Source organism: Oncorhynchus gorbuscha, linkage group LG16 (genome assembly GCF_021184085.1).
Source record: "Oncorhynchus gorbuscha isolate QuinsamMale2020 ecotype Even-year linkage group LG16, OgorEven_v1.0, whole genome shotgun sequence".
NCBI classification, from domain to species: domain Eukaryota; kingdom Metazoa; phylum Chordata; class Actinopteri; order Salmoniformes; family Salmonidae; genus Oncorhynchus; species Oncorhynchus gorbuscha.
Window position 1 is genome coordinate 15,486,989 of NC_060188.1, and position 121,896 is coordinate 15,608,884.

Consider the following 121,896-nt stretch of genomic DNA (forward strand, 5'->3'; position numbering starts at 1 on the left):
ACAGAGACCTACAGACATGGCATTTACAGAGAGATTAAGCTCTAGAGCAAACAGCTGATGTGGTTTTTAAACCAAGGGAAAGGAACTGATTGGGTAGGAAACAGGAGGAGGTGTGTCTTCTGATTGACGATTGGATTGGTGACTGATTGGAGAGTGATGATTTTCACCTGTGAGGGGAGAAGGAGAGAAAAGAACACAGGATACACACACACACACACACACACAGGATACTCACACACACAGGATACACACACAGGATACTGGTATCCGTAACAGTACGATTCAATCTTAGTCCTGTATTGACGCTTTGCTTGTTTGATGGTTCGTCGGAGGGCATAGGGGGATTTCTTATATTAGCCCAACGCTCTTATCCGCTAGGCTACATGCCGCAGATAGAGACAGTTTGTGAGGTAGCTCTACTTGATTGACAGTTGGGGTTAGTTGGTAATAAGCAGTCTTGAAAGTATGAACTAGTGAAATTATTTTGTAAGCCAACTAGGTACTACTACTAGCTTAGCTAAATAGGATGACTCCTTCAATGAGGAGCACAATGGCTGGCTGATACTACCGGAGCAGAGATTTGATGATGACTTCAAGGAAAAAGAATCATAAAATAAGTCATGTGAATACATTATGGTTAATAAGTGATAAGCAGTAATGGATATTTACTAGCATCATGGGGCTCTTATTAATTGTTTTATTTGGTTTTGTTACAGAATTCAATCCACTGTCAGGGTCATGGAAAAGGCAGGTGATGATTTCATAATGCATTTAACATTTTCAAAAATGATAAGAACCGTGATTTTTATTTTATAATCAAAGCAAAACTGAACTAACCTCAGAAAGCACTAATCGCTCAGCACTACTATATTGTAGATTAAAGACACTTTCAACAAACATCAACGTAATTAACAACTGTGTAAAATAAAGGTTGTCTAAATGCAGGTGTCCTTGTCAGGATTGTGATAGAGATCTTGTGAATCAATACTAGCCCATTCAGCACATGGAGGCAGGGCCCGGGTCCCAGGGACAGGGGGCTGTTCACTAGATGGATGCATAGAGGACTGTAAGGAAAGTCAAACTGCGCTGCGAGACAGATGAGCTAAATGACCTCCCTGTTCTTTATCACACCCTTACAGTAAACATGAAGACACACACGATCAATGCCACACTTTGACACACATGTAGTGCACAGCACATCTCACATTCATGCTACATGAACATGTTCACACATGCTGAAACAAAGTGTTTTATCTCTGTCCCTAAACATAAATACAGTTGATATACATACACTCTAGTTGACACAGTCTAGTATACACACACTCTAGTTGACACAGTCTAGTATACACACACTCTTGTTGATACACACTCTAGTAGACACACACTCTAGTAGACACACACTCTAGTAGACACACACTCGAGTAGACACACACTCTAGTAGACACACACTCAAGTTGATACACACTCAAGTTGATACACACTCTAGTTGACACACACTCTAGTTGATACACATTCTAGTATACACAATCTAGTAGACACACACTCTAGTTGACACACACTCTAGTTGACACACACTCTACTTGATACACATTATAGTAGACACAATCCAGTAGACACACACTCTAGTTGATACACATTCTCGTAGACACAATCTAGTAGACACACATACAAACACATTCTAGTTGAAATACACTCTAGTTGATACACACTAGTTGAAACACTCTAGTTGAAACACATTCTAGTTGATACACTCTAGTTGACACACACTCTAGGAGACACACACTCTAGTTTATATACACTCTAGTAGACACACACTAGTTGATATACACTCTAGTTGATACACATTCTAGTAGACACACATACAAACACATTCTAGTTGATACACACTAGTTGATACACTGTAGTTGACACACATTCTAGTTGACACATTCTAGTTGATACACACACTAGTTGATAAACACTAGTTGATACACACACTAGTTGATAAACACTAGTTGATACACACTCTAGTTGATATACACTAGTTGAAACACATTCTAGTTGACACATTCTAGTTGATACACACTCTAGTTGATACACACTGTAGTTGATACACATTCACATTCTAGTTGATACTCACTCTAGATGAAACACACTCTCGTTAAAACACACTCTTGTTGAAACACACTCTACTTGATACACACTCTACTTGATACACACTCTACTTGATACACACTCTACTTGATACACACTCTAGTTGATACACACTCTAGTTGATACACTCTCGAGTTGATACACTCTCGAGTTCAATGTTTCTCTAGATGAAACACACTCTAATTGATACACATTCTAGTTGATACACACTCTAGTTGAAACACTCTAGTTTATACACTCTAGTTGATACACTCTAGTTGAAACACTCTAGTTGAAACACTCTAGATGATATACACTCTAGTTGACACACTCTACTTGAAACACATACACACTGTAGTAGACACACACTCTAGTTGATATACACTCTAGTTGATACACACTCTAGTTGATATACAATCTAGTTGATATACACTAGTTGAAACACTCTAGTTGATACAAACTCTAGTTGATACACACTCTAGTTGATACACATTCTAGTTGATACACACTCCAGTTGATACACACTCTAGTTGATACACACTCTAGTTGATACACTCTAGTTGATACACTCTAGTTGATACACACACTAGTTGATACACACACTAGTTGATACACTCTAGTTGATACACTCTAGTTGATACACACTCCAGTTGAACCACATTCTTGTTGACACTACATACACTAGTTGAAACACACACTCCAGTTGAAACACATTGATACTAGTTGATACACACACTAGTTGAAACACACTCTAGATGAAACACACACACACTCACACTAGTTGATACACACTAGTTGAAACACACTAGATGAAACACACTCTAGTTGATACACACTCGTTGATACACACTCTAGTTGATACACACACACAATCTAGTTGATACACACTCTAGTTGATACACTCTAGTTGATACACACTCCAGTTGAACCACAGTTGATACACATTCTACTTGTTGATACTACATACACTAGTTGAAACACACTACACTAGTTGACACACCAGTTGAAACACTATTCTAGTTGATACACACTACACACTCTAGTTGAAACACACTCTAGTTGATGAGTTGATACACACTCCAGTTGATACACACTAGTTGATACACACTCTAGTTGAAACACACTCACTCTAGTTGATACACATTCTAGTTGATAGTGATATACACACACTCTAGTTGATACACACACACTAGTTGATACACTCTAGTCTAGTTGATACACTCTAGTTGATACACACTCCAGTTGAACCACATTCTTGTTGATACTACATACACACAATCTAGTTGATAACACTAGTTGATACACTCACAGTTGAAACACATTCTAGTTGATACACACACTCTAGTTGAAACACACTCTAGATGAAACACACTCCAGTTGATACACACTAGTTGATACACACTCTAGTTGATACACACTCGTTGATACACACTCTAGTTGATACACACTCGTTGATACACACTCTAGTTGATACACTCTAGTTGATACACACTCCAGTTGAACCACATTCTTGTTGCTACATACACTAGTTGAAACACACTCCAGTTGAAACACATTCTAGTTGATACACACACTAGTTGAAACACACTCTAGATGAAACACACTCCAGTTGATACACACTAGTTGATACACACTCTAGTTGAAACACACTCCAGTTGATACACATTCTAGTTGATACACACTCTAGTTGAAACACATTCTAGTTGATACACACTCTAGTTGAAACACATTCTAGTTGATACAAACTCTAGTTGACAAAGCGATAAATTGTCCGTCTCAAAGTGACAGGGACAGAGACAGGGACAGAGATGGATGGGGACAGGGAGGGGTATAGAGACAGAAACAGGGACAGAGACAGTACGAGGACATTGACACTGACAGGGACAGGATAGGTGACAGAGACCAAAGCTGCTGCCTGGCTGCCGCGTCTCGCTCAAGTCCCTCTGCGGCTGTTTCGGCATCATCACTCTACGGGGCTTAAGCTGCCATCAGCGACAGACATTTTACATTCCACCAGCGTATCCTAATGAGAGGAGTGGAGCTGACTGTCTGACACACATTCCACCAGCGTATCCTAATGAGAGGAGTGGAGCTGACTGTCTGACACACATTCCACCAGCGTATCCTAATGAGAGGAGTGGAGCTGACTGTCTGACACACATTCCACCAGCGTATCCTAATGAGAGGAGTGGAGCTGACTGTCTGACAGACATTCCACCAGCGTATCCTAATGAGAGGCGTGGAGCTGACTGTCTGACACACATTCCACCAGCGTATCCTAATGAGAGGAGTGGAGCTGACTGTCTGACACACATTCCACCAGCGTATCCTAATGAGAGGAGTGGAGGTGACTGTCTGACAGACATTCCACCAGCGTATCCTAATGAGAGGAGTGGAGCTGAATGGCTGACACACATTCCACCAGCGTATCCTAATGAGAGGAGTGGAGCTGAATGGCTGACACACATTCCACCAGCGTATCCTAATGAGAGGAGTGGAGCTGACTGTCTGACACACATTCCACCAGCGTATCCTAATGAGAGGAGTGGAGCTGACTGTCTGACACACATTCCACCAGCGTATCCTAATGAGAGGAGTGGAGCTGACTGTCTGACACACATTCCACCAGCGTATCCTAATGAGAGGAGGGAGCTGACTGTCTGACACACATTCCACCAGCGTATCCTAATGAGCTGACTGTCTGACACACATTCCACCAGCGTACCCTAATGAGAGGAGTGGAGCTGACTGTCTGACAGACATTCCACCAGCGTATCCTAATGAGAGGAGTGGAGCTGAATGGCTGACACACATTCCACCAGCGTATCCTAATGAGAGGAGTGGAGCTGAATGTCTGACACACATTCCACCAGCGTATCCTAATGAGAGGAGCTGGAGCTGAATGGCTGACTGTCTGACACATTCCACCAGCGTATCCTAATGAGAGGAGTGGAGCTGAATGGCTGACACACATTCCACCAGCGTATCCTAATGAGAGGAGTGGAGCTGAATGGCTGACACACATTCCACCAGCGTATCCTAATGAGAGGAGTGGAGCTGAATGGCTGACACACATTCCACCAGCGTATCCTAATGAGAGGAGTGGAGCTGACTGTCTGACACACATTCCACCAGCGTATCCTAATGAGAGGAGTGGAGCTGACTGTCTGACACACATTCCACCAGCGTATCCTAATGAGAGGAGTGGAGCTGACTGTCTGACACACATTCCACCAGCGTATCCTAATGAGAGGCGTGGAGCTGACTGTCTGACACACATTCCACCAGCGTATCCTAATGAGAGGCGTGGAGCTGACTGTCTGACACATTCATTCCACCAGCGTACCACCAGCGTAATGAGAGGAGTGGAGCTGACTGTCTGACAGACATTCCACCAGCGTATCCTAATGAGAGGAGTGGAGCTGACTGTCTGACACACATTCCACCAGCGTATCCTAATGAGAGGAGTGGAGCTGACTGTCTGACACACATTCCACCAGCGTATCCTAATGAGAGGAGTGGAGCTGACTGTCTGACAGACATTCCACCAGCGTATCCTAATGAGAGGAGTGGAGCTGACTGTCTGACAGACATTCCACCAGCGTATCCTAATGAGAGGAGTGGAGCTGACTGTCTGACACACATTCCACCAGCGTATCCTAATGAGAGGAGTGGAGCTGACTGTCTGACACACATTCCACCAGCGTATCCTAATGAGAGGAGTGGAGCGTGGAGCTGACTGTCTGACACACATTCCACCAGCGTATCCTAATGAGAGGAGTGGAGCTGACTGTCTGACACACATTCCACCAGCGTATCCTAATGAGAGGAGTGGAGCTGACTGTCTGACACACATTCCACCAGCGTATCCTAATGAGAGGAGTGGAGCTGACTGTCTGACACACATTCCACCAGCGTATCCTAATGAGAGGAGTGGAGCTGACTGTCTGACACACATTCCACCAGCGTATCTGTCATGTTTGTCATTCATTGTCATGTCTTGTCCCTGTGCTCCCCATGCTATTCGTTTCCCTCTGCTGGTCTTGTTTGGTTCTATCCTTCTCTCTCCCCCTCCCTCTCTCACTCTCTCGCTCTCTCTTCTCTCTGTCGTTCCGTTCCTGCTCCCAGCTGTTCCTATTCCCCTAATCATCATTTAGTCTTTCCACACCTGTTCCCGATCCTTTCCCCTGATTAGACTCCCTATTTATTCCTTTGTGATCCGTTCCTGTTCCATCGGTTCCTTGTTTTGTATTCCATGCTGTAATTGCGTTTCGCCCTGTCCTGTCGTGTTTTTGCCGTGATTGTGTATCACCCTGTCCTGTCGTGTTTTGTGCCTTCTTCAGACGCTGCGTGTGAGCAGGTGTCTCAGTTGACTACGGCCTGCGCCTACCCGAAGCGACCTGCAGTCTGTGGCCGCTTCTCCAGTTGTTTTCCCCTCTACTATCTAGAGGAATTCAGTTATTCGGTTTTGAGCATTAATAAACTCTGTTTCTGTTAAGTCGCGTTTGGGTCCTCCTTCACCTGCATAACAGAAGGAACCGATCAAAGAATGGACCCAGCGACTTCTGACGCTCGTTACACTGCCGTCGAGATCCAAGGAGCCATGCTCGGCAGACACGAGCAGGAATTGTCCGCTGCTCGCCAGGCCGTGGAAAACCTGGCTGCTCAGGTTTCCGACCTCTCTGGACAGTTCCAGAGTCTACGTCTCGTGCCACCTGTTACTTCCTGGCCTGCCGAGCCTCCAGAACCTAGGGTTAATAACCCACCTTGCTGCCTCTAGTGAGTGGAACGAGCCGGCGCTGCTCGCTCGTTTTCTGGAGGGACTCCACGCAGTGGTTAAGGATGAGATTCTCTCCCGGGAGGTTCCTTCAGATGTGGACTCCTTGATTGCTCTCGCCATCCGCATAGAACGACGGGTAGATCTTCGTCACCGGGCTCGTGGAAGAGAGCTCGCATCAACGGTGTTTCCCTGCTCCGCATCGCAACCATCTCCCTCTGGCTTTGAGACTGAGCCCATGCAGCTGGGAGGGATTCGCATCTCGAATAAGGAGAGGGAACAGAGGATCACCAACCGCCTGTGCCTCTATTGCGGAGTTGCTGGACATTTTGTTATTTCATGTCCAGTAAGAGGCCAGAGCCCATCAGTAAGCGGAGGGCTACTGGTGAGCGCTACTACTCAGGTCCCTTCATCTAGATCTTGTACTACTATGTCGGTCCATCTACGCTGGACCGGTTCGGGTGCTACATGCAGTGCTTTGATTGACTCTGGGGCTGAGGGTTGTTTCATGGACGAAGCATGGGCTCGGAAACATAACATTCCTTTCAGACCGTTAGACAGGCCTACGCCCATGTTTGCCTTAGATGGTAGTCATCTTCCCAGTATCAAATTTGAGACACTACCTTTAACTCTCACAGTATCTGGTAACCACAGTGAGACTATATCTTTTTGATTTTCCGTTCACCGTTTACACCTGTTGTTTTGGGTCACCCCTGGCTTGTATGTCATAATCCTTCTATTAATTGGTCTAGTAATTCTATCCTATCCTGGAACGTTTCTTGTCATGTGAAGTGTTTAATGTCTGCCATCCCTCCCATTTCTTCTGTCCCTACTTCTCAGGAGGAACCTGGCGATTTGACAGGAGTGCCGGAGGAATATCATGATCTGCGCACGGTCTTCAGTCGGTCGAGCCAACTCCCTTCCTCCTCACCGGTCGTATGATTGTAGTATTGATCTCCTTCCGGGGACCACTCCTCCTCGAGGTAGACTATACTCTCTGTCGGCTCCCGAACGTAAGGCACTCGAGGATTATTTGTCTGTGTCTCTTGACGCCGGTACCATAGTGCCTTCTTCCTCTCCGGCCGGGCGGGGTTCTTTTTGTTAAGAAGGGACGGTACTCTGCGCCCCTGCGTGGATATCGAGGCTGAATGACATAACGGTTAAGAATCGTTATCCGCTTCCCTTATGTCATCAGCCTTCGAGATTCTGCAGGGAGCCAGGTGCTTTACTAAGTTGGACCTTCGTAACGCTTACCATCTCGTGCGCATCAGAGAGGGGGACGAGTGGAAAACGGCGTTTAATACTCCGTTAGGGCATTTTGAGTACCGGGTTCTGCCGTTCGGTCTCGCCAATGCGCCAGCTGTTTTTCAGGCATTAGTTAATGATGTTCTGAGAGACATGCTGAACATTTTTGTTTTTGTCTATCTTGACGATATCCTGATTTTTTCTCCGTCACTCGAGATTCATGTTCAGCACGTTCGACGTGTTCTACAGCGCCTTTTAGAGAATTGTCTCTACGTAAAGGCTGAGAAGTGCTCTTTTCATGTCTCCTCCGTTACTTTTCTCGGTTCCGTTATTTCCGCTGAAGGCATTCAGATGGATTCCGCTAAGGTCCAAGCTGTCAGTGATTGGCCCGTTCCAAGGTCACGTGTCGAGTTGCAGCGCTTCTTAGGTTTCGCTAATTTCTATCGGCGTTTCATTCGTAATTTCGGTCAAGTTGCTGCCCCTCTCACAGCTCTTACTTCTGTCAAGACGTGTTTTAAGTGGTCCGGTTCCGCCCAGGGAGCTTTTGATCTTCTAAAAGAACGTTTTACGTCCGCTCCTATCCTCGTTACTCCTGACGTCACCAGACAATTCATTGTCGAGGTTGACGCTTCAGAGGTAGGCGTGGGAGCCATTCTATCCCAGCGCTCCCAGTCTGACGATAAGGTTCATCCTTGCGCTTATTTTCTCATCGCCTGTCGCCATCTGAGCGCAACTATGATGTGGGTAACCGTGAACTGCTCGCCATCCGCTTAGCCCTAGGCGAATGGCGACAGTGGTTGGAGGGGGCGACCGTTCCTTTTGTCGTTTGGACAGACCATAAGAACCTTGAGTACATCCGTTCTGCCAAACGACTTAATGCCCGTCAAGCTCGTTGGGCGTTGTTTTTCGCTCGTTTCGAGTTTGTGATTTCTTACCGTCCGGGTAGCAAGAACACCAAGCCTGATGCCTTATCCCGTCTGTTTAGTTCTTCTGTGGCTTCTACTGATCCCGAGGGGATTCTTCCTTATGGGCGTGTTGTCGGGTTAACAGTCTGGGAATTGAAAGACAGGTTAAGCAAGCACTCACGCACACTGCGTCGCGCTTGTCCTAGTAACCTCCTTTTCGTCCCTGTTTCCACTCGTCTGGCTGTTCTTCAGTGGGCTCACTCTGCCAAGTTAGCGGGTCATCCCGGTGTTCGAGGCACTCTTGCGTCTATTCGCCAGCGCTTTTGGTGGCCGACTCAGGAGCGTGACACGCGCCGTTTCGTGGCTGCCTGTTCGGACTGCGCGCAGACTAAGTCGGTAACTCTCCTCCTGCCGGTCGTCTCAGACCGCTCCCCATTCCTTCTCGACCATGGTCTCACATTGCCTTAGACTTCATTACCGGTCTGCCTTTGTCTGCGGGGAAGACTGTGATTCTGACGGTTGTCGATAGGTTCTCTAAGGCGGCACATTTCATTCCCCTCGCTAAACTTCCTTCCGCTAAGGAGACGGCACAAATCATTATTGAGAATGTATTCAGAATTCATGGCCTCCGTTAGACGCCGTTTCAGACAGAGGTCCGCAATTCACGTCACAGTTTTGGAGGGAGTTCTGTCGTTTGATTGGTGCGTCCGTCAGTCTCTCTTCCGGGTTTCATCCCCAGTCTAACGGTCAAGCAGAGAGGCCAATCAGACGATTGGTCGCATACTACGCAGCCTTTCTTTCAGGAACCCTGCGTCTTGGGCAGAACAGCTCCCCTGGGCAGAATACGCTCACAATTCGCTTCCTTCGTCTGCTACCGGGTTATCTCCGTTTCAGAGTAGTCTGGGTTACCAGCCTCCTCTGTTCTCATCCCAGCTTGCCGAGTCCAGCGTTCCCTCCGCTCAAGCGTTTGTCCAACGTTGTGAGCGCACCTGGAGGAGGGTGAGGTCTGCACTTTGCCGTTACAGGGCACAGACGGTGAGAGCCGCCAATAAACGCAGGATTAAGAGTCCAAGGTATTGTTGCGGCCAGAGAGTGTGGCTTTCCACTCGCAACCTTCCTCTTACGACAGCTTCTCGTAAGTTGACTCCGCGGTTCATTGGTCCGTTCCGTGTCTCCCAGGTCGTCAATCCTGTCGCTGTGCGACTGCTTCTTCCGCGACATCTTCGTCGCGTCCATCCTGTCTTCCATGTCTCCTGTGTTAAGCCTTTTCTTCGCACCCCGTTCGTCTTCCCTCCCCCCTCCCGTCCTTGTCGAGAGCGCACCTATTTACAAGGTACATAAAATTATGGACATGCGTTCTCGGGGACGGGGTCACCAATACCTAGTGGATTGGGAGGGTTACGGTCCTGAGGAGAGGAGTTGGGTTCCGTCTCGGGACGTGCTGGACCGTTCGCTCATCGATGATTTCCTCCGTTGCCGCCAGGATTCCTCCTCGAGTGCGCCAGGAGGCGCTCGGTGAGTGGGGGGGTACTGTCATGTTTGTCATTCATTGTCATGTCTTGTCCCTGTGCTCCCCATGCTATTCGTTTCCCTCTGCTGGTCTTGTTTGGTTCTATCCTTCTCTCTCCCCCTCCCTCTCTCACTCTCTCGCTCTCTCTTCTCTCTGTCGTTCCGTTCCTGCTCCCAGCTGTTCCTATTCCCTAATCATCATTTAGTCTTTCCACACCTGTTCCCGATCCTTTCCCCTGATTAGACTCCCTATTTATTCCTTTGTGATCCGTTCCTGTTCCATCGGTTCCTTGTTTTGTATTCCATGCTGTAATTGCGTTTCGCCCTGTCCTGTCGTGTTTTTTGCCGTGATTGTGTATCACCCTGTCCTGTCGTGTTTTGTGCCTTCTTCAGACGCTGCGTGTGAGCAGGTGTCTCAGTTGACTACGGCCTGCGCCTACCCGAAGCGACCTGCAGTCTGTGGCCGCTTCTCCAGTTGTTTTCCCCTCTACTATCTAGAGGAATTCAGTTATTCGGTTTTGAGCATTAATAAACTCTGTTTCTGTTAAGTCGCGTTTGGGTCCTCCTTCACCTGCATAACAGTATCCTAATGAGAGGAGTGGAGCTGACTGTCTGACAGACATTCCACCAGCGTATCCTAATGAGAGGAGTGGAGCTGACTGTCTGACAGACATTCCACCAGCGTATCCTAATGAGAGGAGTGGAGCTGACTGTCTGACACACATTCCACCAGCGTATCCTAATGAGAGGAGTGGAGCTGACTGTCTGACAGACATTCCACCAGCGTATCTAATGAGAGGAGTGGAGCTGACTGTCTGACACACATTCCACCAGCGTATCCTAATGAGAGGAGTGGAGCTGACTGTCTGACACACATTCCACCAGCGTATCCTAATGAGAGGAGTGGAGCTGACTGTCTGACACACATTCCACCAGCGTATCCTAATGAGAGGAGTGGAGCTGACTGTCTGACACATTCCACCAGCGTTCCAATGAGAGGAGTGGAGCTGACTGTCTGACAGACATTCCACCAGCGTATCCTAATGAGAGGAGTGGAGCTGACTGTCTGACACACATTCCACCAGCGTATCCTAATGAGAGGAGTGGAGCTGACTGTCTGACAGACATTCCACCAGCGTATCCTAATGAGAGGAGTGGAGCTGACTGTCTGACACACATTCCACCAGCGTATCCTAATGAGAGGAGTGGAGCTGACTGTCTGTACACATTCCACCAGCGTATCCTAATGAGAGGGAGCTGACTGTCTGGATCCTAATGAGAGGAGTGGAGCTGACTGTCTGACACACATTCCACCAGCGTATCCTAATGAGAGGAGTGGAGCTGACTGTCTGACACACATTCCACCAGCGTATCCTAATGAGAGGAGTGGAGGACTGTCTGACACACATTCCACCAGCTGACTGTCTGACACACATTCCACCAGTCTGACACTGTCTGACACACATTCCACCAGCGTATCCTAATGAGAGGAGTGGAGCTGACTGTCTGACACACATTCCACCAGCGTATCCTAATGAGAGGAGTGGAGCTGACTGTCTGACACACATTCCACCAGCGTATCCTAATGAGAGGAGTGGAGCTGACTGTCTGACACACATTCCACCAGCGTATCCTAATGAGAGGAGTGGAGCTGACTGTCTGACACACATTCCACCAGCGTATCCTAATGAGAGGAGTGGAGCTGACTGTCTGACACACATTCCACCAGCGTATCCTAATGAGAGGAGTGGAGCTGACTGTCTGACACACATTCCACCAGCGTATCCTAATGAGAGGAGTGGAGCTGACTGTCTGACACACATTCCACCAGCGTATCCTAATGAGAGGAGTGGAGCTGACTGTCTGACACACATTCCACCAGCGTATCCTAATGAGAGGAGTGGAGCTGACTGTCTGACACACATTCCACCAGCGTATCCTAATGAGAGGAGTGGAGCTGACTGTCTGACACACATTCCACCAGCGTATCCTAATGAGAGGAGTGGAGCTGACTGTCTGAATGAGAGAGGAGTGGAGCTGACATTCCACCAGCGTATCCTAATGAGCTGACTGTCTGACACATTCCACCAGAGGAGTGGAGCTGACTGTCTGACACACATTCCACCAGCGTATCCTAATGAGAGGAGTGGAGCTGACTGTCTGACACACATTCCACCAGCGTATCCTAATGAGAGGAGTGGAGCTGACTGTCTGACACATTCCACCAGCGTATCCTAATGAGAGGAGTGGAGCTGACTGTCTGACACACATTCCACCAGCGTATCCTAATGAGAGGAGTGGAGCTGACTGTCTGACACACATTCCACCAGCGTATCCTAATGAGAGGAGTGGAGCTGACTGTCTGACACACATTCCACCAGCGTATCCTAATGAGAGGAGTGGAGCTGACTGTCTGACACACATTCCACCAGCGTATCCTAATGAGAGGAGTGGAGCTGACTGTCTGACACACATTCCACCAGCGTATCCTAATGAGAGGAGTGGAGCTGACTGTCTGACTGACTGTCTGACATTCCACCAGCGTATCCTAATGAGAGGAGTGGAGCTGACTGTCTGACAGACATTCCACCAGCGTATCCTAATGAGAGGAGTGGAGCTGACTGTCTGACACACATTCCACCAGCGTATCCTAATGAGAGGAGTGGAGCTGACTGTCTGACACACATTCCACCAGCGTATCCTAATGAGAGGAGTGGAGCTGACTGTCTGACACATTCCACCAGCGTATCCTAATGAGAGGAGTGGAGCTGACTGTCTGACACACATTCCACCAGCGTATCCTATCCTAATGAGAGGAGTGGAGCTGACTGTCTGACACACATTCCACCAGCGTATCCTAATGAGAGGCGTGGAGCTGACTGTCTGACACACATTCCACCAGCGTATCCTAATGAGAGGAGTGGAGCTGACTGTCTGACACACATTCCACCAGCGTATCCTAATGAGAGGAGTGGAGCTGACTGTCTGACACACATTCCACCAGCGTATCCTAATGAGAGGAGTGGAGCTGACTGTCTGACACACATTCCACCAGCGTATCCTAATGAGAGGAGTGGAGCTGACTGTCTGACAGACATTCCACCAGCGTATCCTAATGAGAGGAGTGGAGCTGACTGTCTGACACACATTCCACCAGCGTATCCTAATGAGAGGAGTGGAGCTGACTGTCTGACACACATTCCACCAGCGTATCCTAATGAGAGGAGTGGAGCTGACTGTCTGACACACATTCCACCAGCGTATCCTAATGAGAGGAGTGGAGCTGACTGTCTGACACACATTCCACCAGCGTATCCTAATGAGAGGAGTGGAGCTGACTGTCTGACACACATTCCACCAGCGTATCCTAATGAGAGGAGTGGAGCTGACTGTCTGACACACATTCCACCAGCGTATCCTAATGAGAGGAGTGGAGCTGACTGTCTGACACACATTCCACCAGCGTATCCTAATGAGAGGAGACTGGAGCTGACTGTCTGACAGACATTCCACCAGCGTATCCTAATGAGAGGAGTGGAGCTGACTGTCTGACACCACCAGCGTTCCACCTGACGTATTCCACCAGCGTATCCTAATGAGAGGAGTGGAGCTGACTGTCTGACACACATTCCACCAGCGTATCCTAATGAGAGGAGTGGAGCTGACTGTCTGACACACATTCCACCAGCGTATCCTAATGAGAGGCGTGGAGCTGACTGTCTGACACACATTCCACCAGCGTATCCTAATGAGAGGAGGGAGCTGACTGTCTGACAGACATTCCACCAGCGTATCGAGAGGAGTGGAGCTGACTGTCTGACAGACATTCCACCAGCGTATCTAATGAGAGGAGTGGAGCTGACTGTCTGACACACATTCCACCAGCGTATCCTAATGAGAGGAGTGGAGCTGACTGTCTGACACACATTCCACCAGCGTATCCTAATGAGAGGAGTGGAGCTGACTGTCTGACACACATTCCACCAGCGTATCCTAATGAGAGGAGTGGAGCTGACTGTCTGACACACATTCCACCAGCGTATCCTAATGAGAGGAGTGGAGCTGACTGTCTGACACACATTCCACCAGCGTATCCTAATGAGAGGAGTGGAGCTGACTGTCTGACACATTCCACCAGCGTATCCTAATGAGAGGAGTGGAGCTGACTGTCTGACACACATTCCACCAGCGTATCCTAATGAGAGGAGTGGAGCTGACTGTCTGACACACATTCCACCAGCGTATCCTAATGAGAGGAGTGGAGCTGACTGTCTGACACACATTCCACCAGCGTATCCTAATGAGAGGAGTGGAGCTGACTGTCTGACACACATTCCACCAGCGTATCCTAATGAGAGGAGTGGAGCTGACTGTCTGACACACATTCCACCAGCGTATCCTAATGAGAGGAGTGGAGCTGACTGTCTGACACACATTCCACCAGCGTATCCTAATGAGAGGAGTGGAGCTGACTGTCTGACAGACATTCCACCAGCGTATCCTAATGAGAGGAGTGGAGCTGACTGTCTGACACACATTCCACCAGCGTATCCTAATGAGAGGAGTGGAGCGACTGTCTGACACACATTCCACCAGCGTAATGAGAGGAGTGGAGCTGACTGTCTGACACACATTCCACCAGCGTAGTTGAAACACTCTAGTTGATATACACTCTAGTTGATATACACTCTAGTTGATATACACTCTAGTTGATATACACTCCAGCTGATACTCACTCTAGTTGAAAGACACTCTAGTTTAAACACACTCTGGTTGATACACACTCTTGTTGATACACACTCTAGTTGATACACACTCTAGTTGATACACACTCTAGTTGATACACTCTCCAGTTCAATGTTTCTCTAGTTGAAACACACTCTAGTAGATACACTCTAGTTGAAACACACTAGTTGAAACACACTCTAGTTGATACACACTAGTTGAAACACACTCTAGTTGATATACACTCTAGTTGATATACACTCTAGTAGACACACACTAGTTGATATACACTCTAGTTGATACACATTCTAGTAGACACACATACAAACACATTCTAGTTGATACACATTAGTTGATACACTGTAGTTGACACACACTCTAGTTGATATACACTCTAGTAGACACACACTAGTTGATACACACTAGTTGATACACTGTAGTTGACACACACTCTAGTTGATATACACTCTAGTTGATACACACTCTAGTTGATACACACTCCAGTTGATACACACTAGATGAAACACATTCTAGTTGAAACACATTCTAGTTGATACACATTACTTGACACACTCTAGATGAAACACACTCTAGTTGATACACATTCTAGTTGATACACATTCACATTCTAGTTGAAACACACTAGATGAAACACATTCTAGTTGATACACACACTCTAGTTGATACTCACTCTAGATGAAACACACTCTCGTTAAAACACACTCTACTTGATACACACTCTACTTGATACACACTCTACTTGATACACACTCTACTTGATACACACTCTACTTGATACACACTAGTTGAAAAACACTCTAGTTTATACACTCTAGTTGATACACTCTAGATGATATACACTCTAGTTGACACACTCTAGTTGAAACACTCTAGTTGAAACACTCTAGATGATATACACTCTAGTTGAAACACTCTAGTTGAAACACTCTAGATGATATACACTCTAGTTGACACACTCTAGTTGACACACTCTACTTGAAACACATACACACTGTAGTAGACACACACTCTAGTTGATATACACTAGTTGAAACACTCTAGTTGATATACACTCTAGTTGATACACTCTAGTTGACACACTCTAGTTGAAACACTCTAGTTGAAACACATACACACTGTAGTAGACACACACTCTAGTTGATATACACTAGTTGAAACACTCTAGTTGATATACACTCTAGTTGATACACACTCCAGCTGATACTCACTCTAGTTGAAAGACACTCTAGTTTAAACACACTCTGGTTGATACACACTAGTTGATACACTGTAGTTGACACACACTCTAGTTGATATACACTCTAGTTGATACACACTCTAGTTGATACACACTCCAGTTGATACACACTAGATGAAACACATTCTAGTTGAAACACATTCTAGTTGATACACATTACTTGACACACTCTAGATGAAACACACTCTAGTTGATACACATTCTAGTTGATACACATTCACATTCTAGTTGAAACACACTAGATGAAACACATTCTAGTTGATACACACACTCTAGTTGATACTCACTCTAGATTAAACACACTCTCGTTAAAACACACTCTACTTGATACACACTCTACTTGATACACACTCTACTTGATACACACTCTACTTGATACACACTCTACTTGATACACACTCTAGTTGAAACACACTAGTTGAAAAACACTCTAGTTTATACACTCTAGTTGAAACACTCTAGATGATATACACTCTAGTTGACACACTCTAGTTGACACACTCTACTTGAAACACATACACACTGTAGTAGACACACACTCTAGTTGATATACACTCTAGTAGACACACAATCTAGTTGATATACACTCCAGTTGATACACTCTAGTTTAAACACACTCTTGTTGATACACACTCTAGTTGATACACACTCTAGTTGATACACTCTCCAGTTCAATGTTTCTCTAGTTGATACACTCTAGTTGAAACACACTCTAGTTGATACACACTAGTTGATATACACTCTAGTAGACACACACTAATTGATACACACTAATTGATACACACTAATTGATACACACTAATTGATACACACTCTCGTTGAAACACATTCTAGATGAAACACACTAGTTGAAACACACTGTAGTTGATACACTAATTGATATACACACTAGTTGACACACTCTACTTGATACACTTTACTTGAAACACATAAACACTGTAGTAGACACACACTCTAGTTGATATACACTCTAGTAGACACACAATCTAGTTGAAACACTCTTGTTGATACATTCTAGTTGATACTAACTCTAGTTTATACACACTAGTTGAAACACTAGTTGATACACACTCTAGTTGATACACACTCTAGTTGATACACTCTAGTTGATACATTCTAGTTGAAACACATTCTAGTAGATACACTCTAGTTGATACACACTCTAGCTGAAACACACTCTAGCCGAAACACACTCCAGCCGATACTCACTCTAGTTGAAAGACACTCTAGTTTAAACACACTCTGGTTGAAACAAATTCTAGTTGAAACACTCTAGTTGAAACAAATTCTAGTTGATACTCGCTAGTTGATACACACTAATTGATACACACTCCAGTTGAAACACATTCTAGTTGAAACAAATTCTAGTTGATACTCGCTAGTTGATACACACTAATTGATACACACTCCAGTTGAAACACATTCTAGTTGAAACAAATTCTAGTTGATACTCGCTAATTGATACACACTAATTGATACACACTCCAGTTGAAACACATTCTAGTTGAAACACACTCTAGATGAAACACACTCTCGCTGATACACACACTAGTTGATACACACTCTAGTTGAAACACTCTAGATGATATACACTCTAGTTGATACACACTCTAGTTGATACACTCTGCTTGAAACACATACACACTGTAGTAGACACACACTCTAGTTGATATACACTCTAGTAGACACACAATCTAGTTGATACACAATCTAGTTGATATACACTAGTTGAAACACTAGTTGAAACACATTCTAGTTGATACTCTCTAGTTGATACACACTCTAGTTGATACACACTCTAGTTGATACACACTCTAGTTGATACACACTCTAGTAGACACACAATCTAGTTGATACACAATCTAGTTGATATACACTAGTTGAAACACTAGTTGAAACACATTCTAGTTGATACTCTCTAGTTGATACACACTCTAGTTGATACACACTCTAGTTGATACACACTCTAGTTGATACACACTCTAGTTGATACACACTCTAGTTGAAACACATTCTAGTTGATACAAACTCTAGTTGATACACACTCTAGTTGATACACATTCTAGTTGATACACACTCCAGTTGATACACACTCTAGTTGATACACACTCTAGTTGATACACTCTAGTTGATACACTCTAGTTGATACACTCTAGTTGATACACACTAGTTGATACACTCTAGTTGATACACTCTAGTTGATACACTCTAGTTGATACACACTCCAGTTGAACCACATTCTTGTTGCTACATACACTAGTTGAAACACACTCCAGTTGAAACACATTCTAGTTGATACACACACTAGTTGAAACACACTCTAGATGAAACACACTCCAGTTGATACACACTAGTTGATACACACTCTAGTTGAAACACACTCCAGTTGATACACATTCTAGTTGATACACACTCTAGTTGAAACACATTCTAGTTGATACACACTCTAGTTGAAACACATTCTAGTTGATACAAACTCTAGTTGACAAAGCGATAAATTGTCCGTCTCAAAGTGACAGGGACAGAGACAGGGACAGAGATGGATGGGGACAGGGAGGGGGATAGAGACAGAAACAGGGACAGAGACAGTATGAGGACATTGACACTGACAGGGACAGGATAGGTGACAGAGACCAAAGCTGCTGCCTGGCTGCCGCGTCTCGCTCAAGTCCCTCTGCGGCTGTTTCGGCATCATCACTCTACGGGGCTTAAGCTGCCATCAGCGACAGACATTTTACATTCCACCAGCGTATCCTAATGAGAGGAGTGGAGCTGACTGTCTGACACACATTCCACCAGCGTATCCTAATGAGAGGAGTGGAGCTGACTGTCTGACACACATTCCACCAGCGTATCCTAATGAGAGGAGTGGAGCTGACTGTCTGACAGACATTCCACCAGCGTATCCTAATGAGAGGAGTGGAGCTGACTGTCTGAGCAGACATTCCACCAGCGTATCCTAATGAGAGGAGTGGAGCTGACACACATTCCACCAGCGTATCTAATGAGAGGAGGGAGCAGACTGTCTGACAGACATTCCACCAGCGTATCCTAATGAGAGGAGTGGAGCTGACTGTCTGACACACATTCCACCAGCGTATCCTAATGAGAGGAGTGGAGCTGACTGTCTGACAGACATTCCACCAGCGTATCCTAATGAGAGGAGTGGAGCAGACTGTCTGACAGACATTCCACCAGCGTATCCTAATGAGAGGAGTGGAGCAGACTGTCTGACAGACATTCCACCAGCGTATCCTAATGAGAGGAGTGGAGCTGACTGTCTGACACACATTCCACCAGCGTATCCTAATGAGAGGAGTGGAGCAGACTTCCACCAGCGTATCTGACAGACATTCCACCAGCGTATCCTAATGAGAGGAGTGGAGCTGGTCTGAGCTGACTGTCTGACACACATTCCACCAGCGTATCCTAATGAGAGGAGTGGAGCAGACTGTCTGACAGACATTCCACCAGCGTATCCTAATGAGAGGAGTGGAGCTGACTGTCTGACACACATTCCACCAGCGTATCCTAATGAGAGGAGTGGAGCTGACTGTCTGACAGACATTCCACCAGCGTATCCTAATGAGAGGAGTGGAGCTGACTGTCTGACAGACATTCCACCAGCGTACCCTAATGAGAGGAGTGGAGCTGACTGTCTGACAGACATTCCACCAGCGTATCCTAATGAGAGGCGTGGAGCTGACTGTCTGACACACATTCCACCAGCGTATCCTAATGAGAGGAGTGGAGCTGACTGTCTGACACATTCATTCCACCAGCGTATCCTAATGAGAGGAGTGGAGCTGACTGTCTGACACACATTCCACCAGCGTATCCTAATGAGAGGAGTGGAGCTGACTGTCTGACACACATTCCACCAGCGTATCCTGAGAGGCGTGAGAGGACGCGTGGAGCTGACTGTCTGACACACATTCCACCAGCGTACCCTAATGAGAGGCGTGGAGCTGACTGTCTGACACACATTCCACCAGCGTATCCTAATGAGAGGAGTGGAGCTGACTGTCTGACAGACATTCCACCAGCGTATCCTAATGAGAGGAGTGGAGCTGACTGTCTGACACACATTCCACCAGCGTATCCTAATGAGAGGAGTGGAGCTGACTGTCTGACAGACATTCCACCAGCGTATCCTAATGAGAGGAGTGGAGCTGACTGTCTGACAGACATTCCACCAGCGTATCCTAATGAGAGGAGTGGAGCTGACTGTCTGACACACATTCCACCAGCGTATCCTAATGAGGAGTGGAGCTGACTGTCTGACACACATTCCACCAGCGTATCCTAATGAGAGGAGTGGAGCTGACTGTCTGACACACATTCCACCAGCGTATCCTAATGAGAGGAGTGGAGCTGACTAATGAGAGGAGTCTGACACACATTCCACCAGCGTATCCTAATGAGAGGAGTGGAGCTGACTGTCTGACACACATTCCACCAGCGTATCCTAATGAGAGGAGTGGAGCTGACTGTCTGACACACATTCCACCAGCGTATCCTAATGAGAGGAGTGGAGCTGACTGTCTGACACACATTCCACCAGCGTATCCTAATGAGAGGAGTGGAGCTGACTGTCTGACAGACATTCCACCAGCGTATCCTAATGAGAGGAGTGGAGCTGACTGTCTGACAGACATTCCACCAGCGTATCCTAATGAGAGGAGTGGAGCTGACTGTCTGACACACATTCCACCAGCGTATCCTAATGAGAGGAGTGGAGCTGACTGTCTGACAGACATTCCACCAGCGTATCCTAATGAGAGGAGTGGAGCTGACTGTCTGACACACATTCCACCAGCGTATCCTAATGAGAGGAGTGGAGCTGACTGTCTGACAGACATTCCACCAGCGTATCCTAATGAGAGGAGTGGAGCTGACTGTCTGACACACATTCCACCAGCGTATCCTAATGAGAGGAGTGGAGCTGACTGTCTGACAGACATTCCACCAGCGTATCCTAATGAGAGGAGTGGAGCTGACTGTCTGACACACATTCCACCAGCGTATCCTAATGAGAGGAGTGGAGCTGACTGTCTGACACACATTCCACCAGCGTATCCTAATGAGAGGAGTGGAGCTGACTGTCTGACACACATTCCACCAATGAGAGGAGTGGAGCTGACTGTCTGACACACATTCCACCAGCGTAAATGAGAGGAGTGGAGCTGACTGTCTGACACACATTCCACCAGCGTATCCTAATGAGAGGAGTGGAGCTGACTGTCTGACACACATTCCACCAGCGTATCCTAATGAGAGGAGTGGAGCTGACTGTCTGACACACATTCCACCAGCGTATCCTAATGAGAGGAGTGGAGCTGACTGTCTGACACACATTCCACCAGCGTATCCTAATGAGAGGAGTGGAGCTGACTGTCTGACACATTCCACCAGCGTATCCTAATGAGAGGAGTGGAGCTGACTGTCTGACACTGTTGGACCGCATCAATCCAAACCTTGTCTCTTAATCCTCTCCTGCCAGGCGCACGCTGGCCTGCCTCCTTCCTCCTGCCGGCGGTCTGAGCCCTTGGGGAAGGGGGCGGGATGGTCAACGGGTGGGTACACACACTTACTCAATCACATCCACACACTCACATACTTACACAATCACACAAACACACAGAGTTTAAATTCTCACTGTTTTTGTCAGACGAGCTAGCTAGCCCAGGGGAAGTCCATGGACTGTATCCTGTCTGAGAAGCTTTGGACTGCTAGTCTCAGATCACTCATTCATGCCAATTACCCACCCAGCACACACACAGATGTAGCATGCCTGTCATATTACCACCCATCACCCTCTCCATATCTGGGGAATGTGATCACATAGACTCAGTGCTGTCCAGAAGTTGAGTGATGGCCCATTTAAATGTTCAGACCCAGTGTGAAATATCCCTATACCTTCCCCCGTACTGATTACCTACATGGGAAAGGTAGCTTATAAATAATGAGAGAGCAGGTTATTGAGAGAATGCATGATTAGCAACTGCCACTGTCATCCTCAAAGAGACTGTGTAGTACTGTCGTAATTAACACTATTAACCTTGCCATGGGCTTGCCTACAGGTGTGTCAGAGGCAGTGAATGTTCCAGTCCCTGTGCTGCGCTGATGTTGAGCCAAAACGTGTATAGGGACTGTAACTAACATGGTATTTGAGAAACATAAGAAACCAGGCTCAGAACCTATGCTGCAATGTGTCAGGGCTGTGTGTGTGGGGGGGACTGCTGCACTCTGCCCCATCTGCTATGCAGCACACATTGCGGCGGTGCGATTGTGGCGGTGGCGGCTCCCCAGGCCAGTGATGGATGACGAGGCAGGGCTCAAACAGCTCTGGGCACTGATAGAGAGAGAGAGCCTTATCGCCCAGATCAAATTCACACACCTCCATCCCCTCTTACCAGCACTCCTTCCTCCTCCTCCCCTCCTATCATCTAAAATCTATTATCAGTTTTTTGGAGAGGGAGAGGACCGCACTCCAAAGGAGCCAGTCGATTGGTCAAATGTCTAAACCAAAGCCACAGCAGTTTGTGGTCAGCAATGGCTTAAGAGTGAGGGAATAGGGGTTTAAGATAAAACCTTTATTCTAAAGAAAATATTGATGCAATCAGAGAGTAACTAAGACTCATCATGACTAAGCATTACGTTGTCACATGGGATCGCCAAGATAAACCGATTTAAAAACATTTTAAAAACATCAAAAACACACATTAGGGTAAATCCGGGACATGAGAGAATTATGTTGAAATAATATGGGTTTGCCAGCGTCTGCAGATTGGTAAGTGACTGTTTGCACACTGTCCCAAGGACACTCCTGACACTGTAGCGAGAGTAAACAGCAGCCAGCCAGCGAGACAACCCTGTCCATGGTGTTTGCTCACTCACTGTGATCCTCAGTGAGAAACCCTTGTGAATCCTGGGTAAATATGGCAGATTGAGAGCCCGGTCCGGTCTGAGGCTGGGCCGCCATGCTGTCAACATGGAGCTATGCAAACACGCAACAAGACAGAGAGTAAGGCTCCGTGTAACAGGCCTACAGTATGAGTGCATGTCTGCATCCTGACTGGGACCTTTCCTAGTGCTACCCCACCTAAACACTGACCTCCAGGTGACTGATAGCTAACCAGACAGATCATCTTCTACTAGGACACCCCTGAGTGGACACTGTCAGTGTTGTACTGTAGGGGCAGAGAAAGGGTAAGAGGTGTGTATGTCACAGGCAATTTCATGCCATTGAGAGTGTGTTAACCAGACAGGTGTCAAGTCCTCCCCCATAGACAGCAGTGAGATAGGAGACAGATAGGAGACAGCAGATAGGATTAACCTGTTCTAGCCACTTGTGTCCTGAATCCTGAACAGCTGTAATGGTACATAAATATACCATCATGCGGTCTGTCTGTCACTTATACAGAACACGCTTTCTACTATCACCTTTTCCAAACATCAGATATTCCTCTACATGTATATGCAGTATTCCAGGCATGGATTAAACATCCATTTGAAACTCTCTACAGCCCAGCATAGATAAGCTATTCACACATTTTGGTATTCCATCTATAGTCTGTTACGATGCTGCTTTTGAGGAACCAGTGCAGCCCGAATGAATATTGAGTATTGTGACAGTAGGCTGATAAAGTTGATTGATGATGAACAGCTGAAGGGTAAGGCAGATCACACAGACTCCTGAACACCCCTAAAACGTAAACAATATAAACTTAAGTCAATTGTATTTGTGTTCCACTGTGAGTCCTGTAATGGTCATAAATCAACCACTGAAATGTTTTCCAGACAGTGGCTCCTCTAGAATATTCAACCAGTGCTGGCTTCCTACCTATCGATGGAGAGAGAAAAAGGGAGAGCAATTTAAAAACAATTTAAGACAGGTAGCTGGAGAGGAGGGGCAATTTAGTTGGAACCTATTCTCCCTACTATCGATGCCTGCCTATTCCCTTTCTGATGCTAGCCAATAAGACGCTAAGAGCTTTTTCAACACGCAGGGCTTGGCCATCGTCCCTAAAACACTTCTTCCAATGTGACCTGAATCTCTTCCATTAAACTTAAACCCACCGACTGCTAAAGAGGCTCAAATACATGATACATACTGCATGCCGTGAAAAATATATTACTCTACTAATAAATAAATCCACTTTAGCAATTAAACTGTCTGTATTCAAAACTGGACTATCATATAGTATATCTTTTTTTTTTTATTCCTTCCTCACCATCTTAAATAAGCATGCCCCATTCAAGAAATTTAGAACCAGGAACAGATATAGCCCTTGGTTCTCTCCAGACCTGACTGCCCTTAACCAACACAAAAACATCCTGTGGCATTCTGCATTAGCATCGAACAGCCCCTGTGATATGCAACTCTTCAGGGAAGTTAGAAACCAATATACACAGGCAGTTAAAAAAGCCAAGGCTAGCTTTTTCAAGCAGAAATGTGCTACCTGCAACACAAACTCAAAAAAGTTATGGGACACTGTAAAGCCCATGGAGAATAAGAGCACCTCCTCCCAACTGCCCACTGCACTGAGGATAGGAAACTCACCACCGATAAATCCACTATAATTGAGAATTTCAATAAGCATTTTTCTACGGCTGGCCATGCTTTCCACCTGGCTTCCCCTACCTCGGTCAACAGCAATGCACCCCCCCACAGCAACTCGCCCATGCCTTCCCCATTTCTCCTTCTCCCAAATCCAGTCAGCTGATGTTCTGAAAGAGCTGCAAAATCTGGACCCCTACAAATCAACCGGGCTAGACAATCTGGACTAGAGGTCGACCGATTATGATTTTTTTTTCAACGCCGATACCGATGCCGATTATTGGACGCCCAAAAAAAGCCACGACCGATTAATCGGCCAATTTTTAATTTATTTATTTGTAATAATGACAATTACAACAATACTGAATGAACACTTATTTTAACTTAATATAATACATCAATAAAATCAATTTAGCCTCAAATAAACAATTAAACATGTTCAATTTGGTTTAAATAATGCAAAAACAAAGTGTTGGAGAAGAAAGTAAAAGTGCAATATGTGCCATGTAGGAAAGCTAAAGTTTAAGTTCCTTGCTCAGAACATGAGAACATATGAAAGCTGGTGGTTCCTTTTAACACGAGTCTTCAATATTCCCAGGTAAGAAGTTTTAGCAGGCAGTTAATCCACTGTTCCTAGGCCGTCATTGAAAATAAGAATTTGTTCTTAACTGACTTGCCTAGTTAAATAAAGGTGAAACAAAAATGTAAAGATAAAAATAGGCTGGGTCGACACCGGAACAGGTTCTCATACCTGATAATCTATGGCCAGAATAACAAGAGTGTAGCATTTTGAGAATAAGGGAACCTTCCAGCCTCCAGCACCCTCTTGTTTGAATAAGGGGATCTTCTAGCCTCCAGCACCCTCTTGTTTGAATAAGGGGATCTTCTAGCCTTCAAATCAAATTAATTTATAAGCACTTTTTACATCAGCTGATGTCACAAAGTGCTATACAGAAGCCCAGCCTAAAACTCCAAACAGCAAGCAATGCTGATGTATAAACATCTGCAACAGGTCAGCACCTCAGTAGTAAATGTCAGTTGGCTTTGATAGCCGAGCATTCAGAGTTAGAGACAGCAGGTGCGGTAGAGAGAGAGAGTCGAAAACAGCAGGTCCGGGACAAGGTAGCACGTCCAGTGAACAGGTCAGGGTTCCATAGCCCCAGGCAGAACAGTTGAAACTGGAGCAGCAGCACGGCCAGGTGGACTGGGGACAGCAAGAAGTCATCCGGCCAGGTAAACCTGAGGCATGGTCCTAGTGCTCAGAATCAGAGAGAGCATACTTAAATTCACACAGGACACTGAATAAGACAGGAGAAATACTCCAGACTTAACAGACTGACCCTAGCCCCCTGACACATAAACTACTGCGGCATAAATACTGGAGACTGAGACAGGAGGGGTCGGGAGACACGAAGGAACCCGTCCGTCGATACCCCCGGACAGAGCCAACCAGGCAGGATATAACCCCACCCACTTTTCCAAAGCACAGCCCCCACACGACTAGAGGGAAATCTTCAAATCACCAACTTACTACCCTGAGAAAAGGCTGAGTATAGCCCACGAAGATCTCCCCCACGGCACAAACCCGAGGGGGCCCCCAAACCCGGACAGGAAGATCACGTCAGTGACTCAACTCACTCAAGTGACGAACCCCTCCTAGGGATGGGATGGAAGAGCACCAGTAAGCCAGTGACTCAGCCCCCGTAATAGGGTTGGAGGCAGAGAATCCCGGTGGAAAGAGGGGAACCGGCCAGGCAGAGACAGCAAGGGCGGTTCTTTGCAACAGTGCCTTTACGTTCACCATCAATACCTTCAGCACCCTCTTGTTAGAATAAGGGGATCTTCTAGCCTCCAGCACCCTCTTGTTAGAATAAGCGGATATTCTAGCCTCCAGCACCTTCTTGTTAGAATAAGAGGATCTTCTAGCCTCCAGCACCCTCTTGTTAGAATAAGGGGATCTTCTAGCCTCCAGCGCCCTCTTGTTAGAATAAGCGGATATTCTAGCCTCCAGCACCCTTCTTGTTAGAATAAGGGCACCCTCTTGTTAGAATAAGCGGATATTCTTCTAGTCTCAGCACCCTCTTGATAAGCGGATATTCTAGGCTCCAGCACCCTCTTGTTAGAATAAGAGGATCTTCTAGCCTCCAGCACCCTCTTGTTAGAATAAGGGGATATTCTAGCCTCCAGCACCCTCTTGTTAGAATAAGGGGATATTCTAGCCTCCAGCACCCTCTTGTTAGAATAAGAGGATCTTCTAGCCTCCAGCACCCTCTTGTTAGAATAAGGGGATATTCTAGCCTCCGGCACCCTCTTGTTAGAATAAGGGGATCTTCTATCCAAATGCTACTACTGCTTTCTCTTTAATGACTTCCTCTGCTATGTCGGTTTGGGCATCTCTCCTAATACAACACCTAGAATAAGCCTCTCTAGCCTGGCAGTGCCAAGTTGATCACATCCTCTCTTCCCCCAGGGTGTGGAGGAGAGAGAACGAAGGAGAGTTTAGGGAGGACAGAAGGTGTCCACTGATAAGGAGCAGGTGGTACCCTCCTCTGTGTCTCAAGGCTGCAGCAGTTTCAGTCGCAGAGAGCCCTGCCTCATGCTTCCCTGTGCTACCTACCTGGCACCCAGAATCATGCACCTGCCTGCTGCTCTCTATCAATGCTGGTTAAGACAGCAGATACATGATCAATAGGCTCCTCTCCCACATCAATAACATCATGATCAAAGACTACAGCACAAAATGAAGTTCAGTGATGAAGATTGTGTTGTGGGTGAAAACACGGTGGAATCAGTGCACAGCAAAGGCTGGTATGGTCAGCACAGCGAAATAGACATGGTCGATCAGCATGGATCAGGGGATCAGTTTGAGCCAGCCAGTTGAACAATCCCTAATGCAGATCACATAATGAGTAGTAGCAAATACAGACAACTCTTCTGCAGGCCTATTGCATGTGTCTGAGGATGAGTCATTATATTGTTAACTGAGCCAGCATTGGGAATGGTCTACTTTCTAACTAACCACGTGTCACTGGCCCTGTGCTGGGGGAGTACTGATGAGGCCAACCAGGTCAGAGAAAAATCCTAATTTGATCCAATTAAAGCAGTGCAGTCAATTTCAGTAACACCCCATAACCTCTTCCTTCCCCTCTTCATCCAAACATGGTATACATCATAAAGACATTAAATAAGCTGTGAATAAATTAAGCCAAGCAAAGTTTTAATTTCCAATTACAGCTCTACCCTCAAACACACACACCCACATATAGTGCCTTCAGAAAGTATTCGCACCCCTTGACTTTTTCTACATTTTGTTGTGTTACAAAGTGGGATTAAAATGGATATAATTGTATTTTTTTCCAAAGATCTACACAAAATACTCTGTAATGTCAAAGTGGAAGATTCTTACATTTGTAAAAAAATAAATATATGAAAAATAAAAGACAAATATATCTTCATTAGATAAGAATTTGACCCCCTGAGTCAATACATGCTACAATCACCTTTGGCAGCAATTACAGCGTTTCTTTCTGGGTAAGTCTTTAAGAGCTTTCCACACCTGGATTATGTTCTTTTCAAAATGTCAAATTGGTTGTTGATCATTGCTAGACAACCATTGCTAGACAAACATTCACTGTCTTCTTGGTAAGCAACTCCAGTGTAGATTTGGCCTTGTGATTTAGGTTTTTCTCCTGCTGAAAGGTGAATTCATCACCCAGTGTTTGGTGGAAAGCAGACTGAACCAGGTTTTCCCTCTAGGATTTTACAAGCATACCCACATTATGCAGCCACCAATATGCTTGAAAATACGGAGAGAGGTCCTCAGTAACGTGTTGTATTGTATTTGCCCCAAACATAAAGCTTTATATTCAGGACAAAAACATGTTTTGCAGTATTACTTTAGTGCCTTGTTTTGGAATATTTTTATTCTGTACAGGCTTCCTTCTTTTCACTCTGTCAATTAGGTTAGTATAGCAGTGTAACTACAATGTTGTTGATCCTGTCATGCAGGTGAATGAGGACCCAAAAGCGACTTGGCGAAAACAGAGTCTTTAATCCAGTAAAGCAAATCTACAATCATAAGACATAATTCCACTCGTAATGACGAGAACAGACTGGAGACTCGATCAAGAACTGCAGGTTGCCTCGGGAAGGCACTTGAACGTAGCAGACTCAGACACCTGCTCACCACGCAGCATCTGAGGGAAACACGACACGACAGGGCGATACACAGACACAGCACGGTGAACAATAGACAAGGATCCGACAGGGCAGAAACGGAAAACAAGGGGAGAAATAGGGACTCTAATCAGGGAAAAGGATAGGGAACAGGTGTGGGAAGACTAAATGATTGATTAGGGGAATAGGAACAGCTGGGAGCAGGAACGAAACGATAGAGAGAAGAGAGAGAGGAAGAGAGAGAGAAAAAGGGGAACGAACCTAAAAAGACCAGCAGGGGGAAAACGAACAGAGGGAAAAGCAAAATGACAAGACAATCTAAGACAAAACATGACAGTACCCCCCCACTCACCGAGCGCCTCCTGGCGCACTCGAGGAGGAATCCTGGCGGCAACGGAGGAAATCATCAATAAGTGAACGGTCCAGCACGTCCCGAGACGGAACCCAACTCCTCTCCTCAGGACCGTAACCCTCCCAATCCACTAAGTATTGGTGACCCCGTCCCCGAGAACGCATGTCCATGATCCTACGTACCTTGTAAATAGGTGCGCTCTCGACAAGGACGGGGGGGAAAGACGAACGGGGGTGCGAAGAAAGGGCTTGACACAGGAGACATGGAAGACAGGATGGACGCGACGAAGATGTCGCGGAAGAAGCAGTCGCACAGCGACAGGATTGACGACCTTGGAGACACGGAACGGACCAATGAACCGCGGAGTCAACTTACGAGAAGCTGTCGTAAGAGGAAGGTTGCGAGTGGAAAGCCACACTCTCTGGCCGCAACAATACCTTGGACTCTTAATCCTACGTTTATTGGCGGCTCTCACAGTCTGTGCCCTGTAACGGCAAAGTGCAGACCTCACCCTCCTCCAGGTGCGCTCACAACGTTGGACAAACGCTTGAGCGGAGGGAACGCTGGACTCGGCAAGCTGGGATGAGAACAGAGGAGGCTGGTAACCCAGACTACTCTGAAACGGAGATAACCCGGTAGCAGACGAAGGAAGCGAGTTGTGAGCGTATTCTGCCCAGGGGAGCTGTTCTGCCCAAGACGCAGGGTTTCTGAAAGAAAGGCTGCGTAGTATGTGACCAATCGTCTGATTGGCCCTCTCTGCTTGACCGTTAGACTGGGGATGAAACCCGGAAGAGAGACTGACGGACGCACCAATCAAACGACAGAACTCCCTCCAAAACTGTGACGTGAATTGCGGGCCTCTGTCTGAAACGGCGTCTAACGGGAGGCCATGAATTCTGAACACATTCTCGATGATGATTTGTGCCGTCTCCTTAGCGGAAGGAAGTTTAGCGAGGGGAATGAAATGTGCCGCCTTAGAGAACCTATCGACAACCGTAAGAATCACAGTCTTCCCCGCAGACAAAGGCAGACCGGTAATGAAGTCTAGGGCGATGTGAGACCATGGTCGAGAAGGAATGGGGAGCGGTCTGAGACGACCGGCAGGAGGAGAGTTACCCGACTTAGTCTGCGCGCAGTCCGAACAAGCAGCCACGAAACGGCGCGTGTCACGCTCCTGAGTCGGCCACCAAAAGCGCTGGCGAATAGACGCAAGAGTGCCTCGAACACCGGGATGACCAGCTAACTTGGCAGAGTGAGCCCACTGAAGAACAGCCAGACGAGTGGAAACAGGAACGAAAAGGAGGTTACTAGGACAAGCGCGCGCGGCGACGCAGTGTGCGTGAGTGCTTGCTTAACCTGTCTTTCAATTCCCCAGACTGTCAACCCGACAACACGCCCATAAGGAAGAATCCCCTCGGGATCAGTAGAAGCCACAGAAGAACTAAACAGACGGGATAAGGCATCAGGCTTGGTGTTTTTGCTACCCGGACGGTAAGAAATCACAAACTCGAAACGAGCGAAAAACAACGCCCAACGAGCTTGACGGGCATTAAGTCGTTTGGCAGAACGGATGTACTCAAGGTTCTTATGGTCTGTCCAAACGACAAAGGAACGGTCGCCCCCCTCCAACCACTGTCGCCATTCGCCTAGGGCTAAGCGGATGGCGAGCAGTTCGCGGTTACCCACATCATAGTTGCGTTCAGATGGCGACAGGCGATGAGAAAAATAAGCGCAAGGATGAACCTTATCGTCAGACTGGAAGCGCTGGGATAGAATGGCTCCCACGCCTACCTCTGAAGCGTCAACCTCGACAATGAATTGTCTAGTGACGTCAGGAGTAACGAGGATAGGAGCGGATGTAAAACGTTCTTTTAGAAGATCAAAAGCTCCCTGGGCGGAACCGGACCACTTAAAACACGTCTTGACAGAAGTAAGAGCTGTGAGAGGGGCAGCAACTTGACCGAAATTACGAATGAAACGCCGATAGAAATTAGCGAAACCTAGAAAGCGCTGCAACTCGACACGTGACCTTGGAACGGGCCAATCACTGACAGCTTGGACCTTAGCGGAATCCATCTGAATGCCTTCAGCGGAAATAACGGAACCGAGAAAAGTAACGGAGGAGACATGAAAAGAGCATTTCTCAGCCTTCACGTAGAGACAATTCTCTAAAAGGCGCTGTAGAACACGTCGAACATGAATCTCGAGTGACGGTGAAAAAATCAGGATATCGTCAAGATAGACAAAAACAAAGATGTTCAGCATGTCTCTCAGAACATCATTAACTAATGCCTGAATAACAGCTGGCGCATTGGCGAGACCAAACGGCAGAACCCGGTACTCAAAATGCCCTAACGGAGTGTTAAACGCCGTTTTCCACTCGTCCCCCTCTCTGATGCGCACGAGATGGTAAGCGTTACGAAGGTCCAACTTAGTAAAGCACCTGGCTCCCTGCAGAATCTCGAAGGCTGATGACATAAGGGGAAGCGGATAACGATTCTTAACCGTTATGTCATTCAGCCCTCGATAATCCACGCAGGGGCGCAGAGTACCGTCCTTTTTCTTAACAAAAAGAACCCCGCCCCGGCCGGAGAGGAAGAAGGCACTATGGTACCGGCGTCAAGAGACACAGATAAATAATCCTCGAGAGCCTTACGTTCGGGAGCCGACAGAGAGTATAGTCTACCCCGAGGAGGAGTGGTCCCCGGAAGGAGATCAATACTACAATCATACGACCGGTGAGGAGGAAGGGAGTTGGCTCGGGACCGACTGAAGACCGTGCGCAGATCATGATATTCCTCCGGCACTCCTGTCAAATCGCCAGGTTCCTCCTGAGAAGTGGGGACAGAAGAAATGGGAGGGATGGCAGACATTAAACACTTCACATGACAAGAAACGTTCCAGGATAGGATAGAATTACTAGACCAATTAATAGAAGGATTATGACATACTAGCCAGGGATGACCCAAAACAACAGGTGTAAAAGGTGAACGAAAAATCAAAAAATAAATAGTCTCACTGTGGTTACCAGATACTGTGAGAGTTAAAGGTAGTGTCTCAAATCTGATACTGGGAAGATGACTACCATCTAAGGCAAACATGGGCGTAGGCTTGTCTAACTGTCTGAAAGGAATGTCATGTTTCCGAGCCCATGCTTCGTCCATGAAACAACCCTCAGCCCCAGAGTCAATCAAGGCACTGCATGTAGCACCCGAACCGGTCCAGCGTAGATGGACCGACATAGTAGTACAGGATCTAGATGAAGAGACCTGAGTAGTAGCGCTCACCAGTAGCCCTCCGCTTACTGATGAGCTCTGGCCTTTACTGGACATGAATTGACAAAATGTCCATCAAATCCGCAATAGAGGCACAGGCGGTTGGTGATCCTCCGTTCCCTCTCCTTAGTCGAGATGCGAATACCTCCCAGCTGCATGGGCTCAGTCTCTGAGCCAGAGGAGGGAGATGGTTGCGATGCGGAGCAGGGAAACACCGTTGACGCGAGCTCTCTTCCACGAGCTTGGTTGACGAAGATCTACCCGTCGTTCTATGCGGATGGCGAGAGCAATCAAAGAGTCCACACTGGAAGGAACCTCCCGAGAGAGAATCTCATCTTTGACCACTGCGTGGAGTCCCTCCAGAAAACGAGCGAGCAGCGCCGGCTCGTTCCAGTCACTAGAGGCAGCAAGAGTGCGAAACTCTATAGAGTAATCCGTTATGGATCGATCACCTTGGCATAGGGAAGCCAGGGCCCTAGAAGCCTCCCTACCAAAAACTGAACGGTCAAAAACCCGAATCATCTCCTCTTTAAAGTTCTGGTAATTGTTTGAACAATCAGCCCTTGCCTCCCAGATAGCTGTGCCCCACTCTCGAGCCCGGCCAGTAAGGAGTGAAATGACGTAAGCAACCCGAGCTCTCTCTCTAGAGTATGTGTTGGGTTGGAGAGAGAACACAATATCACACTGGGTGAGAAAGGAGCGGCACTCCGTGGGCTGCCCGGAGTAGCAAGGTGGGTTATTAACCCTAGGTTCTGGAGGCTCGGCAGGCCAGGAAGTAACAGGTGGCACGAGACGAAGACTCTGGAACTGTCCAGAGAGGTCGGAAACCTGAGCGGCCAGGTTCTCCACGGCATGGCGAGCAGCAGACAATTCCTGCTCGTGTCTGCCGAGCATGGCTCCTTGGATCTCGACGGCAGTGTTACGAGCGTCTGTAGTCGCTGGGTCCATTCTTTGGTCGGATCCTTCTGTCATGCAGGTGAATGAGGACCCAAAAGCGACTTGGCGAAAACAGAGTCTTTAATCCAGTAAAGCAAATCTACAATCATAAGACATAATTCCACTCGTAATGACGAGAACAGACTGGAGACTCGATCAAGAACTGCAGGTTGCCTCGGGAAAGCACTTGAACGTAGCAGACTCAGACACCTGCTCACCACGCAGCATCTGAGGGAAACACGACACGACAGGGCGATACACAGACACAGCACGGTGAACAATAGACAAGGATCCGACAGGGCAGAAACGGAAAACAAGGGGAGAAATAGGGACTCTAATCAGGGAAAAGGATAGGGAACAGGTGTGGGAAGACTAAATGATTGATTAGGGGAATAGGAACAGCTGGGAGCAGGAACGGAACGATAGAGAGAAGAGAGAGAGGAAGAGAGAGAGAAAAAGGGGAACGAACCTAAAAAGACCAGCAGGGGGAAAACGAACAGAGGGAAAAGCAAAATGACAAGACAATCTAAGACAAAACATGACAGATCCATCCTTAGTGTTCTCCTATCACAGCCGTTAAACTGTTTTAAAGTCACCGTTGGCCTCATGGTGAAATCCCTGAGCGTTTTTCTGAGTTAAGAAGGACGTCTGTATCTTTGTATTGACTGGGAGTATTGAGACACCATCCAAAGTGTAATTAATAACTTCACTACGCTCACAGGTATAATAAATGTCTGCTTTCTTAATGTGAGGCATTGGAAAAGCTCCATGGTCTTTGTGGTTGAATCCGCGTTTGAAAATCATATTAAACACTACTAAACACCATTTTTGCAACTAATGTGACTTGTTAAGCAATATTTCCTCCTGAAGTTATTTAGGCTTGCCATAACAAAGGGGTTGAATACTGACTCAAGACATTTGAGCTTTCATTTATAAAAATTAACCTAATTTTTACATTATGTGGTATTGTGTGTAGACCAGTGACAAAACATCTCAATGTAATCCATGTTAAATTCCGCTTGTAACACAACAATATGTGGAAGAAGTCAAGGGGTGTGAATACTTTCTGAAGGTTTTGTACATGAAAGGCCAGAGGGTGAATTAAATGACTGTGTCGCAGCCCTGTCAAGATTGAAATTCAGCAGGAAGGTTTATTATGACCATAAAAAGAGGGATCTGTTGTCACTGACAAAAGCCTATGGAGGATCTTCATGTGACACAGAGAGTGGAAAAACATGAAGTGATGCCAGGAGACCACACACACCCTCCAATGACACTTTCTACCCAAACTCCGCCACATAATGACAGGAGATAGATGACAGCGATAAAAATGACACAAGTTACAGAAAATTAACATTTAACTAGTGATTCATGCATTCTAAACAGTCATCTGAATATGAAAAAGTAAACGGATAAGGTGTTTAATAGTATTGTGAGGGATAGTTTGACAGTTGTATTTTGTCCAAACCAGGCCGTTCCAATTGGAAATGTTTCAAACCCTCAAAGGGTTTCTAACGGAACATTATTGGTCTTTTGAAACAGGAAGTGAAATGTAAGTACAAGTGAATGTTAAATGAGAACAGAACTTCACAAAATCATTGAAAACCATTATGAAAACCATTGTAAAAAGAACAACAGTTGAACTTATGCAACACAGTGAATTAAAGGTACTACATGTAACAACTCAACAACGAACCATTTCTTGTCAAATTGACTGGAGACAGCAAATCTTATTGTCAAATTGACTGGAGCCAGCAAATCTTATTGTCAAATTGACTGGAGCCAGCAAATCTTATTGTCAAATTGACTGGAGACATCAAATATTATTGTCAAATTGACTGGGGCCAGCAAATCTTATTGTCAAATTGACTGGGACCAGCAAATCTTATTGTCAAATTGACTGGAGACAGCAAATCTTATTGTCAAATTGACTGGAGACAGCAAATCTTATTGTCAAATTAACTGGAGACAGCAAATCTTATTGTCAAATTGACTGCGACCAGCAAATCTTATTGTCAAATTGACTGGAGACAGCAAATCTTATTGTCAAATTGACTGGAGACAGCAAATGTCAGGACCCGGTTACAAACCCGGGTCTCCGGAGTGAGAAACAGTCACTTAACCAACTGAGCCACGAATAGTCAGCAGAACCCAGAAGATGAGGCAGACACAGCAGTACTTGAGACGATGTATTTAATGAAGTAAAAAGTGAAGTTCTTCAGGAAAACATGCAACTCCACAACCTCAAAAGGAATCCTACAAGAACAAAGGTAATCCTCCAAGACAAAAAAGGTAAATCCACAAGGTGGAAGGTAAAGCACAAAAAGCCTCAAAAGATACTCAAAAAACAAACAAACAAGAACAAAAAACAGAATTCCACAAGAGAGTCCACCGGGATCAACAAGAGTTCTTAGAGTACTAGGGCTGGGTGCTAACATACAAACACAGAGCAAAGAACAGAGGAAAACAAAGGGTTTAAATACAATCAGGGGAAACGAGGCACAGGTGCAAATAATAATGGGGATCAAGGGAAAACAAAAGGTCAAAAGGCACAATGGGGGCATCTGGTGACCAAAAACCGGAACAACCCTGGCCAAATCCTGACAGCAAATCTTATTGTCAAATTGACTGGAGACAGCAAATCTTATTGTCAAATTGACTGGAGACAGCAAATCTTATTGTCAAATTGACTGGAGACAGCAAAACGTATTGTCAAATTGACTGGAGACAGCAAATCTTATTGTTAAATTGACTGGAGACGGCAAATCTCGTTGTCAAATTGACTGGAGCCAGCAAATATGATTGTCAAATTGACTGGAGACAGCAAATGTTATTGTCAAATTGACTGGAGACAGCAAATCTTATTGTCAAATTGACTGGAGACAGCAAATATTGTCAAATTGACTGGAGACAGCAAATATTATTGTCAAATGGACTGGAGACAGCAAATCTTATTGTCAAATTGACTGGGGCCAGCAAATCTTATTGTCAAATTGACTGGAGACAGCTAATCTTATTGTCAAATTGACTGGAGCCAGCAAATCTTATTGTCAAATTGACTGGAGACAGCAAATATTGTCAAATTGACTGGAGACATCAAATATTATTGTCAAATTGACTGGGGCCAGCAAATCTTATTGTCAAATTGACTGGGACCAGCAAATCTTATTGTCAAATTGACTGGAGACAGCAAATCTTATTGTCAAATTGACTGGAGACAGCAAATCTTATTGTCAAATTGACTGGAGACAGCAAATCTTATTGTCAAATTGACTGGAGACAGCAAATCTTATTGTCAAATTGACTGGATACAGCAAATATTATTGTCAAATTGACTGGAGACAGCAAATATTATTGTCAAATTGACTGGAGACAGCAAATCTTATTGTCAAATTGACTGGAGACAGCAAATCTTATTGTCAAATTGACTGGAGACAGCAAATCTTATTGTCAAATTGACTGGAGACAGCAAATCTTATTGTCAAATTGACTGGAGACAGCAAATCTTATTGTCAAATTGACTGGAGACAGCAAATCTTATTGTCAAATGGACTGGAGACAGCAAATCTTATTGTCAAATTGACTGGGGCCAGCAAATCTTATTGTCAAATTGACTGGAGACAGCAAATCTTATTGTCAAATTGACTGGGGCCAGCAAATCTTATTGTCAAATTGACTGGAGACAGCAAATCTTATTGTCAAATTGACTGGAGACAGCAAATCTTATTGTCAAATTGACTGGTCTGTGGTTGAATTGACAAGAGATTTGCTTGCCTCAGTCAATTAGCCAACATTTCAGTTATCTTTCAGTTTTTAAACAACTTATTGGCTGACCTTGGTTCAATTATTTGAATTCCATTTAGTGTTTTCTGTGAGCTCAGTAGGAAGTTGTAGTTTCCAACAGGCCAATATTCTACATCGTTTAGTGCAGAAAACGTGGTAATTAACTTCAATGACCATAATCCATTGCATGCCTACTTGTCTGGTCTGTGTGGGACATACACAGAGGGAGAGAAGAGAAGAAACACAAAAACGTGTGATAGAGCAGTTGTGTGAGGTATCTCTACCTGAAAATACATGATCTAAGTGAAGCTGCTACTCTATGTTATTATGCATGTCACTTTAATAACTCTACCCACATGAATATATATACCTAAATTACCTCGACTAAATGGCATCCCCTGTATATAGCCTCGCTATTGTTGTTTTACTGCTGCTCTTTAATTATTTGTTACTTTTATTTCTTATTTTTTTAGGTATTTTTCTTAAAACTGGTTGGTTATGGCCTTGTAAGTAAGCATTTCACTGTAAGGTTGTTACGGATACAGGTATCCTGTGTCTGTGTGTATATGTATCCTGTGTTTTTTTCTCTCCTTCTCCCCTCACAGGTGAAAATCATCACTCCCCAATCAGTCACCAATCCAATCATCAATCAGAAAACACACCTCCTCCTGTTTCCTACCCAATCACAGTTCCTTTCCCTTGGTTTAAAAACCCCATCAGCTGTTTGCTCTAGAGCTCAATCTCTCTGTAAATGACATATCTGTAGGTTGCTGTGTTTCACTCTCTCGTTGTGCATTAACCTCTCTTTTGTTTGAGCACCTCCATAGAACTTGCATCACCTGTGAGTATTGTTTTAGTTATGGTGTTTGTTTGATTGCTGGTGGGAAAAGGGGAAACCAAGACAAGTCGCCCATGGGCATACACTACCCGTAGGTAGACTTTGGTAAATACACTAGTTAGAACTGGGCTTACGACCCACTGTATTTTTGGTTAGTTAACTGTTAAAGTAGGCTAGTCTAGCTTATTTTTTACTTATTGTTTCTTTCCTTGGGTCCAGCTCAGCCCCTTTTCCTGCTCCCCCCCATTACCGTGTGTTTACAAATAAACCTTTGAGTTTGACGGTAGATTTCAGTTGTCGTAGTTATTTTGTTCGCACTTTCACTTTGTCACTATTAGAATTTGCATGAGTTATGTGACGGGTCTCATTGCGACCCCCCCCCCCCCCCTAGACTGTCGGGCCAAAAGGGATTCGTAACAGTCTATACCAGTTGTATTCTGCACATGACAAAATTTGTATTGGTACCAGCAATCATAAAATATATTTAACTAGGCAAGTCAGTTAAGAACAAATTCTTATTTACAATGACCGCTTACCCCGGCCAAACCCGAACAACGCTGTGCCAATTGTGCGCCGCCCTATGGGACTCCCAATCAAGGCCGGTTGTGATACAGCTGAGATGCAGTGCCTTAGATCGCTGCGCCACTCGGGAGCCCTAAAAGTGCCTTATTTACTTTGATGAATCACCAAAAAAAGTGATTATGCCAGACAGCAGCTCTATATAGATGAGATGACTTGGAATGAAAAAGTCATCAAATGGAGCTAATGTAATATACACGATGGAAATATTTTATTAAAGTAATGTGAATAAATGATGGTTAAAAGAGTATATGTAGTAAGGGGCAGTCTACCGTCATGGGACTTTAATTAATTTTTTATTCTGTGTTACAGCATTCAACCCACAATGCATTTGTTTTAAAAATTTGCAAAACCTAACCAACTCCAAAAATAAAAAACACTAATTTGAGAAGAGCCAGCCCATCTTTTGTTGGCCAATAAGGTTGCACCATTAGAATGCACATTTTGTGTGGGGCCAATAAAAACATTCTGGAAAAAATATTGTGAAACTATCATTCCACCATTAAAATGTTGATATATTAAGGAAAGGTTCAGAAACTACAATGTTAATATTACATCTCTTTAATACTAACAAAACTGTCTCAAAGTCACAAAGACGAGGCGAACCCACACTTTAGAAGACAAGGATATCCCAGTTTATTTTGAGGAGCCATTGGTTGTCAGTTAATTTAACTGGCTTACATGCAGATCTTATCTGACAGGCTGCTTAAAACAAAGACGTGCCAGGAAAAACGGCAGTCAACAAATGAACGGAAACAATAACCCTGGGAAAAAGGCACAACTCCAAAGAAGAGTCAGACGCACGCCTTAAATCTGTTCAAAGTGGCACACTGCCACAGAATACACACAGACAAATACTCTCAAACAGTTCAAATTTCCTTAATCTTCCCCCCCCACCCAGTCCAAAACATATTGCATATTTGTATTGAAAAGATGAGGAAAAATAAGAGTAACTGTCCACCACAATCTGGAGGCTTAAAGAAATGTAATGTTGACAATAACCAGAAGGAACCGAAGATTGAAGAGAAGGAACCCAAGATTGAGAGAGACAGTGTTACAGAAAGTCAGCACTCTTTTTCTGTCCTAACACACACAATACCATCAACATGCAGAGGTCTCTCATTCAATAGTCACCAACAATACTGTACTGCCATCAATATGCTACAATGCATGACTATTAGTCTAATGCATTTTAAATTGTGTCAAGCTGTATATGTTGATGGGTTAAGAATACCATTGAAGACTGTTAGATAAATACCATAGTTATCAACCCTTACAAACATCTCGATGATAAACCATTTGCAAAAGTCTACGTAAAACACAAGGTCAAACCCCAAGGCAATTATGTGCAAACTTGTGCAATGTTGCAGGTGCAAACCATGAATGGCAATAAGTATTTCCCTTTTTGACCAGCAGTGTGCTCATGACAGCCAGCTAACGATACACCTTAGCTATTACCTTAGCACTTACATAGTAAAAGAGAACCACTATTCTAAATGTGACCATGTAATATGGAACCCTACACCACAAAACATGATTTACATTCCCCAACAACAATACTGTTTCACAATGACTCCTGTAGTTGGGCTCCAAACTTGATGACAATAATAGGACATATATATTCTATAGAGCAGAGATATAAATAGATATATAGAACCAGAGTATATGACAATGAGACAGAAGCGTATAACGTGGACATTAGCATGAGCAGAGCTCAGGGCGAAGAGGCTGTTCCCACGTCTGGAAGTAAAATCTAATTAGTCGATCAAACTGAGCTACAAGGAAACTGTATTAAAACCTCAAGTAAAGAGCTGTCAACAAATCAGAAAGCTGAGAAATTCTCGTTACGAGCGAGCACGAGACAGATGGTTAAAATCAAATCAAACTTGATTTGCCACATGCGCCGAATACAACAAGTGTAGACTTTACCGTGAAATGCTGAATACAACAAGTGTAGACTTTACCGTGAAATGCTGAATACAACAAGTGTAGACTTTACCGTGAAATGCTTACTTACAAGACCTTAACCAACAGTGCAGTTCATGGTATGAGAAAACCAGTGATTGCAAAAAGAGATATACTGGGACTACTGTAGAGGCATCTGTGTGGTACAGTAGGCACTGTACCAGCTGGCTCCTGGTGATGTAGCCAACATAACCCTTCCTGTGTCCATTGATAACTTTCTGGGGTCAAAGTTCAACAAAGAGCAGTCGGGTGCTGACATGGAGTAGATGAAGGGCTGATGATTTGGTGGTGAACAGTAAAACATGAAGGTGGTGTGTGTACAGAGTTTGAACTCAAGATCGGTCTCCTGATGACCAGAGACGGAGCTCTGTCATCAGGCCCATCAGTCAGGGATCTGTCATGGACAAAGGTTCATTGTTCACAGGGAAGACCAGGAGAACTGAGGCAGAGCCACCAGTGAGGAATGTAGAAATGCCAGCCATAATAAACTGATTATAAGCGATTCATTTAGCTTGCTTTTTTCACCATCCCAAGTTCATTTTAAAGCCACATTAAAGTCTCTCTGCATTGCCATTAGGAACAGGAGCGTTGAGTTAGTTGTCAGGTTATATTTTTCCTCCACTGAGCTCTATCCATAGTTTCAGCATATTCTGTCTTTAGCCGCACTGTTTCTGAAGGTCCAGAGGAACACTGACACCTCCCTGCTCGATCCTTCCTTCAGTTATTTTGAAATGAGGCATTTGGAAACAAGTTGACCAGCTCTTTGTATATGCTTAAAAACAGTGCTGTTGTGTAGTGCAATGCCTTGCTAATACAGTCTGATTGTTCAGCTTGTATTTTTCTACAGAGGGACACTGGAACAGAGTGAACAAGGTCCTCTTCCTTGTGTTCCTACATACGGTAGCAGCTTTCATACAATCACAAGATATTTGGTCCCTTTCCACAAATGGTATAGATTACTCTTAAAATGGGTGATCTGCAGTTGATATAATTAATAAATGTATGTGCCCATTGATTATTGAAGAATATAACTTGTAAATGCCTCATCCGCTTAGTTCAACTCTCACAACTGACCAGTACCTATAATATAAGCTTGTTGTACTCCAATGTTGTAAACAAAGTAAATGTAAATAGACACTATATCGCTTTAAAACATTGTTAACTATCATTTTGATATCATGGATGGCTAGTCCATAAATTTGATAAAATGGTTACATTTCTCCAGTCCCATCCTTTTTACTGACACAGGGGTGGGGAGGACACTTTATAATGGTTACATTTCTCCAGTCCCATCCTATTTACTGACACGGGGGTGGGGAGGACACTTTATAATGGTTACATTTCTCCAGTCCCATCCTTTTTACTGACACGGGGGTGGGGAGGACACTTTATAATAGTTACATTTCTCCAGTCCCATCCTTTTTATTTACTTTCTCCAGTCCCATCCTATTTACTGACACGGGGGTGGGGAGGACACTTTATAATGGTTACATTTCTCCAGTCCCATCCTATTTACTGACACAGGGGTGGGGAGGACACTTTATAATGGTTTCAACTGCTGATTACAGCTGTAATTAAAAGGGTTCCCATGCTACAAGAGCAGCATAAAAAGGCACACTGTTCGACCTGTACCAAGTTCTGGAAGGCCTCAGAGAGAATGTAGAAATACAAGACACCCACACAGAGAAACCGGTCTTTCACAACCAGTCCGTGTCCTCATTTCTTGGTGTCCTCCAGGATGATGTTGGCTGTGACAAACATGAGGCAGAAGGTAGCCCACACCACTACAAACCACACCCAGAAGGTGTGGCGGAACGGGGACTGGTGCTTGTTGACCTCGTCCGTGCCCAGCATAGGCACCAGGTGGCGCCGGCCAAAGTACACCAGCAGGGCGGGGATGACGTACTGGATGCCCGTGCCAGCGTAGGCACCCGTGATGCCCACCAGGGACTCCAGGTTGTGGGTGCAGAAGGCCACGATGATGGGCGGCACCAGGGTGATGAGGGGGAAGACGATGCGGTCAACCACCCAGGGGTAGGTGCCCCCGTCACGGTGGAAGAGGGTCTTCCAGTTGTTGCGCAGCGTGACTGCGATGATGGGGAAGTTGGTGCTGATGGTGAAGACGGGGAAGAGGCCCAGGAAATAGCGCAAAGCGGGGATGTCCAGCACGTCACAGTTGTCAGTGAAGTTGAGGGTGTACATGTCGTGTAGCAGCGAGCTGTCGAAGCAGAAGATGGCTGTGAAGGAGAGCAGGCCGTAGAAGCCAAGGATGAGGACATAGTCACACACCACCAGGGTGCCCACACGCCTCTTATCAGAGATGGGCGTCACCAGGGAGGGCAGGGAGTGCTGGCACATGAAGGAGTAGACACACACGCCAAACAGGTTTGGCACCCCAGAGATCTGGGCCATACGGGGGTGGCCTTCGCCCCGGCCTTTACCAATACGGATCAGAGCCAGGATAATCATCATGGTGAACGCTGAAAGACACACAGAAAAACAGCGGGTACTGGAGTTAAGTGATGTGACAACACCAAAACAAACAAGTAATGTGTGTGTGTATACGACATTTCAAAAGGTAATCCCACAGAGGGACTGTTAGCCTCATGCAGTTTAAATCAAGGCTCCCTTGAGGCTATCTACTAGGAGAGTTGAAAGGGAAGCTGTTACGGTAAAATAAAGCTCAAATTTCCTTTCATTTGACAATTTAGACCAAATCAAACCCATATTTTACTTGGTTGCATGCAAACTAAAACACAAAAATCCTCAAGAGTAAAGTATAATATTTAATGTAAAAAGTTAATTAAATTGGAAGCTAAATATTGGCCAAATCTATAATACACCTACATCATCTCATGACAACAGTAATAGGATTGGCCAAGTAAAGAAATGACATGGAGGCATTTAAGGATACATTTTTATGACATTCGACTTCGGTTCACCCGGTTCACATTATTGTATATTTCTGATGCCAAATTGTGATCCGGTGCATGCCAACTAGGCAAAGCTACACACTGCTTTATCCCTGAATGCTTTTGATGGGTCCAGATATTGCAACATCCCAGAGGTCAGATTAGGGCCAAACCTCTGGAATGATCCCTTTATGTAGCCCTCCCCTACTCCACCCCTACCTTTCATTATAGCACCACTGTTTTTAAAAATACCTTTTAAAGGGCAAGCCTTTTACCATTGCTAATCTGAAAGCGATTAATGTTGACAAGGCAAGATTGTTTAGGCGCTAATGGGCTGTGGGAGAGTTCTGAGCTGGCCAGGACAGACACATAACTCAGCTTCCTCCTCTGTCCTCCATGCTGCTAATGCCTGAGCATGGCCATCCAGGTAGAAACACAAGCCAGCATCCGTCAGCAGACTGCAGAAACAATATGCAGTCCATCTCGTTATGAACTAAACTCCCCCCCATCAAAGGGCAGGAAGCTTTATGCCTCATGAGGATAATACTAAAACCACTTATTAAGATATTGCCTTCCAGCTGCCTGATCCAGAAACTATCCCGCAGGCAAAGACTACAGCCTATAGGAATGCTATGGATAATATACATTATGTGAAAGCTCTCTGACTCTCAGTTCATCCAAACCAAAGTCAGCAGAGGTTGGAGGCTGGGTGGTACAAAAGGCGTCAGCGTCTCCACCTCATACTGTTTGTTCAAAGGCCATCCCCAAATCGATTGGTGCGACTGCCTCTGTGGCTGTTTGGCTGGGCGTTACTAAATCAGAGCTTTAAGCATGGATGCCAGTCTTGTTAAAGGCTCAAGGCCCCTCCCCCCCCCAAATCTCCTCACCTTCCCAAACCCAATCAGGCCATTAAACTGGGAATCAGTCACAGACGCACTCCACGGCCCACTCCTCAGCTTTCATCACACTCACACGGGGTGACGTTCAGAACGCACATTGCTTCACTACTCACCCCACTACACCATACCACTAGGACCCCACTTCAAAACACACCCACACAGCCCTGTGTAGCTATGCAGGTTAGAGTAGAGCCAAAGCGCTCTTGTACTTGCCGGCAATATCTCAACATCCATCTGGGCCCAATTGCCAGGAGAGGCAACCCATCAGTGTCAGGGGGGAGGATGGATTGGCTCTTTAGATAGGGCCTGAGTGAGGGGCCAGCGGATTACCAATTCATCTGCAGCTACTGGGGCGGTGGGAGGGGGTATAGGGAGGAGACGTGGGAGAGGGGTGCCACCGGCAGCCTCATCCTCCTTCAAGGTCTCTCACTAGCATCAGGTGAGGTCGGGACAGGAGTGGAGTCCTCTGATCCAATCCTCCACTGTAAGGGTTTTTTACACTCTTCAGGGCACAGGTGAAATATTCCAGAGCTAGCAAGGGGGAAAGGGGCTGGGAACGTGGAGTTTTAATCTGCCCCTATTAATCAGGTACTGTGTACTTCTGCCGTGGCACTTTAATGTATGTCAGGGGGATGAAATGATTCACTCCAATTACAAGGACAAAATGTTCCGAGGAGGGGATGGGGGAAAACGACCAATGACAGAGGTAGTAGGATAGCTAACAAGTAGTGGGATTATGCCTTTGGAGAGAACATGAGTTGACAAGAGTTGATAAAACAAGAGTTGTTAACTAACAGGCTAAATGCAAACATCTTATTTTGACTAATGTGATTACTTACTCATCTTAAAATAGGACAGGATACTCTTAAAAACAAGTTTTCCCTTGGGCTTTGTGTGGACTTAGTTTGGGGTGGACACTGAGATAAAGATGCCCAGCAGTGGCCAAAGTCCTACCTGTTGAGGATTAAAGCTCAGATAGTCAAGATTTAAAGGATACCTGGCCTACATCCATTGTCAACATTGGCTCAGGACAGGAGAAGCAGCCAGAGCAGAATCCTGTTTTAACACAGTCTATGTAGAGAATGGGACAGTGGGCAGTGGACCAGCACTGGACATCGGCAAATACATCGGCAAATAAGAGCAAATAACACCTTCACAACAAGTATAATCCCCAAAGACATCACGTCAAAACATATGGAAAAACTATGCAGATGAGGTCAACACTCAATGTGAAAACATGAGCCACATTGGGACTCTGGGAATACAGTATGTATTGTAGTGACGTTGTCTTTGTATCTTCATCGAACTGGACATGAGACTGTAGGTGGGGATAGTCATCAGCTGTCCCTCTCACTTCAGGCATGGAACACAATGTGCTGTATGACAGTCTGCCTGCTGTACTCTCCCTCTCTCTCCCCGAGAAGTAATGTACATCCACTGTGTGTGAAACAGCCATCAAAAGGAGCCGTCCCGCTGGTCATGACAGACGACAGACAGCGGGAGACGCTTCTCCTCTATTCCCTGACATTAACGGTAACAGGCTATACAGGAAGGAACATGGGCGGAGGGCGTTTAATTAAGAGTCTTATAGGATGGGACGCCACACACACCTAGTGTACAGATGCTTAACCTTCACCAGAGCAACAGGTCTTTTCTCTGCCAGCAAGGCTGAAATGTTAGGTTGTCGTGGTGCAACAAGCACAGTGATTCATCACACTCCCCTCTTATCCCCTCGGTGAGGCCCATGGAAGCCTGGAGGAAAATGGCACTGGTATTTATGTTACAGTCTTCTTCATCTTGATGTATCTGCCTCTGATGCCGGAGCCCAGCGCACTCCTCTCGGCAAGGTTTGAACTGTAAAACCCCTGTTGACACGGTCAGTGACTGGCTCTTTTATGAGGGAAGGGCCACGCTTTAAAAAGCTGATAGAGAACTTTGCTCTTTTCCCACCATACGGCGGCACAGGCTAAGGTTGGGACAAGAAGGCTCTGCATCGCGCCTCAAATTGATAGTGAATGGCAAAAAGGCATAGCGGCTCCGCGGGTATCAACACAGGCTGATCAGACAGTGTGAAGGGCAGGGAGAGTTTGGGGGAAAGATCTTTTTTTAACCATGACTTTCAGGATGCATCACATGGTATTAGAATGGAATGACATTGGTAGCAATCTTTGACACGGCTCCATTTTGAGCAGGTATACTGGAGCGGCTGAATGGAACCCACCCAAATAACTGGTGCGACCTTCTGGGTTATAGATCGGGAAGCCATAGCCAGGTCACAACTTAAATAATTACTTTGGCAGCTGCTTGACAAACACACATCTGTGATAGAGAACAGGTGAGGTTCAAAGGTAAACAGTGTTCTGTAAAAAAGCATAGTTGACCCTTCTACTGTAGTTCTGTCCCCTAAAGTTGGAGTGACAGAATTTCTCTCCTATGGCAGAGACGTTGGAGTGACAGAGAATTTCTCTATGGCTCTGATCCCAACTATCATGCTTTAGTGCTCATTAAAAGACAAGACTTCATTTGTCTTACTTAAGGCACTGAACTAACTCCTCTTATCTTTGAAAGAGATTGAAAGTCGATCAGATGAAAGAACTGAACACTAGTAGAACAAAGTACATTTTGATAATGTACTCATTCATCATTCCTTTGCAATTGGATCATGCTACACGAGTTAGGTCAACCATGTGTGGGTTTTATAGTACTTGGTGCAGCCTTAGCTATGAATCTCACTGGTTTTATCTGTCTAACGGCAAAGAATAGGAGGAAATCTTTGATCACTAGGAGGGCTTTAGAGGCATGGGGACAGTATGTCTGGAGAGAAAATCCAACGCAGTTAGTCAGATTACAAGATTACCAGCCATTGGTGATAGCATAGAGCCAGTATTAAATAAGTTATTGCATCAAGAAATATATACATTTTACATTCCTTATTGCGGCCATATTGCTCTCCTCTCTCTAAAGGGCAGTGCCATTGACTTCCTGATGGAGTCTAAACTGAAGCAATCGTTTCATCTTCCTGGTAACCCTCAATTAACAATGGAAACTCCTTCTTGCCTCTCCATCGATGGACACTCAGGTGAAAAACAAATGAATTCAGATGGGATGAGCCATTTTCTTTGCAGAGATATCTCTGATGATATGGTGATTACCTGGACTTTTACATTAACACTCTCTGCTCTTCAGGCCTGTCTGCAGGTTACACTCGTCACACGGCATCGGGGAGGGACTGAGTGCATTGTGTAGGTGTCAAACAGTCACATATCACATCCACATAACTGCTATCTGTGATATATAGCACTTCAATGGGGATGGCAATGACCTTGTGGGGAATGTTTCAATTTAAACACCCCCCAGGGGAGGCACTTACAGTTGTATCTCCAGTGGTAGCAAACAAAGCGTTTTCGGTTAAGCCAAGGTTGGCCAGCACTCTCAACCCCCCAAGTAGCTGTAGAATACAGTATCTGTGGAAGAGGGACTCCTCTTCAGCCGCTGCCCTGGGACGGGTTTCCTTGACTTTATTAAGGAGCACAAAGCTTTGAAGCACACCACTGTTCTGATTTTGTGAGTAGTACACTCTCTGTAGCAATGCTTTTGCGCTTGATGTGGTAAGAAGAGTCTATAATAACAGTTGACAGGTCAAGGGCTTTTCATGTACTTTCATCTTTCTGACATTAAAAGACATATGGAATATTATTCTAGCAAAGGCTGTGACAGTAGATAGGAACATTCATCTCTACTGGTATACAAACTGGCCTCTTGCTACTTCCATTGCTTAATAGATTAAAATCCAAGTCCAACTCCAGCAGCACTCCTTTGCAGCAATCATCCCATCATTAATTAAAGGGAAATTCCACCTCTTTTCAACCTCCCATTCATTACCTCTAGCACCAAACCAGTATTTACATAATTTGTGAAAACAGTATTTCTATGATCTGCGGTTAGACTTTTTGGGATAGGGGGCAGCATTTTCGCTTTTGGATGAATAGCGTGCCCAGAGTGAACTGCCTCCTATTCTGTCCCAGATGCTAATATATGCATATTATTATTAGTATTGGATAGAAATCACTCTGAAGTGCCTAAAACTGTTTGAATGATGTCTGTGAGTATAACAAAACTCATATGGCAGGCAACAACCTGAGAAGAAATCCAACCAGGAAGTGCGAAATCTGAGGTTTGTAGTTTTTCAACTCAGCCCACTTTGAAGATACAGGGCGATATTAGTTATGTTTCACTTCCCAAGGCTTCCACTAGATGTCAACAGTATTTAGAACCTGTTTTGAGGATTCTACTCTAAAGGACGGGCTCATAAGGGCTCTTTGAGTGAATGGTCTGTGGCATAGAGCCACAGCCTCGGTCTGGCGCGCTCACGTGAAAGGTAGCTACGTTCATTTGTACAGACAAAGGAATTGTCCAGTTGGAACATTAATGACGTTTTATGTTAAAAAACATCCTAAAGATTGATTCTATACTGTGTGTGGCATGTTTATGAATTTTTCGAACTTTTCGTACCACGTTCGGCGCGACCTGAAATCGCTTTTGGATTTGTTTACCCATCGCCCTAACAAAATAAGTTATTTGGACATAACTGATGGACATTATCGAACAAATCAAACATTTATGGTGGAACTGCGATTCCTGGGAGTGCATTCTGATGAAGATCATCAAAGGTAAGGGAATATTTAAAATGCTATTTCTGAGTAATGTTGACTACCCAATATGGCTGGTATCTTTTTGGCTGCTTTGTTGTATAAAGGCTGTACTCAAATTATTGCATGGTTTGCTTTCGCCATAAAGTTTTTTTTGAAATCTGACACAACGGTTGCATTAAGGAGAGGTTTATCTGAAAGTTCCATGTATAATAGTCGTATCTTTATCAATGTTTATTATGAGTATTTCTGTAAATTGATGTGGCTCTCTGCACAATCACGGCATGTTTTGTAACTACTGAACGTAACGTGCCAATGTAAACTCAGATTTTTAAAAATAAATATGAACTTTATCAAACAAAACATACATGTATTGTGTAACATGAAGTCCTGAGTGTCATCTGATGAAGATCATCAAAGGTTAGTGATGAATTTTATCTCTATTTCAGCTTTTTGTGACTCCTCTTTTGGCTGGAAAAATGGCTGTGTTTTTCTGTGGCTTGGTGGTGACCTAACATAATCGTTTGTGGTGCTTTCGCTGTAAATCATTTTTGAAATCAGACACTGTGGCTGGATTAACGAGAATTGAATCTTTAAAATGGTGTAAAATACTTGTGCTTATGCTTGAGGAATTTTAATTATGATATTTTGTTGTTTTGAATTTGGCGCCCTGCACTTTCACCGGCTGTTGCGGGGGTTCCGCCAGTCCTAGACAGGTTAACCTCTTGAACCTCTGGGGGCAGTATTTCATTTTTGGATGAAAAACGTTCCCGTTTTAAACAAGATATTTTGTCACGAAAAGATTCTCGACTATGCATATAATTGACAGCTTTGGAAAGAAAACACTCTGACGTTTCCAAAACTGCAAAGATATTGTCTGTGAGTGCCACAGAACTAATGCTACAGGCGAAACCAAGATGAAATTTCATACAAGAAGTGAGCCAGATTTGAGGCGCTGTGTTCCAATGTCTCCTTATATGGCTGTGAATGTGCAAGGAGAGAGCCTACACTTTCTGTCGTTTCCCCAAGGTGTTTGCAGCATTGTGACGTATTTGTAGGCATATCATTGGAAAATTGACCATAAGAGACTACATTTACCAGGTGTCCGCTCAGTGTCCTCCGTCGAAACTATTGTGTAATCTCCAGGTGCGTGCATGTTTCCATTTTGAACAGAGGAGAAACCAAACTGCCACGAGTGACTTATCATCGAATAATAATAATAATAATAATAATATATGCCATTTAGCAGATGCTTTTATCCAAAGCGACTTACAGTCATGTGTGCATACATTCTACGGATGGGTGGTCCCGGGGATCGAACCCACTACCCTGGCGTTACAAGCGCCATGCTCTACCAACTAAGCTACAGGACAGAATAGATATGTGAAAAACACCTTGAGGATTGATTCTAAACAATGTTTGCCATGTTTCTGTCGATATTATGGAGTTCATTTGGAAAAAAGTTCATGTTTTAATGACTGAATTTTCGGGGGGTTTTCTCAGCCAAACGTGATGAACAAAACGGAGCGATTTCTCCTACACAAATAATATTTTTGGAAAAACTGAACATTTGCTATCTAACTGAGAGTCTTCTCATTGAAAACCTCTGAAGTTCTTCAAAGGTAAATGATTTTATTTGAATGCTTTTCTTGTTTTTGTGAAAATGTTGCCTGCTGAATGCTAGGCTTAATGTTATGCTAGCTATCAATACTCTTACACAAATGCTTGTGTAGCTATGGTTGAAAAGCATTTTTTGAAAATCTGAGATGACAGTGTTGTTAACAAAAGGCTAAGCTTGTGAGCCAATATATTTATTTCATTTGCGATTTTCATGAATAGTTAACGTTGCGTTATGGTAATGAGCTTGAGTCTATAATTATGCTCCCGGATACGGGATTGCTCGTCGCAACAGGTTAAAACAACAAGAAAGGACATCTCATCACAGGATAGGATTAAAAGTAAAAAATATTTAAAAACTGATTTTCAAAACCTGCAACAAGTGTCTAGCCAGAGTGAGGGTATTTTCTTGCTCCCCACGTCACCACAAATCTCATAGTGTTTAAAACATTTTAATGTTCTTTATTTCTATAAAACATAGAAATGCAGTTTTCACATATGTAGACACTCGTATTGTGCTGGAGATAATGAAAATGAGTTTGAAAAGTGGTGGAGTTGCCCTTTAAACGAGGTGCTCCATGATGAGACCACTTGGCAGTATCGCAGCAGGGCTGCCATTTAACACCCCATACAGCAGCTCAACTCCACCTGGCAGAGCAGAGTTCAACTCCATGACGTTATCTACAGTGTTCAAAAAACACCAATTAGTCCAATCACTCAGCCATGCCGCTGCAAATTGCACATTAGGCCAAAGATAAGAAATTAAATGCACCTACCTTCTTTACCATAAGGCTGAGCTAAGCCACGCTCCAAACACTGGGATCTCGAAAACACATCCGCTTGAGGCTGCCTTGAGGTCAGTTTTTTTCTTTCCCCCTTCAACTTCTCAACCGCAAACGTTTAAACCAACAACCTCTTCTGTGCTACTGATGACAGTTTAAAAAAAAATGCATAACAAACTAATAGAAGTCAAATGTTTATGTAAATTCAGTGGGTGGTTGCACCAGGTTAGCTAAAACACCCATCCAACAGTAATTAAACATTCAGTGAGTGCAGAATATAAATGTATTTTTTCTTCTGACCATTTCAAATAATTTATTGAGCATAGAAAGCTTGGTTCATGATGCAATGGACGTACAAGGCAGACAAGATAAGAATAAAGCAAATTCTCATCTGCTTCTGTCTTCAATATCAAATCCTGTTCAGACCTGACATTTTTTTTCAAATGAGACAAACGTAAAATGTTCAAAGCAAGTTGTGCATTTGACCTCTAGTATTCCTGCAGATCAATGACGAAACCCTGAGAAAGAGCATAAACTACAACACCAAACTGCGGTTAAAACTACATTCTAGAAGCACTGTGTCTTACATTCTCAGTCCTCCCTCACCTCCCTCCCAGACAAGGAAATGGAGAAGACGACGACAACACGGTGAGGTGAGCGGGGGACGGAAGTCAACAGTCATGATTAAGGGCTTAGTTGTCAGGGTATTGAGCTACAACTGACCCCAGGCAACACCACAGCAGAAGACATCCTTCCAAGTTTTCCCCTAATCACCTCCTAGAAATTGTGTTCACTATCAAAACTAAGTTCTCATTACAAAATGAAACACCAAACTCCAATGCTAAACAGGATCAAGGAGAGGTGCCCAAAAACAAATAGGGAAAAACGCTGGCAACATGTATTTCTCTATATATCAAAAGTCACCAGAGATGTGAGTAAAGCGGACCTAGGATCTGAGTTCTGTTTATGTTTTGATTCTGAAAGAGAAGTGTCAAACTAAGACTTCTACACCTGCATTGCTGTTTGGGGTTTAATGGCTGGGTTTCTGTACAGCACTTTGTGACATCGGCTGATGTCAAAAGGGCTTTATAAATACATTTGATTGAAGACCTATTTTCTATCTGAACAACTCCGTGGTCTAAATGTAATGTCCGTTGTGATAAGAAAAGGAATGATGCATTCGAATCTGGAGTTTTCCTTTAATGCAATTTTCAGGACTTCTGAACTGTGCTGATGTTGGAAAGTTAATGAACACCAAGCCATACTTCAACATTCCCTGTGAGATGCACTCTGCATTAGCCTCTCTGGGAAGACTCTTAGGTTCCGCTCAATCAGCCACTAGTAGAGGTCCCTCCCTGACCTTCAAAAACACATACTACCCTCTCTCTCTGCTTGAAATGGCAATAGATAGCTGTCACGCTCCCTGGTTACTCCCTAAACCAAGACAGTGCGATGGACTGGATAGGGATCCACAGATCACTGTGGGCTGGGGCCTGTGGTTTCAGCTATTCATTTCTCCAGAGAGAGTAACAGCTCTAGTTCATTTCACAGCCTCTTTTCCTATTGAGCCGGAGGTTACTCCACACAAAGCTTGGCTGGGGTGGTGTAGCTCACCATGTCTAGAAAAACAAATGTGACAGTGGGAGGACAGTGTTCTCAGAATGCATGATTTCCCCATTCCCAGCATACAGTAGGATCTATATGCCATGGCTGTAAGGGTAATAAATAGCGCCTCGGATGTTCTTCACCTATCCATCCCTGTGGAGACAGAAGAGGGGTGATGAATGCTTGTTTACCGAGCTAGGTGCCTTTCCGTCTATTCCTCTCCACTCAATATCAATTAAAGTGCCGGTTATTAACCCTTCTCCCGGTCTGCTGTCGAGTGCAGATAATGATCCCCCTCTTTCTCTTCACAGTGTGCTGCTAGAGAGGATGGGGACAAGGTAACAAGGCAGCAAGCTTTATCTATTCACATAACTCACCCAATGGAGATGGGTTTCAACAAACGAGCATGTGAGCACCTATGGGAGTTCATAGAGACGGTGCAGTATGTGAGCTATATAGTCATTCAACTAAGAACCTATGAGGTCATCAGGCAACAGAAATGTGACATTAAAAGGGGTCAGGGGAACCGAGTATAGAGTAGGAGGAATAACAAACAGGAACACAAAGGGGAAACACAAATGGGTCTGGAAACAGGGCTACACAAAGTTTCTAATGGCTCCAGCGAAGTGGGACCATGGACAGAAGCAGCTACAAGCTGAGTTATGGGATCACAACCGGGACAGGAGATGGAGTTACAAGAGGAATACACATATGGACTACTATGTAAGTAGTGTCCTCAGTGGGGGAAGACAAAAGTGGTGGAAAGTCATTCAATCCAGAGAATGGGGAAGACAAATAGTGGTGGAAAGTAATTCAATCCACCAAATGGGGAAGCCAAAAGTGGTGGAAAGTAATTCAATCCACCAAATGCAGGTTAATGTAAAAATGAAGAAAAAAGGTGACTAACATGCACTGTCAGTTTTGTAAGACAGTTTGCTATAATGCAGTTATATTTTAAGGATAACTGCATACTGATTGGCAAAAAAAGGAAAAACTCAGTAGTACTAATTGCTTATTAAAATATATGAGTTGTCAATAGGTGAGAATCCTGTGAATAATGTGCTACGATGTTGTGATATGGTTTCAGAATGACAAGAACATTAATATAATTGCTGTCTAAAAACGTATCATACTGTACAACATCAGTGTCATTATGAAAATAATTTGAATGAAAACAAAAAAAACCTGGAGGATTGTTACGAGTTTCAAACACGTCTTAAGACATTCTCAGTCTCCTCATAAGCTGTCTCATAAAAAAATAAATATTCTTACACTTGAGGGTTTTGTTTTGTTAGTAACTCTTCATTAACATTAATGAGGATCTGTTGGGGGCTTTAAGGTGCGGAGAAGGAGTCACAGGATGATTCGGAGATACCTGGTATCTGAAGGTGTAAAACCATGGGCCTAATCCAGAGATGTATTCACAGTGCATACTAATGACATTCTTAAAACAATCATGAATCCCATCATTGTGACAGAAATAAGACGTTTACTATTAGTTGGTATTAAATTCCTCCCCTGAGACCAAAGCTTTGTTAAGTCACAACCTTCGCCAAGACATAAGCTATGCTACAGTACATGCGTATGCATTCAAGTCCAACAACGTGTCCAACTCAGCAGCTTCAGTGGGTGAAAAGAGTGGAGCTAAATCTGAGTGAGGAGAGGAGTCAGAGGACACGTGATAAAATGGATAACAGGTGAAATGAATCACTCCCGAGTCCCATTGTCTTGCTGCAGGGCAACGATAAAGCACAGTATCTTTAACAGGACAGACAATCAATGCCTTGAGAGCATAACACATCCTCTTTAACCACAAGGCCCTCGAAATGACCACATACATAATCAAAATCGCTTTTAAATGGGAAACGTTTGAGGAATTGGAACACATAGGTTACCTCGGAAACATTGAACTGGTGCCAGAGGCTGTAAACTTTGAGAGAAGGACAGCTAAAGATTGTATAAATGACTTAATAACAGTCATGGAGAAAAAGACCCAGAATACATTTTGGCTGACGATGCATTGGCTCGGTAATCAATTATTTGCCTTGAAGTGGTACCCTTTGTGCTGAACCCACTCGCTCGCTTTAAGTTTATGGCCAGAGCATCATGCCATAAAAAACTAATATATACACAGAACAAAAATATATACGCAACATGTAAAGTGCTTCCCATGTCTCATGAGCAGAAATAAAATATCCCCCAAAATGTCCCATATGCACAAATAGCGTATTTCGGTAACATGTTGTGTACAAATTTGTTTCCATCCCTGGGGACAATAAAAGGTCACTAAAATGTGCAGTTTTGTCACAATGCCACACGTCTCAAGTTGAGGGAGCATGAATTGGCATGCTGACCGCAGTAAATCCTCCAGATCTGTTGCCAGATTAATTGAATGTTAATTTCACTACCATAAACCATCAGTGTAGAGAATTTGACAGTACGTCCAACTGGCCTGTAACCATGCTAGCCCAGGACCTCCACAGCTGGCTTCTTCACCTGTAGATCTTCTGAGACCGGATGAAACCCGATGTTAACTGTACTGGGCAGATGTGTGGGCGAGCGGTTTGCTGATGTCAACATTGTGAACAGAGTGCCCCATGGTGGCGGTGGGGTTATGGTAGGAGCAGGCATAAGCTACAGACAACAAACACAATCACATTTTGAATCCACTGAGATACCGTGATGAGATCCTGATGCCCTTTGTCATGACATTCATCTGCCGCCATCACCTCATGTTTCAGCATAATGAAGAGCCCCATGTCACAAGGATTTGTACACAATTCCTGGAATCTGAAAATGTCCCAGTGCTTCCATGGCCTGCATACTCACCAGACATGACACCCATTGAACATGTTTGGGATGCTCTGGATACGACAGCATGTTCCAGTTCCTGCCAATATCCAGCAACTTCACACAGCGGGAACAACATTCCACAGGCCACAATCAACAATCTGATCTACCTCCTGTCTCAGCCTCCAGTATTTATGCTGCAGTAGTTTGTGTCGGGGGGCTAGGGTCAGTTTGTTATATCTGGAGTACTTCTCCTGTCCTATTCGGTGTCCTGTGTGAATCTAAGTGTGCGTTCTCTAATTCTCTCCTTCTTTCTTTCTCTCTCTCGGAGGACCTGAGCCCTAGGACCATGCCCCAGGACTACCTGACATGATGACTCCTTGCTGTCCCCAGTCCACCTGGCCATGCTGCTGCTCCAGTTTCAAATGTTCTGCCTTATTATTATTCGACCATGCTGGTCATTTATGAACATTTGAACATCTTGGCCATGTTCTGTTATAATCTCCACCCGGCACAGCCAGAAGAGGACTGGCCACCCCACATAGCCTGGTTCCTCTCTAGGTTTCTTCCTAGGTTTTGGCCTTTCTAGGGAGTTTTTCCTAGCCACCGTGCTTCTACACCTGCATTGCTTGCTGTTTGGGGTTTGACAGCTCTTTGGTCTTGGCCATAGTGGAGTTTGGAGTGTGACTGTTTGAGGTTGTGGACAGGTGTCTTTTATAGTGATAAGTTCAAACAGGTGCCAGTAATTGTTGAAAGTCGGGTTGGAGCGAGCGGTCGTATCGGCATTTCGCTCCGCAGGTAGTATAACTTTTTCATTACATTTCATTATTTCAGTACAACGGTTTGATTTGTCTAATCTTAGCAATTTCTTCTTAGCTAGCTACATAGCCGTCTTTGTATCAAAGATAATTGCGTAATTATCGTATTTCGTCGTCCTAACGTAGTCTTCACTGCTCTGCCCAGCAGCTAGCCAGCTAGCCAGCTAGCAAACATCCACCGATTAGCAGCACTGTAGAAACTATTACACTCAACTGAACGACTTGATTAGTGTAGTGTTAGCTAGCTACATAGCTGTCTTTGCTGTCTTCGTATCCAAGATAATTGTGTAGTTTAGAGTGTGTTGTCTTAGAGTGATTATCTTAATTTACCGAGGTTAGCTAGCCAGCTATTTGTCGTCCTTAACGTAGGTGACTCTGCTAGCTAGACAACAGCTAGCCAACGTCTTCCGAATAGAACTTCGCACTCAACAACCCGGTCGCATTCACAGGTAGTATCACATTTTCATTTCATTTCATTACAGTACAACGGTTTGATTTGTTTGATCGTAGCTAGCTACAAAGCTAGCTACATAGCCGTCTTTGTATCAAAGATAATTCTGTAGTCTAGAGCGATTTTCTAGGTTAGCTAGCCAGCTATTGTCGTTCTCTTAATGCAACGTAACGTAATCAACACTGCTAGCTAGCCAGCTAGCCCCCGAATAGCAGCACTGAAGAAACTATTACACTCAACGGAACGACTTGATTAGTGTAGTGTCAACAACGCAGCCACTGCCAGCTAGCCTACAAAGTCAACAACGCAGCCACTGCCAGCTAGCCTACTTCAGCAGTACTGTATCATTTTAATCATTTTAGTCAATAAGATTCTTGCTACGTAAGTTTAACTTTCTGAACATTCGAGACGTGTAGTCCACTTGTCATTCCAATCTCCTTTGCATCAGCGTAGCCTCTTCTGTAGCCTGTCAACTATGTGTCTGTCTATCCCTGTTCTCTCCTCTCTGCACAGACCATACAAACGCTCCACACCGCTTGGCCGCGGCCACCCTAATCTGGTGGTCCCTGCGCGCACGACCCACGTGGAGTTCCAGGTCTCCGGTAGCCTCTGGAACTGCCGATCTGCGGCCAACAAGGCAGAGTTCATCTCAGCCTATGCCTCCCTCCAGTCCCTCGACTTCTTGGCACTGACGGAAACATGGATCACCACAGACAACACTGCTACTCCTACTGCTCTCTCTTCGTCCGCCCACGTGTTCTCGCACACCCCGAGAGCTTCTGGTCAGCGGGGTGGTGGCACCGGGATCCTCATCTCTCCCAAGTGGTCATTCTCTCTTTCTCCCCTTACCCATCTGTCTATAGCCTCCTTTGAATTCCATACTGTCACAGTTACCAGCCCTTTCAAGCTTAACATCCTTATCATTTATCGCCCTCCAGGTTCCCTCGGAGAGTTCATCAATGAGCTTGATGCCTTGATAAGCTCCTTTCCTGAGGACGGCTCACCTCTCACAGTTCTGGGCGACTTTAACCTCCCCACGTCTACCTTTGACTCATTCCTCTCTGCCTCCTTCTTTCCACTCTTCTCCTCTTTTGACCTCACCCTCTCACCCTCCCCCCCTACTCACAAGGCAGGCAATACGCTCGACCTCATCTTTACTAGATGCTGTTCTTCCACTAACCTCATTGCAACTCCCCTCCAAGTCTCCGACCACTACCTTGTATCCTTTTCCCTCTCGCTCTCATCCAACACCTCCCACACTGCCCCTACTCGGATGGTATCGCGCCGTCCCAACCTTCGCTCTCTCCTCTTCCATCCTATCATCTCTTCCCTCTGCTCAAACCTTCTCCAACCTATCTCCTGATTCTGCCTCCTCAACCCTCTTCTCCTCCCTTTCTGCATCCTATGTCCCCTATCCTCCAGGCCGGCTCGGTCCTCCCCTCCCGCTCCGTGGCTCGATGACTCATTGCGAGCTCACAGAACAGGGCTCCGGGCAGCCGAGCGGAAATGGAGGAAAACTCGCCTCCCTGCGGACCTGGCATCCTTTCACTCCCTCCTCTCTACATTTTCCTCCTCTGTCTCTGCTGCTAAAGCCACTTTCTACCACTCTAAATTCCAAGCATCCGCCTCTAACCCTAGGAAGCTCTTTGCCACCTTCTCCTCCCTCCTGAATCCTCCCCCCCCTCCTCCCTCTCTGCAGATGACTTCGTCAACCATTTTGAAAAGAAGGTCGACGACATCCGATCCTCGTTTGCTAAGTCAAACGACACCGCTGGTTCTGCTCACACTGCCCTACCCTGTGCTCTGACCTCTTTCTCCCCTCTCTCTCCAGATGAAATCTCGCGTCTTGTGACGGCCGGCCGCCCAACAACCTGCCCGCTTGACCCTATCCCCTCCTCTCTTCTCCAGACCATTTCCGGAGACCTTCTCCCTTACCTCACCTCGCTCATCAACTCATCCCTGACCGCTGGCTACGTCCCTTCCGTCTTCAAGAGAGCGAGAGTTGCACCCCTTCTGAAAAAACCTACACTCGATCCCTCCGATGTCAACAACTACAGACCAGTATCCCTTCTTTCTTTTCTCTCCAAAACTCTTGAACGTGCCGTCCTTGGCCAGCTCTCCCGCTATCTCTCTCTGAATGACCTTCTTGATCCAAATCAGTCAGGTTTCAAGACTAGTCATTCAACTGAGACTGCTCTTCTCTGTATCACGGAGGCGCTCCGCACTGCTAAAGCTAACTCTCTCTCCTCTGCTCTCATCCTTCTAGACCTATCGGCTGCCTTCGATACTGTGAACCATCAGATCCTCCTCTCCACCCTCTCCGAGTTGGGCATCTCCGGCGCGGCCCACGCTTGGATTGCGTCCTACCTGACAGGTCGCTCCTACCAGGTGGCGTGGCGAGAATCTGTCTCCTCACCACGCGCTCTCACCACTGGTGTCCCCCAGGGCTCTGTTCTAGGCCCTCTCCTATTCTCGCTATACACCAAGTCACTTGGCTCTGTCATAACCTCACATGGTCTCTCCTATCATTGCTATGCAGACGACACACAATTAATCTTCTCCTTTCCCCCTTCTGATGACCAGGTGGCGAATCGCATCTCTGCATGTCTGGCAGACATATCAGTGTGGATGACGGATCACCACCTCAAGCTGAACCTCGGCAAGATGGAGCTGCTCTTCCTCCCGGGGAAGGACTGCCCGTTCCATGATCTCGCCATCACGGTTGACAACTCCATTGTGTCCTCCTCCCAGAGCGCTAAGAACCTTGGCGTGATCCTGGACAACACCCTGTCGTTCTCAACTAACATCAAGGCGGTGGCCCGTTCCTGTAGGTTCATGCTCTACAACATCCGCAGAGTACGACCCTGTCTCACACAGAAAGCGGCGCAGGTCCTAATCCAGGCACTTGTCATCTCCCGTCTGGATTACTGCAACTCGCTGATGGCTGGGCTCCCTGCCTGTGCCATCAACCCCCTACAACTCATCCAAAACGCCGCTGCCCGTCTGGTGTTCAACCTTCCCAAGTTCTCTCACGTCACCCCGCTCCTCCGTTCTCTCCACTGGCTTCCAGTTGAAGCTTGCATCCGCTACAAGACCATGGGGCTTGCCTACGGAGCTGTGAGGGGAACGGCACCTCAGTACCTCCAGGCTCTGATCAGGCCCTACACCCAAACAAGGGCACTGCGTTCATCCACCTCTGGCCTGCTCGCCTGCCTACCACTGAGGAAGTACAGTTCCCGCTCAGCCCAGTCAAAACTGTTCGCTGCTCTGGCCCCCCAATGGTGGAACAAACTCCCTCACGACGCCAGGACAGCGGAGTCAATCACCACCTTCCGGAGACACCTGAAACCCCACCTCTTTAAGGAATACCTAGGATAGGATAAGTAATCCTTCTCACCCCCCCCCTTTAAGATTTAGATGCACTATTGTAAAGTGACTGTTCCACTGGATGTCATAAGGTGAATGCACCAATTTGTAAGTCGCTCTGGATAAGAGCGTCTGCTAAATGACTTAAATGTAAATGAATACAGGTAACGAGTGGAGGACAGAGGAGCCTCTTAAAGTAGAAGTTACAGGTCTGTGAGAGCCGGAAATCTTGCTTGTTTGTAGGTGACCAAATACTTATTTTCCACCATAATTTGCAAATAAATTCATTAAAAATCCTACAATGTGACTTTCTGGATTTTTTCTCCTCATTTTTTCTGTCATAGTTGAAGTGCACCTATGATGGAAATTACAGGCCTCTCATCTTTTTAGGTGGGAGAACTTGCACAATTGGTGGCTGACTAAATACTTTTTTTGCCCCAGTGTATATCTGTTTATTACACCTCAGCAGAACAATATTGTATAGAGCTTTGGCAAAGTGGGTGATGTTATATTCTTCTTGTTTGGCCCTGTCCGGGGGTCTCATCGGATGGGGCCACAGTGTCTCCTGACCCCTCCTGTCTCAGCCTCCAGTATTTATGCTGCAGTAGTTTGTGTCGGGGGGCTAGGGTCAGTTTGTTATATCTAGAGTACTTCTTCTGTCTTATCCTGTGTCCTGTGAATTTAAGTATGCTCTCTCTAATTCTCTCTCTCGGAGGACCAGAGCCCTAGGACCATGCGTCAGGACTACCTGGCATGATAACTCCTTGCTGTCCCCAGTCCACCTGGCCTTGCTGCTGTTTACTCTTGAGGTGCTGTCCTGTTGCATCCTCTACAACTACTGTGATTATTATTATTTGACCCTGCTGGTCATCTATGAACGTTTGAAAATCTCGGCCATGTTCTGTTATAATCTCCACCCGGCACAGCCAGAAGAGGACTGGCCACCCCTCATAGCCTGGTTCCTCTCTAGGTTTCTTCCTAGGTTTTGGCCTTTCTAGGGAGTTTTTCCTAGCCACCGTGCTTCTACACCTGCATTGCTTGCTGTTTGGGGTTTTAGGCTGGGTTTCTGTACAGCACTTTGAGATATTAGCTGATGTACGAAGGGCTATATAAATACATTTGATTTGATAGAGGACTGAGGGTCTTCCAAATATTGAAAGTGTGTAAATAGTTACCCATGTTATTTTGTAAATGTATATATTTTTTTCTTCATATTTCTTCTCTCCATTTTTCGGAGGGTGTGTTAGAATACCATTTTGGCATTTTGTATATAGTTATTTGTTTCAAAATGTATACCTTCACCAATTTGGCCACTTGGGTACATTTGGGCTACTTGTGTGGGACACCTGGGTGACTTCCTGATAAATGTCATGTAGCACACTCATTATGGAAGTTATCATTCTGAAACTTTGCACAAGTACTGTTGCCCTCTATTTTTCACTGAAATTGTCCCAATCATCCTATCTGAATGTTTGTTTTATGTTGTTCATTTTAAAGAAAATTTAAATTTAAGTTTTTAAAAAACTTGTGTTTTTTTTCATTGTATTATCTAAACCAGATCTATTGTGTTATATTCTCCTACATTCAATTCACATTTACACAAACTTCAGAGTGTTTTCTTTCAAATGGTACCAATAATATGCATATCCTTGCTTCTGGGCCAGAGCTACAGGCAGTTAGATTTGGGTATGTCTTCAGGCGGAAATTTAAAAAAGTAGGGGGGTAGCTCTAAGAGGTTGAATTGATCAATTAGGTTAGGTCTCCTGTTAATTCCTCTGAGATGAGCTAAACATTAGAAATGTACCTAAACTAAAAAAAATAGAGATTTAGGACTCAAGCATGCTGTCTAGCCCATTCATATTTCTTCATCCGTCTGTACCCCCTAAACTTCGGGCCCATAAGTTGTCTTATAGGATTTAAAAAATGGTCTCCAACCCTGTGTTTGATGGCTGCATAAACACCTCAGCTTTCAGTGCCCTATACTTTGAAGGCAGGCCATCTATCCCCATGCTCTGTGGCACCGGTGCAGTAAGGAAACAAAGAGCTGCCACTGCGGCCATTTTGAATCATTAGCTGGTGCTGTAGAGAAGCCTGCAGAGGTGACACAGCCAATCAATCAAAGGTAGAGCCAGGGGAGGGCGGGAATATAAAAGGGAGTGGGAGGGGTGTAGCCAGAATCCCAGGGTGCTTTGTCGATAGCCAGATAATGGACAGTGTGTGTTGTTTATGTGCACGCAAGTGTGTGTGTGTGTGTGCGCATGTGTGTGTGTCTGCCCTGTGTGTTGTTGTGGGTGCCAGTAGTATGCCCACACGGGGGTGGCGGCAGAACCATGATTCAGTAGTGTTGTGATTTTAACAGCAGGTCCAGGACGGGCGGTTTATTTTCGTCCGTCGCCCTGTGAGTGACGGTCCAATCAGGCCTGGGACGGGCTGTCAGGCTGAGGGATGAGAGGAGATGGGAATCAGGACACGGAGCGGGACTGCCGTATGATCGACGGACCCAGGCACAGGAGCCACGGAGAGGAGAGGGAAGAGGAATGAACGAGGAAGATGAAGAGGAGGACTGCTCCCACCAAGGTTCAGAATGTCAGCCAGGTGGAATAAAGTGTTTTTTTCCTAAACATTTGCAACAGTGACAAAGAGCAATCTGGGAGAAGGCATGAGACCGTGACCCGGGGATAATGGAGTGTGATATTTAATCGAAGGAATGACACACCCTCCATCATGCAGACAAACTTGGAGATAATGCACATTAAAGCACTTCCTAAATAAATACCCATGACAGATTTACCGTTTCGATAAAGTTCCTGGGAATTTCACAGCTTGAATTGCTCTACCTACAAAATAAATTGAGATCCACATTTAATGTGATTATTTGAAGATGCATGCCTTGAGTCTGTCCAGAGCAACCTTTATCAGCCTATGGTGTTTGTATACCTTAAGGTAAGATAGGTTACTCTTACCGATCCAGCGCATGAGTGAGGTGAGGATCTGGAGGTATTTAGTCTTCTGGGCATCGAAGAAGACGAAAGGGCCCAACATCAAGGTGAAGATGCTCTGTAGAGAGGGAGAGATCATCTTAAAACACATTGGAAATCACTTTATACAACATATTCACAAACCAGTGTGTGTTTGGGTTGTGTTTATACTTCCACATCTATGCTTTTCTAGGTCCACAGCATGGGAAATAAATGACAAATGGTACAATTGGATTTTCCCAAGATGAAAAGAGATAAAACTCTGTTTTCATGAGAACATGAGGCTATTTATTCCCTTTCCACCCAATATACACCAAACCCCAAAATAAAAAATGTAAGTTGAAATCCTATGAAGCCATCATAGTACCGATTGCCTCATAACAAAGACAGGTCTTATCGAGAGTTGCAATCATCAGTGGCTTCAGCCCCCCCTCTCTATTCCCCATCTATCCCATTCTCTCTGACAATCCCATGTCTGATAGCGGAGGTTGAGTGACGTGTGATCTCAAGGCTAGTCACTTCAGTGGCATGTCATCTGAAGAGGAGCCTGCAGGGTAGAACTCACACAGTCAGACACAATAATCTCTAACAGGGCCTGGGGGTGAGAGCTCAATCAGGACACCAAAGTGGGGACAGAAAGACAGAAAGATACAGATGGAGAAATGTTCCACTCAGAAAACCGATCTGCTCCAGTCACTCTCCATCTCAATGACCTCTGACCCCTCCCATGAACCTCCCTAACTCCACCCTCACTCTGTGCTGTATTTACAGGGTGGGCCCATGGGTTGTGAGGGCAGGACACAGAGGTCAGTGTTGGTAAAATAAGTGTGAGACAGGACAGAGAATGTAGACAGCCTCTACCTGCACAAGGAGGCCATTCACTGGGGACAGGGAAGGGTACAGTGCTGGCTGAATGCTAATACCAAGGACCAGCCGACAGGGAAGGGTGGGATAGGTGGGACCAGACTCATTTAAAACTTTATTATTTCCAGAATTATGGAGGAGAATTGTGAATCCCAGGTGTCAGGAGATGAAAGTGCTGAATAGCACTTAATACCAGCTACGGGTGACTGCTACAAATCAGTGCAGAATTCCCGAAAATGGACTACATCTTGGAGCGACAGACATAAATGTGCAATAGTCATTAATGTGTAATGGAGGAGGCATTATGGAAAGTGTGGAGTGTCCTAAAGAAGGTTAAGTCGTTAACGGTTGAGTGACAGTGAGACATATTTCAGCGCTGAATGGTCAGTGGTGTCTGGTTCTGTCTCTGTACCTGTGGTATGAGACAGTCTAACGTGTCATACTTCATCCTCCAGCCAGACAACAGTCCATCACAGGCCTGATGATACCTCCCATCCATCTGCCACCAAGTGATGGACTGTTACCACTCTTGGCCTGAGAAGACATGGTATATGCCATCTCAGAGGTGGGGAATATGTGCTTTTCAAGAATAGGGAGGCAGGTAGCCTAGTGGTAAGAGCGTTGGACTAGTAACCGAAAGGATGCAAGATCGACCGGACGAAGATCCATAAAAACAGAGATTCTCCATGAACGTGAAGAGCATGTTAGAACGGGACCTTTACACTGCCACCGCTGGAGGCAACATATGGTCTCTACAGAAGAGGAGATATTTCTGTGGATGAGACTGGTGTTAAGGCAGTAGTGCGCATGTGGCTGGAGGGGAGAGCTGAGTGGGTCTGCTATGAAAGAAATATGTTTTTTAAAGCAAACAAAAAAGTAAGAAAACAAAAGATGATGCAAACTTCTGTCTATCTCATGAAAGAGAAAAGAAACAAAGTTATAATTTTAAAATGGATCTTGTTTATAAAAAAAATATAATACGAGTGGGGAGACATAGTGTCTGTGGGGTGGCTGATGAATTTCACCCTTCTTGTGCAGTTAGCACCACACATGAATCACAAATGAACCACACATGAATCACACATGAATCAATCACCCCCTCTAACCAATTACAACCTCCCACCACCACAGCCAGACGATAAGGCCTCAGGACACTGGACTACACTTAACCACAGCACAACAGCCAGAGGAAGCAACACAAAAACACAAAACAATTCAAATGGATAAAGAATACGAACAGCAAAAACAGCTCTGTGCTGTATCTTGATAAGGCTTTGTCGGTGAAGGCCAGCATTGATTTACAGAAAGTTGGAGAGAGCCTTTCATCTCTGACGGAGAGAGCAGAGAAGAAAGAAACAATTTTGCCAACAAGGTTTTGTGATGGTAATGACAAATAGGATGGGGAATGGGGTGGCATCACACTGGCAAGCGATGCCAAAGCCAGGACCGGAAGGGAAGGCTGGCAGAGGGGCAGGGCTGGAGGCAAGAGGCATGGCTTGTGTACAGTATGGGGAGGAGAGGAACAGAGGGAGTGTGGGTGAGGGGAGGAACAGAGGGAGTGTGAGTGAGGGGAGAGGGCATCAGGTGCCATGTGCTGTAGGGTGACTCAGACCCAGTGTTGGCAGGGCCTTAGGAGCAGGAGGGCACAGGGGGTGCGCAGAGAGAGCGAGACGGAGGAACAGAGCGACAAGAGGCACTGCTGCAGGAGATAACACTTTCCAAGTCACTCTCTTCAGAACCTATAACTACACACTCTGCACCATCTTACTATAGGACGGAGAAGGAGCCTAGAGACAGGGACAATGAAGTGAAAAGGCCAAAAGAAACATCATTCAAATAAAAGCTGCAAATTCAGAGCCGTAGACGGACGTTTTTAGAGCAACGAGACCTACAAACCTGACTCAGTTACACCAGCTCTGTCAAGAGGAATGGGCCAAGCTTGTGGAAGGCTACCTGAAACATTTGACCCAAGTTAAACAATTTAAAGGCAACGCTACCAAATACTAATTGAGTGTATGTAAATGTCTGACCCACTGGGAATGTGATGAAAGAAATAAAAGCTGAAATAAATCATTCTCTCTACTATTATTCTGACATTTCACATTCTTAAAATAAAGTGGTGATCCTAACTGATCTAAGACAGGGAATTCAGGAATTGTGAAAAACTGAGTTTAAATGCATTTGGCTAATGGTGTATGTAATCTTGAGACTTCAACTGTGTGTGTACACACACACACGATAATTGTTGTGACAGGAAAAATTATAATGGCATGGAGATAATATCAGTCTTCACTAATCAAAGGCTGGCTCATTCATGGCTTCTGACTGAGACTTGAGGACAACATCACTAATAAAGTGGTTGGGACTGTGATTCAATTCAAGTCCACTTTGGGCCAGCTATTATCATCCTCAGAACCAATGACAGTGAAAACATGTCCTTTCAAATCCCTAGCCCTCAGCGCCATCTGTGTTCAGTGATCTTTCATTTGAAAGGCGGTTCTGCTATTAATAAGGTTTGGTGCAGACGGAGTCAGTGCCCACGGGCCAGCCAAGCACTCAGGTGGACTTATTTAGGACTGTCAAGGAGACACAGGAAGCAAAGCACTCCCTGCCAAGTACACAAAGGGGGAAAACAAAGGCAATATAGGTAGAGTTCAATGTCTTAGGAAGATTGACTGGCACTTGGTTTCGATGCATTTAATTCTACATTCAAGATGCTCTACTGATTTGTTAATCTCACTCTTCCCTGCGCTGCACTGAAATAGATTTTTGTCTATGCATGTTCTTTCCTGACCCAGAGTGCTTACGTTTCAAACTTATGCAATAAAAGTATCCATAGTGAGAACAAACCCTGTCATGGAGAAAACATTATTTTCCTTCCCTCTCTTCGCGGTGTGATGATGATTTTGTTCTGGCAGAGTGACACCCTCAATCATGACTTGGAGTGTTTCATTTTTGACGACAATGACATTCTTAAGCATCAGCCATTTCTTGCCTCAATATCAGACAGCGGTGAGCAACACCAAACCTGACACAATCACACACTTGAGTGAAATGCAATAAACAATAAGTCAGAGATGAAAACTGCAAAAGTGACCAGGCTGAAGACGGATACAAACACTGATTTATTCTATTACCCCGGCCTAAAGGGTACACACTCTCTCCACGGACCATTAGAGCACTTCTGGAAGCAAGAGACAAGCGAACAGACCCCCTAGGGACAATATCCTATCTGATAACAATGACAGGAGAACATGTGTAGTTCTGTTTTTGCCATAATAATTAGTCAATATGTGGTTTGTTGCCAGGTGGACACACAGTAAAATAGTGTTTCAACCACAATTCTGGCACTACACACAGACCCTTAATTTAGATTGTGACCAATGTTCCTACACGCAGCTCCCCAGGGCTGCCGCCCACAATTGCCAGCCTGCACAGAGACGCACAAAGGTGAACTTCACTCATCTTTACCAGTTTGTTTGCCCCAAACGTGTACATTTCTGGCCATTTAGAAAAGCGAGTTAGGTAAAGAGCTGTTTATGTCTTGAAGGGGCATGGTTGTATTTTAAGACAGGCTTGTACAAGCGAAGAAGCCAATAGTGAGGGTAGCATACAGTTTTATATGGTTATTTGTTATAATAATGTATGGGGATAATAATACATTTTATTTTGTAAAGTGGATTCTTGCATTAAGCACAATACAACTACATTTTCAGTCACCTCCTTGTCTGAAGGACAAGTGGCTAAACAGGTTAATGTCAGGTCCTGCATGTTTTCAAAAGCCTCATGGAATGTAGGCTTACAATGAACACCGCTGCTACTGTAGGCTGTATCATAGAACAGCTTTCAATAGCTATTTCCATGTTAAAATGTTATGGGATGCATTTCTCCATTGTTTTTGATGGTAGGCCACTCTTGTAGGGCCTGCATTATGATCAAATAGCCACAGTAGTCTACTTGGCCACTGTTAAAACTTAAAAAGCGGGTACAGCCAGTGTTCACAGTAAAAGCGCCGGAAGTTGCACAGAATTTCTACAGGGTTCAAGTTTGTACTCAGCAGACCTAAAATTTGCTCAGTGCCGAAAGAAATGATGGAACATTGATGGTGACCCAGAAAAAGAGAAGGCTCAAAGGACACCATCCATTTCTCATCATGTCCCACTGTCAGGACCAGAGGGCCTGGAGATCTCCTGCCACCTCCTCTCTCACATTCTCAATCTCTCTTTTCCATCTCTCTCTCTCTTCCTCTTCACACAGTAAGTATCTCCAGCAGGCCATCCCACTCCAGACAGCCATGTGGCTACAGTAATGAGCTCCCCAGCCGAGCAGGCCACCTCCTGTGCATGGTGGGGAGGTGAGCTCATTCACTGGAGTGCTTGGAATGACTCACCTGTCAGTTCAATCACCATGGGACTAGAGTCACCAAAGTGCTGGAGAAGAAGACTTTCTGGGTTTGGTGCTTTTGTTGAAAGTGCCCTCTCAGTTTGGTTATAGAGCTGAGAGATGATGTGTGATCATGAAATATACTAGTAGTGTTATGGGAACTACACATTCATTGATATCAATCAAACTTAAAAACCCGAATCATTGGTTTGTTTAATCTGCCGGTGTCCATAATCTCTCCAAAGATCATGGTGGAAAAAGTGGCTGACAATCAATGTCAACAAGTAATCACTATTTTGTGTGAAAAATGTGTGTGTAAGGGAATCGTGTTTATGCAACAGCCTTTGATTAGCTTTGGCTTGTGTCATCTTTGAGTCAATCCGTTGGTCTGGTTAATCACTGCATGTGTGAGTATTTCACGTGGGCACTTCAACCATTACAGTTGGCCCACATAACAAATCTCTGATCCATGCACCCATTTGAATAATTATTCACCATATTGGTTACCTCATTCTAGAGGGGTCAGCGAGATACTAACCACCACACAGCTGTCTTGGTGCTCTAGGATAGGTTGGTTACAGGGATTGGATTCAAATCTGCATCACTTGACTGCTACAAAGCTGTTTGGCATCTTGCATTTATATTGCTTAGTATTCTGGCCATTGTGTTATTTCTGGTGTTTGGGTGGAGGCGGAGGGGGTTAACCTGTTACTCCTACCCCCTACTTTTTCGAACATTCTGTTAAAAATCGCGCAACATTTCAGCGCCCTGTTACTCAGGCCAGGAATATAGTATATGCATATGATTAGTATGTGTGGATAGAAAACACTCAGACGTTTATAAAACTGGTTAAATCACGGCTGTGACTATAACAGAACGTGCGTTTCATCGAAAAGTGCAGGAAAATCTGATCACTGAAAGTGGAAAAATATATCCATCCGCCACTTCAACCCATTGTTATGGGCGAACGACATTAAATGAGGCTGAGGTTGCAGTACCTACAGCTTCCACACGATGTCAACAGTCTTGTCATTTGCCAATTCTTTGTTTCTTGGTCAAACGAACAAGAGACAGGCTTTTTCTTCAGATCTCCGACCGGATATTTTGGTTGAGAAATACACGGACATTATTTCCAGACGGACCCCTATAGAAAACACTTCGTCTCGTGATTAATTTGATCGCTTATTAACGTTTACTAATACCTAAAGTTGCATTACAAAAGTATTTCGAAGTGTTTTGTGAAAGTTTATCGTCGACTTTTTTAATTTAAAAAAATGACGTTACAAGATGCTATTTTTTTCCGTTTATCACACAGTCTTCATAGATCGGTATCTAGGCTATATATGGACCGATTTAATCGAAAAAAAGACCCAATAGTGATTATGGGACATCTAGGAGTGCCAACAAAGAAGATGGTCAAAGGTAATGAATGTTTTATATTTTATTTGTGCGGTTTGTGTAGCGCCGACTATGCTAATTATTTTGTTTATGTCCCCTGCGGGTCTTTTGGGGTGTTACATGCTATCAGATAATAGCTTCTCATGCTTTCGCCGAAAAGCATTTTAAAAATCTGACTTGTTGCCTGGATTCACAACAAGTGTAGCTTTAATTCAATACCCTGCATGTGTATTTTAATGAACGTTTGAGTTTTAACTAGTACTATTAGCATTTAGCGTAGCGCATTTGCATTTCCAGATCTCTAGATGGGACGCCTGCGTGCCAGGTAGGAGCAAGAGGTTAATGGATGAAAACCCGGAAGCCAGAGACCACTCATGGTGAATTCTCTACGCTCGTGGTCATGCAGCCTGGAACACTGTAATCCACCCACCATCAAAACAGCAGAACAAAGATTACTATTCCCAATCCCCACAGTCCCAAGATCCCCAGCCATTTGTTTCAGATGTTAATCTTCATTTCGGACAGATTTCACATGGAAAAACCTACATGGGTGGGGATTGGGGAGATAGGATTCCATTCCGGCTCATTTCTGACTAATGAGGATAAATGATAAAATACATTAAATAACAATTCAACTGAGGTCACCGGTTTCCTTTCAACTTCCTTCAAAAGAAAAGGGAAAACAAGAGAGGTTGGGTGGATGCGGCTCTACTGATTTATACAGGTACAGAGGAGCGTGGTACCATCTTTTAGAATGTGTTTATTAATTTATGGAAGACTGCTTGACAGGATATTGCCATCTCGAAAGGAAAAATCAGCATGTGCACAAGCGAATGGATAGGCTAACAAGATGGACGACTGCTACAAACCAAACATTCACATATTTGAATAAAAACGCCAGGTCCATTGATTTGCCTTCAAAAAATTCAACCCTACTCAACGCATATTCATTGTTAAATATTCAGACTCCATTCTCAGAACCATCACTATCTCTACTCTGGTAGTGTTTCCTGTGATTCAGAGAGGGAAAGGGTTTGTCCGTTCGGAGTGACTGTACGACTGGAACCATTATTCAGAGGCCCGTGAGAGCAGGTCTGTGGTTGCAGCCCTGTAGTGACTGATGGGTGTGAGCTGGGAGACTGGGTCAACGTGTGATGAACACTGAAGCGACAGTGTTTCTCCCAGCTGGCCACTGGCACTCAGTGGATGGACGTTATACAGCAACAGCAGGAGTGTGAAGGTGAAGGTACGAACACAGAAACTATGATCCACTACTAACAGCACGGGCCCACTGATCTCAGAGATCTAAGTGGGCTCTGCCAAGGCTGTTCATCGCTAGGCTGTTGCTTTCCCTCAAACTCATAAGTGACACTGATGATGAGTCTCAATAGGATGTACTGAGAATGTGAGAACAAAAAAAACAGGGTTATTCCCAACTCCGAGCATGTGCTGACCAACTGGCAAGTGTCTTCACCGACATGTTCAACCTCTTTCTGAAAGAGTCTGTAATACTAACATGTTTCAAGCAGACCACCATAGCCTCTGTGCCTAAGAAACCTAACCTGCCTAAATGACTACTGACCCATAGCACTCACGTCTGTAGCCATGAAATGCTTTGAAAGGCTGGTTATGGTTCACAACACCATCATCCCAGACACCCTGGACCCACTCCAATGTGCATAACGCACCAACAGATCCACATATGATGCAATCTCTATTGCACTCCACACTGCCCTTCCACACCTGGACAAAAGGAACACCTATGTGAGAATACTATTCATTGACTACAGCTCAGGGTTCAACACCATAGTGCCCTCAAAGCTCATCACTAACTAAGCTAAAGATCCTGGAACGAAACATCTCCCAACTGGATCCTGAACTTCCTGACTGGCCACCCCCAGGTGGTAAGGGTGGGTAAAATCACATCCACCACACTGATCCTCAACACGGGGCCCCCTCAGGGGTGCGTGTTCAGTCCCCTCCAGTGATCCCTGTTCACTCATGACTGCACGGCCAGGCATGACTCCAACAACATTAAGTTTGCTGATGTATTTAAAAGCATTTAGTCAGCCACCAATTGTGCAAGTTCTCCCACTTAAAAAGAAGAGGCCTGTAATTTTCATCATAGGTACAGTTCAACTATGACAGACAAAATGAGAGAAAAAATCCAGAAAATCACATGTAAACTTCTGACCCACTGGGAATGTGATGAAAGAAATAAAAGCTCAAGTAAATTAATCTCTACTATTATTCTGACATTTCACATTCTTAACCGCTCTGGGATAGCGTCCCACCTCGCCAACAGCCAGTGAAAGTGCAGGGCACCAAATTCAAAACAAAAATCTCATAATTAAATGACTCAAGCATACAAGTATTTTACATCATTTTAAAGATAAAATTCCTGTTAATCCAGCCACAGTGTCTGATTTCATTTTTTGTTTACAACGAAAGCACCACAAACGATTATCGTATGTCACCACAAACTCACGGAAAAACACAGCCATTTTTCCAACCAAAGAGAGGGGTCACAAAAATCACAAATAGAGATCAAATGAATCACTAATCTTTGATAATCTTCATCAGATGACACTCATAGGACTTCATGTTACACAATACATGTATGATTTGTTCGATAAAGTGCATATTTATATAGAGAAATCGCATTTTACATTGGCGTGTTACGTTCAGTAGTTCTAAAACATGCAGTGATTGTGCAGAGCCACATCTATTTACAGAAATACTCATTATAAATGTTGATGAAAATACAAGTGTTATACATGGAATTATAGATATACGTTTCCTTAATGCAACTGTTGTGTCAGATTTTTAAAAAACTTTAAGGAAAAAGCAAACCATGCAATAATCTGAGCACAGCGTGCAGCCAAAAAGATATTCGCCATATTGTGTAGTCAAAATTAGTCGGAAATTGCATTATAAATATTCACTTACCTTTGATGATCTTCATCAGAATGCACTCCCAGGAATCCCAGTGCCATGATAAATATTTGATTTGTTTGATAATGTCCATCATTTATGTCCAAATAGCTTCTTTTGTTAGCGCGTTTGGTAAACAAATCTAAACGCGCGTTCAGGTCCAGCCGACCGTCAGACGAAAAATTCAAAATGTTATATTACAGCCCGTATAAACTTGTCAAACTAAGTATAGAATCAATCTTTACGATGTTTTTCATCATAAACGTTCAATAATGTTCCAGCCAGAGAATTCCATTGTCTGTAGAAAAGCAATGGAACGAGAGCGAACTCTCTCGTGACTGCGCCTCAGAGCCTTTGGCAATCTGCCAGACACCTGGCTCAATCAGCTCTGATTCGCCCCCACCTCACAGTAGCAGCCTGAAACAACATTCTAAAGACTGTTGACATCTAGTGGAAGCCTTAGGGAGTGCAACATGACCCCATTTACACTGTATATTGGAATGGCAAAGAGTTGAAAACTACAAACCTCAGATTACCCACTTCCTGGTTGAGTGTCTTCTATCCAATACTACTAATAATATGCATATATTAGCATCTGGGACAGAGTAGCAGGCAGTTTACTCTGGGCACCTTATTCATCCAAGCTCCTCAATACTGCCCCCCTGTCACCAAGAAGTTAAAATAAAGTGGTGATCCTAACTGACCTAAAACAGGGGAATTTTTACCGGGATTAAATGTCAGGAATTGTGAAAACTGAGTTGAAATGCAATTGGCTACGGTATGTAAACTTCCGACTTCAACTGTACATACAATAGGCCATAAAAGCCCATGAGGGATGTATAAACCCAAACTGATGGTGATAACAAGTCAATTGATTCATTGAACATGGTGAGAGCAAGGGGAACAAGGAGAGAAATGAGAGGAGAAAGCAGAAGATAGTGAGATTAAAAGGAGGGGCAACACATATGAGAAGGAAAGAGGAGGGCCTACGGGGCAGTAGCACCATGTACTCTCAAACGTTCTGAAGCTTTGCGTATGTCAGGATGAAAGAGAGACTACCTGCTGCATCATTAATCACCAAAATGCATTATTATCAAGCAGCCATAATTAAAAAACTAAATTAATTATCAAATAAATTGATGCTTAAATAGAAAAGATTGCCTTGCCGAATTTCCTAAACAACCAACACCCAGTCCTTGCTCTAATGAAAAAAAATGAAAGCAATTAAGAAACAAGGCTATATTTTGCCTCAGTCAATTTATTGAGACAAATTGAATTAACTGATTTAGGGATACAAACATTAGGCCTCTCCATTTTAATCTGTGTGCAGAGGAACACCACAGACTGTCACGAAAGTGTATCAAGCTCATCCATGATCACATATTCAACAAGGGTAGTAGGGTACTCACACAGTGTAGGAGGATTGGGATGTTTCTACTGCATGGACCAAGGGGGGCTCAATTCAGTGTTAATTAAGAGGCATAAATCATAAACACCATTCTTTATTTGCAGCGAGGGGGAATGTTTGAATTCAAATGTATCAAGTACAGTTTTTTCACACCATGAACATTATTTTATTTTCTATTTAGAAAATGACAGTTCATACCTGCATTCTTGACGAGCAAAAATAGTTGTTTTTATGTTGGAGATATTCAGTTACAACAGAGTTTGATTCAGATAGGCCTAAAGTTTTCTAATCAGAAGCACGCTTCCCATTGGCGTCACCGTAAAACTGCATACAGACGATCTTCAAAACTGAAACTAAGGGCTCAGACATGTCAATAGCTTTTGCTGGCCGAGAGTGTTTAATTTGCGAACTGAGTGCGCACCTATTTTCAGGAACGACCAATATTGGTTGATTGTTTGGTCGTTAAGCTGTGGGTCGACAGAGATTGCTTTAGAAGAGAAGTAACAAATAAATATATATGAAAATTTGCGCCCATCTCAGTGAACTAATCGATTGCGGAGGCCTAGACTAAAAGCCAATGTATGCTTGATTCAAAAATGTGGTTCCATATGGAGTGTGAGAAGCAACAGCGGAACCTCCAGAGGCATGCAGAGGCCAAATCGAGCTCTGTACCCCTTCACCATGCGCCTCCCAAATTGTTTAACAATGCAGAGGGCTCTGTACAGCTCCGCATTGACATGATTGGTTGATGGTAGGTGGGGGCGGTACATCCTATATAAAAACAAACTCACTTCCTTGACAACAGCTCTGCACTGCTCCGTGGAGGGCAAGAAGTATGAATTCCCTGACTTCTGCTGAGACCATATCACCATTAATGCTTCATGGCCAACGCTGACGACTGATTGATCATGCGCCCAGGTGCACAATGCACTTCCCTCTCCAGAATGCGATCTCTCTCCTGCCAATTTGTGCACATTAATTGATTCAAAATTTTGTGCGAATTGTTTACGTTTGATTGTTAGTGTACATCAATTCCCCATTACATACAGTACATTCAGAAAGTATTCAGACCCCTAGACTTTTCCCACTTTGTTACGTTACAGCCTAATTCTAAAGTGGATAAAATCATTTTTTCACCCTCATCAATCTACACACAATACCCCATAATGACAAAGCAAAAATAATTTTAGCATTTTGGCAAATTTATTAAAAATAAAAACCTGAAATATCAGTTACATAAGTATTCAGACCCTTTACTCAGTACTTTGTTGAAGCACCTGGCAGCAATTACAGCCTTGAGTGTTCATGGGTATGACGCTACAAGCTTGGCACACCTGTATTTGGGAAGTTCCTCCCATTCCTCTCTGCAGTTCCTCTCAAGGTTTTCATTAAAGGATCTCTCTGTACTTTGCTCCGTTCATCTTTCCCTCAATCCTGACTAGTCCCCCAGTACCTGCCACTGAAAAACATCCCCACAGTATGATGCTGCCACCACCATGCTTCACCATTGGGATGGTGCTAGATTTCCTCCAGACGTGAAGCTTGGCATTCAGGCCAAAGAGTTCAATCTTGGTTTCATCAGACCAGAGAATCTTGTTTCTCATGGTCAGAGTCCTTTATGTGCCTTTTGGCAAACTCCAAGCGGGCTGTCATGTGCCTTTTACTGAGGAGTAGCTTCTTGGTGGTTCCAAAATTCTTCCATTTAAGAATGACGGAGGCCAATGTGTTCTTGGGGACCTTCAATGCTGCAGAAATGTTTTGGTACCCTTCCCCAGATCTGTACCTCGACACAATTCTGTCTCGGAGCTCTACAGCCAATTCCTTTAACCTCATAGCTTAGTTTTTGTTTTGCCATGCACTGTCAACTGTGGGACCTTGTATAGACAGGTGTGTGCCTTTCCAAATCATGTCCAAACAATTTAATTTACCACAGAATAAGGCTGTAACATAATAAAATGTGAAAAAGGGGAAGGGGTCTGAATAGTTTCTGAATTAACTTTATATTACCAATAGTACATTTAAGGTAAATTCCTATCATTTTTCATCTACAATGTTTGTTACTTTGGTTGCGGTCATTTAATTTAATGCATTCAATATTATTCCAGTCTTCCTGTTCTCATTGTCGAAGTGAACACATTGTTTGCAGAGTGCACAACCTATGCTACTCTTGGTTTGTTTAATTCCATTTACGGGTTCTGTCAATTTAGTCATTGTATTTTGTTTGGAGCGCTCCTGTCAATGTTGAGTAAGGATGCACACGCATAGAAGTAGGCTTATTGGCTACCTGGCCTGTGCACAAATGTAGGAATATAAATATGCCAATTTGGGGATCTGCTATTATTCCTGATTGGCTTAACACACCACCACTAATGAATGACCTGTGGAGCTTCTCAAAGTGATGTTTTCTTCACCTCAAACAGAAAGCAAACAAAGTTTGTTTTTACATCCATTGATAATTACAATAGTTCCTCGATGCATTTGAAAAATCTTTCCAGCTCTCTCCCTTTCGATAACTACTCAGCGTGGGGAAAAATGTCATGCCCTGATCCAGTGGAAAAGTCAGAAAATACGCTTCTTATCAGTGCTGGACTTAGGTTCCGGTATGGTTTATATTTAGGTGCAGGAGCTCCACAATCATTTTGAGCTAATATTCTATAAGAGGAACAGCTCTCAGCTCCAGTGAGCTCCAGCCCAAGTCGAGCACTGCTTCTTAGCCTACAGCTGTGTCTGTACCGAGCTCACTGGCGCAGCAAACTGAGGGCCCAGAATATTTTATACAATGTTGCAAGTTCACTAGCGCAAGCTTTGGGCCAGAACCAAGTTAATAGTTGATACCATGTTTAAAGTTTGTTGCAGACAGGCTATGTGTAGCCAATGTGATTTAAAGGATATAAATATGTATTTTTTTTATCTGGATATTTCTACCTGCAGGCTGCAATGTTTTTATTTGTGGCTTTATAAAGGCAATTTTTGCATAGTTAGAAATGGCAATATAAGTGACTTTTTTAGGGTTGTATCATTTTCATGTAGATAGAATTTTGATAAACCACATGACAATGATTGAGATATGTTGAAGATGTTATTATAAATAGAATCGCATGAAAAATGTAGGCAGTCCAACATCTACAGCGGAGGTCCCTAAAACACAGCGTGCTCAATGATCTGCAGACGAATGCTAGATCTACATTCGGTGCGATGTGTGTGAGCCCCAACTCCTGCAGTCTTCAGAAGAATTACATTACTAGAACTGCATCGAACAACTTGTTTTGATCCCCCAAAAAGTAATTCTGCTGTACAAACACAAAATACATAAATGACTTGAAGGGATGTTAGGCCTGGGGTCATTCATTATTTTCCCCTCAGTGAGTGTAGGAGAGACACACAGAGACAGAGGCTTTATTGGGTATAAAGGAGAGCTTATCTTGTGGTAGCAGCAGCCTTGCCATCCCCCTGTGTGACGAACAGCCATAGACTCATCAATGTCAGATCTCCTCTGCATCAACTGTGGATGCATCACCGGCCCTGCAGGCCCAGAGGTCACTATCAGGCAAGCGGAAACTGAACACTTCCAAAATAAGGGATATAAAACCACCAGAGATGAATAAACAACACTGTCTCTCTCTGTGGACATGGCTTGTGTGTGAAAGTCCACCTATGGAGGAGGCTTCAGGAAGTCAGTGAGCCAGGCTGAGACTATGTGTTGGAAACCTGTCAGATAGAATGGGTCAGTGTCTCTGACAGGATCTTTATACAGAGGTGTGTGTGGACCCAAGTAGCCTGACATACAGGGTTCCCACTGGACCTCACGTGTTACAGCTGTCCCACAAACACTCAATAACGCACCCAGTACACACCCAAAACTGAGCTTGCTTCAATAACTGTCTAAAATATGACCGTACAATGCTAAATTAGAAAATTGCAACTTTGACAAGGCTACAAGGAACACATTTTTATCTTGATTCCATTAGCTTCACACTCACCAAGGTCAAGCTGATGTCCAGATGTATAAGCCTAACGGTTAGCTCATGGCTACCATCACTGTGAGATGTGTGAAAATAATAAAAAACACCTCAACACTCACCTTTCTCATACACAGCTCGCACTCAGTGGAAGTGGGATATACTCAACACAGACACTTTTATTGTTAATTAAGTAGATGACCCAGGAGACAACCATCTAGTCTCTACGCAAATAAAGATGACTGTAATGAGAGGAAGGATGGCAGCAGCCAGAGAATGGGATGAGACAGGACATGGAGGAGGTAAGTGTAGGTGAGGGGGGGTTAGTGTAGATGGATGGGACAGGACATGGAGGAGGTAAGTGTAGGTGAGGGGGGGTTAGTGTAGATGGATGGGACAGGACATGGAGGAGGTAAGTGTAGTTGAGGGGGGGGGGGTAAGTGTAGATGGATGGGACAGGACATGGAGGAGGTAAGTGTAGGTGAGGGGGGGGGGGGGTAAGTGTAGATGGATGGGACAGGACATGGAGGAGGTAAGTGTAGGTGAGGGGGGTAAGTGTAGGTGGATTGGACAGGACATGGAGGAGGTAAGTGTAGGTGAGGGGAGGGGGTAGGTGTAGATGGGATGGGACAGGACATGGAGGAGGTAAGTGTAGGTGAGGGGGGGGTAAGTGTAGATGGGATGGGACAGGATATGGAGGAGGTAAGTGTAGATGGGATGGGACAGGACATGGAGGAGGTAAGTGTAGGTGAGGGGGGGGATAAGTTTAGATGGGATAGGACATGGAGGAGGTAAGTGTAGGTGAGGGGGATGTTCATTGTAGATGGGATGGGACAGGACATGGAGGAGGTAGGTGTAGGTGAGGGGTAGGTGTAGATGGGATGGGACAGGACATGGAGGAGGTAAGTGTAGATGGATGGGACAGGACATGGAGGAGGTAAATGTAGGTGGGAGGGGGGGTAGGTGTAGATGGGACGGGACAGGACATGGAGGTGGTAAGTGTAGGTGAGGGGGGGGGGGGTAGGTGTAGATGAGATGGGACAGGACAGGACATGGAGGAGGTAAGTGTAGGTGAGGGGGGTAAGTGTAGATGGATGGGACAGGACATGGAGGAGGTAAGTGTAGGTGAGGGGGGTAAGTGTAGGTGGATTGGACAGGACATGGAGGAGGTAAGTGTAGGTGAGGGGAGGGGGTAGGTGTAGATGGGATAGGACATGGAGGAGGTAAGTGTAGGTGGGGGGTAAGTGTAGATGGGATGGGACAGGACATGGAGGAGGTAAGTGTAGATGAGTGGGGGGTAAGTGTAGATGGGATGGGACAGGACATGGAGGAGGTAAGTGTAGATGGGATGGGACAGGACATGGAGGAGGTAAGTGTAGGTGAGGGGGGGTAAGTGTAGATGGGATGGGACAGGACATGGAGGAGGTAAGTGTAGGTGAGGGGGTTAAGTGTAGATGGGATGGGACAGGACATGGAGGAGGTAAGTGTAGGTGACGGGGGGTAAGTGTAGATGGGATGGGACATGGAGGAGGTAAGTGTAGGTGAGGGGGATGTTCAGTGTAGATGGGATGGGACAGGACTTGGAGGAGGTAAGTGTATGTGGGGGGGGGGGGGTAAGTGTAGATGGGATGGGACATGGAGGAGGTAAGTGTAGGTGAGGGGGGTAAGTGTAGATGGGATGGGACAGGACATGGAGGAGGTAAGTGTAGGTGAGGGGGGTAAGTGTAGATGGGATGGGACATGGAGGAGGTAAGTGTAGGTGAGGGGGGTAAGTGTAGATGGGATGGGACAGGACATGGAGGAGGTAAGTGTAGGTGAGGTTCAGTGTAGATGGGATGGGACAGGACATGGAGGAGGTAAGTGTAGGTGAGGGGGATGTTCAGTGTAGATGGGATGAGACAGGACATGGAAGAGGTAAGTGTAGGTGAGGGGGATGTTCAGTGTAGATGGGATGGGACATGGAGGAGGTAAGTGTAGGTGAGGGGGGGGATAAGTTTAGATGGGATAGGACATGGAGGAGGTAAGTGTAGGTGAGGGGGATGTTCATTGTAGATGGGATGGGACAGGACATGGAGGAGGTAGGTGTAGGTGAGGGGTAGGTGTAGATGGGATGGGACAGGACATGGAGGAGGTAAGTGTAGATGGATGGGACAGGACATGGAGGAGGTAAGTGTAGGTGGGAGGGGGGGTAGGTGTAGATGGGACGGGACAGGACATGGAGGTGGTAAGTGTAGGTGAGGGGGGGGGGGGTAGGTGTAGATGAGATGGTACAGGACAGGACATGGAGGAGGTAAGTGTAGGTGAGGGGGGGTGGTAAATGTAGATGGGATGGGACAGGACATGGAGGAGGTACAGTGCCTTGCGAAAGTATTCGGCCCCCTTGAACTTTGCGACCTTTTGCCACATTTCAGGCTTCAAACAAAGATATAAAACTGTATTTTTTGTGAAGAATCAACAACAAGTGGGACACAATCATGAAGTGGAATGACATTTATTGGATATTTCAAACTTTTTTAACAAATCAAAAACTGAAAAATTTGGGCGTGCAAAATTATTCAGCCCCTTTACTTTCAATGCAGCAAACTCTCTCCAGAAGTTCAGTGAGGATCTCTGAATGATCTAATGTTGACCTAAATGACTAATGATGATAAATACAATCCACCTGTGTGTAATCAAGTCTCCGTATAAATGCACCTGCACTGTGATAGTCTCAGAGGTCCATTAAAAGCGCAGAGAGCATCATGAAGAACAAGGAACACACCAGGCAGGTCCGAGATACTGTTCTGAAGAAGTTTAAAGCCGGATTTGAATACAAAAAGATTTCCCAAGCTTTAAACATCCCAAGGAGCACTGTGCAAGCAATAATATTGAAATGGAAGGAGTATCAGACCACTGCAAATCTACCAAGACCTGGCCGTCCCTCTAAACTTTAAGCTCATACAAGGAGAAGACTGATCAGAGATGCAGCAAGAGGCCCATGATCACTCTGGATGAACTGCAGAGATCTACAGCTGAGGTGGGAGACTCTGTCCATAGGACAACAATCAGTCGTATATTGCACAAATCTGGCCTTTATGGAAGAGTGGCAAGAAGAAAGCCATTTCTTAAAGATATCCATAAAAAGTGTCGTTTAAAGTTTGCCACAAGCCACCTGGGAGACACACCAAACATGTGGAAGAAGGTGCTCTGGTCAGATGAAACCAAAATTGAACTTTTTGGCAACAATGCAAAACGTTATGTTTGGCGTAAAAGCAACACAGCTCATCACCCTGAATACACCATCCCCACTGTCAAACATGGTGATGGCAGCATCATGGTTTGGGCCTGCTTTTCTTCAGCAGGGACAGGGAAGATGGTTCAAATTGATGGGAAGATGGATGGAGCCAAATACAGGACCATTCTGGAAGAAAACCTGATGGAGTCTGCAAAAGACCTGAGACTGGGACGGAGATTTGTCTTCCAACAAGACAATGATCCAAAACATAAAGCAAAATCTACAATGGAATGGTTCAAAAATAAATATATCCAGGTGTTAGAATGGCCAAGTCAAAGTCCAGACCTGAATCCAATCGAGAATCTGTGGAAAGAACTGAAAACTGCTGTTCACAAATGCTCTCCATCCAACCTTACTGAGCTCGAGCTGTTTTGCAAGGAGGAATGGGAAAAAATTTCAGTCTCTCGATGTGCAAAACTGATAGAGACATACCCCAAGCGACTTACAGCTGTAATCGCAGCAAAAGGTGGCGCTACAAAGTATTAACTTAAGGGGGCTGAATAATTATGCACTCCCAATTTTTCAGTTTTTGATTTGTTAAAAAAGTTTGAAATATCCAATACATGTCGTTTCACTTCATGATTGTGTCCCACTTGTTGTTGATTCTTCACAAAAAAATACAGTTTTATATCTTTATGTTTGAAGCCTGAAATGTGGCAAAAGTTTGCAAAGTTCAAGGGGGCTGAATACTTTCGCAAGGCACTGTAAGTGTAGGTGAGGGGGGGTAAGTGTAGATGGGATGGGACAGGACATGGAGGAGGTAAGTATAGGTGGGGGGGGGGGGTTCACTGTAGATGGGATTGGACAGGACATGGAGGAGGTAAGTGTAGGTGAGGGGGTAAGTGTAGATGGGATGGGACAGGACATGGAGGTGGTAAGTGTAGGTGGGGGGTTCAGCGTATATGGGATGGGACAGGACATGGAGGTAAGTGTTGGTGATGGGGGGGGGGGGGTAAGTGTAGATGGGATATTTTGCCACCTGCCTGTGACTATTTAACACATCAGAATTGCTCAACACTACAGTAATGCAGTTGAGCCCAATTCCTCTTCACTCTGTCTCAGTAGGAGATGACAGAACACTAATGAAGGAAGTTGAAGCAGACGTCAGTAAAATCAAAGGAGTTTGACCTGTGGTATTTCAATGTAAACACCTCTGTTGGTCTAGCCCACATGAAGACTAAAGCATGCATATAGATGCATCTTTATTTATTTCACTGCAGTACTAATAAATCACGCTGGCTGGGCTTGTCATTGCCAGCTAGTATTTGTTAGGCCAAGAGTTTCACAATCCACCAGCATTCCTCGGTTAGCATACGGTCTCAGGACAGTCTGACAGTGAATCCATGTGTAGACCTAAACTTTTTAAAAGGCAAAAGCTCAACTATTAAGAACCATTTACAGCATGATTAAGCAAGTGATTGCAGTGTTCCACTTGTGTGAGTCTATTTGAGACTAAATGGTGAGGACCACTGAGGTCTCAAATGTATGCCCTCACACACTGCCGCTTTGTTTGAATAATGATGTCACATGAGTGTTTCCATTAGGAAATGGTTGTGCCGGACATTTGACCGGCAACATTTTAAATTTACCGGACCCATATGCATTGGGTGCGTAACCTGATTAGGGCATCCACACACCGTGCTCAGAGTAATCACATTCAGAAGAACATGCATGTCGAGGATGCAACGATATATGGTCCTTCTTACAGACTTCTGATGTGCACTTTGAACATGTTAGAATAACTATAAGAAGGGCTTACCAAGAAAAACTTCCAAAAGGACTCATTTGAGGTCAAATTAAGTTAGGGCACTCAACAACAGAAAAGGCAGAGATTGATTTCTTATTGCTCACTTTAATCCAGCCTGTCCAGTTTATGATGGCTTACCGAAAATACATAAAAGTATGGATGAACCTCCTTTACGTCCCATAGTGTCAGGTAACAGTAGCCCTGTTGAACACCTATCTCAATATGATGATTTATTCATCTTAACATTTGTGCCAGCATTGCCAGCCTTTTTAGGATACCACGATGTGCATCAATAACTATAAATGTGACAGTGAAAGCATCTTGGTTATACTTGACGTTCAGTCTCTCTACACTAATAGCATGCATGACGCAAGCCTACAAGCGCTTTCGCGCTATCCCAGCACTAGACCCGAGGGTCTCTTACCCCCGTCTAACTTCATTCTGTCTCTCACTAAAAAAGCCCTCACATCAAATGACTTCCAATATGCGGGCAGTTTCTACCAACAGATTCAGAGTACCTCAATGGGAACTGACTTCGTTCCTAACTATGCAAATGTATTCATGGGACACTGGGAGGAGACCTGCCTTTATGATGTCCAGAAAAAAAAACGTATTTCCAGAATATCACCCTTTGGAAAAGATACATAGACGACATCCTACTGGTATGGAACGGTACTGAAGGTCTCCTCTCAGAGTTAATTTCTTATAATTTATCTGAACCCAATCTCAAATTCACAACAGAGAGAAGAGAAGAAAACAGACTTGGAGTCTACCATCTTCTGCAAGCCGCACAGACAGTAACCACCCCGTACACCATAAGCGGAACATACTGGTAGCTCAATTCCTAAGACTCCGAAGTAACTGTAGCACAGACAGACTTTGAGCGCAAAGCTAATGGTATGCACACTAGGTTCCTGCAATGTGAGTATGATAAGGGAGTTATTGAACAGACCTATACCTGTGCTAGAGAGACTGAACGTCAAAGCCTACTCACTGGCACTAATAGTGGTGATTCTCTGATCCACCTCTACGCAGACAACACCATTCTGTATATTTCTGGCCCTTCTTTGGACACTAACCTCCAGATGAGCTGCAATGCAATACATTTCTCCTTCCCTGGCCTCCAACTGCCCTTAAATGCAAGTAAAACTAAATGTGTGCATTTCGCTACACTCGCATTAACATCTGCTAACCATGCGTATGTGACAAATAAAATTTGATTTGATTTGAACCGATCGCTGCCCGCACCTGCACCAGACTCATATTAAGCATCTCCAATCCAAAATTAAGTCTAGAATCGGCTTCCTATTTCGCAACAAAGCATCCTTCACTCACGCTGCCAAACTTGACTATCCTACCGATCCTTGACTTCAGCGATATCATTTACAAAATAGCCTCCAACACTACTCAGCAAATTGAACGCAGTCTATCACAGTGCCATCCATTTAGTCACTAAAACCCCATATACTACCCACCACTGCGACCTGTATGCTCTCGTTGGCTGGCCCTCGCTTCATATTCCTCGCCAAACTCACTGGCTCCAAGTCATCCACAAGTCTCTGCTAGGTAAAGCCCCGCCTATCTCAGCTCACTGGTGACCATAGCAGCACCCACCTGTAGCACACACTCCAGCAGGTATATTTCACTGGTCACCTCCAAAGCCAATTCCTCCTTTGGCTGCCTTTCCTTCCAGTTCTCTGCAAGCCAATGACTAGAACAAATTGCAAAAATCACTGAAGCTGGAGACTCATATCTCCCTCACTTGCTATATTGTATTTACTTTGTCTCCATGGCCTTTTTTTGCCTTTACCTCCCTTATCTCACCTCATTTGCACACATAGACTTTTCTATTGTGTTATTGACTGTAACCTTGTTTATCCCATGTCTAACTCTGTGTTGTTGTTTGTGTCGCACTGCTTTGCTTTATCTTGGCCAGGTTGCAGTTGTAAATGAGAACTTGTTCTTAACTGGTCTACCTGGTTAAATAAAGGTGAAATAAAAAATAAATAAGACAAAACTCCCATGTTTGTGTTTTTCCACGGAGTACAGCACATATGCCGGTCACGTCAAATCCAATGTATTAAAACACTGGAACAAAAGTAATCCTAATCTACGAGTGTCCACCATATTACCCCCTCACATTTTTGGGGGGGCCATACCAGAATATAGCCGATTCCATGACGCACAGCATGAAGCTACCTAAGAAGCATGACACTTGGCTACCAGGCCCACCCAATGACACTAACAAGTGTGGCCACTGTGTACATTGTGACAGTACAGCAAATACGAAAGTGTTCACTCCTCTGAATGAGTATAGTGAAGTAAAAGGAGATAAACAGAAACAGTTTATATTATTATTATTTTCTTGTTTTTATTTATCCTTTATTTAACTAGACAAGTCAGTTAAGAACAAATTCTTATTTACAATGACGGCCTACACCGGCCAAACCCGGACGACGCTGGACCAATTGTGCACCACCCTATGGGACTCCCAATCACGGCCGGTTGTGATACTGCCTGGAATCGAACCAGGGTGTCTGCAGTGACGTCTCTAGCACTGAGATGCAGTACCTTAGACCGCTACGCCACTCGGGAGCTCTTGTGCTGTCTGACAGATCTTTCACTCAAAGGCTCTGTATCTGTATATGTATGATAAGATACATAACGAATATACGAGCCAAATTAATTCCACTAAATTATGCAAATGAACCTATTGACCGATAAGCATGACCAGTCAAATGTATTTCCATCAACTGGTATTTCCATCAATTAATAGGCTAAAAAGCATTATTGTGCAATTGTTTTCTGTGTCGCATTTACAGTGGACCAAATTTAAACATTAGAAATCAAGAGGAAGATTACTAATGGCACTTTATCCTCCAAAAGGAGCTGGACCAATTAAAGAAGTCTTGAGGTATTGCTCGCCTGAGGTAGAGTACCTTATGATAAGCTGTAGACCACACTATCTACCAATTGAGTTCATATCTATATTATTCGTAGCCATCTATTTACCACCACAGATCGATGCTGGCACCAAGACCGCACTCGACCAACTCTATAAGGCCATAAGCAAACAAGAAAATGCACATCCAGAAATGGCGCTCCTAGTGGCCTAGGGACTTTACTGCAGGCAAACGTAAATCAGTTTTACCAAATTTTAACCAGCATATCACATTTGCAACCAAAGGAAAAAAAAATTTTTAAACTCTAGACCACCTTTACTCCACACACAGAACTGCATACAAAGCTCTCTCCCATCCATACATTTGGCAAATCTGACAATAATTCTAGGTGGAGTATACCACCTCAGTCATCGGCTTCATCAATAAATGCATTGACGACGTCATCCCCACAGTGACAGTGCATACATATCCCAACCAGAAGCCATGGATTACAGGCAACATCCGTATCAAGTTAAAGGCTAGAGAATGCTGCTGCATTCAAAGAGTGGAACACTAATCTGGACACTTATAAAATATCCCGCTAAGCCCTCAGAGAAACCATCAAACAAGCCATTACAGGATTATTGTCAATACAGGATTAAGATTGAATCAACTGGCAAGTGCCTTCACTGACATGTTCAACCTCTCCCTGACTGAGTCTGTAATACCTACATGCTTCAGACCACCATAGTCCCTGTGCCCAAGGAAGAGAAGGTAACCTGCCTAAATGATTACCGCCCGGTAGCACTTACGTCGGTAGCCACGAAGTGCTTTGAAAGGCTGGTCATGGCTCACATCAACAGCATCCTCCTGGATACCCTAGAACCACTGCAACTGGATCCTGGACTTCCTGACGGGCCATCCCCAGGTGGTAAGGGTAGGCACCAACACGTCTCTCACACTGATCATCAACACTGGGGCCCCTCAGGGGTGTGTACTTAGTCCCCTTCTGTACTACCTTTTCACCCACGACTGCATGGCCAAACTACTCCCAACACTATCATTAAGTTTGCTGACGACACAGCAGCGGTAGCCCCGATCACCGACAACGATGACAGCCTAGGGGGAGGAGGTCAGAGAACTGGCAGTGTGGTGCCAGGACAACAACCTCTCCCTCAATGTGAGCAAGACAATGGAGTTGATTGTGGACTACAGGAAAAGGCGGGCCGAACAGGCCCCTATTAACATCAAAGGAGCTGTAGTGGAGCGGGTCAAGAGTTAGTTTGTTGGTGATGTGGACACCAAGGAACTTATCATGGTCCAAACACACCAAGACAGTTGTGAAGAGGGCACAACAAAACCTTTTCCCCCAAGGAGACTGAAAATATTTGGCATGGGTCCCCAGATCCTCAAAAAGTTCTACAGCTGCATCATTGAGATCATCCTGACCAGTTCCATCACTGCCTGGTATGGCAACTGCTCAGTATCTGACCACAAGGCGCTACAGAAGGTAGTGCGTACTGCCCAGTACATCACTGGGGCCAAGCTGCCTGCCATCCTGGACCTATATAATAGGCAGTGTCAGAGGAAAGCCCATAAAAAATTGTCAGAGACTCCAGTCACCCAAATCATAGACTGTTTTCTCTGCTACCGCACAGCAAGCGGTACCGGAACACCAAGTCTAGGACCAAAAGGCTCCTTTACAGCTTCTACCCCCAAGCCATAAGGCTGCTGAACAATTCATCGGTACCGGTACTCCTTGTATATAGCCTCATTACTGTTACGTTATTGTGTAACTTTTGATTGATTTTTTATAAACTTTTTAAAACTTTAGTTTATTTGGTAATTATTTTCTTAACTCTTCTTGAACTGCACTGTTGGTTAAGGGTTTGTAAGTAAGCATTTCACAGAAGGTCTACACTTGTATTCAGCGCATGACAAATAAAGTTTGATTTAATAGATATTAGTCAGTAACTTCAGGGATATCCTCAAGCTATTACTGAAACAGAAAGAGACTGTGAAGCAACGAGGAGAGGAAATGATGAGGATGATCAACTCTATACTGTACATATAAGACTGGATTACTCAATTTATCCTAGCTTCAAAGCCCCTCTGATGTTCAGAGTTTCAAGCCTTTGAAGTCTATCAGAGAATGTTATGGCATACAACAATCACTGAACAGACATAACATCAGCGTAAACAAATACTGAACGTGGGTGTGACCTGTAAAGGGCATTCTTAGTTCAACAGATCAATCGAGGGGCTGATCTAAAGCTCTGCCTTTACACTGGATCTCAAAATTCACTTCTCTCTGGAGAGATAAGAGGATACCAAGAATAAGACATGAGCTAAACTCTTACCCAACATTTAAAACTATTCCCTACTTTATCATTCACAACTTCCCAGAAGTATGGGTTTAGCTTAACCAGACCTCCCGAAAAACTGTTGCTGATACATTTGTGCCAGCAGCCTCTATTTGGGTAGCCACAGTAAATTGGGAAAGTAAACAATGAGGAGCATAGCATTCATTTGCTACACTGAACCATTATGACTTCATATGGGGAGCTGGGGTGCAGTTGCCTTCCAGTTGGTTTGTCTAATTAAAATCTCTGGCTCCTCAAAAGATACCATTATACACCTAGGTAAAAAATAACGAGCAACGCCGCATAGGGAAGATTTATGACAGGCAAGGGACATATCTGGAAGGAAATTCGAAACGATAATTTGCCTGTGGTTTAATAGGACCTCGGCTATTTCACTCTCCCGATCATTATAACTTTTAGTAGGGGATGTGGGGGATGGGGAAAAGGGGGTGCCATATCGCACAGAGAACAAGGTCTCATTAAATTATGATGATGGACCCTATGAAGAATAAATTAAATAATACATCAACTAAGGTGCCTTTTCATGAATATGTTCCATGTCACAGTGTAATTGAAAAAGCTCTATATGAGGAAGGAAACTGTCCATTTTTATTTCCTGGTTTGGAGAAGGGTGCAAACGGTTGGGACATTCTTTCAATAGGAGGCTTGGTCTGGTCAGCCTAACCAGCAGACCCAGACAACTACACCAACACACAGCCATACAAGCAATCAGCCCAAGGTCACAGGGTCTGAATTGTCATGATGTTGCCCTCTTTGGGTATAGCAAGCCCCATCCCCCTGACTCCTTCAACTAGGCTGCTGTGGTCAGAGAGAGGTCGTAAATTCCTGAGGAGAAGACCCTGCCTCATGGCCACACAGTATAAGAGGCAGAGTAACTTTTCATAGTGAACAAAGGAATTTCTTCCACCTCACAGAACTTGAGGTACGAAACAATTTCATGTTCCGGAGAAAGTATAAAAGATCGGGGAAGAATCCAGCTACAAACTGGTCCGTTTGTTACAACTTGGGGAAGCTCATGGGAGACGGTGTGGCCACATTACCATTATGCTGTTTATACAATAGCCTCAGATATGAGGTTTACATCTAATTGTTGTATACGATGAATGAGTGAGTATGATACTGTTTGTAAAATTGTGTAATATGACTTTGGACTGTTTAATGAAGGAAAATCCAATTCCCTTTTGATTTGAACTAAATCAGAGGACCGCCCCTGAGCCCAGTTAGGGTCAGGCATCCTGGGACAGCCCCTTTTCTGTAATTCCGAATAAAACCCAACTTTGAGAAATTATCAACAGACCATGTTTCTCTCAATCACGGGAGTACAAAGGTTGTAGACCATTGCTGAATCTTTTAACCATACCACGTGGTTAAACTCTTAGACTATCGATACTGACAGAATAAGAACAAGTCTTTGATATTAATTACTAGTCTGCAGCTAGGAATTCAGTATCATTGAACAAAGAATGACATCCACCGAAACTACCATTCTATAACGAATGAAGGAATGTCACTCTGAACAACCCACTCTAACCACAACCGAGAGAGAGAGGGAGAGAGACGGACAAAGACTTTTCACCAGCGATCAAGACGACACACTGAGCGTAAATATATATATTGATTGCAATTGTTCCCGAATGAGTGAGCGTTCATGTACAAAGGATTAGAATTTCAATTGTTATAATTATCAACTCTTTGGTGACTTCTCAGCTGACCCCCACTCCCCATTTTGTCCACCAAGCCGCGATGCCGGTTTAGCCCACTATGGCACATTTCCTAAAATGTATTGTAACCATATTTACATTGTTTATGCATTTCTGTGAATTACTTAGTTAGTAATAAATGAATGATTTAAGACAATTGATGTATGGATGACTCATAGTGAAGACTGGGTTCGTGCAGATAACCAACAAGTTACGATGTTTGGAATGAGACTAACGTGAGGTAAAGTAAATCATTCCTTAATCAGAAGACAATGGATCAGATATGAAAATATCTGCAAGGTTATATTGGGAAATTATAACCTTGTAATCGGAATATTTTCCTTGGTGCCCCGACTTCCTAGTTAGTTACAGTTACATGATTAATCAGTCTAATCGCGTAATACTAATTACAGAGAATCTTTGATAAAACTAAGTCTTCAATTTAATGATAGTAAAGACACGACAGAATGTAAAAGTCTCTTGAAACCTGTCCCTTTTAAAATGGGAGCCTGTGTTCCGTTTAAGCGTCAGATTAATTTCATGAGAATCACGTTTGTTAGCGTTCAGCCACCCACCGAGCAAGACCCGTACATCATTCTGCAATGTCCTTGTACCAGATAACCAGCTTTTCAAAACAGAAAACAATATTGTACTCAGCATGTAGATTTTCTCCTTAAACACGAGGCACGGACTTTACCAACGTGTTAGACAGGCCAAATACGTCTATTTTATCTTACTCCCCTGAGAAAAGGAAAGAATAAACAATTGACACAGACAATGACATTAAAAGTAATAGAAAGCAATGGGCTACACTACTCCCTTGTTTTGTTTTCTCAAAACCAATGAGTGAAATAACTTCTCAAATGATGATCGTCTGCAGTCTATAAGCAGAAAGACCGAGGAAAAACTGAGTTAAATGGACAGGCTGAAGGCAATAATTAAACCATGTATTACCTTGGTTACAAATCACAGGCACACAAGCCCCATTGAGTTCTGTAGTGACAGCTGCCAAAAATATCCTTAAGCACATTTGATGGCATTAGCAGTTTGTCTCGTGTGGCTGACTACCTACCACTCTTTATGGTAATGTGATAGCAGCACCAGCACAACTCACACAAAAAAGGGTTAACAACTGCTCAATCTGCTGGAGTGGAAGCAATATGCTGTAGTTAGCAAACACAAATGGGACAAACACAGATGGGACAAACTCTTCCTAAACAGGGTAAGTATAAATTCTAGTCTTTCAATAGTCTTTGAAAACAGCCTGGGTACCGGACACGAGAATCAATCAGCAGTTGATCAAATCTCACCCAACTCATTTTCGTATCCCTTTACATTCGTACCGTGTACAGGTTGAAAATGGCAGATTTGGGCACGGATAAATGCCTAAATTGGAACGCAGTGGCTGAAGAGTAACATGCTGTACATGACGTCAGAGCTCTGCGCTTCACGTCATTGTAAGGGTTTGACTGACTGCTGTTCTGAACTTGAGTGTGACAAGTAGTTGCAGTAACTTACACAAACACACACACCCATTACAATTAAGAGGATTATATATTTTAGAAGATGACATTTGTTTTGTAATATGTCATACAAGTGAGTACAAATGTGCACTTCACATTTCTATATCACAAAGTCACTGAATGAACTGATATGACTTTTAGTTTCAAAAGAACTTGCAGAGCTGGCCATTGATGATAAGTCAACCTGACATATAGTCCAGACACGTCAGGGTAAGGTGTGAGGCTAACCTCCAGAATTGTGAATTCCATTCCGAATTGTGAATTCCATCCAGTGAATATTGTTATTGAGTTTCACTCATGTCCTCTGCATGCATGTATGTATGAGGTGCAACGCTCATACTATGTGTAGGCACTACCTCTCAATCCTAGAGAGCGTGGTTTGGCAGGCTTAGTGACGGGGGGAGTCGATACAGTTACATATCGGGACATTATTTTTGGAAAATATTATATTGATAATTTGACTTCAAGTATTGATTTGTAAAAAAAAAGAATAATAATAATTTTTATACATAAATATACATACACATACAGTTTAAGTCAGAAGTTCACAGACACTTATGTTGGACTCATTAAAACTATTTTTTCAACCACTCCACAAATTTCTGGTTAACAAACTATAGTTTTGGCAAGTCGGACATCTACTTTGTGCATAACACAAGTCATTTTTCCAACAATTGTTAACAGACAGATTATTTCACTTATAATTCACTGTATCACAATTCCAGTGGGTCAGAGGTTTACATACACTAAGTTGACTGTGCCTTTAAACAGCTTGGAAAATGACAGAAAATGTTATGGCTTTAACTTCTTGGTGGCAGGGGAGCAGTATTGAAAAGCTTGGATGAATAAGGTGCCCAGAGTAAACTGAATGCTGCTCTGTCCCAGATGCAAATATATGCATATTATTAGTAGTATTGGATAGAAAACACTCTGTGAAGTTTCTAAAACTGTTGAATGATGTCTGTGAGTATAACAGAACTCACATGGCAAGCAAAAACCTGAGACAAATCCAACCAGGAAGTGGGAAATTTGAGGTTTGTAGTTTCATTTAAGTGATTGCCTATCCAATATGCTGTGTCCATGGGGCCAGATTGCACTACCCAAGGCTTCCAGCAGATGTCAACAGTCTTTGGAAAGTTGTTTGAGGCTTCTATTGTGGAAGGGTGTCGAATAAGAGCTGTTTCAACAAGTGGACTAGGCTGAGGCCAATCAGTTATTTACTGCGCAGTCACGCCGTTCCTTCTTTTTCCTCTGTAATGCTACTGTCCGGTTGGAATATTATTGAAGATGGTTTATAAAAAAGACCCTAAGGATTGATTGTAAACATCGTTCGACATGTTTCTACAACTGGAATAGAAAACTAAACGTGCATACAAAACGGAGGTATTTGGACATAAATATGGACGTAATCGAACAAAACAAACATGTCTTGTGGAAGTGGGAGTCCTGTGAGTGCATTCCGACGAAGATCAGCAAAGGTAAGTGAAGATTTATAATGCTATTTATGACTTTTGTTGACTCTACAATGTGGCAGGTAACTGTATGGCTTGCTTTTGTGGCTGAACCTGTTCTCAGATTATTGAATATTGTGCTTTTGACGTAAAGGTTTTTTGAAATCGGACACAGCGGTTGCATTAAAAACAAGTTCATCTTTAATTCTATGTAAAACATGTATCTTTCATCAAAGTTTATGATGAGTATTTCTGTTATTTGATGTGGCTCACTGCAATTTCTCCGGATGTTTTGGAGGCATTTCTGAACATGGCGCCAATGTAATCTGAGGTTTTTGGATATAAATATGAACTTGATCGAACAAAACATACATGTATTGTGTAACATTGAGTCCTGGGAGTGTCATCTGATACAATTAATCACTAACCTTTGACGATTCTATCTATATCTCTGCTTTTTGTGACACCTCTCTTTGGTTAGAAATAATGCTCAGGACGCAGTAATGCTCAGGAAGGAGGGGCGTTCTGTCTCCTAGAGATGAACGTACTTTGGTGCGAAAAGTGCAAATCCATCCCAGAACAACAGCAAAGGATCTTGTGAAGATGCTGGAGGAAACAGGTACAAAAGTATCTATATCCACAGTAAAATGCAAGGAATAATGACCATCGTTACGTTTGGAGGAAAAAGAGGGAGGCTTGCAAGCCAAAGAACACCATCCCAACTGTGAAGCAAGGGGGTGGCAGCGTCATGTTGTGGGGGTGCTTTGCTGCAGGAGGGACTGGTGCACTTCACAAAATAGATGGCATCATGAGGATAGAAAGCGACATCTCAAGACATCAGTCAGGAAGTTAAAGCTTGGTCGTAAATGGGTCTTCCAAATGGACAATGACCCCAACCATACTTCCAAAGATGTGGCAAAATGTCTTAAGGACAAACAAACAAAGTCAAGGTATTGGAGTGGCCATCACAAAGCTCTGACCTCAATCCCATAGATAATTTGTGGGCAAAACTGAAAAAGCATGTGCGAGCAAGGAGACCTACAAACCTGACTCAGTTCTGTCAGGAGAAATGGGCCAAAATTCTTCCAACTTATCGTGGGAAGCTTGTGGAAGGCTACCCGACACGTTTGACCCAAGTTTAAAGGCAATGCTATCAAATACTAACTGATTGTATGCAAACTTATGACCCACTGGGAATGTGATGAAAGAAATAAAAGCTGAAATAAATCACTACTATTATTCTGACATTTCACATTCTTAAAATAAAGTGGTGATCCTAACTGACCTAAGACAGGGAATTTTTACGAAGATTAAATGTCAGGAATTATGAAAAACTGAGTTTAAATGTATTTGGCTAAGGTGTATGTAAACTTCCAACTTCAACTGTGTGTGAAATAAATACAGTGGGGCAAAAAAGTATTTAGTCAGCCACCAATTGTGCAAATTCTCCCACTTAAAAAGATGAGAGGCCTGTAATTTTCATCATAGGTACACTGTCATGCTGTGTCTGTCATAGTTGAAATGGGATCATTGTCATGCTGAAAGACCCAGCCATGTTTCATCTTCAATGCCCTTGCTGATGGAAGAAGGTTTTCACTCAAAATCTCACGATACATGGCCCCATTCATTCTTTCCTTTACACGGATCAGTCGTCCTGGTCCCTTTGCTGAAAAACTGACCATATGACATTCTCCCAATCTTCTTCTGGATCATCCAAATGCTCTCTAGCAAACTTCAGACGGGCCTGGACATGTCTGGCACTGCAGGATTTGAGTCCCTGGCGGCGTAGTGTGTTACTGATGGTAGGCTTTGTTACTTTGGTCCCAGCTCTCTGCAGGTCATTCACTAGGTCCCCCCCGTGTGGTTCTGGGATTTTTGCTCACCGTTCTTGTGATCATTTTGACCCCACGGGGTGAGATCTTGCGTGGAGCCCCAGATTGAGGGAGATTATCAGTGGTCTTATATGTCTTCCATTTCCTAATAATTGCTCCCACAGTTGATTTCTTCAAACCAAGCTGTTTACCTATTGTAGATTCAGTCTTCCCAGCCTGGTGCAGGTCTACAATTTTGTTTCTGGTGTCCTTTGACAGCTCTTTGGTCTTGGCCATAGTGGAGTTGTGCTGATCCCCAGAGCCTTGTGGGTCTGCTATTAGAGCAGAACTACTTTTCTGAACTGGGACAGCTGTTCTGTCACATACTAAAAATAACCCACAATCTGTTGTCCAAGCACTACGTGGACACCCCTTCAAATTAGTCAACCATACCTGTTGCTGACAGGTGTATAAAATCGAGCACACAGCCATGCAACATCCACGGACAAACATTGGCAGTAAAATGGCCCGTACTGAAGAGTTCAGTGACTTTCAACGTGGCGCCGTCATTGGATGCCACCTTTCCAACAAATCAGTATGTCAACATTCTGCCCTGTTAGTGCTGCCCTGGTCAGCTGTAAGTTATATTATTGTGAAGTGGAAACGTCTAGGAGCAACAATGACTCAGCCGCAAAGTGGTAGGCCACACAAGCTCAAAGAACGGGACAGCCGAGTGCAGAAGTGCGCAGACCATGATTTTGGAATGAGATGTTCGACGAGCAGGTGTCCACAGTTTTGGTCATGTCAGGGAAAGGGGGATACCTAGTCAGTTGTAAAACTGAATGCCTTCAACTGAAATGTGTCTTGTATCTTGTTCTGATAAAGGGACTAGGACATTCAAATCGACCAACGAGATCTAGAATAAGACTAGCTTGTGGCTCAGTTGATGGCGATTAGAACGGTCTGGCCGGGCAGACCACTGACATGTGGGTGGCATCTATAAAAACCTGGTCTGATGAGGAGGCCGGTGGTCTGAAACACGCAACGCCCAGGGTTGTGACTTTCAGACCAACACAGTACAGGGCAGGTGAAAAAAAGCTCTTAAGCCTGTCTGTATGGTCAACAGTCCATTCTTGAGGGTGCAGAGGGTAGAAAGCCCCCTGGAGGAACCACTCCATCAACCCTACTTCTGTCTGTGACAGCCTGAGTTCTCTAAATCATGCTCTATCCTTCTCTTTCACTCTATCAGTCTCTCTTTCCTTCTCTCTCAAACAGCCACCCACACGGGGATTACAGCTGTGCGCCGTTATGCTGTAATGCGGGCTGCCCTTTAATCTTTCCTTGCTTCCTTTTCTAAACCCTAATAACGCTGTGGCTGGACTAATGTGTCCGACATCAATCCCACTCCCCCTGTGGCAGCCAGTGTTGCCCTACACAGTAACGGCAGCCCAGGCAGACCAAATACGCACCCAACTGAGGAAGTTCAGGTTGTGTTCGTGCTTAGCACAAAACCACAACATACACATTACACACACTATTGATTATTTAAGATGAATAAGTATGGTTCACAGAGCAGTTACCACAGTAAAATCCCTTAAGGAAACAGATAATACCATTCAAGGGATTAAAGCCCCTTATCAATGACACCTATAGAACTGGGAGCTACAAATGCCTGGTCAAGATACAAATGGAGGATTAACTGACAATCTGTTGCCAGGAGAGACTACAAGATTTTGAGGTTGAGAAGATGTGATGGTGAGGAGAGAAATGTGGTTGATGAGGACAGGAGAGAAGGGCCATTAAAAGATAGAATGTAATGACGACTGAAACACAGAGAACCTCCAGAACATAGTTCAAAGACCAGCTTTGAACAATTCCATTGGTATACAACAACTGAGCAGCAACTAATGCTAACATATTGAACGCAGTGTGTTTGCTAATGCCTACACTCTCTTAGAGGCTCAAAACTAAGCCAAACTAATTGCATAACCAAAACAAAAAAGTAATTAGGAATTGTAATTATGGTTCTTTTTGTAATGCCTTTTTCAAACACTCAAAGAATGGGACGGCATAATAAATGAATAGGCTCATTTGAATTCTTTAGCTAAACCAAAACAAAAATAATTAAGCATTTCCCAATGCCGTATTGTCAGCCTTTCTAACAACTGTTCCAATGTTTTCCAAAGTCTGATTGAGCATATTATAATAGGAGTCAATACTAAAGCACCCTCTGACTCACTCAGTTCATAAAGAGACTGGCAGTAAGGTGATAAAGCAGGTCACTTAGTTTGGAGCTTGAAGCTTTCCAGTGAAATGATATGGACGTTGTAAAGAAAAGGGAAAATACTGGGCTGCATAATGACTCCAGATGGCAAAGACTCTAGATGCTGTGGACATTGTGCCTAGATAGACCCATCATTAGGACAAAGGGCACCTTGGTCTTTGGGGTGGGGCAGAGACATGTCAGAGGGCATAAGCAGGCATAGCGTAGGTGGGAGAGGAGAGGTATTTCCATTAGGCAGGACAGAGCGGTGTATGGAGAGCGGCTGGGCTTAAAAGGAATAGTCAATCAATTATTTAAAGTGATCATGGGGAGTGGTGGGCAGTGGCTAAGGGGCCAGAGCGTTTGACCCAGGCACGTCAAAGTCAAAGGGGGGCTGAGGAGCAGGAAGACACTCCACTCCCTGTTTGCTAACAGAAGCTGATGAATGTTTTATCAAAGCCCAATTATTTATTTAAGGGCGAGTCCACCACGGGAAGGAATCTAATAAGGTTTCATGGAGAAGAAAATGGGAGAAAATACAACTAAGTCCCTAGAAGTCCAAATGCCTGTACGCAGGAGAGACCAAAACTAATAACAGGAGACAACTTCTTCAAGAAACACCAGAGAACAGTTGACTTTCTGTCAAATACAGTCAATTTCTTAAAACATATTACCAAGCAGACATCTCCTCAACATCTACTATAATAAGAAGCAATAAGTTAGATTAATTAACACAGAGGTGGAAATGTCTCTTTCCCTAAAAGGAAACTTTGTGAAATTGCAAGGTAAACAAAACATACAGGAGGAGATTATAAATCAGCATAATTTCAATTCGTTGACATGATGTAAGAGGCTTATCCAGACGAGATAAAAAACAACAATGCATCTATTGGAGAATTGTTTGGGTATGCTCGTTGTGTTGAAAATGAGTGAGGGTGGAGGGAGAACAGTGGAGGGGGGAAATAATACAGGAGGAGATCAGCACATCTATCACTGTCGGCCGGCAAAGTTAAAGCAAAAGTGGAAATCGCAGGAGTTTCGCTCTCTTAAGACTTCAAGGGCACACACACTTGCTCAGGGCTGCGGGAGGGGAGGCGTGAGAGGGAGACCGAACTGGAAGGGGGTCTCTGGGCTGAGGCTGACACTAACATAGACAGGGGTTGGCACATTCGGGCTCAGTCACGATGGCAGGGGCTGACAGAGAGAGGTGTGGTACACCATGTATCCTCCAGGGGCCTTTGGGACTAGGGTAGAAGGACAGGGGTGAGAAACAGGGGTGCAGTATGTACTCACCAGAAACACCTTGTAGGCGTCTTTCCTGGTGACAGGCCCCCAGCACAAGTCGGTGTCGTCGTATTTCACACTGCCAGCACTGCATGAGTGGTTACCACTACAGAGAGAACAGACAGACTGGTGATCATTACAGATCCCTTCATGATCAGATCAAGTCAGTCCAAGAATAACATACGACAGGAAAGACTAGTTTACAATGTTGCAAAAGAACATGAAACAATGATAAAAGATGAAATATGACAGGGCAGAATTACTAAAACTTTGCAGACTTGTCAGTTCCTACTACCTCGGAGGTTAGTTATCAGGATTATTCAGGGCTCGGAGGTTAGATTATCAGTTCCAGGTCCTACCTCGGAGCGGTTAGATTATCAGGGAGGTCAGTTCCTTCTACCTCTGGAGGTTATTGAGATTATCAGGTGAGGTCAGTTCCTTCTACCTCTGAGCGGTTAGATTATCAGTGAGGTCAGTTCCTTCTACCTCTGAGCGGTTAGATTATCAGTAAAAAAAGTATCAATAAAAGTTATATCACTGCACAAGACTTTACTGAGTTGAAGTGATGATCCAGTCTTCCTGGTGGAAAATTACACATTGTCATTCTGAGGCAATCACAAAACTCTTTCAGTGCTGCCAACAAGGTGCGGCAGACTAAGCATCAATTATGGGAGATAATCATTAGAATCTGCCTCTGTCACCGAGAAGTCTGCTGCGGCAAGGCTTTACAAAGAGATACCTCTCTACGATCTCAATCGCCTGGCTCTCCTCAGTGGCAGAGCCAGTCGAGCGGGGAGCTCCGGTCTGTGCCATAGGGTAATTCCTTTTTAAGTGTCTGTTCCGCCTCACATTTTGTCAAGAATGTTACCACGGGGCTTTTCGACCCGGCTGAGTCAGAGGGACAAACGTATATTTTTTATGCTACTGGATTGATTTGTTAATAGAACTTCCTCTGATGTGGTAAGTGGTTCAATTGTAATCTTGAATTGAAATGTATTCACTCACCTTCACCTTTAAAATCTAAGTATCTCTATACATTTTTAAGGATCTCATCCTCACCACATTATGTTCATAAGATACACCTATATGGCACTCCCAGGGCTCACTGAACCCTTACAAAGTCACTGATAATCTAACGTCATTTGGGCAAAATGGGAGAGCGCTTTAGTTTTTGGAGCAGGGGTCCTTTTTTGAAATTGTACTTTTTGGTACACCATGAGAAAGTCAATCATCTTTCTGTCATAAAGCTACACCAAATTTAATTGTGATCCTGACAGTTAAGGTGGTCTCACCAGAACAATAGTTTCTCTAGGGAAGAGCCTCCCTTAGATCTGCAGGCTAAGTCATACTGTCTGAGACTGGAACCATATGGAATATGTGATGTCACCCAGCCCACCGGGCCAGTGGAGGAAACTTGCAATAAAAACCTGTCTGGGAGCCAGTCAACAAAAAGTAAATGCCAAGAGCACTGGTGGGAGGTCAGGAAGGCTAAAGGCCCCCTCATCAGAAAGTTTTACTGAGGCAGAAGGTCAGGGAACAGCCAAAGTGCAGAGATAAAAACAGAACTGAGAGAAAGGGATATGCTTTGTCCTGCCAAACGTAAGTGCTGCAAGTACTTGGGAAAGTCAGCTGCACCCACATTAGTCATAAAGTTGCTTGAAATAACACCCCCAAATAAGAAACCCATGAATGTAATGAATCAGCAGCAAGCTGACTGGCTGGTCTTACCAGGCTACTTCCATTAGTGATATGGGCACAGCAGCAGCATAGATGGCCAGGTCTCCGTACAGGTAGACTACCATGCAGATGTAGAACATGTTGACACCAACTGAAAGACAAAACCAAAGGGTTAAGACATGAGCAGATTATACCTGGATCTATACATACAATGTCATACATTATATATTTCTAGTGTATATGACTGTGTTATCAATTCATCATATCTCTGAGAGAATCTGCCTGACAGCCGTCAGATGCCTGATTATGAAACATGGTCAATGCAACTTGTGTCAAACTTCAACCGCTAAACGTGCAGTCTCCATTAGAGGCAATCTCCTCCGTCTCTACACCTCCACTCCTCCATCAATCCCCAGATTCTCCCTCCGGGATGGCAGCCACAACTGCAGCAGCACATTTCTCCGCTCCTCCGGAAGAATATTAATCACACTAATTAAGAAAGTAATCACTTCATGATGAAAATTCTCCTCATTACATCCCCCACATACTACTGGCCCATCCAAGCTGGCACAACGAGGGGAGATTGAGAGCTTTCAACAACGGGAGACCGATAGCCATGTTGTGCCAGGCATCCATCATACACTGGAGTTCTCATGTGGGAGGCTCCTGTGTCCTACTGGTCCTGGCAGCCAATTCATTACTGACAGGGAAATTAGAGTGTGGAGTCCATTAAAAATCAATAAAAAGTGAGGGGTTTATAGTTTTACAGGGCTAAATTGATTCATCTGATCTGAGAGTAAAGGGACGAATGGCAACCTTCTTCTGCCCATCACACAACCCAGCTGAGGGAAACAAGAAAAGGGATATGGAAGAGGACTAGCTGGTCCAACAGCCAGATAAGCCCATGTAGTTGTAAAACAGTCATCACCTGTCTTATGGCAGGGATTGTTGGACACTTACAGTAGACTGCATTATGATATGAAGCTATATTACAGTTGCTACAGTAAGTTGCTGCAGCCCTGTTCGAGTTTGATGGAGAGTCTAACAGCAGCTAAATTCTGTGGGAAAGGGCGATGACCGCAAACATTTACCTAGTTAGCACCACCACCCATCTTACCGCCATTGAGGACAATGTGGTGCTAAAAAGTACTGTGGGAGAGGGAACCAAAGGGCACTTTGGTAGCCAAGTTGTGTTTATTCTCTTCCAGGACCATCTGATCAAATCATTGTGCAGTGGTGCACTGAGGTCATTAAACACAGGCTGGGGAAAATAAACACTGATAACTCAAGAAGACGCCAGTGTGTGTGATTACACTATACTGTACCTATCAGTATTGATCTGCACACCGATTACAGTATGAAAGTATCTTACAGGTTGGTGGGGGGGTGGACTCGATTCTCTCTGCATCAATTCTACACATTCCATTTTCACCTCCTCTCCGACAACCCCACTTTGAGGTTAGCACTGTACAGTACTCTCTACCATTCCTGCATGTCTCCATCTGGCCCTATGGAAAGGAAGCCTGTTAGAGCTTTTGCCTCAGATAGGGGGAATCAGGGCTGCCTGTGCTGCCCCTGTCAGTGAGCGATAGCTGGGTGAGGACCCAGCATGACCAAGAGGATGCTGCCCTGCCAAGCTCTATCACTAATACCTCCCCATTATCCACGGCCAGAGGCTCACACGCTGCTGCTGCAAATGACTCTTCACCTAGGAGCTCCACTCAGTCCCCTAGCGGCACGGACACACGTCACTATCCATCACCCCACTGTTGCAGACTGACAGAGGCTCTGATAGCCTCTCTAGCTGGGTCTGGAGGAGGAGAGAGTGGTTCACAGAAGAAGAGGTACGTTAGGAAGTTGCTTCCTTCCAACATTCACAGCCATTTTGTTGAATGCCAACCACGCTGGAAGCCACAGCTATACTGGTCTCCACTCTGCTATCGTGGAGCTTCATCAGGCAGGAATGTGAGAGCCTGACAACTAAAGACAGTTTGTTGGATGCAACAGAAATTACTTTCCTTTTGATTTTGAAACCCCAATGGGCTTTTATTGAATGAGATGTATTCTTTGTGCTAAAACTTGGGCTATTGATCTGGATCTCAGGGTAATCATAGAGTTGAGCAGTAATAGCAGCAGGCCCACTGAAAAGGAAAGCGCATCCTTTATGTTCATATACAATAGAGACTTGAAAACTATTTTAGTTAAGGCTTATGTAATTGGGGTGGTGGGAGGGGGAGATGGCTGACATAAACATGTCCATTTATCTTCTTAGTGGCAGCGCTGCTCCCCATTTTCCTTTTGTCAGTACCCCTCATAGCGTACAAGTATGATATTTAAGAAAAGTCATTCAAGTACAGAAAATGTATGCATCGGTGTTAGGTACTCATTAAAGCTGGGGTCTGTAATAAAGGAGACTGGATTAGTATTCCTCTCCATGGTCTCTATAAGTCAAAGGTATAGGGTGGTCCATGTCCTCCCTCTGTTTGCACACCATCCATATCCCCATACATCATGTCTACTGCCTTTACTACCTAAAGGGACGGTGGGCTGAGATGGGAGCAGGAGCACACAGACCAGCCTCTGTTGTTCACCCCCCTTTGTGATATTAGCCAAAATCGTCTTCTAATCAACTTGCAAATTGTGGATGAGGAAGGTTACAGTAACACTACAGGCACTCTCCTCACTGCTCCGCTGATAAACCAGCCCCCATCAAAATTCCTGTCAGTACCGGCAGGGCCGATACCTATGGCCTTATTTCAAGCTTGCTCTGCTGCCAGTGGTGCCCAGTGTGTTCGAACAGTCCCATCATTAACCAGAACCCGGACCGAGGTAGTAAGGATTCAAGAGGCCAGCTAATTGGCTGTGAGCTGCCCTTCCCCAACGCAGGCCTCAGACAGTCCATTAACTCCAACAACATATTCAAAAACACTCCACTATCCAATCCCTCAAGAAAAAAACAAGAGATTTGGTTTTAATGCCTGACAGCTTTACCACACCAATAAAACTCCCTGATCAGACATACCACTAATCTTATATTACCTCCCAGCACTAATTAAAACAAAGAAGAGTTCATATCAGCGGAGATCTGGGTAGAGAGATAAACGAGACTTCCATTATGCTGGAGCGCCATTGAGCTGAGACAAAGAGCTGCATCTCTCACTCCTCTCTCATGCGTGCTGGGCCCAGCGCCCATCTAATTCATTTCTGATTAGAGTCACTGGGCAGCACTCCCACATCACACAGAGAGATAGAGGGGACTCTTATCTCTGCCACCGATCAATACTTCCCCGTGGCTCCTCACCCTCACCTGCAGCCGAGGACAACACCACACCAGACACACACAGGGAGAGGTCATCACCAAAGAGTGTTTTAACACATCAACTTTAATAGGGCTGGGAGAAAGAAGAGACTGCAGCCGGAGTGTTCCACAAGGGAACAACACGCTGCTTCTCTAACAGCATGTTGCATGCCTGCCTGGCTTTGTGTGAGTCACTGAATCATTTTGTATGCGAGTGTGCCAAGTGCACCACCTAGTGGCCAGAACCGGATCACAACACACAAAAGCGATGCTGTTGAAGTATTGGCGCTGCAGGTGCGTATGCTGCAGACTGTTGAGTCACCTACCTGGTTAATACTACTTGAGAAACAGGCCGACCTGCCAGCAGAGGAGGAGAGGGTGGGGAGGGGGTAGTGAGCGGGCCCAGCACACCGAGGAGTGTCTACTCTGACGTAGGTGAGTAATGTAAATCCGCAAGGTTGTTCTGTTTCTGGTTCAAGGTGAACATGATTCTGCTTTCAATTAGCTCATCACTCAGGCTGCCGAGGCTTTAACATGTTCACCACCGCTGGTGCAGCCTGCAGGAGGCCCCCACACACAGCTGGGGAGACTAAAACAGCAGCAGTGTGATGGCCTGGGAAATACAACCATTTAGCCATATACACCGAGAGTACCAAACATTAGGAACGCCTGCTGTTTCCATGACATAGACTGACCAGGTGAAAGCTGATCCCTTATTGATGTCACCTGTAAATCCACTTCAACCAGTGTAGATGAAGGGGAGGAGACAGGTTAAAGAAAGATTTTTAAGCCTTGAGACATTTGAGACATGGGTTGTGTATGTGTGCCATTCAGAGGGTGAATGGGCAAGACAAAATATTGAAGTGCCTTTGAATGGGGTTTGGTAGTAGGGGCCAGGCGCAGCAGGTATGTATCAAGAACTGCAACGCTGCTGGGTTTTTCACGCTCAACAGATTCCTGTGTGAATCAAGAATGATCCACCACCCAAACGACATCCAGCCAATAGCAGGCCAGTGGTCGAAAACGGGTCATTGATGAAAGAGAACAAAGGAGGCTGACAAATTGTGCAGCCCAACAGACGGGCTACAGTTAAGTCAACTGATAGTCCAGTACAACATTGGTGCCCAAAGACCCATAAAAGAATGCACAACTAGTCGTACCTTGACACAAATGGGGTATGGCAGCCAACCACCTTACAGAGTTCCACTTCTTTCAGCAAAAAAACAAGAAACTGCGATTGCAGTGGGTTAAGGAGCAAAAACAATGGAAACTGGAAAATTGGAAAAACATTGCCTGATCTGAAGAACCCCGGTTCTTGGTGATGGGAGGACAAGGGAATGGAGTAAACCACGAATACATGCATCCATCATGCTGTGTGCGGGCTGGTGGTGGTTGTGGTAGTATAATGGTGTGGGGTGTGTTTTCATGGCATACATTGGGCCCCTTGATAAAAATGGAGGAACATTTGAATGCCACAAGATATCTGAACATTATTGCCAGTCAGGTGCATCCCTTCATGGCAGCAGTGTATCCATCTGCAATTTTATTTTTTATTATCAGGATAATACCCAATGGTACAAGGTAAGGATTGTCCAGGAATGGTTCCACGAACATGACAGTGAATTCAGCTTACTGCAGTGGCCTACCCAGTCACCAGATCTCAATCCAATTCAGCATCTGTGGGATGAGATGGAACGATGCTACTAGTAGAGATCTACTACCAGCCAACTGGACACAACTGTGGGAAGCATTGGAGTCAACATGGGCCAGCATCCCTGTGGAATGCTTTCCACACCTTGTAGGGCAAAAGGGGGTGCAACTCACTATTAGGAAGTTGTTCTTAATGTTTTGTACACTCAAGTGTACAATTACACCCCATTAGAGAGCTAACAGCCTCACATTTGGAATCTAACAATGATTCCCATTTAAAGGTTAAGAAACTTTCCCCAAATTATCCCACAATCTTCAAGACTCCAGATAGTTGTTAGACAAGGAGGACAGGTTTTACCATGCCCTGCACATAGTGGCATCAGCAGCACTTCATTCAATAACGGAGTATGGGTTCATCCTATCCCCTCAAAGTACTGAATGAGGATAGGCTCTTACCTTTGTTGAAGAACATGGAGGCCATTTGACCCATCTCTACCCTCTCCACAATGTCAAAGTGATCAACATGTCCTCCTGTTCGCTCTGTGATAATGCATAGACATGAGAACGCAGTGGTGAGTCATTCCAATCCGAGTCATTCCTTCCTTCTATAAAACACTGACATTAACCAATGACATGGAGGATACATACAATTTATGATTGATCTGATTATGTCATAATCAACATATGCTTAAGAATTGAGACCTTCAAAAAGGAGGGATGACAAAAAAGAGAATTCCGAATTCTCCACAAGACTCAATGTTTTCACATATACACTACATGGCCAGACATATGTGGACACCCATCAAATTAGCGGATTTGGCTATTTCAGCCATGCTAACAGGTGTCTAAAATTGAGAACATATTCATGCAATCGCCATAGACAAACATTGGCACTAGAATGTCTCGTACTGAGCTCTTCTAAAATCGAGGTTTGTGTCAAATCCACTAATTTGAAGGGTGTCCATTTTAACGTTAACTGTTCGTTGGGAGCTTCATGAAATGGGTTTCCATGGTCGAGCAGCCGCACACAAGCCTAACATCACCATGCGCAATGCCAAGCGTCGGCTGGAGTGGTGTAAAGCTTGCCGACATTGGACTCTGGAGCAGTGTAAACGCATTCCCTGGAATGATGAATGGAATGATGAATCACACTTCACCATCTGGCAGTCCAACAGACGAATCTGGATTTGGCGGATGCCAGGAGAACGCTACCTGCCCGAATGCATAGTGCCAACTGTAAAGTTTGGTGGAGGAGAAATAATGGTCTGGGGATGTTTTTCATGGTTCAATAGTCTAGGCCCCTTAGTTCCAGTGAAGGGAAATATTGACGCTACAGCATACAATAAAATTCTAGACGATTCTGTGCTTCCAACTTTGCGGCAACAGTTTGGGGAAGGCCCAATCCTGTTTCAGCAGGACAATGCCCCCAAATGCACAAAGCAAGGTCCATACAGAAATGGTTTGTCGAGATCGGTGTGTTAGAACTTGACTGGTCTGTACAGAGCCCTGACCTCAACCCCATCAAACAACTTTGAGATTAGGCCTGACTCAGTCATTCCAATTAATCTCCCAACATCCGTGCCCGACCTCACTAATGCTCATGGCTGAATGGAAGCAAGTCCCTGTAAGAATGTTCCAACATCTAGTGTAAATCCTTCCCAAAAGAGTGGAGGTTATTATAGCAGCAAAGGGGGGACCAAACTCATATTAATGCCCATGATTTTGGAATGAGATGTTCAAGCAGATGTCCACATACTTTTGGCCATGTAGTGTACCTTATTTTCAACACATTCTTAACACGACCTTAGCAGTGTGTCTAGTCTTCAGGAGGGATGAGGGGAACACTATACTCACGGACTGACAAAATGGGCCTCGTCTCTGGCTCTGATCGTCCCCGGACATCATCATCCGAATAATCAGAAGTGGAGTCGTTGTCTTGGACCTGATGATGAGGGTGATGGAAAGAGGATAACCAGCCTACCTCCACCCAACACTGACTTCACTCCTAATCTACAAGTCCTAATGCTCAGTGCCAACAGTCAGTTTACAACCTATTAACACTGTGTTTTATTTGCTGGACATTTAACATGGAGGGGAGCAGCATCTGGAAATTGTCTGGAACAGCTGGGATATGCTGGGGAGGATGAGGGAGCTGTCCCCCTCATATACAATAGATATGAGCGCCTATCTGACGCCCTCCCATAACTCTTCATCTACCAAATTCACCACAGATTAATTAATGCTCAATTACAATCGACATTGAGGATGTCATTATCATTTGAATTAACAAGAGCAGCTACAGCTGGTTGGGCAGGGTGTGGGAGAGACTAAGAAGTGGGTGGGTCACTGGAACAGAATATGCCAGCAACAGAAACAAAGCATCTAACATCAAAGTGACAGATGTGGCCTTGGCTGAGTCAAAAGAGCAGATCTATCCTATTTCTCCGTCACATCCGAGAGATGCAGAGTCAGTGTCCCCCCCCCCCCCCCCCCAATTCAAACTAATACACTTTTATGGGACTTTCTCAGAAAATGTCGGCCAGTATATCACTTTAAAGGAACGGCTTAACTTTTTTTTATGTGCTTCATTCGAGCGGAAAGAAATAAAGAATGTTCAAGGGTAAACATTCCCGCTCTGTGCCTCCCTTCTTCCCATTATGTGGGAGGAAATGTTGGAGGAAGACTAAGTGATCCATGAATCAAGGCCATGGGGTTTGGGGCTCTGTCAAAGCCAGACCCATTGTCCTTACGCTCATAACTCCTCCAGCGGAAACCTTGGGCATTAGGCAAAATGACTTGCTGCTTTTCTGTAAAAAAAAGAAAATGAACTCCACCAGCTCCATCAATCTCTGCACGAGAAGACTTTCCCTTAGTATTTAAAATGACTAAAGTAACAATGATTAAAAACTAAACTGCCCCCCCAGTGAGTCAGTAGAGGACACTACAAGGCTTGTTTAATCACACATTTGTGGGAGTGGCAAGCGCTCCATTCCCCATATTATTCTTTAATGGTCTATTGACCGCCTTGAGGTTATTCTTCCCGTAAAGGTGTTGAGGTTTAAGGGGTAGTGAACTAGCGAATCTGGGCCTTCACTTGATGAGTAGGGATCACTGGAAAAGACAGTATGTATGAGTGTCGACTATCACTCTTTCTTCATTACTTCCACCTGTTGGTTATTTATATGTGCTAACTCACCTCTTCCTGCTCCCTCCTCTTCCAGCGCAGCTGAGCGTTGGCCGCTGCCATGGCCTCGATCACAAACGTAGTGGTCATGTAACTGACGAAAATTAAACAAAGTAGGTTCAGAAAAATATATTCAGATGACAAAAACTAGCCCTGAAGAGTCTACGCATATTATATACCGAGCATAACAATTTTATACAAACATAGAATTTTATGACCCATTGTCAACAACTGTCATAGAATATCATTGTGTTGTATTTGTTGTAGTCTGTGACCTTGCCTAACTACACACTATCCTTGGTGACAAAATAGGATCTCTAGATCTCAACTATCTAAAAACAAAGCAATATAAAAAGATGAAACTGTTAAAAGGCTCAGTGTATGTTTAAATCCACATCACAAAGCTAAAGTACTGGCCTCTGATCTGCATCTCTGTGTGTCCACTGTCTCCCCTTTTTCCTCACATACTACCCTAATGAAACACATCCTGCATCATCAACTTCCTCCTGCTGACTGACACGCTGCATCAACTCATCTGCAACTCCTCCTGCTCTGGTTGTTCCCTGCTAGATTAATGACACGCCTCATCAGTGGCATCCCATTTGATAGGGAGGGCAATAACTCTACATTTAGGTGTGGAAGAAAAGGATTAAATATGGTCAATTCCTCTTGTGCTATGGTGTGCTTAAACTAAAGTGAGAGCTGGGGAAGTGGATGTAAGGCAACATTGTGGAAATGAATGTAAAGGCAGTGAGCCTACGAGGAACTCGCCTCATAAACGCCAGGAAGGAGATGAGCGCCAGGCTGACCGCCCAACCTGCTTGGGCAAAGGCCTTGGGCATCGTCAGTGCCCCCGTGCCCACGATCAGATTAAACATGTACACCAAGCCCACCTGCAAAGACACAGAATATTAGAGGGTGTCGTTGTCTTGGGGGTCCACAAGAGGCCAGTACGTCTGGATGCTCCTGTTTACTGGACATTATCCTCCCTTCACTTAACGTAAGACCAAACTCTGGTCAAGGGAGTGAAGTTTGAACACTGGAAATCATGCGACAGTTTAGCACGGGTGTAAAGAAAAACATGTTGACCTAACATTGCCAAGTTGCAACGCACTGGTCAACTGAAGACATTATCTTGATATTATTCAAACACTGTCCTCAGCTGTGGACTATTACAGTCCCATCTAGCAGTAAAGACGTAGGGCTGACACCGTGACATATAGGTAGACCAGTGAACAGAAGGTCAGATCACTAAAAAGCCCTTATCCCTATCCATTCCTTCAGTCAGTTAATATTTCATCTAGAAAGGGCACTTTAACCACAAGACAACTAGCCTTAAAACAGCTGAAGCAGACAACCATGCTGATATCAGTCCCTGCAGAAACTTGTGACATACCTAGACAGGCCTCACAATAACGCATTGCTAAACAGAATTTATGGTTTTGAGTCATCAAAGTTCATCAGTGGTAGCCTTTTTCAGTGCCTAAGCATTCCTTCTTCCTCTTTTCAGTGTCCTGACTAGATGAGTAACCACCGCACGTGCTCCCTGCAACATTTCTGCTCTACATCACAATTGTATAATTTAAAGATGTATTAAGTTCTTGTTTTTCAAATCAACAAACAAAACACATTCCATATTCACAGATGTGGCAGACAAATGATAGAATAAAATAAAAGAATAAAATAAAATAACAAACAAACAAATTTGCAGCAGCACTATCAGTGATCATGTTAGACATTTCCACCTTTCGTGGAGACAACAAGTAAAGAATTAGCTTTAGAGCAACTTACACTTCCTGTATTTACACACACACACATTTCCTTAAATCACCCCATTCACTCTGTCCAGTTTGAAATGTAGTTGAGTAGTGGAGACCAGAGTTTATCATTCCTGGGATGTCTCTTGCGGGGGTCGTAAGTGAGCTTTTCAAGAGGAAGAAAGTCAACAATCTGGTCAGGCCACATTTTAAAATGCAGGTGGAGGAATTAGAATCCCCCGGCAGGAGAACACATTTTATAGCAAAGTATGTGAAAGTCGTAAACAAATTCTGTCTGTCTGGATCAAGAACAAAGTCCTGCTGAACATTAAGAAGATAGAGACACAAGGTCATATCAAACTGTACATGTATAGATGACCAGATCTCTCTACAACTCCAAAATACATGCATATAAGTTCTACTTTCAGAGGTACATATTTTACAATAAGGAAAACTGTCTGTATTCATTCTATGGAGTCTCACTGGGGTGTAATACAATTTGAACAAAAATGTGTAATTATATACTTTCCTTTTTGTATTAGTAGAGGAGCAGCATATCCTGTCGCAAACCTCTGCTCACAACTCATCACTGATAATCAGACAAAGGTCCTTTTCCCAGATTATTTTAAGAGTAAGGAGGAACCCACACTCTCGTATAGGAATTTATAGATATTAGAGATTTAGCCTTTGATGGATTATGCTGAAGCAAGAAGGGTCTCAACTTAATTGAGAAGAGCTCTAAACCTCCCCTTGGAAGTGAATGAGGAAATGACGTGTCTAATTTGAAGATATAAACAACAAAAAATGTGCACATCAAATTCCCTGCAGAGCTCTTGAAAGGATTTCAGTGTAGTTGCGTTCTGATGAAACAGGTCTGAATAGGTCCTGATCCTGAGAGTATGTCAAAGATGAACGTTGGCATCACTCTGGGCTTTTGGCGAGTCTGGGTTGTTTACTATGGGCAAGTGAGAGCATATCTGGGAGGAAATGCCAAAGTATTGTAAATCAAAGGTTTTGGGTATGTTTCCCACATCACTAAAGTCATTAATGAATATAATTGAGCATAGGGGAAATTAACCACAGGATTGGGCCTCTATCTGAATCCACATTGAGTCTTGTCTGTTTGTGATCCATGTTAACATGTTGCTGATTTGGGAAGACCAGTAGTACAATTGTACATAATGTTGCTGAGAGCTTCTGGACATCAGAACAGTGATTACTCACCTTGAATTGGATGACAAATTTTTCTTTCATGAGTCGGACGAGAGGGATTTACTACAGACACCCAAACAGGCCCACATCACCCAGAGGTGGCACTCCTAGTAGCCGGGGAAATTAATGCAGATAAACTTAAATCAGCTTTACCTCATTTCTACCAGCATGTTAAATGTGAAACCAGAGAGATGAAAAACTCTAGACCACCTTTAATCCACACACAGATACACGTACAAAGCTCTCCCTTGCCCTTCATTTGGCAAATCTGACCATAATTCTATCCTCTTGATTCCTGCTTACAAGCAAAAATAAAAGCAGGAAGCACCAGTGACTCAGTCTATAAAAAAGTGGTCAGATGAAGTACATGCTAAACTACAGGACTGTTTTGCTAGCACAGACTGGAATATGTTCTGGGATTCTTCCGATGAGATTGAGGAGTACACCACATCAGTCACTGGCTTTATCAATAAGTGCATAGATGACATCGTCCCCACAGTGACTGTACGTACATACCCCAATCAGAAGCCATGGATTACAGGCAACATCCGCACTGAGCTACGGGTAGAGCTTCTGCTTTCAAGGAGCGGGACTCTAACCTGGAAGCTTATAAGCAATCCCACTATGCCCCCCGATGAACCATCAAACAGGCAAAGCATCAATACAGGACTAAGATCAAATCGTACTACACCTGCTCTGACGCTTATCAGATGTGGCAGGGCTTGCAAACTATTACAGACTAAAATGGGAAGCACAGCCGAGCTGCCCAGTGACATGAACCTACCAGACGAGCTAAATTACTTCCATGTTCACTTCGAGGCAAGGAACACTGAAATATGCATGAGAGCATCAGCTGTTCCGGACGACTGTGTGATCACGCTCTTCACAGCCGATGCGAGAAAGACCTTTAAACAGGTCAACATTCACAAGGCCGCAGGGCCATACGGATTACCAGGATGTGTACTCCGAGCATGCGCTGACCAGCTGGCAAGTGTCTTCACTGACATTTTCAACCTCTCCCTGTCTGAGTCTGTAATACCAACATGTTTCAAGCAGACTACAATAGTTCTTGTGCCCAAGACCACCAAGGTAACCTGCCTAAATGACTACCAACCCGTAGCACCTCAGGTCTGCAGCCATGAAGTGCTTTGAAAGGCTGGTCATGGCTCACATCAACACCATTATCCCAGAAACCCTAGACCCATTCCAATTTGCATACCTCCCCAACAGATGATGCAATCTCTATTGCACTCCACACTGCCCTTTCACACCTGGACAAAAGGAACACTTATGTGAGAATGCTATTCATTGACTACAGCTCAGCGTTCAACACCATAGTGCCCTCAAAGCTCATCACTAAGCTAAGGACCCTGGGACTAAACACCACCCTCTGCAACTGGATCCTGGACTTCCTGACGGGCCGCCCCCAGGTGGTAATATTAGGTAACAACACATCCGCCACGTTGATCCTCAACACGGGGGCCCCTCTGGGGGGAGGCTCAATCCCCTCCTGTCCCTGTTCACTCATGACTGCACAGCCAGGCACGACTCCAACACCATCATTAAGTTAGCGATGACACACCAGTGGTAGGCCTGATCACCGACAAAGATGAGACAGCCTATAGGGAGGTCAGAGACCTGACCGTGTAACGTAAGGACAACAACCTCTCCCTCAATGTGATCAAGACAAAGGAGATGATTGTGGACTACAGGAAAAGGAGGACCGAGCACACCAACCTTCTCATCAACGGGGCTGTAGTGGAAGAGGTTGAGAGCTTCAAGTTCCTTGCATCCACATCACCAACAAACTAACATGGTCCAAGCACACCAAGACAGTCGTGAAGAGGGAATGACAAAACCACTACCCTCAGGAGACTGAAAAGATTTGGCACGAGTCCTCAGATCCTCAAAGTTCTACAGCTGCACCATTGAGAGCAACTGGTTGCATCACTGCCTGGTATGGCAACTGCTCGGCCTCCGACTGCAAGGCACTACAGATGGTAGTGCTCACGGCCCAGTACATCACTGGGGCCAAGCTTCCTGCTATCTAGGACCTCTATACCAGGTGGTGTCAGAGGAAGGCCCTAAAAAATTTCAAAGACTCCAGCCACCCTAGTCATAGACTGTTTTTTCTGCTACCGCACGGAAAATGGTCTAGGTCCAAGGGGCTTCTAAACAGCTTCTACCCCGAAGCCATAAGACTCCTGCACATCTACTCTGCACCTGTTTTTTTCTGCCTAGAAGGCCAGCATCCCGGAGTCGCCTCTTCACTGTTGATGTTGAGACTCGTGTTTTGTTGGTACCATTTAATGAAGCTGTCAGTTGAGGACTTGTGAGGCGTCTTTTTCTCAAACTAGACACACTAATGTACTTGTCCACTTGCTCAGTTATGCACCGGGGCCTCACCCTCCTCTTTATATTCTGGTTAGAGCCATTTTGAGATTGAATTAAACCCACAAATGCTGATGCTCCAGATACTCAACTAGTCAAAAGAAGACCAGTTTTATTTCTTCTTTAAATCAGGATAACGGTTTTCAGCTGTGCTAACATAATTGTAAAATATTTTTCTAATGATTAACTAGCCTTTTAAAATTATACACTTGGATTATCTAACGTGCCATTGGAACACAGGAATGATTGTTGCTGATAAATGGGCCTCTGTACGCCTATGTAGATATTCCACTAAAAATCTGCCATTTCCAGCTACAGTAGTCATTTATAACATGAACAATGTCTACATGGTATTTCCGATCAATTTCATGTTATTTTAATGGACAAAAAAATGCTTGTCTTTCAAACTTTTGAACAATAGTGATGCGTTGGTTGGTTGTTTCAAAAAATGATACTAGGAGATAGCATGGAGGCATCTGAAATAAAGAGTTCAATCTAGGGAGTATGTTGATATGGATAACATTGATTCTTCTGACTAAGCTAATTGGGAGGGAGATCAAGGTTCGGAGGTCATTCTTGATTCGATCCAGGAGTGGTAGTTGAAAAGGCAATTCAGATCTGGTGTTAAAAAGATTCCAAGGTATTGAAAGCCTGTGTCTTCCATTGTAACGGGCTGAGTGTCTTCATAGAGCTGGTAAGATTGAGAAGGCAAACAATGGATTTATTCAAATTGATCTTATATCCTGAAAACTTGCTGTACTGAAAAATTGTCTGAAATGGAAGGGAGGAATTTCTCAGGGTTGGATATTTTTTATATTTTTTATTTATTTTACTAGGCAAGTCAGTTAAGAACAAATTCTTATTTTCAATGACGGCCTAGGAACAGTGGGTTAACTGCCTGTTCAGGGGCAGAACGACAGATTCCTTGTCAGCTCGGGGATTCGAACTTGCAACCTTTCGGTTACTAGTCCAACGCTCTAACCACTAGGCTACCCTGCCGCCCCGATATGTAGCGTAAGACATCATCCGCTTAGAGAGAGGGGACACAGCGTGCATCCTTGTCTTGTGCCATATCCCAAAGAGAATCTCTCAGAGTTTAGACCATTAGTAGACACCATGGCATTTGGATGAGAATATAGGGACTTAATCATTTGATAAAGTTTGGGCCCATATTGAACTTTTCTAAGACTGAGAACAGAAAGCATCACTCCATCCTGTAAAACATTTTTTAATTTAATTTTATTTGACCTTTTCTTTAACTAGGCAAGTCAGTTAAGAACAAATTCTAATTTACAATGGCGGCCTACCCCGGCCAAACCCTAACCCAGACAATGCTGGACCAATTGTGCACAGCCTTATGGGATTCCCAATCACGGCGGGTTGTGATACAGCCTGGAATCTAACCAGGGTCTGTAGTGGTGCTTCTAGCACTTAGATGCAGTGCCTTGGTTCTCGAGTGGCACAGCGGTCTCACTGGATGCTTTCTCAGCAGTGAATCCAGCAGAACAAGGATCTTCCGTGCGTTTACTTGATCTATAATATTTAAAAAATGGCGAATGTTATCAGAAGAGTACCTGTCTCTAATAAATCCATTTTGGTACACTTATTATTTTGGGAAGAAGAGTGTTTAGTCTCGTCGAGCAGTATGGTAATTATTTTGTAGTGGCCAAAAAGCTTTGTGGAACTCTGGGAAATCTGTTTGGGCCTGGGGATTTGTTAGGTGGCACGCAGATAATTGCCGCTAAGACCTCCTTGGGAGTGAAAGGGGAGTTGAGATCTTCTTGGTTGGTCTCTGATAGTTTTGGTAGCGAGATTCCCTCTAGGAAGGAATGGAGTTCTGCATCTGTATGTGCTCTTTCAGAAGCATATAAATTTGTAGTAAAAATTATGAAAAGTTAAATGTATTTTATTTGGATCATATGTGACCTCCGTCATCTTTTGTTCGGATGGCCATTATTGTATGATCTTTTTTAATTGGTATGCAATAGAGGTCGACCGATTATGATTTTTCAACGCCGATACAGATTATTGGAGGACCTTAAAAAAAGCAGATACCAATTAATCGGCTGATGATTTTTTTAAATTAATTTGTAATAATGACAATTACAACAATACTGAATGAACACTTATTCTAACTTAATATAATACATCTATAAAATCAATTTAGCCTCAAATAAATAATGAAACATGTTCAATTTGGTTTAAATAATGCAAAAACAAAGTGTTGGAGAAGAAAGTAAAAGTGCAATATGTGCCATGTAAGAAAGCTAAAGTTTAAGTTCCTTGCTCAGAACATGAGAACATATGAAAGCTGGTGGTTCATTTTAACATGAGTCTTCAATATTCCCAGGTAAGAAGTTTTAGGTTGTAGTTATTATAGGAATTATAGGACTATTTCCCTCTATACGATTTGTATTTCATTAACCTTTGACTATTGGATGTTCTTATAGGCACTTTAGTATTGCCAGTGTAACAGTATAGCTTCCATCCCTCTCCTCGCTCCTCCCTGGGCTCGAACCAGGAACACAATGACAACAGCCACCCTCGAAGCAGCGTTACCCATGCAGAGCAAGGGGAACAACCACTCCCAAGTCTCAGAGCGAGTGACGTTTGAAATGCTATTAGCGTGCACCCCGCTAACTAGCTAGCCATTTCACATTGGTTATACCAGCCTCATCTCGGGAGTTGATAGGCTTGAAGTCAAAAACAGTGCAATGCTTGACGCACAACGAAGAACTGCTGGCAAAACGCACAAAAGTGCGGTTTGAATGAATGCTTACGAGCAGCCTGCTGCTGCCTAAAACCGCTCAGTCAGATGGTCCTTCTATAGCTCAGTTGGTAGAGCATGGCGCTTGTAACGCCAGGGTAGTGGGTTCGATTCCCGGGACCACCCATACGTAGAATGTATGCACACATGACTGTAAGTCGCTTTGGATAAAAGCGTCTGCTAAATGGCATATATTATTATTATTATATTACTTGTATGCTTGTATGCTCAGTCAGATTATATGCAACGCAGGACACAAAGATTAAATAAAGTTGTAAAAAAACAAATAACAATAATTACAAATAATTTTTAAAAAATAGGCTAAATCCGTGTCCAAAAATACCGATTTCTGATTATTAGGCCATTCCGATTAATCAATCGACCATTCCGATTAATCAATCGACCATTCCGATTAATCAATCGACCTCTAGTATGCAATATCTCTCAGAGTATAGTCCAAGTTTGGTTTTGCTTTAGCTGCTTTAAGTTGAATCCAGGAGGCGCTGTCTGGAGATTGTTTATGTACTTCCAGTTCCGTCTCAAGCTCTAACCTGTGTACTTCAATTGCTTTTTTCTCTGAGGAATCATATACAATCAGATGACCTCTTAGGGTGGCTTCGGCAGCGTCTCACAATTGGCCGGAGAAACAGGAGAGTCTTTGTCTTGTGTGTAGTTGTCTATCCATGTAGTGACCAATGTATGGAATGCTTCATTTGATAACATGGAGGTGTTGAATTTCCAGCTCTTTGATCTCGGGATGTTTTTACAGAGGTCAAAGCAGAGGCGGACAAAGGCGTAATCTGAAAGTGCTATGGGTCCGATTATACAAGCGGCAGAATTCATTAACATTTTAGGGATCAAAAAATAATCTATACGAGAGTAGGTGCACATCACTATTTTAAATAATTTTGTCACATATTGTGTGGACTTTGAATTCATGCAGGTAACTTGAACTAATTTAGCCTAGATAATTTTTCAGCATTTGCTATCCATTATACATTGGTCAACCTCTCTTCGGAATTTACAGCACACTTAAAAGTTCCACATCACAAAATTTTGATTTGAAATCTTTGACATCAGAGCAGCCTTGAGGGAATCTTATTTGAGTAAGAAAATGATGTTCATATGATAGGGAAGATATAAAAACCTGGCATAGACCACATCCAACTGACAGTCTCTTCGGGAAAAAAGCTATTGGAACAAAGATGTAAGAAATAACTGATGTTGGAACAAGATGGAGGGAAAGTTGGAGTATAACTAACGACATTACAATTAACTAACATTTACACTTAATCCGGTATAAACTAATATATAGAATATACACTGCTCAAAAAAATAAAGGGAACACTAAAATAACACATCCTAGATCTGAATGAATGAAATATTCTTATTAAAAACTTTTTTCTTTACATAGTTGAATGTGCTGACAACAAAATCACACAAAAATTATCAATGGAAATCAAATTTATCAACCCATGGAGGTCTGGATTTGGAGTCACACTCAAATTTAAAGTGGAAAACCACACTACAGGCTGATCCAACTTTGATGTAATGTCCTTAAAACAAGTCAAAATGAGGCTCAGTAGTGTGTGTGGCCTCCACGTGCCTGTATGACCTCCCTACAACACCTGGGCATGCTCCTGATGAGGTGGTGGATGGTCTCCTGAGGGATCTCCTCCCAGAACTGGACTAAAGCATCCGCCAACTCCTGGACAGTCTGTGGTGCAACATGGCGTTGGTGGATGGAGCGAGACATGATGTCCCAGATGTGCTCAATTGGATTCAGGTCTGGGGAACGGGCGGGCCAGTGCATAGCATCAACGCCTTCCTCTTGCAGGAACTGCTGACACACTCCAGCCACATGAGATTTAGCATTGTCTTGCATTAGGAGGAACCCAGGGCCAACCGCACCAGCATATGGTCTCACAAGGGGTCTGAGGATCTCATCTCGGTACCTAATGGCAGTCAGGCTACCTCTGGCGAGCACATGGAGGGCTGTGCGGTTTCCCAAGGAAATGCCACCCCACACCATGACTGACCCACCGCCAAACCGGTCATGCTGGAGGATGTTGCAGGCAGCAGAACGTTCTCCACGGCGTCTCCAGATTCTGTCACATGTGCTCAGTGTGAACCTGCTTTCATCTGTGAAGAGCACAGGGCGCCAGTGGCGAATTTGCCAATCTTGGTGTTCTCTGGCAAATGCCAAACATCCTGCACGGTGTTGGGCTGTAAGCACAACCCCCACCTGTAGACGTTGGGCCCTCATACCACCCTCATGGAGTCTGTTTCTGACCGTTTGAGCAGACACATGCACATTTGTGGCCTGCTGGAGGTCATTTTGCAGGGCTCTGGCAGTGCTCCTCCTGCTCCTCCTTGCACAAAGGCAGAGGTAGCGGTCCTGCTGCTGGGTTGTTGCCCTCCATGGCCTCCTCCACATCTCCTGATGTACTGGCCTGTCTCCTGGTAGCGCCTCCATGCTCTGGACACTACGCTGACAGACACAACAAACCTTCTTGCCACAGCTCACATTGATGTGCCATCCTGGATGAGCTGCACTACCTGAGCCACTTGTGTGGGTTGTAGACTCCGTCTCATGCTACTACTAGAGTGAAAGCACCGCCAGCATTCAAAAGTGACCAAAACATCAGCCTGGAAGCATAGGAACTGAGAAGTGGTCTGTGGTCACCACCTGCAGAACCACTCCTTTATTGGGGGTGTCTTGCTAATTGCCTATAATTTCCACCTGTTGTCTATTCCATTTGCACAACAGCATGTGACATTTATTGTCAATCAGTGTTGCTCCCTAAGTGGACAGTTGGATTTCACAGAAGTGTGATTGACTTGGAGTTACATTGTGCTGTTTAAGTGTTGCCTTTCTTTTTTTGAACAGTGTATTATATACACAAGACTAAATTCACAAATTCTACAGCACAATGGCAGAGTCATGTCTTAAGTATAAAACTAATAATGACTCAATAATCCATGCTTTCTGGGAATCATATAAAATCTGGAAGTTGTGGGCGGGGCTAGAAAGTTAATTGTCATAAGTATTACAATGTAAACTTTATTTTAATCCTTCTGTCTGCATATTTCAAGACATGACATAGGGGGATGTAGTGAGACACCCAATGGGCTGGACAATTCTCTTCTCATCACTCATCTTCAAAAAACTTTCTCTGAAGACTTGAAAATCAAATCAATACACCAATCATTTTTTAAATTAATTATTTATGTCAATATTGAAAAGGCATGGGCAACAGAGAAAAACAAATTGATACAATTTCAGGCCAAGTGGCAAACAATAATACAGGCACTATGGCAAACAATAATACAGGCACTAGGGATGGGGGTGTGAGCATGCGGGTCTGGGCAGATGAGATGTAGTCGTTTTTAGTGTGTGTCTGGAAGTTGTTGTTCGTATGTATAAGTTCGTATATGGAGTGACATTTTTTTGGAGTGACATTTTACAAAAATATTGTAAAATAAAAAGTAATGCACACCAAATACCTGACATGAAAGAGTTAGGAGAATGAGCATAACACTGTAGGGTCTAATAGTGATACTCACATACGGGGAGTAGAGCTCCCCGGTCTCTGTGATGCCTCCTGCCATGATGGGCAACAATACTGGAGATCACAACCTGGGAGATACAGTAATGGCAAATCCTAAATCAAATTATTCACAAAACTGTGTCCTACCAATCACATAATGTTTCACTTTCATAGATACCGCTTTTATACAAATCTAGTTGACTGTAGCTTCCTGACAGCCGTCAGGAAAAATGCAGGACACCTTGTGAGAGAGCAGATAGCTAGCTAGCACTGATAACTATTCCATGCCATCACACTAGTGATGCAGTCTTGAGTAGTTGGCTAAGGCCCTTATATATGCTGCTATGTGGCATAAATGTATTGCACTCACTAGATAACGTTAACTACGCTAGCTAACGTTAGTTACCTAACGATAGCTAGCTAAACAACATGCCCTAACTGAGCTACAGCAGTAAGTAGCTAGCACTGTCTAGACACATTCTCCTGTCTAACGTTAACGTTACTGTAGCTAGTACCATAATGTGCACTGTAACTAGATTTAGTATGAACGTTGAACTGGTTATCTAGTTACGTTTATCATCTCTAGATATTGTTTTCAAGCACTTGCAAAGTCAAAGTAAGATGTAAACAACACGCACCTGCGTTCAGTGAATCTTTTTCACTGTAATTAAACCAGAAAGCTAAATTTCAAGCCAACAAGACAAAAAAATGACAATAATAAATAACTCGGGCAGAAAATAAACATCCTCCGCCAATAAACCTTATATGTGCATTCTTCTATCTCATGCACATTCAATGACTGTGTGAACAACAGGGGTGTAATCATTAGCCAAACAGTTGCAAAACGAGAGTTTCTATTGGACAAATCAAGGTAGGTTCCTCCCCCGTTTCGTTCCGTTTGCTTCCGTTAAAGAAATGTTTTGCAACAGAATTGTCGTAATGAATATATCGTAAAAATATATGAAAACAAAACATGTGTTTTTGGTCTTAATTTAAAGTTACATGGTTAGCATTGTGGTTAAGGTTCAAGTAACATTTTTTTTAAATAACAATTTGAGGGGTTTATGACTTTATCTAGTATTTACTAGGTCACGAGACGACAAAATTCGGAACGCCACCGTGAGTCATATCAAAGATTTTGGATATACTAACAAGATTACAGGTCTCTCCGCCCTAACGATTGAGTCGATGTCCATAAAGCGACACTGTGGGCTGTCTAGCGGCCTATTTTCTTTACATTGGTGGATACATGTGATTATTGTAATCATATTTTTAATAT

General features: G+C 44.2%; 1 protein-coding gene across 1 annotated transcript; it reads right to left on the minus strand.

Annotated features, from left to right (window-relative positions):
* Positions 1–42,444: 42,444 nt before the first annotated feature.
* Positions 42,445–121,439, minus strand: LOC123998997 (transmembrane protein 104-like). The gene is made up of 10 exons (XM_046304301.1): positions 121,256–121,439; positions 120,634–120,706; positions 109,711–109,832; positions 108,952–109,033; positions 107,610–107,697; positions 106,212–106,295; positions 100,859–100,958; positions 99,140–99,236; positions 63,851–63,944; positions 42,445–43,478 (listed from the first exon to the last, which is right to left on the minus strand). Exons 2-10 carry the CDS (start codon positions 120,676–120,678, stop codon positions 42,715–42,717), a joined length of 1,476 nt encoding a protein of 491 aa, XP_046160257.1. The 5' UTR covers positions 120,679–120,706; positions 121,256–121,439; the 3' UTR covers positions 42,445–42,714.
* Positions 121,440–121,896: the final 457 nt, after the last annotated feature.

Coding starts and splice junctions, on each gene's coding strand:
- LOC123998997 (XM_046304301.1), bottom strand. CDS start 120,678: ATGGCAGGAGGCATCACAGAGACCGGGGAGCTCTACTCCCCGTAT. Junction 100,959..106,211: donor CTCCATGTTCTTCAACAAAG/GTAAGAGCCTAT, acceptor TTTGTCTTTCAG/TTGGTGTCAACATGTTCTAC. Junction 63,945..99,139: donor ACGCCTACAAGGTGTTTCTG/GTGAGTACATAC, acceptor CCCTCTCTACAG/AGCATCTTCACCTTGATGTT.